The sequence below is a fragment of the Mercenaria mercenaria genome, chromosome 6 (genome assembly GCF_021730395.1).
Source record: "Mercenaria mercenaria strain notata chromosome 6, MADL_Memer_1, whole genome shotgun sequence".
In the NCBI taxonomy this organism is placed as follows: domain Eukaryota; kingdom Metazoa; phylum Mollusca; class Bivalvia; order Venerida; family Veneridae; genus Mercenaria; species Mercenaria mercenaria.
The window spans coordinates 57,463,949-57,581,030 of record NC_069366.1 but is presented as its reverse complement, the minus strand read 5'-3'; the positions used below and the strand labels follow the sequence as shown (position 1 = coordinate 57,581,030).

General features: G+C 36.5%; 2 protein-coding genes and 1 long non-coding RNA gene across 5 annotated transcripts; 1 reads left to right on the top strand and 2 right to left on the bottom strand.

Annotated features, from left to right (window-relative positions):
- Positions 1 to 4,472: 4,472 nt before the first annotated feature.
- On the bottom strand, positions 4,473 to 10,868 carry LOC123548807 (uncharacterized). Of its 2 annotated transcripts, XM_053546035.1 has the most exons (6): positions 10,787 to 10,868; positions 8,633 to 8,721; positions 7,571 to 7,653; positions 6,771 to 6,832; positions 5,023 to 5,124; positions 4,473 to 4,977 (listed from the first exon to the last, which is right to left on the bottom strand). In XM_053546035.1, the coding sequence occupies exons 2-6, from the start codon at positions 8,673 to 8,675 to the stop codon at positions 4,620 to 4,622; spliced, it is 648 nt and encodes a 215-aa protein (XP_053402010.1). In that variant the 5' UTR covers positions 8,676 to 8,721; positions 10,787 to 10,868; the 3' UTR covers positions 4,473 to 4,619. The 2 variants fall into 2 exon arrangements, with proteins under 2 accessions (XP_053402010.1, XP_053402009.1); XM_053546034.1 differs by having other exon boundaries at positions 4,473 to 5,124.
- A 139-nt stretch (positions 10,869 to 11,007) lies between these two features.
- On the top strand, positions 11,008 to 115,342 carry LOC123548805 (alanine--tRNA ligase, cytoplasmic-like). Of its 2 annotated transcripts, none has more exons than XM_045336349.2 (20): positions 11,008 to 11,160; positions 13,250 to 13,402; positions 16,267 to 16,455; positions 16,832 to 16,977; positions 17,574 to 17,765; positions 18,551 to 18,695; positions 19,619 to 19,764; positions 21,282 to 21,429; positions 22,740 to 22,976; positions 23,834 to 23,978; positions 25,049 to 25,218; positions 59,822 to 59,935; positions 62,702 to 62,839; positions 67,321 to 67,461; positions 72,248 to 72,360; positions 103,664 to 103,772; positions 104,170 to 104,295; positions 111,320 to 111,526; positions 112,808 to 112,921; positions 114,495 to 115,342. In XM_045336349.2, exons 2-20 carry the CDS (start codon positions 13,259 to 13,261, stop codon positions 114,666 to 114,668), a joined length of 2,898 nt encoding a protein of 965 aa, XP_045192284.2. In that variant the 5' UTR covers positions 11,008 to 11,160; positions 13,250 to 13,258; the 3' UTR covers positions 114,669 to 115,342. The 2 variants fall into 2 exon arrangements, with proteins under 2 accessions (XP_045192284.2, XP_045192283.2); XM_045336348.2 differs by having other exon boundaries at positions 11,055 to 11,205.
- On the bottom strand, positions 36,351 to 36,516 carry LOC128557773 (uncharacterized). Its single transcript, XR_008371372.1, has 2 exons — positions 36,472 to 36,516; positions 36,351 to 36,441 (listed from the first exon to the last, which is right to left on the bottom strand). It is a non-coding gene; the product is annotated as an uncharacterized LOC128557773 (long non-coding RNA).
- Positions 115,343 to 117,082: the final 1,740 nt, after the last annotated feature.

Below are 117,082 nucleotides of genomic sequence, written 5' to 3'. Positions count from 1 at the left end.
AGAAATGAAATTATTTCTTAGTTCATCCAAAACTAGAACTGTCACGGGAGTGACGAATAATACCCTCACAACATGGCCTTGTCATAGACGTATGGCAAACTTTAAGTTGGAAAGGGGCCATAACTGCATAAAAAACTTGGTGTTTTTAGCCAAAGTCGAATTTGACCTGTATCTTATGATGTTACACCTGTGTATCAAGAATTATTTAAATCTGTCGCGCCTTTCATGGGTTATATGTCCAGAAACCATGAGTTTGGCAAATTTTATGTTGGAAAGGGGCCATAACTACATCAAAAATGTTGATTTGCAGGCAAAATCGAACTTGACCTGTATTTTATGATGTTACACCTGTGTACCAAATTTTATTCAAATCTGTCATGCCTTTTATGAGTTATTTTCCGAAAACCATGAAAACAGACAGTCCTTTATACTCTCCCCCTCCGCCACCCCCAACTTCGTTTTTGGGGGTATAATGAACAACAGAATATAACTGACAAAATTTCAAATCTATTGCTCTTCCAGTTTTTAAGAAAAGTGGACCTAAACAAAATAACGTAGATATATCAATTTTTATAATGTGCCATTACTCTGAACAAGAGCTGTCTGTTGACTATTCGAAGAATTGATGCAAGTATGGGTTCGTAGTTATTTTTCGAATAGTCTAGCTAAAATAAATGTGAGTAGAAAAGTTGTGTACTCTTGCGTACCCATAGAGACCATGATGGAAAGCAAGTGTTCAAAGTTTCAAAGCCATATATCGAACAGTTTAGACAAATATGGAATGGTACGTAAAACTTAATTAATTTCTATGTCGAAAAAGGACCATAACTGAGTCAAAATCCTTGTCCTAGTTATGTAGTCTTGCCTACATATGGAGACTATGATAGCAAACAAGTGATCGAAGTTTCAAAGCCATATTTCAAACAATATGGACAAAATAGGACTGGTATGAAACACTTATATGATTTCCAAGTCCAACACGAGCTGTCAATAACACAGCACGCTCGACTTTTCTCAGTGCTTGACTTTGAATTATAGCGTTGCCAGTAAAAGTGGCATAAATCTGTCAAAATTCTAATCACAGTTGTTTCTTATGGTGTAGCCTTTGATAGTAAATAACTATTTTAAGTTTCAAGTCAATAGCTTTGATAGTAACAGAGATATTGGACGTTATATAAAACTTTAACCAAACAAGAGCTGTCACTAATTGTGACAAATGCCCCCGCAGCGCCTTGACCTTTGACCTGGTGACCCCAAAGTCAGTAGGAGTCATGTACTCAATAAGTATGTGAAATTTGAAGGTCCTGGGTGCAGTGGTTCGGGAGTAAAGTGCCTTCATGCAAAAAGTTAACGTTGTGACGAACGAACTAACGAAAGAACGGACGGACAGTTGAAAACTAATATGCCTCCCTTTGGGGGCATAAAAACTATAAATTTAAAAGGGGCATAACTCTGTCAAAATTAAAATCAGAGTTCTGGGGATTGTTTCTTCTGGTGAAGACTGTGATAGTAAATAACTATTTTAAGTTTCAAGTCAAAAGCTTGATAGTAACAGCGATTTTGACTTTATCAAAAACTTTAACCAAAAATTACAAGTTAAAAAGGGGAATAAATCTGTCAAAATTCAATTAGTTATGGGGACTGTTTCTCCTGGTGTAGACTGTGATAGTAAATAACTATTTCAAGTTTCAAGTCAAAAGCTTTGATAGTAACAGAGTTATTTGACTTTATCAAAAACTTTAACCAAAAAATTCTAAGTTAAAACAAGAGCACCGCCTTGCGGGTGCTGACGCTCATCTGATTTTTTTTTGTATAATAGAAATATTGTCCTACCCATGATTTTCTAAGTCTAAAAAGTGCCATCATTCTTGCAAAAAGCAGGATAGAGTTATGTTTCTTGATGTACAGTGTCCACTTATGATTGTGAAAAACTGTTGCAAGTTTTAAAGCAATAGCTTTGATAGTTTATGAGAAAAGTTGCCTTAAACATAATACTCAACCAAGAAAATGATTTTCTAAGTCCAAAAGGGGCAATAATTATTGCAAAAAGCAGGATGGAGTTATGTTGCTTGCTGTACAGGGTCAGCTTATGATGGTGAACAAGTGTTGCAAGTTTCAAAGCAATAGCTTTGATAGTTTAAGAGAAAAAGTTGACCTAAACATAAAACTTAACCAAGAAATCTGATATTTTCTAAGTCCAAAAGGGGCCATAAATCTTGCAAAAAGCAGGATTTAGTTATGTTTCTTGCTGTACAGGGTCAGCTTATGATGGTGAACAAGTGTTGCAAGTTTCAAAGCAATAGCTTTGATAGTTTAGGATAAAATCTGACCTAAACATAAAACTTAACCAAGAAAACTGATTTTCTAAGTCCAAAAGGGGCAATAATTCTTGCAAAAAGCAAGATGGAGTTATGTTTCTTGATGTACAGGGTCAGCTTATGATGGTGAACAAGTATTCCAAGTTTCAAAGCAATAGCTTTGATAGTTTAGGAGAAAAGTTGACCTAAACATAAAACTTAACCAAGAAATCTGATATTTTCTAAGTACAAAAGGGGCCATAAATCTTGCAAAAAGCAAGATGGAGTTATGTTTCTTGCTATACAGGGTCAGCTTATGATGGTGAACAAGTCTTCCAAGTTTCAAAGCAATAGCTTTGATAGTTTAGGAGAAAAGCTGACCTAAACATAAAACTTAACCAGGCAACGCCGACGCCGACGCCGACACCGACGCCGACGCCGACGCCGACAACCGCTCAAGTGATGACAATAACTCATCATTTTTTTTCAAAAAATCAGATGAGCTAAAAAAGGGGCATAAATCTGTCAAAATTCAAATCAGAGTTATAGGGATTGTTTCTCCTGGTGTAGACTGTGATAGTGAGTAACTAGTACCAGAGATATTTGACTTTATTAAAAACTTTAACTAACAGCGACGCTGACGCTGGGGTGAGTGCAATAGCTCTACATTTTCTTCAAAAAGTTGAATTCAGCCAAGTATCTCTGCTATAGCTGCATACCCGTGACTACAAATGGAAAAAATGCCAATAAACAAATGTTCAAAGTTTCAAAGCCACATGTCAAATAGTTTTGACAAAACATGGACTTGAACAAAACCTGAACTAATTCCCACGTCCAACAAGAGCGCCAGACTGTCACAAAATATGCCCGTCATCGAACTTGGCCTATTTCAAAGGCCATAATCCAAGAGTGCCTAGGGCGATTCGGCTGATTATTGAACTTGGCCGAAATATTATGCCCACAAACATTGTAAGCAAGTTTGGTGAAGATCCGATGAAAACCTCAACTTAGAGAGCGGACAAGGCTAAATTCGCAGTTTTTCGAGTAATTCAAGGGCCATAATCCAAGAGTGCCTACGGTGATTAGGCTGGTTATTGAACTTGGCCGAGATATGCCCACAAACATTGTCAGCAAGTTCGGTGTAGATCGGATGAAAACTGTTCAACTTTGAGAGCGGACAAGGCTAAATTAGCAGTTTTTAGAGTAATTCAAGGGCCATAATCAAGGAGTGCCTGGGGTGATTTGACTGGTTATCGAACTTGGCCAAGATAATATGCCCACAAACAGTGTCAGCAAGTTTGGTAAAGACTGGATGAAAACTGTTAGAATTAGAGAGCCTGCTAAATTCGCAGTTTTTCAAGTAATTCAAGGGCCATACTCCAGGAGTGTCCGGGGCGATTTGGGTGGCTATCGAACCTGGCCGAGATATTATGCCAATAAACATTGTCAGCAAGTTTAGTGAAGATCGGATGAAAACTGTTCGACTTAGAGAGTGGACAAGGCTAAATTCACAGTTTTTCAAGTAATTTAAGGGCCAAAATCCAAGAGTACCTAGGGCGATTTGGCTGGTTATCGAACTTGGCTGAGATATTATGCCTACTAACATTGTCAGCAAGTTTGGTGAAGAGGTGATGAAAATTGTTTTACTTAGAGAGCTGACATGTTTTAGATACCGCCCGCTGCCCACCGCCAAGTGTGTTCACATCATACGGCCCGCTCTTTCAGGCGTACAAAAAGGGCCAAAATTCAGCCAAAATATTTGACAGAAATATGTACTCTTGCCTACAGATAGAGACTGTTATAAGGAACAAGTGATAAAAGTTTCAAAGCCATATGTCAAACAATTTACACAAAATATGAACTGGTATGAAACACCTGACGAAGTTTTGTAAATTAAAAGGGGCCATAATTCAGTCAAAATCTTTGACAGAGTTATGTACTCTTGCCTAAAACTGGACATGGTGATGGTACACAAGTGTTGAAAGTTTCAAAGCTTTATGACAAAAAGCTTTGTTAAAATCTGGACTGGTACGAAAAACTTTAACAAGGTGTGAAGTCGATGCTGTGGTGAGTAGGATAGCTCTCCTTATTCTTCGTTATAGTCGAGCTAAAAAAGCAAGAGTAATGGTTCTTGGCCTACATACTCGCCTAATGGTAATTAACAAGCACACAAAGTTTCAAGGCTGTCTCTCTTACAGTTTTCAAGAAAAACAGACTTAAACAAAAAACTATAGACAATGCTGATGATCAACACCTTCTTAAGCTAAAATGGAATTTCGAAGTCTTTTCTTTTTTCTATAACTAAAAGTTCAGTTTAATCACTTATGAATGTTTGTCCTTTTTATGACGATGCTTGGACTTCTTATATTTTCTCTCTCCTCTGTGTATAGTTTCATTTGGACTAAATTTTTCTGTCTTGTCTGAATTTTCCTCTTTCACTGTGGTACCTTGTTGTGAATATGTGTCAACATGATAATCTGTTCTCACGTCATCATCAGCTCCTTTCCGCTTTTTTGATTTGTGTTGTTTATAATCCTTTCTCCTCTTTCTTTTTTTCTTATCTGTGTCATTTTTATCATCTCTTTTCTCTATCCAGACTTCAGACTTGTATTTCTCCTTTTTTCTTGGTTTATCTTCTTTTCTTTGTTTATGCTTTCTGTGAGATGTACTAGATTCTGACCTGGATCTTTGTTTATGCTTTCTGTGAGATTTACTAGATTCTGACCTGGATCTTTGTTTATGTTTTCTGTGGGAAGTGCCTGAACTGTCGTCAGAGCTTTCAGAAGAACTGCTAGATGTTTCAAGCATAGACTGAAGTTCTTTTACTCTGAAACAGAAAAAAAAATGTAAAGTAAGTTTATTGTTTTCAAACATAATGGCTATCTGACAGCCATTGACTTGACTCCAGGAACAGTTTCACCCTTAGGAAAGCAAATAAGCTGATCATTCTAAAGCGATTCAATCAATTATTAAAATGTTTGTTTCTTGAGGGGAAATTGTAATCTTAACGAAAAGCATTAAAGTTAGTACTAGAGTATGTTGCCCCATGTGGTTCTGGGACGATCTGTGTATGAAAAGAATTGGAACCACTGCCTTACCCTTGCATGATTGCAAGAGGCGACTAATAGGGTCTTAACACTTGGTTTTGCTGTAACTCTGTAATTCCAGCAGGTATGCAAATTTTGATTCCATACCTCATGTTTTTATTTTGATGTAAATGAGCTATGAAACCAAAATTTGTAGTCCTGTTTGGCGCCATATAACCTATACTGTGTTGGTTAAATAATAAATGGACCATTATATAAACTATGGGGATCACTAAAAGTGATTCAAACCCTCGCTAAAAGCCAATTCTAATAGTAATAATGTTTTATACTGGTTCAATCTTGGAGATGTTTTCATATTTATTCCAGAAAGAGTGAAGGTTCTTGTCAATTTTTTTTTTTCATTTTCATCTATAACTGTCTCAAGTTATAAGGAATTCCCTTCGGTGTATTTAAAGTTATAGTCTTCAGTCATAATACAATGTATGTAAAAAAGGTGAAAATTTAGTATATGACCATTGCTGATCAAACCATATACATCTGAAGCAATGCAAGCAATATGAGAAACACAGGTCAAAGCATTCTGAAGTTGTTTAGTGGAAACAAAATTGCAAACAGACAGATGTATAACCAGTCACATTACATAATATGCCAATCTGATCACTTCGCATTACAGTAACAATGACCTTTAATTAAGAAACCACAAAATAAAAAGATGTCCATGATGAATTTCTTTTTTAACTAATGGTCATAACCTTAGACCAGCTGTCCTGAAAATCAGTAGGAATCATTCAATGCTCATCAGCAATGTGCCAGCCAAGTATGAGGGTAGCAGGTCAAGTAGTTCTCAAAATACTGAGTATAAATGGTTTTTGTACTAACAATCACTGTGACCTTGACCTTTAACCCACTACCCTCAAAATCAATACAATTCATCAACTGCCAACTGGCAATGGGCTTTTTAAATACTGGGAGGAATCGGGTTTCGTACTAAAAGAGTGACCCCTGACCTCCAAACTAAATAGATGTCATCCACTGCCCAGAGCAGTATGTGACATGCAACAGGACTGTCCCTCTGGTCGGACTGCTCTATCTGCACTGGTAGCGGATGAATTGGTGTCCTTGAGTGGCTGCTGTTGAATGTGCATATGTATATATGAATGTAAAGCACCTTAGTACGCGTTTGTCATGGAAAGGATGCCAGTCAATAGTCCAAACTTCTGCCCAAGGTCCAGAAGTTCTGACTATTGACTGGCAAGCTATTCAATTAGTGTTTTAATTCACGATATCAAAAATTTATTTTCAGTTTCATTTTTTAAATTTTTGATTCATCTGCCCAGAAAATGTGCATTCATGTAGTACAAACTTTGGACCAGTTATTTAAAGAAGGAGTCATGTAATATAATATAATATACAAGTAAAATTTCACCTTTCCTCTTTGTCTCTCATTTTCTGTAGCTTGATATAGTTATGCATTGGATCTTCAAAACTCTGTAATAAAATGTTAACATATACAGGTATCAAGGTACAAACTGATCTGGTCTGTTATAAGAACATGTACTTTAAAGCAACACTTTCGCACTACTTCCTCTTGAAATGTGTTAAAACCTGTGTTTTGCAAAAGTGAGCTTTCATTCAAAATGGATGTATAAATTTTGAAAATTATCTTTACAAAGTACAAAAGTAGCTCTGCAAAGCTAGGCAATATAATGCTTGAAGTTGTGGATCAGAGAGAAACAAGTAAAATTTAAAGAAAAATGAAATTTTTGGGTGGGGGTGGGTAATCGGGCGATAAGTAGGGGTTGGGCATGTGGGGGTTTCTGTGTAATACTAAGGCATGAGAAATTTAGTGAGAAAAAATGGGGCTGTGGGGTGGAGAGGTGGTTTCATTCTGCACATTGTCTCAACATCACCAACCTATTTCCAAGTTTCAAGTCAATACCTTGAATAGCTTTTAATTTGTGCTCCAAACAGACAGACAGATCTGACCGTTGAGATCTAATTGTAACATGCACCATGCACATCTCCCAACTGTCACTTACCAATAAGTGAAGTCTGAAGTCAATTCTTTGAATAGTTTTAAAGTTATGCTCCAGATAAGAAATATGAAGGGCAGATTTCACCTTTCAGCTCAACTTTTTTACTTTGACCTCTGTCCTAACTACCAACTCAATTCATGCACTCTGCATTTTTTGTTCATATAATTACAATGTATATAAAACCACCTACCCATCTAAATCTGTCTGACTGAAGCTTGAAACTAACATCGTCATGAGAACCAGCTGCCTGCTCATCTTGCCTCTTATTCTTCTCTGTGCAATACGGAATTTGATTAACACATTAAAATTTGATAAAAAAGTTTTTATCAACTAACTCGACCTGACTGCCAATAAAACAAGAAGAAAGTCAAGCTATGTATATTCTGTGATAAAAAATGGTTGATTCCCACACTGGTAAGAGCATGTTATGAAGTCAAACTGCCACATGACGTCCGGTTTATTACTACTAAGACGTATGAAGTCCAGCATAATTTTAATCAATATATTTCAATGTGCATGTAAGATTGAAAACAATCAAAGCATTCTTGTGGTTTTTCAGTTAAGTTACCAAAGGTCATGGTTCAGATGCCTAGATATCCACTCAGGTTAACACCCTCAATCATGGTTCAATTCCTGCACATCTGAACTTTGAACCATGATAAATTAGGCAACAAACCATCTGAAGGCTTTGAGTAATTGATAAATACAACCATATACAAAATGAACATAAAATTTTGCTACATTCTAAAGTTATGGATAATGGTACAATGAAGTTAAATAAAATGTTTCAAAATTACTGTTTTAGTAATTATCTTACTTAGTGTGTTTTTTTATCTTTTGTTTAAGGCTGCTTACCGAAATTAAACCCTGACAAATTGTTTGAAACATGATGTGGAACCACCAGATTGTAGGGAACAATATGAGACTATGACTGTATTGGCTCCAAGAAATGGCTTTTTCTAAATGGCAAATTTACATTTAGAGGGTAGTGTGCCATTGCTAGAAGTACCTAGCTAAGGCTCGTTTTCAAATTTGAATGAACAGCCCAATAACTCAGTTGGGCATTGATATAGTATTCAGAGCTTAAGCTTAACACTAGCTGCATATTTCTCTCACACTGTAACATATGCTTTCTGGATTAAATACAGTTATAATAAATATAAATTACTGGTGCCACATTACAAATTCACAAAAAAACATAATTTATCAACTTTAGATGTGATCTATCATAAACAATTGCATTCGGACTTACCTGAGCCAGCCCCATGTTTCGAGGTTTCATTCCGAGCTGTCATTCTTCACCATTTTAATATATGGAGCAATCTATAAATTTTCTATCCCTGGAAAAAAGAAATTATCTGTTTGCTATACTTGTATATCATTTTATCTTCACATATCTCTTCACAACTAAAACTATGTCTTAAGGTATTCACCCCAAAATTCCCCTTTGATATAGAGAAGGTAAGTGCTATGCGCATCATCTTGTCAAGGTAAACAATTATTGGTTCTATATTTATCAAAACTTTCCAGCAGTTTAGAAGATCCAAAAAAGCTACTTGAACTTTGACCTCCAAGTTTGATGTTAACTTTGGCTGTAATGACCAGAGTTGTGCTGTCTGCATAAAGTCAAAATCCATTTTTGTAATTAAAAGATAGAGTGACAGTGCATCAAAACAGTAACCAGAATTTCTAAGTATAAAAAGAATATAATTCATAGCATTTTTCTGCCAAAGTAATTCATCTTAATTAAGTAATATGATGTGGATGATGATGTGGAACAAACGTTTTAAGTCTGAATCAAGTCCATTTAGTAATAGTAATGATACTGTGAAATTGCATTAAAATTCAAACTATAAAGGGGCATAACGCATGAAATATTTGAGTCAGAGTTATGAACCTTGTGTCATATGATGAGGGTGATGATCAAATAGCAATAGTGCATCAAAACATTAACCTAAAATTGAATGTAAAAAGGGGGCATAATTCCTAAAATAATGCTGTCAGAGTTATGGCCCTAGTGTCATATGGTGCTGATGTGCAACAACTCTTTTAAATCTATATCAACTCCATTTAGTAATAACACAGGTAGTGAAAGTGCATTATAACTTTTAACCTGAAATTCTATGTAAAAAGGAGGCTTAAGTTAAGAAAAGTTACAGCCTTTGTGTCATATAGTGTGGGCGATGTCCATAATGACTATTTAAGTTTGAAGCAAACCCATCAAGCAATAACAACAGAGATAAAGTGAGAGTACATCAAATCTTTAACCAAGCTATAGACACTGGTGCCCAACTGCAACACGGATGCCAGGGCGAGACGATAGCTCTCGATATACTTCGCACAGTCAAGCTAAATATGACAACGCCTTCCAGTAAATGCATCATGACTGACTTATTGGGAAATCATAAATTGTCAAGCAGTGCCCACCAATTGATAGATACGGCTATATATACAGATTCCATGTGCCATTTTGTCAAACCGATCTTTTCCCCATAGAAATCAGACTGGAACATACACCATGTACGACAATGCCTAACGGAGGGATTTTGTTGAATATTGGAAGAATATTGAAAGAAGACAAATGCAAAACTGAAAAATGGTGAGCAAATTTGGTCAGAAACATTCAGCTGAGGTTCAACGGAAATTAGCACTTAAATAATGTTTGCGATTAAAACTTTAATTCTGTACTGGTGGTTTACATGCATTGTCTACATGTATTTTGGCTTGTATTTACTATAGCTTACTTAATTTTTTTACACAAAGTGCCATATCCCACTGTTTAAATATATTGACCACTGACTGAGGTATAATGCAAGAATATGCTCTAAAATTCTGGTTATAGAACAAAATGGTAAGCTTCTGTCAAAACTCATTTCGACTATCCAAAATGCAAACTGTGGCCGATATTCAAAAACAAGTGATCTAAGCACAACTTCCATAAATGGGTATATACAGTGGTTTAAATATTATTAGAGTATGATTTGCATAATGCATTCCTTTAAGTTTCGAATACATAATCAAACATGACACAGAAACCTGACTCAGCTAAATATTAACTCACTCATTTTAGTGCATTTATTGTGCTTTAGCCCAGTATTTTGTCATTTTATAGCATCTTTTTAAGTGAGTAAGCTATCCTGTGTATATGGCATTCAGAGTTCTACCACATAAATCTGACAATTAATACTTAATGGACGCACGCACCATCAGAAAATCAAAATAGCGTCGCCACTGTTGTGGTAGTCAGACTAATCCGATGTATACAGTTTGTTTTATATTATGATGGTCAAACTGTTACTGCGGTGGCTGCAAAAGTCAGAAATTAAAAAGCAGCCACTCAGTGACAGTAACCTTGTCTATAGTGTTGTGGTAGCCAGAATACAGTAGGCCTAAATAAATAATTAGCACAATCTGCACTCTATCTCTATACTGCCTCCATGGTTTTATATACTGACAATATGCATTTGGCATTTTGCAATTTAACACGGCTTTAGAAAGTTTACCTGTTGAAAAAAAAGTAAGATTTTTGAGAATGATTGATGATGAAATCAAAAGAAATGTTGAATTCAGACTGACGAAACCACTTGTAACAATCGTTGAAACAATTAACTAAATGCAGAAACAGAAATTTTGAACCAATCTTTGCAAGTCAGATAGTATATATCCAACTATACCAAAGTTACTTTGAAAGTAAATGACAAAAATTTTCACCTCTTCTCGGATTAGTTGATCCTGGAATTATTTACATCTACACCGGACAAGTAGCGGATCACATTGCCGGTAAAAAAAAATCAGAATTATTAGGCGTTAACACCTCTATTCAAGGTTTATTAGTATATATTTAACTTTTTACAATGAAGATTAATATCTTCCTTCTAATTTTACGAAATTATCTTTTGATAGTTCGTCTAGTTTAAACAATATTGCATCACTTATTCAGTATATGTTATCGGACATGATTTTTCGGATATAACAAATAAATGCTACTTTGAGAGTTTCAATTTTATTGGAAGAAAATAACTAAATCTTTTAGGTCACTGTTTCTAAAACATATATAAACTGTGTCTTAAGCAGATCTGGTTCATAGCCAGTTCTATATCTGCATGGTACAACAACCCTAACAGGTCTAGGAAAGTGGAGTATTTACAGATTATCTGTAAATTTACAGATAATCTATAAATTTACTGATCGAAATAATCTATAAATTTACAGATTTTTCGATCAGTAAATTTACAGATTGTATGTATGAAAACTGATGAAATAACATTTATCCTCAAAACCGCAGCTTGGAATTAATTGGTTTATTTACAGCATGCATAAATTAAGGTCATTTGTGGGTTTCAGCCATTTTTGTTGACTTTGATTTTTTGGCATTTTCAGAAAAATCAAAGTCAACAGAAATGACTGAAACCCACAAATGACCTTTATTTATACATACCATAAATAAATCAATTAATTTCAAGCTGTGATTTTGTGTCTAAATATAATTTTAGCAGTTTTGAAACACTTGATCTGTAAATTTACAGATCGAAAAATCTGTAAATTTATAGATTATCTGTAAATTTACAGATAATCTGTAAATACTCCACTTTCCTAGACCTGCCTAAATCTGTCCAAACCCCAATATTCCTCAGTTATTGGTTGGGACTGGGATCATCATCATCACTTTTAGTAATTGCCTCCCTCTTTATGGAGTATATTTTGCAATCGGATAAAACTATTTTACACATGCACAGCAGGCAGGACTGACTTCTTCCAAATAATGAGTTCCTCTATATATATAGTAAGATAAAAGTTGACAAAAACATCTCTAAGCTAGAGTCTAATAGGTGTGTTGGTTGGCCAGGACCAGTTGGAAACTTTGACAACAGCATTTTGAGGCAGCTTGTTCCATGATTGTAGCAGGGAAGAAGCTGTTCTGATAGACTTTTGTTCTTACAGGAAAGAAGCTGCATGTGTAGAGAAGCAGATAAGCAGTGATTTTTTTACATTTTTCAAAACCTGTGGCTTTTTGAAGGGAAAATATTGTGCGATAAATGCCAAAAAGGGGAAATCCAAATTTGAAACCTAGTCATAAGATTTTCATGATATCAGGCACAGTACTAATTTGCAAGAACTGATGCCAATGTCCCAATTAATTGGGCATCTCATGAGAAGTAAACACAGTGTGACGTAATTATCAGTTGATAAAAGCTGTGCGATTTGTAAATTTAAGCAACACGGGGTAATGGGGGTTAAATTTTTAATATAAGCGCAGACTTTCTTAAAATTATTCACTTTGCATATAACGGAACATTTTCTTCAAATTTGAAGGGAAAATATGACCTTCTTTAAGGGAAAATATAACAGTTTTAGGGGAAAGTATAACTATTTTTGGCTAGGGGAATTGGCCGGTATTCGGTTTTAAAAATAGCTACAAAATCACTGATATGAGATAGATATATACTGATACTGGGATAAAGGGATATGAAGCAACAGAAAAAATTACGTATGGCTAACTGGGTTGTGAGAGGAGGTATAATTATGCCTTCTGTTATAATTTGATAAAAGACATTTTGTCAAAATATCATTAGTCCTCCACTTTTGCTTCATGTGGAGAAGTTGGCAATTCTTTGGGGCGAATAGGTAAAAACTACATTAATACATAACCAAGGAACACCGGTTAAGTTAACAGCCTGCAGTTACATAATTGAAATTTTGTTGAAAATACAAAACAAATTAATAAGTATCAGGTATCAAAAAGTCATAACTTTAAAAAGCATCAAGTCAAATATCCCTAAAACTCAAAAAAACTCAATACTGTTTCCAACGTATGTACAGATCAGATGACATTATACAATTTTAAATATCAATAATTTATATTTCACAGATCTGAATCATGGATACAAGTCTTAAAGCAGATGAGATCCGAGATCTATTTATAAACTTCTTCAAGGAGAAGGAACATATATATGTACATTCATCATCCACTATCCCGCTGGATGATCCAACATTGCTATTTGCCAATGCTGGCATGAACCAGGTAAATATTGCTACAGAACTGGATGTATTTAAGACATTTATTTTATGAATCATGTTAATTGTATTCTGTAGTCTTGCATGCATTCCACCAACAAACCCTTCAAAACTAGGACTGGGACGATTACTCGGTTAATCGGATGCGATTCAATTACTAGGTGAAACCGATTTCAGTTTTGCAAAACCGGTAATTGCTCTCAAACAATAAACATCACGAGTCTTACTTTATACATATCTTTGACCAGCACATAGATCCACAGTATATTTCTGCTAAAACACATCAAGTGAACATAATCAGTAGTCTAGGATTTGCCTGTTGTGATATATTTGAAATAAAATACACCAAAATATGACTTATTAAATGTCACACTGCTTGCAAACGATAAAGTCCGTAAGTTTCTATTGAAGCCAGCTGCTGGAAGTACCTTTATACTGTTGTCAGTAAAGAAAACAGCATTTTCAATATGGCGGCCGATTAACCGATTCGATTCAATTTCAAACAAATGATTAACTGGTTTCAAAATTTTGAAATCGTCCCAGTCCTATTTAAAACTGAATACCCGGCCATACCACATTTTTACTCTGGTCCGGAGATACGTTTTGATGCAGTATCGAATGGGTTAGTGATGTTTAAGACATGAATCGGGTACAGGGTGCTGAAATTTTGGATGGATTTGTGACCAATTTAGCATGAATTTTAAGCGGGTATTGCTGTAGAAAAGGGTTCAGTTTTGACTTTGTTGAATTTGAAATTTCATAATATTTGTTTGTGAACTCTTTTTAATGCTTACACAGTCTGAAAGTTTATCAGCAAACACCATCTTGAACAATTTGTAAATAAATAATTTTCGAGCTCAATGCATTTTCAGGTATATATATATGTTTGATGCATGGTGCTTGTTACGTGCAATTTTAAATTGAAATGGTAAAAGGTACCCAGTTTCTAGAGTTCAAAGCTATAGTTTTAACTCTTTAGGAATGTTATTTATTTGATAAAGAACAGGGTTATTGTGATACTTTGCTAGAAAGGTTTTGGATAAGGCATGCATGAAATTGTTATATTTAAATATTTGTAAAGCTGCAACACTTTTTGGCTTTTTGCCAAACCTCCCTTTAAATGTTTTACAATAAAATGAACCCAGACCATTACCCATACATTTCTAATGTGTAGAATGATTCAGCAATATTATCATGTCTTTGGATCTTAAATGACTGCGATGCAAAAATGAAGTAAATTTAAAGGGTATTATTTTCCACATAAACGCATATTTGGCAGTGATTTTACAATACTGATAAAAAATTTGAAAAACTTTGATTAAAGGTTTAATTTCTGTTGAATAGGAAACAACATATTATTCTTGTTAACTAAAAAAATGGACATAAAGTGGTTGTAGCTCAATTCTCAAAACCTCTAAATTTCAAAATTTAAAGGTTTTATGTATTTAACAAAAAGAAACAGCAAATTATTCTTGTAAAATTTAAGAAATTGTGTAATTGTAGCTCAAAACCTAACTTCAAAGTTAATATAGATCTAGTGGTTCTCTTTTGCTGAGTGGTTATTAAAGGTCGCTGACTTGAATCACAAGTTTACACTGCACAGATGTTAGTTTGAAACCTTGTTCGGGTGTTTAATTCTTCAATCAAGGAAGCCATCAAGCTGGCTTATGAAAGTTTGTTGGGTCTACCTACGTGCCCATCCATGCCAGGAGTGGCAGCTGGGAAAGTCACCATATGAACAAAACTGTCCTGATGCGACTCAGAACCCAAATGAAAAATCAAAGTTTATAAGCATGAGTAAGTGCTATGTAGACCTTAAACTTGAGAATATGCAACAACAATTATTTGAAACTTAATTCTGGTGTCTGATGTGTGCTGACCAAAACATGTCCATAAAACAGGAGATTTTCATAGTTACGTTTATGTTGGAAATTTGAATTTAGAAAGTCAGTATTGCTGGTCTCCATTTTAAATGCTGAACCTACATACAATTTAGTTAGCATGTCTTTGAAAATTGACATTAAACCAATCAGAAAGGCCCTAATCATTTAAATTGATGTCAGATCACATTTGACATAAAATCAAGCAGACCTGCGCCAACAAAAGTGCAACTCTAGCATCTTTCATATAAATTGGACTGAGGAATACTCATTTTGCTTTTTTTTGTCATTTTCAAGAAAATTTGTTTTGCTTTTCCTGAAAAATTAGATTTTTGTGTGTTCTTCATTTTAAGTAGAGTCTGCTGAAATTCACTGTTAATGCTGTCAGATTTCATGTCATGTAACAAGAGTATTGCAGCTTTTGTGATAAAAATCTCATGTCAAGACATGTAGGCTCATGTTTCCTACAGGATGAGCACAGAAGAAAAAAACTTACGGAAAAGTTACGAATGTTAAAATTGCAGATCTCGGAAAAATTCTTACAAAAATAGTGCACCACTTTCCACCTTTTTGGTAACAGAAAGTATTTTGTTTTTAGCTCATTGTCGGAGTGTAAAATGTCATGTAAAACTGGAAAAAAGTCATAAAAAATTATGGAATTATGTCAACTTGTGTGTGTGCGAAGCATGGAGTTTTATTTATAACGCTCAAACAGTTTTATGCCCTAGCAGTAACAGTTACAGTTACGTGTTTGAATCACATTGCAATAACTTTGTTAAGTTTCTATGGTGTCAAAATTCACAGCATTGAAGTTTTATCAGTAAATAGCCATTTGTGGCAGCAGAATTCAAGTCTTCAGTTTAAAACTTCGTAAATTTTTATGAAGCAAGAGACTTGATTACTTTATGGGAAATTTATACTTGTATGTGGGGATTTTCTACACGTATGAAAACACAAACATACTTGTACTACCTGTTTATTGTTTCTTCAGTTCAAGCCAATTTTCCTCGGAACTGTCGACCCAAACAGTGACCTGTCCAAGTATGTGCGTGTTACCAACTCACAGAAGTGTATTCGTGCAGGAGGTAAACATAATGATCTGGACGATGTCGGAAAAGATGTTTACCATCACACATTCTTTGAGATGTTGGGAAATTGGTCGTTTGGCGACTACTACAAGGTATTTAATGTTTTTCCAGCTGGAATAATAGTTTTAAAAGGGGAATAATACGAAAAGATGAATAAAATTCCTGTCCGAAATTTGATTTTGACTCAGCTTGTAGAACAAAGATTTCCACTATATTGTGTTGCCAGGTTGCGAAATATTTGCAGAACACTGTACACATATTTATGGTAATTTAAGAAGTATGGACTGTGGTCTGATTTATTTCCCACTTCTTGTTTCATTGTGAGTAACAGTTTCATAACTTAAACTTTCATGTGCAATGTCTGAAGTAATACATGTGGGGTCTTCATCTACAATCAAAAGTTAGAAAACTGTAGAGGTTTGAGTTAAAACCCAAGAACAACTTAATTGTAACATTTTTGATAAACAGAAAGAGACTTGCACCTGGGCATGGGATTTGTTGACTGAAAGAATCAAGATGGAGAAAGATCGTCTTTATGTTACCTATTTTGGAGGAAATGAGGAGGCAGGACTTGAACCAGATCATGCGACAAGGGATATATGGCTTTCACTAGGGTAAGGGATTTGAATTGAATTTAATCTTTGGTCCTGACATTAATGATAATGATAGTGATCTTTATTTTCAAGGTGGTTATTTAATTTTGGTCAATTAATGTGTTTTGTTTGAATCTTTTACATCTAATCAGTTACACTTATTTTAATGTCCACAGAGTGTTTGATATAATTATTACCTCCCTTTGCTTATTTTGTTTATGCAGTGAAGATAGAATGGAAATGAATGAATCCCAAGGCTTTAAAGCATACCTTTTAGTTCATGTTGTTGAAAAATTGAGAAAGCTATCAAAATCATATGTGAAATGACTATATCTTTGGTACTACGCAGTTCAGGAGTCAAACCTGTGTATTATTGGGTTGAAGTAGTTTTAGGACTAAAGACTTTACTTATTAGGGTTATACAATATGAAACGTCTTGAATGTCATTGATTTCTCACAGAAAACAATTATTTTATGCTTGCAGGTTTCAGATTGTTAAACATTGGCACAGAATTTTATGACTGTTAGTAACATTGGTAACTGTTTTTCCTGTTGGAAAATAAGTAAATGTTTTAACACAAAAAATACAAAGGTATTCTTGAAATCTATTTTATAAGGATTCCTGCAGAACGTGTTATGCCATTTGGAATGAAAGACAATTTCTGGGAGATGGGTGAGGTAGGACCATGCGGTCCCTGCACAGAGATCCATTATGACAGGATTGGTGGGCGTGATGCTCGTGACTTGGTCAACATGGATGTTCCTGATGTTTTGGAAGTCTGGAATCTTGTGTTCATACAGTATAACAGGTAAGAAAGTTCACTGAGGCTTTGAAAATGCAGGGAACAAATTATAGTGCTTTTTTAGGGTATTTCACAATTGACGTTTGATTTGAACATATAAATGGCTTTACCTGCCCATTTACCACAAATTTAAATGTATTCCATCCATATCAAGCAGTATTTACAACCTTTTAAAAGTGTATATGAGCTGTGCCATGAGAAAATCAACATAGTGACTTTGCGACCAGCATGGATCCAGACAAATCTGCACATTTGCACAGTTTGGTCAGGATCCATGCTGTTCGCTTTCAAAGTCTATTGCAATTAGAGAAACTGTTAGCGAACAGCATGTATCCTGACCAGACTGTGCGGATGCACAGTCTGGTCTGGATACATGCTGGTCGCAAAGCCCCTATTTTGGTTTTTTCATGGTGCGGCTCATATATGCATTGAAATCATGATATATATATTTGTATTCAAAATATGAGTAACTGTGATTTTCACCAAGACAGTTCCAAATATGGACCATCATCCAGAACCCTAGTTTCAAAAATCAGTAAGTCAAAGACTTGACAGGTTTGATGTATAATGAATATTTCTTTTTTAATTTAAATCATTTATAAATACAATAAATGTTTAGAGATGCCTGATAATGTTTTAATGTAATCTGATGAAAAAAACTGTTATATTTTGATGTAATAAAAACACATTGTGATGGTTGTGTTTTAAACTGAAAGAGATTAAAAGTTTTCACCAAATTATACAGTGTAATTTGTTATTTAGAATTTAATTCCATAAATTATTTTTGACAGGGAGTCTGAGACAGAACTGAAACTTCTCCCAAAGGGTCATGTTGATTGTGGTATGGGCTTGGAACGATTGGTGTCTGTGATCCAGAGGAAAAAGTCCAACTATGATACAGACATGTTTATGCCACTGTTTGAATTTATACAAAAGGTTAGTTATTTAAACCTATAAAAATTTGGATTTGAATACCAGTCTTAGAATGCAAGTTTGCCATTGGTCAATTTAAAAATTGTGCTTAGAAACAGCCAATCAGATGCTGGTGTTCTGAGACTGGTGTCCATACTAAGTTTGATAACATTTTCCCCAGCTCAGGCATTGAACTGCAATTTAACATGAAACTGTACAACTGTCCTAGTTATGAAATACTTGGTAATTAATCTCTTCATGTACCTGTCATTTTAAGGCACACATTTTAAAAGTAAAATATACTGAAGAACACACTGCATGGCTTTAAAGACCAGAAATTTTAATTAGAATTTAAACATTCAAAGTGAATTTTAACCACTCATTAAAGACAACCTGCAAAAAAGAGTGCTGTCTGGCTCTGGAAGGGTTAGAGTTTGATTGTATTTTAGAAACTTTAGGTCAGTAATTCTTTAACCATTTCAAAACTCTTTTCATCTCATTTTAGTTTTTTATACGCTCAAATGGATGAATTTTATAATCGCACTTTTCATCCATCTGTTTATAAGCAATTTCGTTTCTGCTCAAGAACAAAAGAATGCTTTGACCCATGTTCCTGCATCTTGTTGTTCACATTTCCCATTGATTTTGAAGTCTTTGGGTCAGAAGTCAAGCTCACATTGACTTCAAACAAAAACTGTTTTACCAAGTACCTTGAGAATGCTTGACCTACATACCTTACCTCAGAATGCTTGACCTACATACCTTACCTCAGAATGCTTGACCTACATACCTTACCTCAGAATGCTTGACCTACATACCTTACCTCAGAATGCTTGACCTACATACCTTACCTCAGAATGCTTGACCTACATACCTTACCTCAGAATGCGTTGAGACCATAATGAATTTCAGCATGGATGTGTTTACCATGTTATTTAAACTCACAGAACACAGGTTGCAGACCTTATGAAGGTAAGGTTGGAGCTGATGATGTTGACGGTATTGATATGGCGTACCGTGTTTTAGCTGATCATGCCAGAACATTGACGATAGCTCTCTCAGATGGTGGACGACCAGATAATACAGGCAGAGGGTATGTAAATAAACAATGTAAACTATTCAAGAAGATGCTTTTGAAGCATCAAAGTGAAACATTAGCACACTCAGTTTCATTTAAAAATGCCTTGGTAGCCTAGTTTGAGTGAAGGAGGTTGTGTGTTTGTCCCTGGCTGCATCATATGATCAAAGACCTGAGGAATGGTACTGGTGGCTTCCTCGCTTTGTGCTCAGCATAAGGATAGTTCTAGGACTTGTTAGCTTGGTATCAGTTTATGTAACTGGTTTTGTTTGTTTGTTTGGGTTTAACGCCATTTTCACAGTTTGTAATAATGGGAGTTAACTACTAGTGTTCGGATCGCGTCACGTTCTGAAGTAATGCAATCCCCACATGAATCAAGGTTGAAGACTGAATGATTGTTGACACATAAGTCTGCACTATAGTCACAGAGACATAACGTCCCGCCGGATTTCAACTCACGACCTTTCGACCGTTAGATACAGTGCTTACCTTATAGTGTTACCTGGAATCTGTATCAGTACAAACCTGTTCTCCGCAAGTAACTGCCAACTTCCCCACATGAATCAGAGGTGGAGGACGAATGATTTTAGACACAATGTCTGTCATCAAATAGTCACAGAGAACATACGTCCCGCCCGGGAATCAAACTCACGACCCTGCGATCCGTAGACCAGTGCTCTACCTATTGAGCTAAGCGGGCAGGCAGTGTTACTGGGTGGGGTGTCACATGTCTATGGATGATACTCAGTTGAGGCAGCACTATAAAGATCCATTGAAGCAGCAATATAAAGACGGGCATTGTGCACACTGCTACAAGTAGACATCAAAGTTTCTATCACTGAAAAATTGTTGAAAAAGACATTTTCCTGAGCACACATACAGTTTGATTAAATCTGTTCATGGGAGTTAATGGAATGTGCAGTACCCTAGAACAGACTTAAAAGCAGTTTTATCAAATATACTCCATCATCCCAAAGGACAATAAAATATATCAGCACTGAGTCAAAGAATATGGAGATTTTTATGACAAAGACTCCTGTGTTTCGGGGGTTGTTTCCTGGAAATCTACTCTTACCTTTTATTTTTGATAGCTAATAAGATCAAGAAAAATATCCCTTTGAAGTGTAGAGTAGACCAACCATAATAATTTCAGACTCTGTTTGAATGAATCTGTTCTCCAGGTGAAATGAAATGAGGAACACCCTGTGGTCTTGATACTATTTAGGTTTTGATTTTTTTTTATGAACTTAATGTTATTACATTTTAAGACAGTTTAGTTAGGATTTATTGGTCCTCTACTTCTGATACAGGGAAGCTGTTAATTGTGGAGACCTTTCACACAAACAGTTGTGCAGATGTCAAGAAGACTGGCAAGTCAACTAACAACGTGGTGTTCTTAGGATTTACCTTTTATTCTATTGAAATATTTTTCTTCTTTGCAATAAATTAAATTGTCTCCTTTTTAAGAAGCACAAAATTTCTTGCCAAAATTTCTATGATGTGTTGAGCATAAATTTATGTTCTATTTATAGATATGTGTTGAGGAGAGTATTACGTAGAGCTGTGAGGTATGCTTCAGAAAAACTAGGAGCTAAACCAGGATTCTTTGCCTCAATGGTTGATACAGTTGTTACTCTGTTAGGAGGTGCTTTCCCTGAAGTCACCAAAGATCCAGAGGAGGTAAGATTGTTGCAAAGTGAGGTTATATGAATTGACATCTGTTCCATATGTAACTAGTCTGTTTTGCTTCTTGTCCGAGGAGGATAATTAAAACCAGAGTCATGAGACCCCTGTGGAGAAGTGGTGAAGGTAGTTGACTTCAAATTACTTGCTCTTCAGCAAAGTGGGTTCGAAACCTCACTTTATGTGTAGAATCATGCATGTGAGGGAGCCATACAGCTGGTTCACAGAAGGTTGGTGGTTCTACTGGTTGGTGCCTACCCATGCCAGAATCGACGCTCAGACAGGTGCTTTGGTTATTCCTTTACCATTAAAAGCTCAAAAAGTCACCATTTGATCTAGTCATGTCATTGTGACTCTGAATCCAATACAAAATAAAAAATTCAAAACCAAAGTCAAGAAAATAGCTTTTAAAAACACGTGGAAGAGTTATTATGTCTATAAAGAAAGCTAAATGTAACACATTATCTCTTTTATTTTGCCGACCTTTGAAGTAGAGAGGATATATTATTTTACTCATGTATGTCTATCTGTTTATTTGTTCTCCATAATGACTTGATGAAAGACATTGTGTCTAAAATCATTTGTCCTCCCCCTCTGATTTATGTGGGGAAGTTGGCAGTTACTTGCAGGTTTGTATTGGTAACTGGTTACTACCCGCCGTTACGTAACTGATGTACTGTTGAAAAACTGCATCAAACCCAAAACAAACAATCTGTCTGTCTGTCGGCCATTTGGTCTTCAGTCATTTACTTGATAAATCTTAGGCTTACAGTAATTATCTTTAAAGAATGATTGGGTATGGCCAGCCTATTGGTATTAGTTAGGAAGCCAAAGGTCACAGTGACCTGAGTCTGAAAACCATTTCTGCTTAATAACTAGGTCAGTGGTCAAGGTCACAGTGACATTAAGACTGAAAACTATTGGCAGTGAATGATTAGAGAACCCTTTGGCTTTTATCAGTCAAAATAGCAGCAAGATTGCTTGTAGCCACTGAATTACCTCTAATATCAACTTAAGATATTTTAAAAGCCCTGAAAAATTCCATACATTAATAAAATGCCAGATAGGTCCAGATTTTTTGTGTCTTCATAATGTACGTAATGTTAATATGAACAAAAATTCTTTTTGTTCTGGATTTACAGGAATAACTAGTAATTTATATAAACGGATGAGTTTCAATGTAGAGTAGACTTTCTTGCACTCATAATAAGTATTGAGTTGATAATAAGTATCGAGTTGATTAGTGTAGGAAACTATGTAAGCTAGTATAAAAAGAAATAGACTTGTATTGGAACTTCCAATTTCAGGTAAAGTCAATTATTAATGAAGAAGAACAGCAGTTCCTGAAGACCCTGTCACGTGGTAAACGTTTGTTGGAACGTACCATTAACAAACTAGGGGATACCAATGTTTTGCCGGGGGATGTAGCATGGAGACTGTATGACACATATGGATTCCCAGTGGACCTGACCTCACTAATGGCAGAGGAGAGAAAACTAAGTATAGATATGGATGCCTATGAGGAGGCAAAGAAAAGGTCACAGGTGAGGTTTTGATAGAATATATAATACTCATTAAAGATTCCCTATGAATAAAAGGCTTGTAAAGACGAGTTATAAAAATCACTTGTCCCTCTGCGGTGTATGTTTGAAACCCTCATGGGACCTCCGTGGCTGAGTGGTTAAGGTCACTGACTTCAAATCACTTGCCCCTCATCGATCTGGGTTTGAGCCTCACACGTGGCGTTGAGTTCTTCATGTGAGGAAACCATCCAGCTTATGGAAGGTCGGTGGTTCTACCAAAGTGCCCGCTCGTGATGAATAATGCACGGAGGGACACCTGGGGTCTTCCTCCACCATCAAAGCTGGAAGGTCGCCATATGACCTATAATTGTGTCGGTGCTACGTTAAACCCAACAAAATACATAAATTGAAACCCTCATTAGATGATAAAATTTTGTGATGTGTGGAAGCTATCAAGTTGACTTAAAAAAAAACACAGGTGGTTCTACCCAGGTGCATCTAGGGTTTTCCTTCACCATTGAAGTTAGAAAGACGTGAATGACAGTTCTGTGTCAAGGTGACTGAAAATCTTAACAGAAATTTCAGGGTAGTAACTAATGATAGTATTTGTGTCCCAAAGTTTGAAAATATCCTACTGTTTCTCAGGATATACAATCATTTTTAATAAATTTTCTTGCATTTGCCATTAAATCAATGACTTGAACCAGGAGCAGATATTTCTTAATGAGGCTCCCCCTCCCCTTCTTCTCTCCCGCCCCCCCCCCCTTCTTCTCTCCCGCCGCCCCCCCCCCCCCCCATTACACAAACACACACACACAAAGACCGTCTAAAAGGTTATGCAAATAATTGCATAAAAGCATATATTATTTCTGTTATAGGAGTTGTCCCAAGGTGCTGGAGGTGTCCGCAATGATGAAATCAACTTGAACGTACATGCCATAAGTGACCTTCAGAAACGTGGAGTCCCACCGACAGACGACTTACCAAAATATAATTACACTGCTGATGAAAATGGCAATTACAGTAAGTCAGAATAGTCTTCTGTAAAATCAGATACTTTCTCGAGTTTGCTGTCTTTAAAATAAGAAAATGTTCATTTGGTAGAATATTTGTGATAAGTGGCCAATTTGTAAACTCTGAAATCCGTCCTTGTATGTTGCGGATAGTTTAGAACAAGATTACTGTATGTCCTTTTTTTTTAACGGTCTGTATAAAGGCGCTATCTGTAAAAATCGTTTTTACTTAGTGAGTTTCAGGTAAATTTCTAGAATCAACTGATCTATCATTCAATATGGGCAGTTTTATTTATTGTTCGAATGGGTGTTCACTGAGAATTTGCTGACAGAATAGCGACCAGTGCAGACCAAGATGAGCTTGAAAGGATGTACAGGCTGATCTTCGTCTGCACTGGTCGCAAAGGCAGAATCAAGTGCTGCTAGCAGGCAAAAGGTTAAACATGTAGGACTGTTCATAACAATGATAGCATTTTTGCAAGTATATGAATTGTTAGTAAATACAGTGAAAATAAATTACGAGTTTACAGTATTGAAGGTTGTAAGAGACCTTAACATCACTCATCAATTTCTATATGATTTTGTATTTTGTACTTTTCCTTGATTCTTTGGCTGTTACTATAGCTGATTCGCACACTTGAGTGTCCGTACCCACATGGCCTTGACAAACTCGCGTAAAGAAAAGACTATTAAATAGGGAAGTGCTTATTGTCAAAACATCTCTGCTACCAAATCTTTTTATTGGTGTAATGAAATGTAGCAACACATTAGGTCCTGAAATTTTTCATAGTAAGATCATCAGTTATAACTTCCCTTGTACTAAACTTCACTTGACTTTTGGAGAATAGGGATTTTGAACTGGAAATTCTTTTAAAGATATTGTATTTCAATAAAGATACAGATTAATATAATTGTTCTTGTAAAAATTCAGATAATTTGTTGAAAAATACTCTAAGATGGTTTGGAAATGTCTGTTTACTTATTATGTTTATAGTATCACACTTCTGGTAACATTGCTTTGTATTTCTCACTTAACTACAGTTAGTGCATCAACTTTGATATGAAATTATTCTGTTACAGCATTCGAATCTTGTACTGGTAAAGTGATAGCCCTACGACACAACAAAGAGTTTGTAGAGTCGGTTACAACCGGTCAGGAATGTGGTGTATTGCTGGATAGAACGTGTTTCTATGCGGAACAGGGAGGACAGATTTATGACGAGGGATTTCTTGTCAAAGAAGATGAAGATGTGAGTTTTGTTTATAATATGATTTTAGATACGTTTCAGTCAACATTTAGTTTTGTAATATGATCTTCTGGTAGGTCAGAAAATCTACAGATTGGCCGAAATTGTTAAATTATATACCCACAATGTTTTATCCATATTCACAGTTATGTCTCTTTTCCCATCATGAAAACAACATGGTTGGCTGTCAATTTAAGTTGATCATGTGGTAAGTTTTTCTTTTGATTGGCCAGTGCAGCACTCTTGACCAGTCAGATGCACATGTTTCAGCAGTGTTTATAATTATTTGTAATTGAAATTCATAAATGGTATATAAATTTTCACTATGAAGAACTTTCAAAAATAAAATATCTTAGATAGACTTTAAACTGGCATAAATATACTGTATAAATTAATTTGTGAATATATTCTATTCCATTTGTTGTAAAGGCCTTACTGTGAAATCATTGATATTCATAGGGAACAAAATTATCATCTGTTTCATGGTTGCTTCGATCCAACAAATTAACCCTTACCCAGCTAAATTTCTGTAACGAACTTGTCCATCTTTCAATTTGGACAGAACCATTAACTGTTAATAGGGGTGTCTACCAAAAAGATCCTGACTGAATGGTGAACAGTGCAGATCTTGATCAGACTGCATGGATATGCAGGCTGATCATGATCTACACTGGTCGCAAAGGCAGAATCATTAGTGTCCAGCATGATGAGGGTTAAATCCAAACAAACAAAAATCCCTTTTAGTTTAAAAGACGAAATCCATGAATTCCTATCTCAAGGAAATAGCCTTCGAGCTAAAAGTGCAAAAGTTCTATCCACAAGTGAATGATTTCTTAGTATATTAAAAGGTCCAATATCAAAGCAGTTTATATTTTTATCCCCCGACGAAAGTCGGAGGGATATAGTTTTGGCGTTGTCCGTCCGTCCGTCCGGAGCCATATCTAGGAAATGGTTGGGAATATTTATTTAAAACTTCAAGTTTCAGTCAGATTGCCCAGGTAACACCAGAGTTATGGCCCTTAGAAGTTTCTAGTGTTAACTATATAGGGTACTATAAATATGGCAATTTCTGCATCATAACTTTTGATATATTTGACCTTGAACTATGAAACTTTAACAGAATTTAGAGCACTATAATGTGGTTGTGCACACACAATTTCGTGTGGATTTCTTTTGTAACTGCAGAGTTATTGCCCTTTAATTGTCTAAAAATCCACATATTTGTACATAACAAACTTGCCATTTGGCAGAATTTCATTAAATTTCTTTCATTATTTTCTGTGAACATTTATTATAAACATGTGAAGTTGCGCACCCACACCTGGTCGCCCACTTGCCTTGGTCACCTGGGGTGACCCCGGGGTCAAAATTGACCCCGCCCCAGGGGCAATTGATTTTACATAGGAAAATCTTTAAAAATCTTCTTCTCAAAAACCAAAAGCCCTAGAGCTTAGATATTTGACTTGTAGCATTGCCTAGTGGACCTCTACTAAAATTATTCAAATCATGACCCCGGGTTCAAATTGACCCGCCCCATGGGTCACTTGATTTTACATAGGAAAATCTTCAAAAATTTTCTAAAAATAAACCAGAAGGCCTAGAGCTTAGATATTTCACATGTAGCATTACCTAGTAGACCTCTACAAAATTTGTTCAAATCATGACCCCAGGGTCAAATTGACCCTGCCCCAGGGGTCACTTGATTTTACATAGGAAATTCTTCAAAATTTTCTCAAAATAAACCAGAAGGCCTAGAGCTTAGATATTTACATGTAGCATTTCCTAGTGGACCTCTACAAAATTTGTTCAAATCATGACCCCCGGGTCAAAAGTGACCCCGCTTCAGGGGTCACTTGATTTACATAGAAAAATCTTCAAAAATTTTCTAAAAATAAACCAGAAGGCGCAGATCTTAGTATTCGACATGTAGCATTGCCTAATAGACTTCTACAAAATTTGTTCAAATCATGACTCCCCCAGGGTCAAAATGACCCCGCCCCATGAGGTTACTTATGTACATAGAAAAATCTTCAAATTTTCTAAAAATAAACCAGAACGCCTAGAGCTTAGATATTTGACATGTAGCATTGCCTAGTGGACCTCTACAAAATTTGTTCAAATCATGACCCCTGGGGTCAAAATTGACCCAGCCCCAGGGGTCACTTGATTTTACTTAGGAAAATATTAAAAATTTTCTTATAAAATAAACCAGAAGGCCTAGAGCTTAGATATTTCACATGTAGCATTGCCTAGTGGACCTCTACAAAATTTATTCAAATCATGACAACTGGGTCAAAATTGACCCGCTCCAGGGTCACTTGATTTTACATAGAAAAATCTTCAAAAATTTCTATAAATAAACTAGAAGGCCTAGATCTTAGATATTTGACATGTAGCATTGCCTATAGACTTCTACAAATTTGTTCAAATCATGACCCCCGGGTCAATTGACCCAGCCCATAGGTTACTTGATTGTACATAGAAAAATCTTCAAAATTTTCTAAAATAAACCAGAAGGCCTAGAGCTTAGATATTTCACATGTAGCATTGCCTAGTGGACCTCTACAAAATTGGTTTCAAATCTTGACCCCCAGGTCAAATTGACCCAGCCCAGGGTTACTTGATTGTACATAGGGAAATCTTCATAAATTTGCTAAAATAAACCAGAAGGCCTAGATCTTAGATATTTGATATGTAACATTTCCTAGTAGACTTCTACAAACTTTGTTCAATCATGACCCCCGGGGTAAAATTGGCCCCGCCCAGGGTTACTGATTGTACATTGGAAAATCTTCAAAATTTTCTAAAAATAAACCAGAAGGCCTAGAGCTTAGATATTTGACATGTAGCATTGCTAGTGGACCTCTTAACAAATTGGTTCAAATCTTGACCCCCAGGGTCAAATTGACCCAGCCCCAGGGTTACTTGATTGTACATAGGAAACTTCATAAATTTGCTAAAAATAAACCAGAAGGCCTAGATCTTAGATATTTGATATGTAACATTTCCTAGTAGACTTTTACAAACTTTGTTCAAATCATGACCCCCGGGGTTAAATTGGCCCCGCCCCAGGGGTTACTTGATTGTACATCGGAAAATCTTCCAAAAAATTTCTAAAAATCATCAGTTTGACATTAGAAACATGTAGCTCATATTACTCTGGTGCGCGATCCAGGGTCATCATGACCCTCTTGTTTTTCATTTTTAATTTTCCATCAATATTTATAATCAACATGTAAAATTTTGTTTCCTCTCCAGTTCCCTCGCACCCCCACACCCTTAAAAAATAAATATATATACATATATATATTTCCATTTTTTTTTTCTTTTTAGCTCACCTATCACATAGTGACAAGGTGAGCTTTTCTGATCACCCTTCGTCCGTCCTCCGTCATCAGTCCGTGTGTGCGTGCGTCAACAATTTCTTGTCTGCACGATAGTGGTTTCATTTATGATTTTATTTTAACCAAACTTGCACACAACTTGTATTACCATAAGATCTCGGTTCCTTTCTTGAACTGGCCAGATCCCATTATGGGTTCCAGAGTTATGGCCCCTGAAAGGGCCAAAATCAGCTATTTTGACCTTGTCTGCACAATAGCAGCTTTATTTATGATTTGATTTTTACCAAACTGGCACACAACTTGTATCACCATAAGATCTCGGTTCCTTTCTTGAACTGGTCAGATTCCATTATGGGTTCCAGAGTTAGCTATTTTGACCTTGTCTGCACAATAGCAGCTTCATTTATGATTTGATTTTAACCAAACTTGCACACAACTTGTATCACTATAAGATCTTGGTTCCTTTCTTGAACAGGCTAGATTCCATTATGGGTTCCAGAGTTATGGCCCCTGAAAGGGCCAGAATTAGCTATTTTGACCTTGTCTGCACAATAGCAGCTTCATTTATGATTTGAATTTAATCAAACTTGCACAAAACTTGTGTCACCATAAGATCTTGGTCTCTTTTTCAACCGCCAGATCCCATAATGGGTTCCAGAGTTATGGCCCCTGAAAGGGCCAAATTAGCTATTTGACCTTGTCTGCACAATAGCAACTTCATTTATGATTTGATTTTAACCAAACTTGCACACAACTTGTATCACCACAAGATCTTGGTTCCTTTCTTGAACTGGCCAGATTCCATCATGGGTTCCAGAGTTATGGCCCCTGAAAGGTCCAAAATTGGCTATTTTGGCTTTTGCAGCCATATAGAGACTTCATTTATGTTTTTTTTAGCTACCTGTCATATAGTGACAAGGTGAGGTTTTGTGATCACCCTTCGTCCGTCGTCAGTCCGTCCGTGCGTCTCGTGCGTCAACAATTTCTTGTCTGCACGATAGTGGTTCATTATGATTGATTTTAACCAAACTTGCACACAACTTTATCGACCATAAGAGCTTGGTTTCCTTTCTTGAACTGGCAGATCCCATTACAGGTTCCAGAGTTATGGCCCCTGAAGGGCCAAAATTAGCTATTTTGGCCTTGTCTGCAACAGTAGCAGCTTTATTTATAATTTGAAATTTACCAAACTGGCACACAACTTGTATCACCATAAGATCTTGGTCCTTTCTTGAACTGGTCAGATTCTTTATGGGTTCCAGAGTTATGGCCCTGAAAGGGCCAGAATTAGCTATTTTGACCTTGTCTGCACATAGCAGCTTCATTTATGATTTTGTTAAACCAACTTGCACACAACTTGTATCACCATATGATCTTGGTTCCTTTCTTGAACTGGCCAGATTTCCTTATGAGATCCAGAGTGATGGCCCCTGAAAGGGCCAGAATTAGCTATTTTGACCTTGTCTGCGCAATAGCAGCTTCATTTATGATTTGAATTAATCAACTTGCACAAAACTTGTGTCACCATAAGATCTCGGTTCCTTTCTTGAACCAGCCAGATCCATAATGGATTCCAGAGTAATGGCCCCTGAAAGGCCAAAATTAGCTATTTGACCTTGTCTGCACAATAGCAGCTTCATTTATGATTTGATTTTAACCAAACTTGCACAAAACTTGTATCACTACAAGATCTTGGTTCCTTTCTTGAACTGGCCAGATTCCTTCATGGGTTCCAGAGTTATGGCCCTTAAAGGTCCTAGTTGGCTATTTTGGCTTTTGCACCATGTAGAGACTTCATTTATGGTTTTATTTGATACAAACTTCCAAAATATCTCAACAACAATAAATCTTGGATTCCATGACAAGTCAGATCCATTCGTAGGTTCCAGAGTTAGTTTATATCTGATTACCTCCCCTGATTGTAATCAAACTGGATTTATATTGATTTATATCAGTAAGTACTTATAGGACTTATTTGAAATTTCATTATTGTCATTAGTTGGACTGAGCCAATCAGGGTAGATAACTATGGACTGATTTTATGTCAAATTACCTCCCTTTATTTCAAATTAAAATGGGTATATCTCTGTAACTAATGAAGATACTGATCTGAAATTTCATTTATGTCAATAGATTTATTTGGCAGATCCTTCTTTTGTTAACTTACAATCATTTTTTTTTAATTAATTCCCTTTTACGTTACTATAAATAGCTTGTTTTTAGTAACTTTTTTATTATTGGCCGTAGGGAAAAACCAAGACCACTTTTCTGTGATACAACATGGATGGTACCTCCAATTTTCAGGTGTATTTTGACATATCTGTACCTTGTAAGAATTTTTTTTTCTTTTTGGTTAATTTCTTCCCTTAGTCGTTCCTGTCCTTTGGACTTAGATATTTTTTCTGAGGACCTTCTTGTCCTCAAGTGCAATGATAACAGGTGAGCGATATAGGGCCATCATGGCCCTCTTGTTTTTTTAAATGTTCAAACCTTCAACATGTTAAGTTTTGACTGCACAAGCCTTGCCCTCAGTCATGTTCAAGATATCTAACCAGTGTTCTCATAAGGACATCTGTTTTTTTAAGTTCAAATGTACATGTTAAACAACAACACCAGGTGCCAAACCACTCAAAGACAATATTTCGTTCCAGTTAAACTTCAAGCTCATATTTCAATTAACTGCATTTAATTTTAAAAGCTAAGCTTATTACAGTAAGCATATCCCATTCAAAATAAATTCTTTAGTCAGGATCAAAGTATCATACATTTATTATGTACTCTTTAATTAAACATTTGTTTTCTGTTAAATTGATTTTGACTAATGAAATTATTTGCTTCTTATTAACATCCTTAACTTTTTGCCGGATATATTTTTTTGCCATTCCTCACCACAAACCCTTTCGGCGGGGGATACCAATTCATCGAATTTGCTTGTTATGGTATGAATGTTTTGCATGTATATATGTTTAAATGTTTATTCACCAGTATAATCAAACAATGCCGTAAGTAGTAAAAGAGTATCCTTCAAAACTTACCTGAAGCCCAGTTCTGATTGTTTCTGCCCTGACAGTATTTTGTTTGAATTAAAAAGATGATTAATCATTTATTAAAGGGCAGTGGCATGCCTTTATATTTTTATGATATGAATGTTTTGCATATATAATGATTGAATGTTTATTCACCGATTTAATAAAAAAAAAATGCCCTAAGTACAAATGTAGTAAGAAGAGGATGGTCATGTATCCTTCAAGACTTAGCTGAAGCCCAATTCTTTTGGGATTGTTTCTGCCCTGACAGGGTTTTGTTCGATCTAAAAAGATGATTATGCATTTATGAAATGGCAATGGAATGCCTTTATTATTAGCAAAACAAAAACTAGATGTGCAAGGGGGCTTAGCATGAGTGTCAGTAAAGGCTTAGGTGTGTTAGTAACCACATTATTGCCATTTTAATGAATTGTTCATTATATACCTGAACACAGTAATGAGTACTCGATCGTTTTTGAATCATTTAGTCATATAAAATATTGATGTCAGTGAACTTTTTAATGCGACAATACAGTGTGAAATGTTGTCAAAAATGACATCACACATCAGAAGAATATTAGCATTTAGCCAGCTTCAGGTCATTGGCCTGAATTACAAGATTTTGTTACTATGATTGTATGGTATATAAAAGGCAACTTATTATTTATCTTTTTTTTCCCCAACTCATGTGTTCTGAAGGGTAAAATACTATTGATCAATATTTTAATCAACTTTTGTATTCTGAAGGGTGACATAAATTTGCCTTATGATGAATTAAGAAATAATAAGTTCCCAAACGTGGTTTATCGTAGAATAACCCGAGTTTTGAGTTCTTATGAGTACGGTCTACGTGATATATTGTTTCGCATAAGAACGAAAAACTAGGGTTATTCTACGATAAATCTCACTTGGGAACTTATTATATTGATTCTAACACGACATACTAGTATCAAAAATGTTAGAAAAAATGGTAAATACTTTTTACGACCATGCTACGCACCTGGATTGGATGGCGTTGCACGCGAGTGGTTTATTGCAGAATAACCCGAGACAGATTTTGCTCTACATGTATGTAGGTTATTTGCTGGTCGTGTTAGAAACAGGAATAACTCTTAGTACACAACTGTAACTTTCATACTGAAGTTATCTTCCTATTTTTGTTTAGTTATTGAGATTATATATTGTCGAAATCGTTATTTTCTATATATGACATAAAAAAAAGCCCTCTTTCTAAAGGGTAGGTAAGGGTATAGTTAGATAAAAAAAAAATATATATATATATTTTTGCTTAAATATATAGTGAAGAAAAGTAGGTATTAAATGCTAATATTTGCAAAGTTAGATAGATGAAATTTATAAAAAAAAAACGGTTGAATTAATTTCACATAGACCTTTAGCTCATTCTTTTTATATCAACTTTTAGCCTGCTGGTGTAAAGTGATTCTGCCTTTGCGACCAGCGCAGACCAGGATTAGCCTGCACGTCCGTCCTGCAAATCCATACAGGCTGATCATGGTCAGCACTGTTCGCCATTCAGTCAGTAAATTTTCAGTGAACACTCCTTTGATAAAGAATTGGTGCTGCCCAAATTGAAAGATGGACCAGTCTATTTTAGAAATTTAGCAGGGTAAAGGTTAACATAATGGAGGATATGAAAAATTATATTTAGACTGTTACGGAAAAGTTTATGTTCTGTATGAGGACAATTCATACTTGGTTCAGAATGCTGGAAAGCTGTGTAACTGACCACCATTCTAATATCACTGAAATACACTTCAAAAGTTCTTGTACTGTTGCAAAGTGACTTTGTGCCTATATTAAAAGCTGGAAAGTTCAAAGTTGATATATGACCTAAGTTGTGTCAAGAGTGAATAAAAAAAACATTTCAGAAACAAGTAAACAAACAAATTATGATTTCTTCCTGATCGTGTTACAATAGGATGTAACAGGTTTATGCAAGTTAAAAATAATCTTATTAAGTCTCATTGATCAAGGATGTGATTTCTTTGTGTACCACTTGTTTTTGTGTGGCAAAACTTGAGAGCAGGAAAATTTTGCTTCCATTGTTAATTTAGGCCTAGTTTCGATACATCTTCCTGTTGGGGCATATAAAAGACTATTAAATCAATTACTTACAGTGTGAGTCATATGTAGTTTCAACTTCATTTATGACTTTTAAAATTGGGTTTTCCTAAGTACTCCTAGACAATACAATGGTTGGCTTTTTATCAATACATGAAACAAACCACTTTTGGAACACTTCAGTGTTTCAGTTTTGAAACCTTCAGTTGACGTGTAAAATAGCCACTTGAAGGCGCTGTATATGAACATCGGTTGGTGAAAATAGGAAAGTAGTCATGTAGACATAATGCCTAGTTTTGCAAGTTGATGACTAGGTTTCAAATGGTGTTGTAACAAGGGGAGAACATGAAGCAATTTAGTTTAGTTTATACTAATTGATTTAACTCAATTGTGATGAAAGCTATAGCTTTTCTTAACTACTCTATAGTCCACGTCCTCGAAAAACCAGTAGTGGTGTCTGAGGAGGCGTGATCTTGACCCCAGTAGGGCTCGAACCCGAAACACCCTGGTTGAGCAGCCAACAGCTTAACCGCTAGACCACCACTTCCCCCATTTATTTCAATTTTAATACAAGTTTGATTTTATTAAACAAAAATAGAACTGTGGTCATACTTGTGTCAATATGTTTTCCTTCCAATTAAGAGACTATCAGATGTCACTACAAGTAATAATAATTTTTACGATTTTGCTTACCTATTAATTTTCTATCACTTCTATTGTCAACCAAAAGTAATATTAAATGGGCTTTTGTTCTTTCTTCCAAAATTTCAAAGTGCAATGAAATTAAGCATGCATAGTTTTATTAGCACAAATCATGCCTCAGAGGTAATAAAACTTGTGAAATAAATGCCTGCATAAAGTCAAGATCACAATTGAAGATCACAGGTGTGAGCCTTGACTTTAAAGTTAAGTCTGTATCTTTTAAACCCTCAAAAAGGCAACCTGCAGAACTCTTGTTTCAGTTGCCTTTTGCAGAGGTAAAATAAAAGGCCTTAAAGTTTGATCTTTGATTTTCTGTGGGACTGTATCATCTAAACACTTTGAAGAAAATTAATATAACTTGAGATGAGAATGAAGAAAATTTATATAACTTGAGATGAGAATTCCACCCATCAAGACAATTTGCAGAACATATATTTCAGTTGCACATGCCAAAGATCAAGGTCACAACTGAAAGTCAAAGGTTTGACTCCTGTATGGTCGATATATTCTAAAATCATTGGAAGCATATTTATGAAATAGGGATGGAATATACAGATGATGTGCACAGCCCATGTTCAAGTTGTGCTAACCAAAGTTCACAAATGATTCACTTCAGCTTTCATGTCTGGTCTACTTATCTATCCATGATCCAGTTATCATCCATGTCACTACTGAAGCACAAAAGTTTGAGCCACAGAATTGTGTCCAGGCCATCTTGTTGTACATTTCTTCTTAAACAAATGAAAGATAATGCAGCAGCTTGGGTTGAATGTATGTCAAGATCAAGATCACAGTGACCATGAAACTAAAACCGATCTGATCAATATCTGGGAAATTTGATTATGGCTGTCAAATTTCATAGGACTCTCAGGAAATAAACCCAATCATTATGTCAATTGTCAAGACCACAGCATTCGAAATAACATACCGAGTGGCCTTGCAAAGGCGGTGATGGGAGCATATTATGTGTTTTACAAACAGCTCTGATTTTACATTTAGACAATAACACTGCCTCCACAGACAGAATCTAGTATAACTTATACATGGAATTGCTGCAACAGTACAAAAACTGTTATTATGATTAAATAAGATAAGATTTGTCCAACATCTGTGACTAATGAAGGAAATTCACCGTAGTGTATAAAGAGGGGTTCATTCAGGCTTCCGAGGATCTACTTTTCAGATTTTAACAGTGGGTGTTATGTGCTGTGTGGCAGCCGTAAAAAGTCGCCCCAACTTCGTCTCAGTTTTGTTATATTTTCTGGTCCTTTGGGATCATTGATTTCAACTCAGATTTGAAGATTGAATACTGCTTAAGCTGGTGAGAGGGGGCATGTGCAGTGTTGCATTTTCCATTATTGCTCATGAACAGACTCAATTAAATCAAGTCTGCAATTTTCACTGTTTGCCTTGTTCTTGGTGCTTCCAAGGGATCTACTTTTCAGATTTTATTTACTTCACAACAGCGGGTGTTAAGTGCTCTGTGGCGGCCGTAAAAAGTCGCCCCGACTTCATCTCAGTGTTGTTTATATTTTCTGGTCCTTCGGGATCATTGATATCAACTCATTTAGATTTGAAGATTGAATACTGCTTAAACGGGTGCTAGGGGCCGTGTGCAGTGTTGCATTTTCCATTACTGCTCATGAACAGACTCAATCAAACCCAGTCTGCAATTTTCACTGTTTGCATTGTTCTCGGTGCTTCCGAGGGATCTACTTTTCAGATTTTGTTTTGTGGAGGTATGAAACACATCAGTAATGGCTGTGGTATTTTGAGACTAAACAGATATTTGATATATAAAAGGGAAAGGAGATGTTGTTTGAAAGTTATTCCATCTGAAAGATCCTCTTAGATCATTAAAGGCAGTGAAAGAATTTTCAAAATCGGCTAAGCAATAAGAAAGTTATTAACATTTCAGTATTTTATCAAAATGGCAGCCATTTTGTTTCCATGGCAGCATAAAACAAAACAACAGATATGATTTAGTTTTACAATATTTACATTAACTGTATTTCCATAATTCTGTAAAATAACTTCTCTACCTGTTGTGATTAAATCAATAACTTCTCTACCTGTTGTGATTAAATCAATAACTTCTCTACCTGTTGTGATTAAATCGAAAGGAAGTATCATGCTTTACACCTTAACCCTTAGCCTGCTGCAGGCGAATTTAACAGCCTTTGCAAACAGCTTGGAACCAGATCAGACGCCGATTAAATCGGCGTCTGATCAGGTTCCAAGCTGTTTGCTACTCTGACAATATTTCTTCCAATTTTGGAGCAAATTGAATGAACTTCACAATTTTAGCAGACGACATTTCCAGCAGACGACAATTTATCTAGCATGCTAAAGGTTAAAATAAAGAAACAATAGAAATTAATATCTCTTAAAGTATTTGATAAATAGTGTTCCGACTTCAAAGATAAACTTGTGATCTTTAAGAAATATTTCACATTTATTTTTATTTTTTATTTACAATTCATTACAAGTAAAAATGTTTTTTTTTTCCAGTTTGACAAAAGTGACAAACATCTTGAGGGGTGCCCCTCTAAACATCACATTGTACAAGGTCTAATACTGAGGTACACATGTTATCCCATGTAGATTTCAGAACATACTCGCCATTTTCAAAGGCCCACAACATTCTGACATTTTTACGATAAAGTTCTTTCATGGTTGGCATCATCACATTTTCCTCGACTTGTTCTTTAAACATGAGTACGATCGGCTTCCTTCTAATGTATGCTTCATCAAGTTCATTACGACAGTATTCGCTTGTACAGAAATTTCTTGATACAAGGACAATGACTACCGACGATCTTTCTATACATCGGATAGTTTCGCTGTGAATGTCAAAGCCAAATCGTAAATGTTTATCTCCTATACAGATCAGCTCTCGCTCAATACCCGTCATGAGTTGTAGATTTTCCTGCAGTGGTTGAAGTACATATTTTGTAATGAAATCCTGATCGTCACTGCTATATGCCAAATATGCAACAAATTCGTGCTGACCATCACCTTCTCTTAATCGGTTAATAACATTTGCTCGATTTTGTATTCTTTGGGCACGCCTTTTCCTTAAGAATAAAACACTTACTAAAATAATGATAAGTACAAACATTATAGCACCACAAACAGATCCAGCTAAAAGTATTGTTTTTCTGGTGCATATTTTCTGCACATGATGCAAAGTTGATTCGTTGATAAGTTCTTGACGGTTTTCTTCATTGGTACAGGTTAGGTTCTGTGAATGTACATCTGTAATGTTTGTTGATAAAAGCCATTTAAGAAATGGTTTTGTCGCACATTTTGAGCATGAGATCGGGTTTGACATAAAAACTACCTTTGTTGAACTGTTCTTCATGCCCATAGCTGTTTGGATAGAACTCAAGACACTTATTGAGGTAGAATCAAGGTTTTGTATATTATTCTTTCCCAAGTCTAGCATCCGAAGTTGTTCAAGGTTATGTAAGGTGAAGGTCAATTGTTGCAGTTTATTGCTTGACAGATCAATTATCTCGACCATTTTACTATTTATGAATAATTGCTGAGGAATGGTGTCTAAAGAATTGGCTGCTAAGCTGATATATTTGATATAGGGCAATTCGGAAAACATACTTTCAAACAGCGAGAAATTCTCTTCAACCATTACATAAAGGTTGTTCTTGGATAAGTCGACTGTTTCTAAATTCGGCATGCAGTGTAAGAAACTTGGATGCAAGTACTCCATGTTGTTCTTCGAAAAATCAACTAGCCGGAAAGACGACATATTGTATTCAGTGCAAATAACTTTTACGTCTAATCGTTTTAAATTGTTTTGTTGTATAACCAAGTCTTTAGTGTACCATTGCAAGTCTTTGTCTATTGTAGCTGTGCAGTTCTTCAGCCATAAAGACGTATATTTACGAATAATTCCACTTATATTCAATGTGTGGGGTGTAAACACGAATTTATTTGAAGGATGTAGTTTACTAGTTAAGGTATTCATGTCTGCTATTTCAATTTTACCTGGAAATAAAGACATTGACCGCATTGGTATTGTAGCCTGGCTAAAGTCTACACTTTTTAAGTGTTGAATATCACTCTGTTGGAGATGTTTAGAATAAATGTCACCTATTATTGAATATGACATATTTATAGCCTCAAGATGTTTCAGTTTTTTAGCAATTGAAGTAAAGTTGATCATTGTTATTTGTGACTTGCTTACGTCAATATACGTAATATTTCGTGGCAGAAGAATTTCTATTAAAGAGTCGTTAAAAGCATATGGTCCTCGTGGATTATTCCATTGTGCTAGGACTAGTTTCTTAAGTGCAGGAAGTTTGTGCGACCCATTTAATGATTGTTTCATTTGTTCATATGTCATTCTTGCACTGCCACTTAAATCCAATGTTTTCACAGAATTTAGTCCCAGAAATGCGTCCGGGGAAAGTTGTAGCCAGTTAATATGGAGTTGAAGTTCTTGCAGATTGTTTAATCCATGAAAACATTCTTTTTGAAAATCTAAGTGAGCTAAGAGACGGTTGTCTTCATCACCGAATTCAAGATATTCCACGTTTTTCCAGTTAGGTGAACTGAAGTTTGCCTGCGTAATCATTTCTGTCCTGTTATTTGTGAATTCAAGAACACGAACTCTGGAAATACTTTGGTTAATGTCTTTTGGAATGTAATTGCATCTTATTGTCCTTATATCTTCTTTTGTACAGTTTTGATGGATAACTCCAGTTGCTAAACATCCATAGTTGCTTAGCAACACCACTGTTATAAATGCTGGTAAATACTGCAAATACATTTTCTTAAATCCTCTGAGTTAAAACTGTGTTTGAACTAATTTAAAAACCTTTAAATTCTGAAATAAATTGAATTTCTGAACATTCTTATATTGTAATTTTTTTTTTTACAAGGAAGTACAAATAAGGCGGAGACGTGACATGCTTTTGAATATAGAATGTTGTTTGTTTACTTTAAATAACTTCATCTTAGTCATAAAATATTAAGGGGAATTTTTTTTAAACCTTGACCAGGAAGTTTTACATTCAAGATAAGGAAGATTGAATGTTTACATGTACCAGTAATTTGTGGTATTCATTATTTGTCGTCCAATCCTTTCTATATATTTCTACTTTATGGCTTATTATAATATATCAAATTTGTTTTCCAACGTTTTTAGTATAATGTTTACCTCCATTTTTTTTTTTCAAACTTTAAAGGAGCTCTCCAGTAGATGTATTTAAATATTAGCCTGCTGGTGGTAAGAGATTCTGCCTTTGCGACCAGTGCAGACCAAGGTCCGTGCAGGCTGATCTTTGTCTGTTCTGTTTGCTAATCAGTCTGTAAGTTTTCAGCAAACATCCCTTCGAATAGTAAGTGGTACTGCCCAGATTGAATGATGGACCAGTCCATTTTTAGAAATTTTAGCAAGGGAAAGATTAAACATTAGAATAAGATACTATGAAATCATTTATATTCATGTGGGATGTAATTTTGTGGGTTTCTTGGTTTAATCAGTCTATGAAACTAAATCCCAACTTACATATAACTTCCATTTTATTTTAAAAGCACAAATTAATTCAAGTCCCTTGTGACACTACATCTTTAAGAAAAAACCACAAAATTTTATACCAAAGAAATAAAATGATAACACAAGAAGTGAGGGTTCAGTCATTGTGTAAATACAATTTTCTGACTTTGTTTGAAAACAAGTTTAACTTGACAATAACATAAATCCAATTCCACCAAGTGTTCAAATTATTTTCTAGCAGAAATTTATAAATCTTCTATTTCGGTATTGCTGACTTCATTTCGTAGCGATCAGACAGAAAAAAATTCTTGGATGACTTTATAAGCTTGTCTGACCAGTGGTCAGGGTGAGCTGTACAGATAGATGGTCCGGCATCCGTTGTCCTCCTGTGTCAACATTTTAACATTTTTTGTGCCCCACCCCCGAAAATCCCAATTTTTTTTAGGGGGCACTTAAGAGTTCCAATTCATCTCAGTTTGTGTTGTTCATATCTCAAGAACTATTTGACCCAGTCATCAAACCTCACAGGATTTTATTCAGCCCGGGTAGCAGTGCACCAGGGGTTTTAATTTGGATCTCACACTGTCAGATCAAAGTTATGGCCCTTGACTTAGTAAAAAATAGGCATAAAAAGGGCCTAAGTTTGTGTTGCATGTATCTTAAAAGGTTTTTGACCCAGTATTATGAAACATTACAAAAGTTTTGCATTTTTTTTTTTAGAGATTTCACTCAGTCAGACCAGAGTTATGGCCCTTGACTTAGTTTGCAAGACCAGAGTTATGGCCCTTGACTGAGTCAAAAAATAAGTTTGTATTGCATGTATGTCAAAATGTACTTGATAAGAGGATTGTTTTATAGCCTAAGAAATTTTGTACTGGGTGTTCTCTTTTGGATTTTACTCAGCTAGGCCAGAATTATGGTCCTTCGCTAAGTGAAAAATACACATATTGTATTTCAAACATCTTAAAAAATGTTTAACCTTTAGTAATAAAACCATGTACAGTGACAGGAGTGGGGGATGGGGCACCTGTGTCCTATGGACACACACTTGGTTACCAATACATCTCCACAGAAGCTGTCTTTTGAAATTACACCAGACTTGGTTTTTAGCATCTAGGCCTGGACCTCTCTAAAGTTTATTCGAATGGTTCAAGGAGCTACTAGTGCTAAAAATAGAAAAACCTGTAATTGGCTTCTCATCAACTACCTGATTAATCTTCGCTAATGGTTTGCAGCATCCTCTAATTTGTTCAGATGGACCTCAAGAGCTAAAAATCGAAAACCTTTAAACGACTCTTCATAAACCACTTCATAGCCATTTTAGGGGGCACCAGAGCTAAACTTAGTTGGTAGTATCCTTGTAGCCTCTCAAGTTTTTAACCCCCACAAAACGAAGTTTGTGGGGTATATAGGAGTGAGCTTTTCGTTCGGTCTGTCGGTCTGTTAGTTTTCATAGTTTCCAGACAATAACTCCCAAAAGGCTTGTCAGATTTAGATAATTTTTGGTACACGGGTGTAACATCAGAAAATACAGGTCAGATTTGACTTTGAATTCAGCAGGTCAAAGGTCAAGGTCACAATGACCCTGAACAGTTAAACAGTTTCCGGATGATAACTTGAGAGTGCTTTGGCCTAGGATCATAAAGTTTGGTGTACAGTTGTAACATCATGAAATACAGATTGAATTTGACTTTGAGGTCAGTAGGTCAAAGGTCAAGGTCACAATGACCCAGAACAGTTGAATGGTTTCTGGATGATAACTTGAGAATGCTTGAGCCTAGGATCATAAATTTTGGTACACAGATATAATATATCATGATAAAATGCAGGTCGAGTTTGACTTTGAGGTCAGTAGGTCAAAAGTCAAGGTCACAATGACCCCAAACAGTTAAACAGTTCCCGGATGATACCTTGAGAATGCTTAGGCCTAGGGTCATGAAAATTGATAGGAAGGTTGGTCATGACCAGCACATGACCCCTATTGATTTTGAGGTCAGTATGTCTCAGGTCAAGGTCACAGTGACCCTAGTTGCAACCTGTTCTGTTTAACACCTTTGAAAGGCATCAAGGGCTATAAACCATTTGTCACTCTTCTAAAATTGATCTGTAGCATCATGGATCATTCTTAAGTATGTTTACATGCTTTTGCATGTCTCCTCTTAGTCAGAGTTAAAATAGTAAAACCTTTAAAAACAGTTTTGATGTTACCTTAGGCAGCATATAATATGTCAATACATATTCATGATCAGGTGAGCAACTTTGGGCCATAATGGCCATTTTGTCTACATATTTTACTGAGACAACACAACAGCTGCTCACCTGAGCACAAAGTGCTTAAGGTGAGCTATTCTGATCACTCACCATCTGTCGTCCATCCTTACCATCAACATTCTCTTTAAATCATGTCTCACGTGAATCCATTAGCTGCAGGGTTGAATGTTTTCAGGTATATACAAGAGTTTTCCTGAGTCCCCAGAGGTCATTTTCCTAAATCATATAAACCGGTGGAGATATTTATACAGTAAAACCTCTGAAAACTGCACCCTGTCCGGACCAAGTCAAAAGTCCAGTTGTTTTCAGAGGATTTTGCACAAATTTCTGAGTGGGTTTATATAATGTATGTTCTTATTTATTTCATCTGACCATATTATGTTCAATGTCTTTTAGGTTTTTAGCTCGACTAGCTATTCTACTAGTCTAGCTATTCTACTCACCCTGGCGTCGGCGTCACACCTTGGTTAAAGGCCTAGATTCACTACTATATAAGTGTCCCCCCCCAAATCCAATATACAACTTCCATCTTATCTGCTGCTTATCAGCGATTATGTAATAGCAACTGATTAGAGGGCAATTAGCACAGCAGGGACCCCAACTAGACCATGAAGATGTGTGCAGTGGAGTTGAAAGAAATTATTTTTTCTTCAGTAAATGTGGAATGATAATAATAATTCTTATTATTTTGATATTATGTAGATGATAATAACTATTACTTTAATGTTGAAATAATAATAATAGAAATAATCATAATCATAATTATTATTATTATCAATATTATTATTATTATATTATTATCATTATTATTATATTATATATAGGATGATAAAAGATACAGTAATAATATTGAAAAAAATAATGATAATAAACACAAGTATAGTAAAAACTTTCTGAGTTCTTTGTGCTGACAAACAATATTTTTCGATTTGGAAATTGATTGTTATTTACAGTATTCTGCAAGCTTTAGATGAGCGAAAGTCACATTTTTCAGAAATATCACAATTCTCCAGACAGAATTTGAAAAAATAAAAACTTGCATGTTTCTTTAAGTAAGTTTCTCATTATTTCATTATTGTGAAAATAAGTTTCTGATTATTTTATTATTGTGTTTGATAAACAAATATTTTTCTTTACATAGAAATGCAAAAAAAAAAAAACAACAACTAGTATAACTTTAAAAGTTATCAATTATTCATTAATTTAAAATAAATAACACTGTTTCCCCTTCTCACTAATAGATACACTTGTAAGGTAGACTGACTCTCCAATAAACAATGACCCTTGTGTATTGGAACCATACTGTGATGGTCATTAGGCCCCAACTGTGCTGGTGAAGACAAAAATCCCTTGGCCCACTGCCAAAATCTAGGCCTTTAAGTTTTTGCATGCAAGTACATACAGCTATCATTTAAAGGCATATAGCTTTGAAACTTATTTATTCTTTTTCTAGGTCAATTACCAACCTCATTGGGTCAAGTTCCATAACTCTAACATGTATTTTGAGCAAATTATGCCCCCTTTTGGACTAAGAAAATTCTGGTTAAAGTTTTACATGCAAGTTATTATCTCCATAACTAATGCAGATATTGAATTGAAACTTCACATGTGTCTTCGGGGTTATAAAACTAGTTGATAGCACCAAGTCCCATAACTCTGACCTTCATTTTGGCCAAATTATGCCCCCTTTTGGACATAGAAAATTCTGGTTAAAGTTTTGTGTGCAAGTACATACAGCTATCATTTAAAGGCATATAGATTTGAAACTTATTTTTTCTTTTTCTAGATCAATAACCTACCTCACTGGGTCAAGTCCCATAACTCTGACATATATTTTGGGCAAATTATGCCCCCTTTTGGACTTAGAAAATCCTGGTTAAAGTTTTACATGCAAGTTACTATCTCCAAAAACTAATGCAGATATTAAATTGAAACTTCACATGTGTCTTCGGGGTTATAAAACTAGTTGATAGCACCAAGTCCCATAACTCTGACCTTCATTTTGGCCAAATTATGCCACCTTTTGAACTTAGAAAATTCTGGTTAAAGTTTTGCGTGCAAGTACATACAGCTATCATTTAAAGGCATATAGATTTGAAACTTATTTTTTCTTTTTCTAGGTCAATTACCAACCTCACTGGGTCAAGTCCCATAACTCTGACATGTATTTTGGGCAAATTATGCCCCCTTTTGGACTTAGAAAATTCTGGTTTTACATGCAAGTTACTATCTCCAAAACTAATGCAGATATTGAATTGAAACTTAACATGTTTCTTCGGGGTTATAAAACTAGTTGATAGCATCAAGTCCCATAACTCTGATATGCATTTTGGTCAAATTATGTCCCCTTTCGAACTTAAAACTTTTTTGAGTAATAATTTCCTGCTTCTGTGACAATATTTCGAATAGTCGAGCTTGGCTGTCTTACGTACAACTCTTGTTCTTTTTCAAAATCTACATTGTATCTGTCTGTTAGATATTAAAACTGAATTATTTTGGACAGAAAAGGGTCGCTTAGAATTATAATTTATAATGAAAAAATGTTTCTCTTATCGTGGAGATATGAATAGACTAGCTCTTATAAATCATGGAACATCCTTCATGTGAATTTTGATATTTAATAATTAATAAGAATATTTGTCGTTTTCATATTCCGAAAAAATTTGATTTTATGAAAAATCATTTTTACAACAATAGATCAATTAATATCTCCCTGTTAGATTGAGATATTTTGCACTTTATAGCTGATATACAGAATACAAGTACACAGATAAATGTTTTTTCACACCTACAGTCCATAAAATAAACAAACGTGTTTGTAAACATGGACGGATCCAAACAGAAGGGGAAGAAACATTTTATAGAGATATTTCGATGGCAAAATACAATACATATCTGTAGCTCTGACCAACTTATAAACCGGGCAAGTCTATTTTATAAGTACAACAACACTGTTGACCCAGTTAAACGAGCTGTACTAAGGTACAGTAATCGAACGATAATTTGATATTTGTAAACAAATGCAGTCAACCTTATTATTTACCAGTTTAGGTAAATCACGCATAGACGATATGGATTAGTATCTCAAACTGAGACTCGATGAATGAAGTACTGTATTAGCGCAATGGGTTAGGCCGCTAGGTATGACACCCGAGGTCCGGAGTTCGATGTTGGGTTGAAGTATACTTTTTATACGCCCGTTTGAAAAACGGGATGTATTATGGGAACGCCCCTGGCTGGCGGGCGGGCGGCGTCTACAGACTTTGTCTGGAGCATATCTTCTACATGCATGAAGGGATTTTGATGAAACTTGGCACAGTTGTTCACCATCATGAGATGGAGTGTCATGCGCAAGAACCAGGTCCCTAGGTCTAAGGTCAAGGTCACACTTACAGGTCAAAGGATACAAGAATGAAAACTTTGTCCGGAGCATTTCTTCTTCATGCATAGAGGGATTTTGATATAACTTGTCACAAATGTTCACCACCATGAGGCGGAGTGTCATGCGCAAGAACCAGGTCCCTAGGTCTAAGGTCAAGGTCACACTTAGAGGTCAAAGGATACAAGAATGAAAACCTTGTCCGGAGCATTTCTTCTTCATGCATAGAGGGATTTTGATATAACATGGCACAAATGTTCACCACCACGAGACGAAGTGTCTTGCGCAAGAACCAGGTCCCTAGGTCTAAGGTCAAGGTCACACTTAGAGGCCAAAGGTCAGATACAAGAATGACTTTGTTCGGAGCATTTCTTCTTCATGCATGGAGGGATTTTGATGTAACTTGGCACAATTATACATCATGAGAGGAAGTGTCATGCCCAGTTCCTTTCTTTAGAATTACTTCCCTTTGTTTTTACTATAAATAGCTTATATTGTAACTTCTTCATTACTAGTCGTAGGGAAAAATCGAGACCACTTTTCTGTAGTACAACATGCATGCTACATCCAATTTTGAGGTGTATTTTGACCAATCTCACCTGGTAAAGATTTTTATGTGGAGTTACAATTTTTTTTTTGATTTTTTTTTTTTTTTTTAAAGATTAACTTCCCTTAGTTATTACTATAAATAACTTATATTGCAACTTTTTTATAATTGACCGTAGGGAAAAACCAAGACCACTTTTCTGTGGTACAACATATATGTTACTTTCAAATTTTAGGTGTATTTTAAGGTCTCTCTACCTGGTAAGGAGTTTTTTTGTGGGCTTAGAAAAACAAAAGACTTACAATGATTACTAAACAACCACAAAATTAAAATTCATTTGCAATACAGCAGCTAAAGTAAAGAAATTTGCTGTGATGTGCATATATTGTGACATTCTGACACTCTTGTTACCTTTATATACGCCCGTTTAAAAAACGGGACATATTATGGGAACGCCCCTGGGGGGCGGGCGGGCGACGTCCACAGACTTTGTCCGGAGCATATCTTCTTCATGCATGGAGGGATTTTGATGAAACTCCGCACAGTTGTTCACCATCATGAGATGGAGTGTCCTGCGCAAGAACCAAGTCCCTAGGTCTAAGGTCAAGGTCACACTTTGAGGTCAAAGGTCAAGTTCAAGAATGACTGTCCGGAGCATATTTTCTTTATGCATGGAGGGATTTTGATGAAACTTGGCACAGTTTTTCACCATAATGAGACGGAGTGTCATGTGCAAGAACCAGGTCCCTAGGTGTAAGGTCAAGGTCACACTTGGAGATCAAAGGTCAAATTCAAGAATGACTTTGTCCGGAGCATATCTTCTTCATGCATGGAGGGATTTTGATGTAACTTGGCACAATTGTTCATTTATTTATTTTATTTTGTTGGGTTTAACGTCGCACGACACAATTTTAGGTCATATGGCGACTTTCCAGCTTTAATGGTGGAGGAAGACCCAGGTGCCCTCCGTGCATATTTCATCACGAGCTGGCACTGGGTAGAACACGACACTCCGTAGCCAGCTGGATGGCTTCCTCACGTGAAGAATTCTACGCCCAAAGTGAGGTTTCGAACCCACATCGATGAGGGGCAAATGGTTTGAAGTCAACGACTCTAACCACTCGGCCACGGAGGCCCCGGCACAATTGTTCAACATCATGAGACGGAATGTCTTGCGCAAGAACCAGGTTCCTGGGTCTAAGGTCAAGGTCACACTTAGAGGTCAAAGGATACAAGAATGAAAACTTTGTTCGGAGCATTTCTTCTTCATGCATGGAGGGATTTTGATTTAACTTGGCACAAATGTTCACCACCATGAGATATAGTGTCTTGCGCAAGAACCAGGTCCCTAGGTCTAAGGTCAAGGTCACACTTAGAGGCCAAAGGTCAGATACAAGAATGACTTTGTCCGAAGCATTTCTTCTTCATGCATGGAGGGATTTTGATGTAACTTGGCACAATTGTACACCATCATGAGACGAAGTGTCATGTGCAGGTCCCTACTTCAGAATTACTTCCCTTTGTTGTTACTATAAATAGCTTATATTGCAACTTTTTCATTACTAGTCGTTGGGAAAAATCGAGACCACTTTTCTATAGTACAACATGCATATTACATCCAATGTTAAGGTGTATTTTGACCTGTCTCTACAGGGTAGGGATTTTTGTGTGGACTTACACATTTCTTTTGGATTTTTTTTTTTTTTTTTTTTAAGATGATTAACTTCTCTTAGTTGTTACTATAAATAACCTATACTGTAACTTTTTTATAATTGACCATAGGAAAAAACCAAGATCACTTTTCTGTGGTACAACATAGATGTTACTTTCAAATTTTAGGTGTATTTTAATGTATCTCTACTTGGTAAGGAGTTGTTTTGTTCACATGGAAAAACAAAAGAATTACAATAATTACTAAACAACCACAAAGTTAAGATTCCATTTGCAAACACAGCTGCTATTTGCTAATTTGCTGCGATACCGGTTTTTCAAGTGGCTTTAAAAATAATACGGTAATAAAGCATACACGGGTTCTTTGTGAACGTCCAAGTTTTATCGATGGAATGTAAGTACATTACCCCCACATTATACACTAACATACCATTCCATAGCTCGAAATGGCAAACATTGAAAAAAGCTTCTGATGAGTGATTTCATTATTCTGAAATTCTGAAACAGACACAGCCGACGACAGTGGACGAGCCGGAAATGAAATGAATTTTATTGATTAAAATTTGATAGATATTAAAACAAGTTAAAACAAAGTAGAAAAAAAAGAAATAAACGTAATAAGAAAAAAAGGAAAAAAAAAGAAAACAAAGAGAAGACAAACTGAGAATCAAACTCTGATTTGAATTTTGACAGAGTTATATCCCTTTTTAACTTAGAATTTTTTTGTTAAAGGTCCATTACTAAGGGAAAGTGAGTTGGCAATTTTTTTCATAGCCAGTGCATAGACTTCTGCAAGACACTAAATAATGAAGATTGGCAGGTCAAAATTTACAGAAGGTCTTTGGAACTCGAAGAAATGTATGTGTATTATGTTGAAATTTCAATGAATCGACAGAATGACCCCCCAGGTCTTCTTAACTTTCTTCATACTTCATAGAAAAATAATTGTACATATACTGCGATTTATTTCGAATTTCTACATACCAACTTTCATTTTCCAATAAAATGAAATAGTTTCTGTGCTTTTTAAAAGAAATTAAAATGTTCACTTTCCTTAGTATTGGACCTTTAAAATAATCATTTATTATCAAAGTCTACATCAGGAAAAATAATCCCAATAACTCTGATTGAATTTTGACAGAGTTATGTCCCTTTTTAACTTAGAATTTTTTGGTTAAAGTTTTTGATAAAGTCAAATATCTCTGTTATTGTCAAAGCTTCTGACTTGAAACTTAACAAAGTTATTTACAATTGTACTATCAAAGTCCACACCAGTAGAAACAATCCCCATAACTCTGATTTTAATTTTGACAGAGTTATGCCCCTTTTTAACTTAGAATTTTTTTGTTAAAGTTTTATAAAATTTTTACTGGCTAAGCTCTAATTCAGAGTCAAGCACTGAGAAAAGTCGAGTGTGCTGTCTTATGGACAGCTCTTGTTTAAGTATAGAATTTTTTTGTGGTCATGAAAAACCGTCCAGTTTTCAGAATTCAGAGTTTCAGGTATTCAGAGTGCTTGTTTAATTGAAATTTTAAGAGAGAAACTTGGGACTGTCTGATTTTCAGAGGAATCCAGTTTTTGGTTTGGAGGGTCTGGTTTTCGGAGTTTTTGCTGTATTGGTGTTCGGGTTGATCACGCTGTGTCCGTCGTCCATGCGTGCGTCCGTCCGAGCGTCAAGTCGTCCATCGTCGACATTAGTGTTTAAACGACATCTCCAAAACTACCGAATGGATTTTGATGAAACTTGGCCATGATGTTCCTTGGGTGGTCCTCTACCAAAATTGTTCAAAAGGTTCCGCTTGGTTGCACATAGGGACTGCCAAAGCTAAAAATAGAAAAAACTTCAAATGACATCTGCTCCTAAACCGAGGGTCAGATTTTGAAATAATTTCACACAAATGTTCCTTATGTCACCCTCTACCAAGATTGTCCAAATTATACCGATTCGTCAGAAAACATGGCCGCTAGAGGGCGTGGTCACTTTCCCCTATATGTATATTGTGGAAACTTTAAAAATCTTCTTGTGTGAAACTGCTTGCCCAATTTTAAAATAATTTTACACAAATGGTTCTTGTATGACACTCTACCAAGATTGTTCAAATTATTTTGAATCATCCAAAAACATGGCAGCCAGAGGGTGTGGTCACTTTTCCCTATATGTATATAGTAGAAACTCTAAAAAAAAAAAAAAAAAAAAAATTGTGAAACTGTTGGCCCGATTTTAAAATAATTTTGCACAAATTGTTCTTGTGTGACCTTCAACCAAGATTGTTCAAATTATTCTGATTTGTCAAAAAACATGGCTGCCAGTGGGCGTGGTCGATTTTCTTCTCTGAATCAATAATAGGTAGAGCCTTGATATTTGGTGTGTGATATCAGATTTGTAATGTCTACCATAATTTTTCAAATTATTGTCCTAGGTTCAAAAGTGTGTGTGACATGTATATAATATAGGTTTACATGGAAGAAACCTAACTCTGTACTTATACAAACACACTTGAAGCCTTGTACACAGGTGAGCGCTTAAGGGTCAATGACCCTCTTGTTAGTCTATGAATGTATGGTCAGTTTTTAGGAACTTTCCTAGCAGATGCTTATTATCTGTGGGGATAGCAGATTATACAATGTATGATTTCAGCTTAGGATCATCTGTTAGCAGAAATTATTGAATAACAGGCCAATTTCAGATAAGGAGGATGACTTTTTCTCACTTTATTAGCTCACCTGAGCAATGCCAGTATGATTTTAAAATCATTTGTCAGATATAATCTTTAGACCCTGGATATAATCTTCATGAAACTTGATCAGATTGTTTATCTTGATGATTCCAAGGCCAAGTTTAACAGGTGAGCGATATAGGGTCATCATGACCCTCTTGTTTTAACCTGTTCTCCTGAAACTTTGTCAAAATATATTTTGTATTTGTTTATATGAAATCTAGTTCAGTTTCAAAACTTGGTTACCTGAGATCTTAAACTAGGTCATAATGTCAAACCATAGAAAAACCTTGTTAATATTCTTCCTACTTGATCATCAAGAATTTTTGTATGAATGTTTTATCTTTGTCAAGTTTATGTCAAATTAAAACCCGGTTTACCTGTCTTAAATTAGGTCACAAGGTCAAATTGTAGGAAAACCTTTTTAACATTCTATTCCTGATTCTCATCAAACATTCGCAGAATGTTTGTCTCTTTGAAATCTAAGACAGGTCCAAAACGTGTACTGGAGGTCTTAAACTAGGTCCTGTGGTTAAATAAAATTGATCATCTATCTTTGTCAGAATGTTTACCTCTATGAAATTTATGTCAAGTTAAAAACTATGTTACCTGAGGTCTTCGTCTGGGCCACTAGGTCACATTCTGGATGTTACATCTTGTGCCTGATCTTCATTAATCTGTGTCAGAATGTTTGTGTCTATGAAATCTAGGTCATGTATAAAACTGGGTTACTTGAGATCTTAAACTAGGTCGTGAAGTTAAATCATAAAAAGCCTTGCTACATTTTATACTTGATATCATAGGCCTTTGTCAGAATGTTTGTCCCTGTGAAATCTATATTTGAGCCGCACCATGAGAAAACCAACATAGTGCTTTTGCGAGCAGCATGGATCCAGACCAGCCTGTGCATCTGCGCAGTCTGGTCAGGATCCATGCTGTTCGCTAATGGTTTCTCTAATTGCAATAGGCTTTGAAAGCGAACAGCATGGATCCATGCTTGCGCAAATACACTTAATGTTGGTTTTCTCATGGTGCGGTTCATTTGTTTTTGTTGGGTTTAATATCATACCAACACAGTGATAGATCATATTGTGACTTCCCAGCTTTAATGGTGGAGGAATACCTTAGGTGCTTCTCTGTGCATTATTTCATCATGGGCGGGCACCTGGGTAGAACCACTGACCTTCCATAAGCCAGTTGGATGGCTTCCTCACATGAAGAATTCATTGCTCTGTGTGAGGTTCAACCCCACATCAGTTAGAGGGAAGTAATTCGAAGTTAAGAGACTTTAACCACTCAGCCATTTAGGAGGCTCCCTGTGAATCTAGGTGTTAAACACGGGGTTCTTAAACTAGTTTAATAGGACATTCAAGAAAAAACTCTAGAGGCCACATTTTCTACTTAGTCTTCGTAAAACTTTGTCAAAATGTTTATCTCTATGAAATGTAAGCCAGGTTAAACAGAATTTATATAACTTTAAATATATATAAAGTAAAAGAACTTGGTCACTATGTCAAGAAAAAAGAAATATGGTTAACACTCTATAGGCCACATCTTGTACTTGATCTTCATAAAACTTTGTAAAAATGTAGGTCAAGTTTGAAATTGGATTATCTAATGCCAGAAACCAGGTCAGTAGTTAAAATTATAGGGAGGCCTTGTTAATACTGAAGAGGCCACATTTTCTACCTGGTCTTCTTGAGACTTTGTCAGAATTTTTGTCTGTTTATAATCTAGTATAAATAACCAGGTTACTTAGGTAAAAACTAGGTCACTAGGTTAAATCATTGAAAAAGTTAGTTCATGATAAACCTGATTTAAATAAAACATGGTTATAATTATCTGTACTAATGACATTTAGGCCAAATTAGATACTAGGTTATCTGGGGTAAGAACTAGGTCCTATGAATGATTAAGGGCCTCCAGAGTTATTTCATAGAAATGTTTTTCTTTTATACTCAATTGAGCTGGTGAGCAATTTAGGTTTATCATAGTCCTCTTGTTTAGAATAAGGAAGTTTTGCTTTAGTTTTACTTTTTATTTACAGTCAATTACAGATGAATGTGTATTTTTGGTTTTGAAAAAGTTAACAATTTTTAGTTGTGCCCCTCTAAACATCACATTGTACAAGGTCTAATACTGAGGTACACATGTTATCCCATGTAGATTTCAGAACATACTCGCCATTTTCAAAGGCCCACAACATTCTGACATTTTTACGATAAAGTTCTTTCATGGTTGGCATCATCACATTTTCTTCGACTTGTTCTTTAAACATGAGTACGATCGGCTTCCTTCTAATGTATGCTTCATCAAGTTCATTACGACAGTACTCGCTTGTACAGAAATTTCTTGATACAAGGACAATGACTACCGACGATCTTTCCATACATCGGATAGTTTCGCTGTGAATGTCAAAGCCAAATCGTAAATGTTTATCTCCTATGCAGATCAGTTCTCGCTCAATGCCAGTCATGAGTTGTAGATTTTCTTGCAGTGGTTGAAGTACATATTTTGTAATGAAATCCTGATCGTCACTGCTATATGCCAAATATGCAACAAATTCGTGCTGACCATCGCCTTCTCTTAATCGATTTATAACGTTTGCTCGATTTTGCATTCTTTGGGCACGCCTTTTCCTTATGAATAAAACACTTACTAAAATAATGATAAGTACAAACATTATAGCACCACAAACAGATCCAGCTAAAAGTATTGTTTTTCTGGTGCATATTTTCTGCACTTGGTGCAAAGTTGATTCGTTGATAATTTCTTGGTGGCTTTCTTCATTGGTACAGGTTAGGTTCTGTGAATGTACATCTATAAGGTTTGTTGATAAAAGCCATTTAAGAAAAGGTTTTGTCGCACATTTCGAGCACGAGATTGGGTTTGATGTAAAAACTACCTTTGCTGAACTGTTCTTCATGCCCATAGCCGTTTGGATAGAACTCAAGACACTTATTGAGGTAGAATCAAGGTTTTGTATATTATTCTTTCCCAAGTCTAGCATCCGAAGGTGTTCAAGGTTATGTAAGGTGAAGGTCACTTGTTGCAGTTTATTGCCTGACAGATCAATTATCTCGATCATTTTACTATTTATGAATAATTGCTGAGGAATAGTGACGAAAGAATTGGCTGCTAAGCTGATATATTTGATATAGGGCAATTTGGAAAACATACTTTCAAACAAGGACATATTCTCTTCAGCCATTACATAAAGGCTGTTCTTGGATAAGTCAACTGTTTCTAGATTCGGCATACAGTGTAGGAAACTGGGATGCAAATACTCCATGTCATTCATGGCAAAATTAATAAGCCGGAGAGATGACATATTGTGATCACTACAGAAAACTTTAATGTCTAATCGTTTAAAGTTATTTTTTCGTACGACGAAGTTTTTAGTGTGCCATTGTAAGTCTTTGTCCATAGTAAGCGTGCAGTTTTTCAGCCAGACTGATGTATATTTATGAATGATTCCACTTAAATTCATTGTCAGAGGTGTAAGAACATTTTTTAAAGAATGAAGTTTGCTGTACAAGATATTTAAGTTTGTTATTTGAATTTTACCTGGAAGTAAAGACATTCGTTGTGGTAATGTTGCCTCACTGACATCTACACTTTTAATATGTTGTATATCACTTTGTTTGAGATGATGATGAAACACATCGCCTATTATTGAATACGACATATTAAGAACTTCAAGATGTTTCAGCTTTTTAGCAATTGAGGTTATATTTAACATGGTTAACTGTGAGCTGCTTATGTCAATATACGTAATTTTTCTTGGCAGAAGAATTTCTACGAAAGAGTCACTAAAAGCATATGGGCCTTCAACGTTATTCCATTTTGTTAGGACAAATTTCCTAAGTGCGGGAAGTTTGTGCGACCCATTTAATGCTTGTTTCATTTGGTCATATGTCATTCTTGCGCTGCCACTTAAATCCAATGTTTTCACAGAATTTAGTCCCAGAAATGCGTCAGGGGAAAGTTGTAGCCAGTTAATATGTAGTCGAAGTTCTTGCAGATTGCTTAATCCATGAAAACATTCTTTTTGAAAATCTAAGTGAGCTTTGAGACTGTTGTCTTCATCACCGAATTCAAGAAATTCTACGTTCTTCCAGTTAGGTGAACTGAAGTTTGCCTGCGTAATCATTTCTGTCAATTTATTTGTGAATTCAAGAACACGAACTCTGGAAATACTTTTGTCAATGTCTTTTGGAATGTAATTGCATCTTATTGTCCTTATATCTTCTTTTGTACAGTTTTGATGGGTAATTCCAGTTGCTAAACATCCATAGTTGCTTAGCAACACCACTGTTAGCAAAGCTTCTGAATACTCCAGATACATTTTTGTAAATTCTCAGAGTTAAAGTTATGTTTTAACTATTCAAAAACCTTCAAATAGTGAAATTTAAACAGAATTCCTGAACATTCTTATATATCACAAATTTTTCACAAGGAAGAATATTAAAATAAACTTGATATTTGAAATGCCTGATATACGTTTTCTTTAAATAGCTTCAATTCAGTCACAAAATTTTAAGGGGAATTTATTAAAGCTGTAAAACCTTTCATCATTTGCAAAAGAGAAATAGATGAATAATTAGTTAATAAGTTTTACTGCATGATTTTTACAATTGATACTTAACCTTTAGCCTGCTAAATTTCCAAAATGGACTGTTCCATCATTTAATTTGGGCAGTACCATTTATTTTGAAGGGGTGTTCACTGAAAATTTACTGACTGAATAGCGAACAGTGCAGACCGTGATCAGCCAGCACAGATTTACAGGCTGGTCTTGGTCTGCACCAGTCACAAAGGCAGAATCACTTGCCACCAGCAGGCTAAAGTTTAAACAGAAAAAAAGACTGAATTACCACTAGTGTTCATTTATGACCGTCCAACCATTTCTATTTACTTTAGAGGTTTTCTCATTATCTTTTTTTTTTAATTAATGAAATTTATTTAGCTTTTAAGCAGCTTATCTATACATGTATATCAACATATAAAAAATTGAAATTAGAATGATAAAAATCATAACTGAATTCATTTAGGCCACACCAAATTAAGTTGTTCATCGGATTTTTAGCTCACCTGTCACAAAGGACAAGGTGAGCTTTTGTGATCGCGCAGTGTCCGTTGTCCGTGCGTGCGTGCGTAAACTTTTGTTTGTGACCACTCTAGAGGTCACATTTTTCATGGGATCTTTATGAAAGTTGGTCAGAATGTTCACCTTGATGATATCTAGGTCAAGTTCGAAACTGGGTCACGTGCCATCAAAAACTAGGTCAGTAGGTCTAAAAATAGAAAAACTATGTGACCTCTCTAGAGGCCATATATTTCACAAGATCTTCGTGAAAATTGGTCAGAATGTTCACCTTGATGATATCTAGGTCAAGTTCGAAACTGGGTCATGTGCCGTCAAAAACTAGGTCAGTAGATCAAATAATAGAAAAACCTTGTGACCTCTCTAAAGGTCATATTTTTCATGGGATCTTTATGAAAGTTGGTAAGAATGTTCACCTTGATGATATCTAGGTCAAGTTCGAAACTGGGTCACGTGCCATCAAAAACTAGGTCAGTAGGTCTAAAAATAGAAAAACTTGTGACCTCTCTAGAGGCCATATATTTCAAAGATTTTCATGAAAATTGGTCAGAATATTCATCTTGGTGATATCTAGGTCAAGTTTGAAACTGGGTCACGTGCCTTCAAAAACTAGGTCAGTAGGTCAAATAATAGAAAAACCTTGTGACCTCTCTAAAGGCCATATTTTTCATGGGATCTGTATGAAAGTTGGTCTGAATGTTCATCTTTATCATATCTAGGTCAAGTTCGAAACTGGGTCACATGCGGTCAAAAACTAGGTCAGTAGGTCTAAAAATAGAAAAAAACTTGTGACCTCTCTAGAGGCCATACTTATGAATGGATCTTCATAAAAATTGGTCAGAATATTCATCTTGATGATATCTAGGTCAAGTTCGAAAGTGGGTCTCATGTCATCAAAAAGCAGGTCAGTAGGTCAAATAATGAAAAAACCTTGTGACCTCTCTAGAGGTCATATTTTTTATGGGATCTGTATGAAAGTTGGTCTGAATGTTTATCTTGATGATATATAGGTCAGGTTTGAAACTGGGTCAATTGCGATCAAAAACTAGGTCAGTAGGTCTTAAAATAGAAAAACCTTGTGACCTCTCTAGAGGCCATACCCTTGAATGGATCTTCATGAAAATTGGTCAGAATGTTCACCTTGATGATATCTAGGTCAGGTTTGAAACTGGTTCACGTGCCATCAAAAACTACGTCAGTAGGTCAAATAATAAAAAAACCTTGTGGTCTCTCTAGAGGCCATACTTTTCATGGGATCTGTTTGAAAGTTGGTCTGAATGTTCATCTTGATGATATCTAGGTCAGTTTTGAAACTGGGTCAGCTGTGGTCAAAAACTAGGTCATAAGGTCTAAAATTTGAAAAATATTTTGACCTCTCTAGAGGCCATATTTTTCAATGGATCTTCATGAAAATTGGTCAGAATTTTTATCTTGATGATATCTAGGTCAAGTTCAAAACTGGGTCACATGAGATCAAAAATTAGGTCACTTTGTCAAATAATAGAAAAAACGACGTCATACTCAAAACTGGGTCATGCAGGAACAGGTGAGCGATTCAGGACTATCATGGTCCTCTTGTTTTTCTGAAAAAATTGAGGCGGCGAGCGAAAAAATAATTTAAATATTTTTTTATGTTTTTGAGAAAATCAGGAGCGAGCGAAGAGCGAAGAAATATATTTGTCTTCATTTGGCTCACGACTGACTAATAAAAACCTTAAAATAGAATGTATAGCCCTTTTAAATTAAAAAGTAAGTCCCCAGGGATTGAGAAAATCTGACCTGCAGATGCACAACAAAGCGAACTAGTGAAAAAAAAGGTAATAACATTGTATACAGTACACTGTAATCAAATAATGCATGCGTTTGAAAATGCTGTTTGAAAATATGTAATAAACAACAATGCATAACCTTACACCATACTTATCACATACATAATTATGTGACTTGAATATTTACTGCTATGAAAATGTAGCATTCTTAGCTGACTTTACAAAGTTTTTGATACATCAAATATCTATGTGAGTGTTACTAGATCTATTAAAGCTTCTGATTTGAAACTTAGAACAGTTATTTACTGTCAAAGTCTGCACCTGCAGAAACAATACTCTTAAGTCTGAATCTAGACAGAGTTATGCCCCTTTTTAACATAGAATATTTTTAATTAAGTTTATATAATGACCAATAGCTCTACTTTCAAAGCTTCTGACTATTATGCCCCTTTTACTGGCAAAACTCTGATTCAGAAAAGTCGAGCATGATGTCTTATGTACAGCTCTTTTTCTAACTTTAAACTTTCATAACATATTAAATTTGTTGAAACAAAGTCTCAATTAAAGTCTGAAATGGAGATTAATGTGCATTAACATTAGTCTACTATATGATTGGAAAATTTGAAAATCGAAACTGTCCTGAAAACAACTCATAATGTAAATTCCTTACCCCACCAACTTTCGTATGCAGATGCTGATCATTTGGACAGGAAAAACAGAAAACAGATAGGTGACATGCATTAATAAGTATTTACCCTTACCAAAATAATGTAGACTGATGTTATTAAATAAATTAGTATGTTTTTCTTCATCCACTATGATCCAGTTTTCAATGAAATAAATCGATTTTTGTAGCATGTAATTTGGTAAACATTTAATGAAAATGGTGTAACTGCATAAAGGGGAAACAACTTTAATGCAACTAAATATAAGTGTTATGATTTATTATAGACGATGTGTGCGTAGTATATATTTATTTTGATTAAAATCCATTTGAGAACAATCTAGGACTGGAATTATAAGCATTTATACACTTTTACGTCCGTAAAAAGTAGCGCACCAAACAATTTTGGATTGATTTTTTTCAATGGGGTGAGCACAAGCCAAAAACAAAAAAATTTTTTTGTGTGTGTTTCTGAAAATATACGAGTGGCAAATCCGATGAACAACTTTTTAATTTGGTGAGGCCTTACTTAAAGTTTTTCACTGGGTTTAATTACTGTATTGACGAAATGTTGCGTCTCTGTTAGAAAGCAAAATTATGGATCCAAAGCAGGTTCTCTTTGTCAAAAAATGGAATGAAAGTACAAGATGCAGATAACAAACACAGTTATTGGAGATACATTGTTTTCCATCTTTAATGCGAAACATGTTAAAGAAACTTTTTTTTCTTGGGAATACCCCTTTTCATGTAGAAGCAAGACTTACACCCGCTTTGATTCTGTGAGAAGTCAGTACCAATTTGCTGAACCATTATCTATTTTTTGCAACCCACATAATGTGGTGCTGTGGACTTACCAAATTAGTGTGTTACCACGTTGTATACAGTAACTTTTATCCAAAATTGTCTTTCTGAGGATTTTTGTTTTGAAATACTTGTGTTCCATTTAACTGTCTGTGAAGAAGGTAGAAGCAAATATTGATCTAACGTATGAATGATTTCCAGTCTAGCCTGTAGCAGATGTTACATTTACCTCACCCACCCAGCATTAAGTCTTGCCACATACTGCAGGAAACTACCAATCAAAGTATATGACCCACCTCTGATTCATCAGCAGGGGTTGGGAGAGGGTTATAAACCCCTCCAACTCGGGTCACTGACTTTGTCCAACATGCTTACCACTGCAACACTGTCTACCTCAATACTGAGTTGTTTTTAACAGCAGTACACTTAGAATTCATTGAATTGTACTCAAGTTGGCTTCAAAATTGTTTAATTTCAAGTCATGTTGTAGCTGGCACTCACATGCAGTCATTATATGTGTTACATTGAGATTAAGTGTAATCAACAAAAACAAAAGTGCAGAGTTAGAAATATTGTCAGACACATTAACCTTGCTGACGGCAAGTGATTCTACCTTTGCGACCAGTGCAGACAAAGATCAGCCTGCACTGTTCAGTCAGTAAATTTTTAGTGAACACTTCTTTGAGTAATAATTGGTACTGCCTAAATTGAATGATGGACCAGTCCATTTTAGAAATTTAGCAGGGTAAAGGTTAATGCACTTGTCTGTAAAGGTGATGCTCGACTCCAGACATGATAACTGTCCCCTGTCTAATCATCATGGCGAAATATCCAGTGCTCGTGGTAACATGTCACTTCTTCACTGGTAAAGTGTTTGCTCTGCCTATTAAGTTAACCAGTTGCAGTTAACCAGTCAGTTAACCAGTGTAGCTGGGTATGAAATATTTCTGGTCAGTTTGATAAGTAAAGGTAATTGTTAGTGTTTGTTTAATTGAATAATTTCAGGATGTAGAATTCCGCGTGAGAAATGTCCAAGTTCGTGGAGGATACGTGCTGCATATTGGTGTGATAGAAGGCACTCTGAAAGTAGGGGATGTAGTGAAACAGTCCATTGATGAAGTAAGTAATACCCTGATATTGGACAACTAAATACAAGCATAGGACTGAGTCTGCTTGATACAATTCTGTAACATTGTATACATATAATTATGTATATTACTATATCTAGTGTTCTAACTTCTACAGTATAATTGTGTCTGTGGCTATCATAGGGATGTGTATACAGTTAAAAAGCATCTTTGCTGATTTACCCATAATGCAGGTTTGTGTGTACTGATTAATTCTCATGTTTTATGTGTACATGATCGTCTATTCTACAACATCTGCTGATCTACACATAGTCTTAGCACTAAGTCAGTTATTTTACACGTTAGCATTGGGCTTATTTCAAGGACAGTGTCTGCTGATCTACCTACAACCATAGGAGGCAATGTCTGCTGATCTATATACAATCAAAGGACAGTGTCTGCTGATCTACATGCAATCACAGGACAAGGTCTGCTGATTTACATACAATCACAGGATAATGTCTGCAGATTTATGTGCAGTCATAGGACAGTGTCTGCAGATCTACACACAGTCGTAGGACAATATATGTTGATCTACATACAGTCATTGCTCAGTGTCTGCGTCTGCAGATCTACACACAATCATAGGGCAATGTCTGCTTGTCTACACACAATCATAGGATAATGTCTGCAGATCTACACAAAGTTATGGGCGATGTCTGCAGATCTACATACGATCATAGGACAATGTCTACTTATCTTCATACAGTTGTAGGACAGCGTCTGCTGATCTTCATACAACCCTAGGACAATGTCTGCTGATCTGTTAGGCAGCATTTGTTTGCTGGGTTTTTTTACATATATTCAGAACTTTGTGTACAGATTTACATGTAAGCATTGGATTTTGTGTGCTGTTCTACATATATTTGGATTATGTAGGCTGTTCTACATACTGGCATAGGACTATGTCTTCTGTCACATAAGTATATATTACTATGTGCACTTTCTACACATATTAAAGCAAAATGACTATGTGTATTTTCCTACACTTAAGCACAGGACTGTGTCTGCTGATCTACACACACTGAAGGAATTTAATTTTGTGGACAGTTACTTCATGGTTTTTGCAAAATTGGCTCTCGTTTGATTTCTAGTTTTGAAGATGAAGTAATGGGAATTTTTATGCTCCCCTTCGAAGAAGGAGGGATATATTGTTTTGCAGATGTCGGTCGGTCGGTACGTAGACCAATCTGTTTCCAGATGATAACTCAAGAACACTTGGGCCGAGGGTCATGAAAGTTGATAGGGAGGTTGGTCATAACCAGCAGATGACCCCTATTGACTTTGAGATCAGTAGTTCAAAGGTCAAGGTCACAGTGGCCCGGAACAGTTAAACCGTTTCTGGATGATAACTCAAAAACACTTGGGCCTAGGATCATGAAAGTTGATAGGGAGGTTGGTCGTGACCGGCAGATGACCCCTATTGATTTTGAGATCAGTAGGTCAAAGGTCATGGTCACAGTGACCCAGAACAGTTAAACCGTTTCCAGATTATAACTCAAGAACGCTTGGGCCTAGGATCATGAAAGTTGATAGGGAGTTAAGTCATGAGCAGCAGATGACCCCTATTGATTTTGAGGTCAGTAGGTCAAAGGTCAAGGTCACAGTGACCCGGAACAGTTAAATGATTTCCGGATGATAACTCAAGAATGCTTTGGCCTAGGATCATGAAAGTTGATAGGGAGGTTTATCATGACAGCAGATGACCCCTAATGATTTTGAGGTCAGTAGGTCAGAGGTCAAGGTCACAGTGACCCGAAACAGCTAAACCGTTTCTCGATGATAACTTGAGAACGCTTGGGCCTAGGATCACGAAGTTGATCATGATCAGCAGATGACCCCTATTGATTTTGAGTTCAGTAGGTCAAAGGTCAAGATCACAGTGACCCGGAACAGTTTAATGATTTCCAGAGGATAACTCAAGAACGCTTGGGCCTAGGATCATGAAAGTTGATAGTGAGGTTGGTCATGACCACCAGATGATCCCTATTGATTTTGAGACCAGAGGTGAAGGTCACATTGACCCAGAACAGTTAAACCGTTTCCGTACGATAACTTGAGAATGCTTGAGCCTAGGATCGTGAAAGTTGATAGGGAGGTTAATCGTTACCAGCAGATGACCCCTATTGATTTTGAGGTCAATAGGTCAGAGGTCAAAGATCAAGGTCACATTGACTGTGCAGTAAATATAGGATTTTGTTTTACTGGCTGTGTATTTGTACAACTAGGAGTTCTTTTCTACATTTAAGCCTAGGAGTGTGCCTGCTATAAAATTCATTAGCATTAGACCTGTTCAAATAGGGGCACTTGGCCCCTTTTATGGACCACTAGATCTAAATATAGAAATACCTTTAATCAACATCTTTTCATGAACTGCTTGATGAACTTTCATCAAACTTTGTTGGTAGCATCATTATAAGGTCTTATTCCACATGTATTCAACTAAGGGCACTTTGTCTTTTTTAAGGGGGCTCCAGAGCCAGAAATAGAAAATCATTTAAACAGCATCTTATCATCAAGTTTGTTCTAATGTTTATGCATTCTTGGACTGTCACAGCAAAATATAGACAAGTCATTTAAGCAAACTTGGTCAGAAACAAGGTCATAAACAAGGTCATATGGTCAAGATCCTCTTCAGGTGAGCGCCTTAGGCACATTTAGGCCTCTTGTTTGAAAATCATTCTGCATCAATTTTATACTTGTATTCAGTAAAACAGTATGAAAGTGGATTTCTAAAATAGTGGGTATTTGTTTTTAGTCTAGAAGAACTGCAGTGATGAAGAACCATACAGGAACCCATGTTCTGAATTTTGCCCTCCGTGAAGTTCTGAAGGAGGCTGATCAGCGCGGATCGCTGGTAGCACCAGATAGGCTGAGATTTGATTTCAGTGCAAAGGTAAGAGAAGTGTTCATATATTAGCACTGGAGATTTTATTTTTATGTTAAGGTAAAATCATTGCGGATTTCTTGTTTAATTGACCTTTAGCCTGCTGGCTGCAAGTGATTTATGCCTTTGCGACCAGTGCAGACCAAGGTCAGCCTGCGTGTCTGTACAGGCTGATCATGGTCTGCACTGTTTGCTATTCTGCAGTCAGTTATTTTCAGTGAACACCCCTTCATATGATAAATAGTATTACTCGAATTGAATGACAGACCAGTCCATTTTAGAAATTTAGCAGGGTAAAGGTTAAAAGATCAAATGGGACTGATTCAAATGCAGTTGAACCTTTTTTTAGTGGTCACCTATTTGATTAAAGCAGCATTTTGCCTGAAGCAGTCAGCAAGCTGACTTTTCTCTAATGTCATCTTGTCTTAAGCAACCGCCTGCCTTAAGCAGTAATATTGTGTAACTCCCTTGGCTGACTGCTAAATGCAGGTTTGACTGTAGGAAAAAAAGTTTGAGTGGTTTAACTGAATGCTATCAAAGTTAGTGTGTACCATACAGATAAAAAGACATGTTTCTCGACACAGAGAAAGGTCTAGCTCACACTCAGATGAGTGATTAAAGGTCATCTTGGCTTAACTTTGTGTGCAAGGTGAGACAAATTGTCTTAAAATGAAGTATTTGGTATATCTTATGCTTCCCAAATTTTTTGTTGGGATGGGGGTGGGAGGTGGGGAGGGAGCGGGGTTTGGTTTGGGATTTCACTCTGCCAGACAAGAATAATGGCCCTTTATTTAGTCAGAAATAGGGATGAAGGGCTTCAGAGTTTGTATTGCATGTGTCTCAAAAAGTATTTGACTGGAGTGCTTGAAGCTTTATAGGAATGTTATTCAGCATGAGAAGATGTACACTTAGGGTTTTGTTTGCAATTACACTGGGTCACAGAGCTATGGACCTTGTCAAAAATATGCTTAATGCCTAAAAGTGTTTGTTGCATGTGTCTCCAGAAGTATTTGAGCTAGAGTCATTAAACCATATAGGAGTATTATTCAGCATGTAAAGCTGTGCACCTTGGCTTTTGTTTGGATTTCACTCAGCTAGACAGGAGTTATGGCCCTTGACTCTGTCAAATTCTGCTTAAAGGGCCTAAAAGTTTGTGTCACATGTATCTCAAAAAATATTTGACCTAGAATCATGAGGGACACTAGGGATTTGTTACAAAGCATGTAAGAAGTTTGTGTCTCTTAAAGTATTTGACCTAGAGTCATGAAACCTTACAGGAATATTATTTAACAATAGAATTTATGCACCTCAATTTGTTTGGGATTTCACACCACAAGACTAGAGATATGGCCCTTGATTTAGTCAAAAATATGCTTTAAGAGCATGTTTCTCAAATGTATTTGACCAGGAGTCATGAAACTCTGCATGTGAAGTTGTGCATCTGGGGTTTTGTTATCCCCCGACGAAAGTCGGAGGGATATAGTTTTGGCGTTGTCCGTCCGTCCGTCTTTCCGTCCGTCCATCCATCTATACGGAGCCATATCAAGAAAATGGTTGGGGATATTTATATAAAACTTCATATACGTGTTCACCACTATGAGTTCTTGCGGCCCGTCAAGTTTCAGTCAGATTGTCCTAGTAACACCAGAGTTATGGCCCTTAGAAGTTTGTAGTGTTAACTATATAGGGTACTATAAATATGGCAATTTCTGCATCATAACTTTTGATATATTTGACCTAGAACTATGAAACTTAAACAGAATTTAGATCACCATAATGTGGTTGTGTACACACAATTTCGTTCGCATTTATTTGTAAATTAAGAGTTTTTGCCCTTTAATTTTATAAGAATCCACATATTTGTACATAACAAACTTACCATTTGGTAGAATTTCATTACATTTCTTTCATTCTTTTCCATGAAAATTTATTGTAAGCATGTGAAGTTGTGTACCCACACCTGGTCACCCCCTTACCTTGATCACATCCCTCCCCGTCCCAAACCCCCTCCCCCCCCAAAAAAAAACCAAAAAAAAAATCATTCCTTATTTTAGATTTTTTTTCAAACAAACTTCATATAGTTACATGTTCACCACTATGAGGTTATGGGGCCCATCAAGTTTCAGTCAGATTGCCCTAGTAACACCAGAGTTATGGCCCTTAGAAGTTTCTAGTGTTAACTATAAATATAGGGTACTATAGATCTATAGATGTGGCAATTTCTGCAACATAACTTTTGATATATTCGACCTTGAACTATGAAACTTAAACAGAATTTTGAGCACTATAATGTGGTTGTGCACACACAATTTCGTAGGGATTTCTTTTGTAACTTCAGAGTTATTGCCCTTTAATTGTATAAAAATCCACATATTTGTACATAACAAACTTACCATTTGGCAGAATTTCATTAAATTTCTTTCATTCTTTTCTATGAACATTAATTATAAACATGTGAAGTTGCGCACCCACACCTGGTAATCCACTTGCCTTGGTCACCCCCCCTCACCCCCACCTGCCCACCATTTTTTTTAATTCCATATTTTAGATTTTTTTCAAACCTTCCATGAATATTTATCAACATGATGCAAGTTGTACCATTCTCCCACCTCCACCCACCACTGATCATGCATCCTCTGCCCCCCACCCGGGCCACCCCCCACCCCTCCCCCACTTCACCCATTTTTTTTTTTTTTTTTTTTTTTTCATTTTTAATTTTCCATCAATATTTATAATCAACATGTGAAATTTTGTTTCCTCACCCATTCCCCCGCACCCCCACCCCCTTAAAAAATAAATATATACATATATCTATATATATATACATATATATATTTCCTTTCCATTTTTTTTAAATGTTCAAACCTTCAACATCTTAAGTTGTGACTGCAAAAACCTTGCCCTCAGCCATGTTCAAGATATCTTACTTGATTGTGTTCTCGTAAGGACATCTGTTCTTTTAAGTTCAAATATACATGTTAAACAGCAACATCTGGTGCCAAACCACTCAAAGACAATATTTCATTCCAGTTAAAACTTCAAGCGCACATTTCAATAACTGCATTTAATTTTAAAAGCTAAGCTTATTACAGTAAGCATATCCCATTCAAAATAAATTCTTTAGTCAGGATCAAAGTATCATACATTTATTATGTACTCTTTAATTATCCCCCGCCGATGAAATCGGGAGGGGGGTATTGAAATGGCGTTGTCCGTCCATCCGTCAGTCCGTCCGTCCATCCGCAGCCATTTCTCAGCAACAATTTGGTAGAATTTCATGAAACTTGAAATAAACATGAACCAACATACTGCGATGATGCCCGTCAAGTTTTTTTTTTGATTGGTCAGTTTCCCTCAGAGTTATTGCCCTTGATTTAATGAAAAATTTCCGTCTGCAGCCATTTCTCAGTAACTAGCAGGTAGAATTTCATCAAACTTGAAATAGACATGAACCAAGATACTGCGACGATGCCCTTCAAGTTTTTTTTCGATTGGTCAATTTTCCATATAGTTATTGTCCTTTAATTGTTTAAAAATCCACAGATATGTACATAACAAACCAACCAATTGGAAGAATTTCATTAAACTTCTTTCATTCTTTTCCATGAACATTTATTATAAACATGTGATGTTGTGTATCTACACCTGGCCACCACCTTACCTTGGTCCCCCCCCCCCCCCCCCCTCATTTTTCGTTTTCTATCAGTATTTATAATCAACATGTAAACTGTTGTATCCTCACCCGACCCCCCCACCCCCACCCAAACAAACCATTCATTTTCTTTTAATTTGATTTTGACTAATGAAATTATTTGCTTCTTGGTAACATTCTTAACTTTTTGCTGGATATATTTTTTTGCCGTTCCTCAACTCTGACCCTTTCGGCAGGGGATTCCAAATCATCGAATTTGCTTGTTAAACATTTGTTTTCTGTTCAATTGGTTTTGACTAATGAAATTATTTGCTTCTTATTAACATCCTTAACTTTTTGCCGGACATATTTTTTTTGCCATTCCTCACCACAAACCCTTTCAGCGGGGGATACCAATTCATCGAATTTGCTTGTTGCTATTTACTGCCCCATTCCCCACGCCAACCCTACCAATATTGTTTTGAATGTTTTTACACTCTCTTTTAGCATGTATTTCATGATGATGTCTTGTATTATCCATACCTCACCACACCACTGATGACTGGTACCCCAGTCCAAGGTAATATAACAGTTTACTCAGACTTAAATTGTCAACAAGTAATACATGTATGTAATGGCACAGTGACAGGAAGTGGGGGTGGTACCAGGTTTCTAAGGACACACATCTAGTTTTACCTTTGAAACAACAAAGTCTTGGAAATACATATACCGTAATGAAAAGGAATTGATGAAGTGTAACTATCCTACAAGCACACTTTCATGGAATTGAACTTCCAGCTTAATCAAGTATATTTAGCTAAAATCATGAATTATTCTGTAATGTCTTTGTATATTTCAGGGTGCTATGACAGTGAAGGAAGTGAAGAGGGCAGAAGAGATTGTAAATGAAGTAATTGGTAAAAACCAACAGGTATATGCTAAAGTCTCCCCTCTAGCTGATGCTAAAGCTATACAAGGACTGAGGGCTATATTTGATGAGGTAAGTAGTAATATGGTCATCAGGTCATATCTATTTTTAAACCTCTTTTATGTGAACATTGCAACTTATAAATAACTCTTATGAAACAATTAGAATTGTTTGTTGTTCCAAGAGTTGCTCATGAGAGGTTCATTTATGAATAGTACTAAGATTACAGTAGTTAAAGACACCCAAGAGACTACCAAAATGTGGTCTCTTAACAGAATGATCTCTTAATACAATTTTGCTAAAATACTAGATCATGAATGTCCTGTCATGCTCAGTATCAAAAATAATTATTTTTAGCATACTGAACATGTTTCATTTCATTAAAAGTGTTTCTTAAATGCTTAAGTGACAACAGAGACTAGGTACTGTGTTGTTTTTGATCCTTAAATGTAATAAGATAAAGATAACTTTCAAGAGCTAGGATTTTCTCCTGCTTTTACCAAACACAAGTATTTATCTCAGAACAGGCAGGTATACATTCATTACAGTCAGTTCAACAATTAAAATAGCCATTTGGTTTTCATTTGTTCTATTTTTGGGCGGCTTTAAAAAAGCAATCAGGTCAATGTTAAATGTTTGTTTGGCTGACAGTTTTTAGCTCACATGTCACTTTGTGACAAGGTGAGCTTTTGTGATCGCGCAGCGTCCGTCGTCCGTGCGTCTGTCCGTCCGTGCGTAAACTTTTGCTTGTGACCACTCTAGAGGTCACATTTTTCATGGGATCTTTATGAAAGTTGATCAGAATGTTCATCTTGATGATATCTAGGTCAAGTTTGAAACTGGGTCACAGGCGGTCCAAAACTAGGTCAGTAGTTCTAAAAATAGAAAAACCTTGTGACCTCTAGGGGCCATATTTTTCATTGAATCTTCATGAAAGTTGGTCAGAATGCTTACCTTGATGATATCTAGGTCAAGTTTGAAACTGGGTCATGTGCCGTCAAAAACTAGGTCAGTAGGTCAAATAATAAAAAAAACTTGTGACCTCTCTAGAGGCCATATTTTTCATGGGATCTGTATGAAAGTTGGTCTGAATGTTCATCTTGATGATATCTAGGTCAGGTTCAAACCTGGGTCAACTGCGGTCCAAAACTAGGTCAGTAGGTCTAAAAATAGAAAAACCTTGTGACCTCTCTAGAAGCCATACTATTGAATGGAACTTCATGAAAATTGGTCAGAATGTTCACCTTGATGATATCTGGGTCAAGTTTAAAACTGGGTCACATGCCTTCAATACCTAGGTCAGTAGGTCAAATAATACAAAAACCTTGTGGTCTCTCTAGAGGCCATATTTTTCATGGGATCTGGATGAAAATTGGTCTGAATGTTCATCTTGATGATATCTAGGTCAAGTTTGAAACTGGGTCAACTGTGGTCAAAAACAAGGTCAGTAGGTCTAAAAATAGAAAAACCTTGTGGCCTCTCTAAAGGCCATACTTTTGAATGGATCTTCATGAAAATTAGTCAGAATGTTCACCTGGATGATATCTAGGTCAAGTTCGAAACTGGGTCACGTGTCTTCAATAACTAGGTCAGTAGGTTAAATAATAAAAAACCTTGTGACCTCTCTAGAGGCCATATTTTTCAATGGATCTTCATGAAAATTGGTCAGAATTTTTATCTTGATGATATCTAGGTCAGGTTCAAAACTGGGTCACATGAGCTCAAAAACTAGGTCACTGTATCAAATAATAGAGAAAAAAACAACGTCATACTCAGTTCAAAACTGGGTCATGTGGGGACAGGTGAGCGATTCAGGACCATCATGGTCCTCTTGTTTGTATATATGTGCAGTCGGATTCACAAACAAGACATATGAAAATGCTCAAAGGGAAGTTTCTCCCAAGGTCGCTTTATAGGTATGTTTTACAGACAATTGTACCTGCTTGAGCTGGTTTTATGTGGTTGCTGGTTGTGTAATGGAAAAGCTGTGTAATAGAATGCATTTATGTAGTTAGAACATGTGGGTGGGATTTGAAGCTGTAGTTTATAAAAAAAAATGTTGCCTAATACAAATGGTCACATGTACAGTTTTGACTGTATTAAATTGTGTTAACAAACCAAATTATCTACCAAATAAGATTCCTGACAAGACAAATACATCCCAGTATAAGATCACATTCCCTTGCCTAACTAGTGGGGAGCAAGTGGTAGGGCACCCTATTTTTTGTCCCCTGCCAAAAATGATGGGGGTTATAGGAATGGTCTCTGTCTGTCCATCCTTCTGTAACGATTGTGTCTGTTCCATATAACTTAAAGCACTTGAAGGATTTTTATGCCCCCCTTTGAAGAAAGAGGGGTATATTGTTTTGCAGATGTCGGTCGGTCGGTCTGTCTGTCGGATTGTAGACCAATCCGTTTCCAGATGATAACTCAAGAACGCTTGGGCCTAGGATCATGAAAATTGATAGGAAGGTTGGTCATTACCAGCAGATGACCCCTATTGATTTTGAGATCTGTATGTCAAAGATCAAGGTCACAGTGACCCTGAGCAGTTAAACAGTTTCCAGATGATAACTCAATAACACTTGGGCCTAGGATCATGAAAGTTGATAGGGAGGTTGGTCATGACTAGCAGATGACCACTATTGATTTTGTGAACAGTATGTCAAAGGTCAAGGTCACAGTGACACTGAACAGTTAAACGGTTTCCGGATGATAACTCAAGAATGCTTGGGCCTAGGATCATGAAAGTTGAAAAGAAGGTTGTTCGTGGCCAGCAAATGAATCCTATTGATTTTGAGGTCAGTATGTCAAAGGTCAAGGTCACAGTGACCAGGAACAGTAAAATGGTTTCCAGATGATAACTCAAGAACGCTTGGGCTTAGTATCAGGAAAATTGATAGGGAGGTTGATCATGATCAGCAGATGACCCCTAATGATTTTGAGGTCATTAGGTCAAAGGTCAAGGTCACAGTGACCCTGAACAGTTAAACGTTTTCCCGATGATAACTCAATAACACTTAGGCCTGGGATCATGAAAGTTGATAGGAAGGTTGGTCATTACCAGCAGATGACCCCTTTTGATTTTGAGGTCACTATGTCAAAGGTCAAGGTCACAGTGACCCTGAATAGTTAAACAGTTTCCAGATGATAACTCAAGAACACTTGGGCCTAGGATTATGAAACTTGATAGGTAGGTTGGTCATGACCACTAGATGACCCCTGTAGAATTTGAGGTCAGTAGGCCAAAGGTCAAGGTCACATTGATCCGGAACATTTAATCCATTTCTGGACGATACCTTGAGAACGCTTGGACCTAGGATCACGAAACTTAATAGGGAGGTTGATCATGACAAGCAGATGACACCTGTTTATTTTTAGGTCAAGAGGTTAAAGGTCAAGGTCAGATTGAACCAGAACAGTAGAACTTTTGTTTACAGTGAGCATATAATTTCTGTTCCTTGTGCAATTACTGAATGCATCGAAGGGGGCATTTCGTGTTCGACAAGCTCTTGTTCATAATAACTTTGGTGAAATGATTACCTCATCAAGACGATGTGCAGGCCTCATGAGTCAGCTATGTCTACTCAAGGTCAAGGGTTTGTCCCTTCCATTTTGTGTCTGGTGTGTATCCTAAACCACTTGAAGGATTTTCATGAAACTTGGGTCATATAATCACCTTAAAAGTATCAAGAGGATGTGCAGAAGTCATTTGTCAGCCATGTTGGCTCAAGGACAAGGTCACAACTCGAGATCAAATGTTTGAACTTTCCACTTTGTGTCCGTTCTGTATCTACTAAACCCCTTGAAGGATTTTCATGAAACTTGGGTCAGATGATCACCTCATCAAGACGATGTGCAGAACTATTGAGTCAGACATATTGGCTCAGGGTCAAGGTCACAACTCAAGGTTTAAGGTTTGAGTCTTCCATTTTGTGACTGCTCTGTATCTCCATAACTCCTTGATGGATTTCAACATGACTTGTCTGTAATATTCCCCTTATCAAGGCGATGAAGAGAACTCAAATTTCACCCATGCCAGCTCAAGGTCAAGGTCACAACTCAAATGTTTGAGCCTTCAATTTCCTGTATCCTCCTTTTCTGCCTATTCACTTGAAGGATTTTCTTTCACTATCCATAACAGCTGTGTGGGATATAGCTGTCTTTCAGTCCAATGGTAGGCAAGAAAAATGATCTTAATTGTCTTCCTGTATCAGACAGGTGTTTTCCTAACCTTTGGGACAGATCGGGTAAGAAAGCTAGCATTAGGTTTTTCATTCCCCAACGTCTCTCGAGTTTGGAAGACCCTGATCTACACAGACAGGCATTTAAGATCCTTATAGTCTTTTCTCTTTTACATGAACACATTAAGGCGTCATATAATGATGTAAGTGTCATTTCATAACGAAGGATGGATTGCATTATCCGACTTCAGGCTTGGACGATTATTCTTCTTGAAACAGTCAAACTTTCTAAATGGAATTGTGGTAAAGGCAGAAATTCTTGTCATGCTGAACATGATTGATTCTGCCTTTGCAACCAGTATAGATCATGATCAGCCTGCACATTCGTGTCTCAATTAGTCGAACTTTCTAAATGGAATTGTGGTAAAGGCAGATCTTGTCATGCTGAACATGATTGATATTGCCTTTACAACCAGTATAAACCATGACCAGACTGCATATTTGTGCAGTCTGATCAAGATCTGCACTGTTTGCCATTCAATCGATATCTTTTTGGTAAGCACTCCTTTTCACAGTTAATGGTACTGTCCATACTGAAAGATGGGCAAGTTCATTATAGAAATTTAACAAAGTAAGGGTTAAGCTATCCTTTATCTGTCTTTTATTTCTTTAAGACATATCCTGATCCAGTACGTGTAGTTTCTGTTGGAATACCTGTTGAAGATTTGATAGCTGATCCCATGGGACCGGGAGGTTCTGTGACTTCCCTAGAGTTTTGTGGCGGAACGTAAGTAGACAATTCAATGATTGATGACTGACCCCATGTGTCGTAGAAGCTCTCTAACTGCTCCGGAGCTCAATTTAAAAATTTCTTTAGCTCACCAGAGAAAGAAGTACTTGAGGTAAGCTATTCAGATCACTCATGGTCTGTCGTATGTTTTCCATTGTCCATCAGACTGTTAACACCTTTTAGCTCATCTGATTTATGTTCATAATAAGCTTTTAGTATAGGTGATGATAAGGCATCCATCATCCTGTGTTAACATTTTTACTTAAATATCTTCTCTGACACTAAAGATCAGAATTATACCAGACTTTGTCAGTAGCATTCTAGCATGGACCATTCTAGCATGCACGTCTTTCAAATTTGTTCCATTAATTCAGCTTTGCCCTTTTAAGGGCCGCTAGAGATGAAAATAGAAAAACCCTAAATGACTTCTTATGAACCACTTGACGGATCTTCACAGAACTTGGTCTGTAGCACCCTTTTAAGGTTTTTTCTCAGTTTTGTTTAACTTGTTCTTTTTTGCCCATTTTAGGGAACACCAGAGCTAAGAATAGAGAAACCTTTTAACATCTCCTCTTGAACTAACTACATGATGGATCATTACCAAACTTAGTCAGAAGCAGTCTGTGAGGCTCTCTGTCAATTTTGTCCAAATGGTTCCACTTGGTCACTTTTTGAGGCTGCTATAGCTAAAAATAGAGAAACCTTTTAACAACTTATTCTTATGAACTACATGATGGATCTTCATTTAACTTAGTCAGCCTTGTAAGGTCCTGTCTCAGATTTGTTCCAATGGTTTCACTTGGCCCCTTTTTGGAGCCAGCAGTGCTAAAAATAGTAAAACTATTAAATGAATTCTTCTGCAGAACTACATGATGGATCTTCACCAAACTTGATCTGTAGCATCCTTTTAGTTTAGTTAGTCCTTTCTCCCAATTCTATTTTTCCCAAATGGTTTGGCTTGACTCCTTTTAGAGGCTATAAGGCCGCCACAACTAGAAGTATACTTAACCCTTTTGTTGGCTACAAGATGGGTATACCCGTCCTACTTCTATGTCAGCCTATTTGCCTACAAGACGGGTTACCCGTCTTGGGATTTCCCGACATACCAACCTATAAATAATGCAAATGACGTCACATAAAATTATCCCAGAGCAACCAATCATATTAAAAGAATGTTTTCCATCAGTGTTTGCTGTTCTATTTTTAGAATACTTTACACAGGAAAGCCCATAATGACCTGAATGACCTGGTAAATTGCCACATTTCAAAATGGTAGAAGGCGATTCAACTGCAGGGTAAAGTAGACAACTGCAATATTCGCTCTGAATGTTGAAGATTCGAATTGAAATTAGGTCCTTCATATTGCATTGTTTTCTAAATATAGATTTACAAGCCAAGCAGATTCTTCAAATATTTATAGCTGTTTATGGTGGTTCTTCCCCATCTAGCCCCTTCGCTGTCTACATGTATGACGGGTATACCTGTCTCACATTTTGTCAGCATGTTTCAAACTAAAACAAAATTTTTTTGAGAATACAGCTGTTCATCTGTTTGCATTTTTATTTTTCTTTCCAAAAATTATAAGTTTTGTATACTTTCTTTGAACAATAAAGCCTCTGCACTATTCTGTCATAACTAAGGTGATATCCAGGAAAGTTCCATGGCAAATACAATGTACATAACGTAATCGGGTGCTCGGCAGTGAAAGGTTTAATGGATCTTCACCAAACTTGGTCTGTGGCATTCTTCTAAAGTCCTACCAAATGCATCTGCATCACCTCTTTTTTGGCCTCAAGAAAACAAAGAATAAAACTTACAAACCATTTCATGAATTTTCATCTAACTTGGTTTGTACTATCCATAAATGGTTCGCACTCCTTTCTTCCAGGTGGTTACCTTTTTATGGGGTGGTTAAGGTCGCTGACTTCAAATCACTTGCCCCTCACCAATGTGGGTATGAGCCTCACTCGGGGCATTGAAATTTTCGTATGAGGAAGCCATCCAGCCGACTTACGGAAGGTCATTGGTTCTACCCAGGTGCCAGCATGTGATGAAATAATGCACAGAGGGGCACCATCGGTCTTCCTCCACCGTCAAAGCTGGGTCTTCCTCCACCATTAAAGCTGGAAAGTCGCCATATGACCTATAATTGGGTGAAATCGGGAGGTGGGTATTAAAATGGCGTTGTCAGTCCGTGCATCCGTCAGTCTGTTAGTCCGCAGCCATTTCTCAGTAACTAGCAGATAGAATTTCATGAAACTTGACATAAACATGAACCAACATACTGCAATGATGCACATCAAGTTGTTTTTTGGATTGGTCAATTTCCCTTAGAGTTATTGCCCTTGATTTAATGAAAAATGCCCAAAAATGTCCGTCCGCAGCCATTTCTCAGTAACTAGCTGGTAGAATTTCATGAAACTTGAAATAAACATGAACCAACATACTGCAATGATGCCCGTCAAGTTTTTGTTTGGATTGGTCAATTTCCTTTAGAGTTATTGTCCTTGATTTAATGAAAAATACCCAAAAATGTCCGTCCGCAGCCATTTCTCAGTAACTAGCTGGTAGAATTTCATGAAACTTGAAATAAACATGAACCAACATACCGCAATGATGCCCGTCAAGGTTTTTTTTTGATTGGTCAATTTCCCTTAGAGTTATTGCCCTTGATTTAATGAAAAATGTCCGTCCGCAGCCATTTCTCAGTAACTAGCTGGTAGAATTTCGTGAGACTTTAAATAAACATGAACCAACATACTGCAATGATGCCCGTCAAGTTTTTTTTTGGATTGGTCAATTTCCTTTAGAGTTATTGCCCTTGATTTAATGAAAAATACCCAAAAATGTCCATCTGCAGCCATTTCTCAGTAACTAGCAGGTAGAATTTCATGAAACTTGAAATAAACATGAACCAACATACCGCAATGATGCCCGTCAAGGTTTTTTTTTGATTGGTCAATTTCCCTTAGAGTTATTGCCCTTGATTTAATGAAAAATGCCCAAAAATGTCCGTCTGCAGCCATTTCTCAGTACTAGCAAGTAGAATTTCATGAAACTTGACATAAACATGAACCAACATACTGCAATGATGCCCGTCAAGTTTTTTTTTTTGATTGGTCAATTTCCCTTAGAGTTATTGCCGTTGATTTAATGAAAATGCCCAAAAATGTCCTTCCGCAGCCATTTCTCAGTAACTAGCAGGTAGAATTTCATGAAACTTGAAATAAACATGAACCAACATACTGCAATGATGCCTTTCAAGTTTTTTTTTTGGATTGGTCAATTTCCCTTAGGTTTTTGCCCTTGATTTAATGAAAAATGTCCGTCCACAGCCATTTCTCAGTAACTATCAGGTAGAATTTCATGAAACTTGAAATAAACATGCACCAACATACTGTGATGATGCCCGATAAGTTTGTTTTTGGATTGGGCAATTTCCCTTAGGGTTATTGCCCTTGATTTAATGAAAAATCCACGTCTGCAGCCATTTCTCAGTAACAAGCTGGTAGAATTTCATGAAACTTGAAATAAATATGAACCAACATGGTAGAATTTCATTAAACTTCTTTCATTCTTTTCCATGAACATTTATTATAAACATGTGAAGTTTTGTACCCACACCTGGTCACCACCTTGCATTGGTCACCCCCCCCCCCAAAAAAAATCATTCCTTTTAAATTTTTTTCAAACCTTCCATGAAAATTTATTAGCATGCAAAGTTGTACCGTTCCCCCACCTCACTCTCCACTCAGTCTTGCCCACCACCCCGATCATGCATCCCCATTCCCCACCCATTTTTTTTTGTATTTTTTTTTCATTTTTAATTTTCCATCATTATTTACAATCAACTGTCATGTGAAATTTTGTACACTCACCCGGTCACCCCCCGAAAAAAAGCTTTCATTTTCTGTTAAAATGATTTTGACTAATGAAATTATTTGCTTCTTAGTAACATCCTTAAATTTTTGCCAGATAAATTTTTTTGCCATTCTTCACCTCAAGCCCTTAGGCGGGGGATACCATTTCATCGAATTTGCTTGTTAGTTTAGAAGTTGCTGTTTGACCTTGTGTCAGTGTGACTTGCAACCCATTGAGACAACGAATAAGTATTTATTGTAGACTCCTATTGAAATTAAGTAAATTTGTTGACCATGTACCATCCAATAAGATTATTACTGTTTGAAAAGGTGTTATATATATCTATGTTACTATAGTTAGTATTTTGACAGAAGTGAAGTTGTTTGCAGGTAGTAACTTTTATCACCTTGTTTCACTAGAAAAGAGCATATAAAGTATTCTCAGTACTATTTAATGATTTCTCTTCCCTTTCAATATTTTGTAAGAAAAAAAACATACATGCCATAATTTTTCAGGACAATTCTGGGATTCTGAGTTAAAATTTCAGGGATTTTTAGCCTTTGTCCGGGACATGCACCATGGTATTCGTCCATTTCATGCATAAATATCATAAAATTACATGTAGTTTCCTGAGAAAAACATTGTTCACTCATTTATAACTATAAGATAATTTGCTCCAAATGTCGTCTAGCTTTCTAAGGGAGGTAAATACGGGTAGTACACATCTATAGTTTGGCACGTGAATTTTTATTCCGTTCCCTTGGTAAACAGAGTGAGGCGAAGAATTAACCTGGTTATCGTGATTTAGAATCTAGCTAATTTAGTATCATTCTAAAGCTTAAACGTTTATCTAATCATTAATGAAAATGGAATCCTTAAAGGAATAAAATAAATCTTGTAGATTAAATCGATATAAAATATTTCGAGTGAGGTCAATTTTCATGCGTCGCTCGGCAAAAGCATTCAACATTCAAAATTTTAATTTGGTATATTTGTGACAGCCAATCTGCATTTTAAATGATTACAACCTTTTATAATAATTATCATTTAATTGAAAGTTTTCAATCATCTCTTCCATAAAGGCTACATGTAGTTTGACTGCCTATGATTGTGCTAAAAACAACGAGATTTTCGACTATTGTTCCTAATTAATGTAACATTAAACAGTTATTTATTGCATAATCCTGTCAGTTCTTTATAAGAGTAGTCATAACATTCAACTGTAACTTAATCAGGGTCATCAAAAGATCACGGTGTGATCAAAGTGTGACCCGCCTGAGGGCATGAAACTGATATTGGATAATTAGGAATAAACGATGTGACACTGGGGACTGTTAATTGTGTTTTATTAACATAAAATTCAACAATTTATATACAAGACAAAAATAGTTTTTTGGGGGGTTAGTTTTATTTGTTCCTGTATTTTTATTTTTTCCGGGACATTTCAACACTGTCTGGGACACCGGGACGAGTATGTCATTTCCGGGTCAATCCGGGACATATCACATGTATGAAAAAAATTAAGTACAAAAAAAACATGAGCTGTGCCATGAGAAAACCAACATAGTGGCTTGGGACCAGCATGGATCCAGACCAGCCTGTGCATCCGCGCAGTCTGGTCAGGATCAATACTGTTCGCTAACAGTTTCTCCAATTGCTATAGGCTTTGAAAGCGAACAGTATGGATCCTGACCAGACTGCATGGATGCGCAGGCTGGTCTGGATCCATGCTGGTCGCAAAGCCACTATGTTGGTTTTCCCATGGCTCGGCTCAGTCATTATTCCCAATCACTTGCCCCTCACTGCTGTGGGTACAAAACAGAGCTTCGGATTGAAAGTTGCTGCATGTAAAGGGTGAAACACAATATAGGGAACAGTAGTGTTGCACATGGAGGTGAAAAAAAAGTTCTTAATTTTGGCAAAAAAAGTATTTTTCAACATAGTAGAGTGCTTGAGGTATTAGCAACTTAAGTGGTTTGCTGGTACTTGCATCGGAAACGTAAATTTTAAAGTCTGATAAATTGCCTATTTTTGCTGGTTACGGACACTACAAGTGGTACATTTTGTAAAATAAAGATGCAAAACTATGATAAACTTGAACTATTTTTACTGTTTTGTAGCACACACATATGGAAATACATAATGCAAGGCAAAAATAGGACTAGGAAAGGTATAGATACTGAAAATTGTCTTGAACATGAGTATTCTGAGTAAGAATGTCTCTTGCATGTATATTCAGGAAGCTTGCCTCTCACAAGTATGGTCAGGAAGATTGTCTTGCAAGTACATTTAGGAAGCTTGTCTCTCGCAAGTATGTTAAGGAAGGTTGTCTTTTACAAGTATGTTCAGGAAGTTTTTCTCTTGCAAGTATTATATGGAAGATTGTCCCTAACAAGTATGATCAGGAAGATTGTCCCTCGCAAGTATTTTCTGGAAGATATCTCTCACAACTATGTTCAAGAATATTGTCTCTTGCAAGTATGTTCAGGTAGCTTGACTCTTACAAGTGTGTTCAGGAAAATTGTCTCTCACAAGTATGTTTATGTTCTTGTAATTGTTTCTTGTAAGTTTGTTCAGCAAGCTTTGTCTCATGCAAGAATATTCAGGTAAATTGTCTTTCACAGGTATATTTAGGATGCTTGTCTCTTGCAGGTATGTTCAGGAAAATTGCCTTTCACAGGTATGTTTAGGATGCTTGTTTCTTGCAGATATGTTCAGGAAAATTGTCTCTCACAAGTATGTAAGGAAGATTTCTCTTGCAAGTATGCTCAGGAAAATTGTCTCTTGCAAGTATGTTCAGGAAGCTCATATCTAAGTAATTTAAGGAAGCTTATCTCTCACAAATAAGTTCAGGGAGCTTGTCTCTTGCAAAAAATTGTCTTTTATAAGTATGCTTAGGAATCTTGTCTCCCGCAAGTATCAGCAGGAAAATTGTCTCGAACAAGTATTCTTAGGAAGATTGTCTCTTGCATGTATGTTCAGGAAGCTTGTCTCTTGCAAGTATATTCAGGAAAATTGTTTCACTAAAGTGTGTTCAGGAAGCCTGTCTCTCAAAGTGTGTTCAAGAAATTTGTTACTGGTATTTTCAGGAAGCTTATTCATTCAAGGATGTTCAGGAAACTTGTCTCTCACAAGTATGTTCAGGAAGATTGTCTGTTGTAAGTACGATTAGGAAGCTTGCCTGTCGCAAGTATGTTCAAGAAGATTGTCTCTTGTAAGTACTATTAGGAAACTTGCCTTTCCCAAGTATGTTCAGGAAGATTGTCTCTTACAAGTACTATTAGGAAGCTTGCCTGTCGCAAGTATGTTCAGGAAGATTGTCTCTTGCAAGTACTATTAGGAAGCTTGCCTGTCGCAAGTATGTTCAGGAAGATTGTCTCTTGCAAGTACGATTAGGAAGCTTGCCTGTCGCAAGTATGTTCAGGGAGATTGTCTCTTGCAAGTACTATTATGAAAATTGCCTTTCACAAGTATGTTCAGGAAGATTGTCTTTCACAGGTATGTTCAGGAAGCTTTTCTCTTGCAAGTATTGTATAATAAGGAAGATTGTCCCTCACAAGTATGCTCGAAAGTATTTTCTTTTCTAAGTAATTTCAGGAAAATTGTCTCTCACAAATATATTCAGGAATCTTGTCTCTTCCAAAAACTAGTCTCCGACAAGTATGCTTCGGAAGCTTGTCTGTCGCAAGTATTGACAGAAAAATTGTCTTAAAATATTGTCTCTTGCATGTATGTTGATGAAGCTTGTCTCTTGCAAGTATGTTCAGGAAAATTGTCTCACCAAAGTATGTTCAGGAAGCCTGTCTCTCGAAGTTTGTTCAGGAAATTTGTTTATGGTATTTTCAGGAAGCTTGTTTCATTTAAGGATGTTCAGGAAACTTGTGCCTCACAAGTATGTCTAGGAAGATTGTCTCTCGCAAGTAGATTGGGAAGCTTGCCTCTCGCAAGTATGTTCAGGAAGCTTTTCTCTTGCAAGTATTTTAAGGAAGATTGTCCGTCACAAGTATGCTCGAAAGTATTTTCTGGAAGATAACTCTCACAACTTTCTTCAGGAAGATTGTCTCTGGCAAGTATGTTCAGGCAGCTTGACTCTTGCAAATGTGTTCAGGAAAATTGTCTCTCACATGTATGTTTATGTTCTGGTAATTGTTTCTTGTAAAGTTGTTCATGAAGCTTTGTCTCGTGCAAAAATGTTCAGGAAAAGTGTCTTTCACAGGTATGTTCAGGAAGCTTAGTCTTTTGTAAGTTTGTTCAGGAAGATTGTTTCTCGTAAGTATGTTCAGAAAGCTTGTCTCTTGGAAGTATGTTCAGGAAAATTGTTTCTCACAAGTATGTTTATGAAAATTGTCTCTCACAAGTATGATCAAGAAGATCTCTCTCACAAGTATGTTCAGGAATATTGTCTCTCACAAGTTACTCTGGAAGATTGTCTCTCACAAGTTATTCAGAAAATTTTCTCTCACAAGTATGCTCAGGAAGATTGTCTACCGTATTTTGGTGTGTATAGGTCGCGGTAATGTACAGTCCGCATCCAATTTTTGCTCTGGAAATGGTCGGAAAATTTAACTTCTAGCGTATTAGTCGCAGTTAAATTTCGGATTATTTCCCCAGCAATATTTAATATTTACCGGCAAAAAAGTTATGGCGGCGGCCATATTGATGCCGCGGACTGAATTATTATCAGAACCTGATTGGTGGAAATTGGACTGTGTTATTTTTGTTCCCAACCGTTTCGTACCAACAGTAGTATCGGTAACAGACTACATCAAAGAAAAGCGGCTTTTTGACACTAATTGGCAGCAGACGTCTGTTATCATGCAAGTTTAAGTGTGAATTGTTTGCACAGCAATTATAACACCTTTCCGTGTCATGTAATTAACCGCGTTCTTTAGATTCTGAGTAAAAAGATTAACAAAATATCTCTTTTTGGATTTTTTTCTTTTATTTAAAAATCAAAAGTAAAAAATAATCATTCAAGCTTTTTAATACACTAAGAATTAGTATAAACAATGTTTGGAATGGAGGACGGATCTGTCCGGATTTTATCCAACCCGGAGTACATGTCAATGGCGTCCAGTAAAACGAAAGTAGAAACAAACGTAATTCAGACTGCAAAAACATCTTTAAATTAAAGTCATTCGTAATTTTAATAGTCTGTATGGGTTATTTATGATATATTTTATTGAAAGTAACCGCTATTGGTTGAAAAGCCGCCAATATTGATATTTTTTATCCATTTTGTTCGTTCGTAACAGATGCACGTAATTTTGCGAGAGCTACGGTCAGAAAATTGGCCCGAAAAAAAAACTGCTGGCAATGTTCTGTCGTATAGGTCGCAGGAACTTTTTCAGGCAGCAAAATGGGTAGAAAAAGTGCGACCTATACACACTAAAATACGGTATCACAAGTTATTCAGGAAAATTGTCTCTCAAAAGAATTTTCAGGAAAATTGTCTCTCACAAGTATGTTCAGGAATGTTGTCTCTTGCAAGGGTGCTTCTGAAGATTATCTGTCACAAATATGGTCAGGAAGTTTGTCTGCCGCAAGTACATCAGGAACATTATCTCTCGCAAGAACGATTAGGAAGCTTGCCTCTCACAAGTGTGTTCGGGAAGCTTTTTTCTTGCAAGTATGATCAGGAACATTGTCCCTCACAAGTATGATCAGGAAGATTGTTCTTGGCAAGTATGTTCAGGAGGATTGTCCCTCACAAGTATGATCAGGAAGATTGACCCTCACAAGTATGATCAGGAAGATGTTGCAAGTTGTTCAAAATGTCTCCAAATGATCAGAGATTTACCTCACAAGTATGATCAGAATGTTCTTCATAGCAGAGGATTGTCCCTCGCAATATGATCAGGAAGATTGACCCTCACAAGTATGATCAGGAAGATTGTTCTTGGCAAGTATGTTCAGGAGGATTGTCCCTCGCAAGTATGATCAGGAAGATTGACCCTCACAAGTATGATCAGGAAGATTGTTCTTGGCAAGTATGTTCAAGAGGATTGTCCCTCGCAAGTATGATCAGGAAGATTGACCCTCACAAGTATGATCAGGAAGATTGTTCCTGGCAAGTATGTTCAGGAGGATTGTCCCTCGCAAGTATGATCAGGAAGATTGACTCTCACAAGTATGATCAGGAAGATTGTTCCTGGCAAGTATGTACAGGAGGATTGTCCCTCGCAAGTATGATCAGGAAGATTGACCCTCACAAGTATGATCAGGATAATTGTTTCTGGCAAGTATGATCAGGGTGATTGTCCCTCTCAAAAATGGTCAGGAAGATTGACCCTCACAAGTATGATCAGGAAGATTGACCCTCGCAAGTATGATCAGGATGATTGTCTCTCGCAAGTATGATCAGGAAGATTGACCCACGCAAGTATGATCAGGAAGATTGACCCTCACAAGTATGTTCAGGATGATTGACCCTCACAAGTATGTTCAGGAAGATTGACTCTCGCAAGTATGTTCAGGAAGATTGTCTCTTGCTAGTATGTTCAGGCAGCTTGACTCTTGCAAGTATGTTCAGGGAAATTGTCTACCACAAGTTTGTTCAGGAAGATTGTCTCTTGCAACTGTGTTAAGGAATATTATCTCTCACAAGAATGTGTATGTTCAGGAACATTGTTTGTTGGAAGTGTGTTTAGAAGAATTGTCTCTTGAATGTATGTTTATGTTCTGGAACATTGTCTCTTGGAAGTGTGTTTAGGAAAATTGTCTCTCACAAGTATGTTTAGGAAGATTGTCTTTTGCAAATGTGTTCTGAAAAATTGTCTCTTGAATGTATGTTCAGGATGCTTGTCTTTAGCAAGTATGTTCAGGAAGCTTGTCTCTTTAGTATGTTCTGGAAATTTGTCTCTCATAAGTTAGTTCAGGAAGCTTGTCTCTTGCGAGAATGCTAAGGAAAATCGTCTTTCACAGGTATTTTTAGGACGCTTGTCTTTTGCAGGTATGTCCAGGAAAATTGTCTCTCACAAATATGTTCAGGAGGATTGTCTGTCAAAAATATTTTTAGGAAGATTTTTGCAGGTATGTATGGGAAGATTGTTTCTAAATTGCCTCTCGCAAGTATGTTTGGATGTCTCTCACAAACATGTTTAGGAAGATTTCTCTCAATTGCCTCTTGCAAGTATGTTTAGGAAGATTGCCTCCTGCAGTTATGTTTAGAAAGATTGTCCCTCATATGTGTGTTCAGGAAGATTTTCTCTCAGCTGTCTCTTGCAAGTATATTTAGGAAAATTGTCTCTCGTAAGTATGTTTAGGAAGATTATCTCTTGCATGTTAGCACAGTTAGATTGTCCCAGAAACATTATCTCTAGCTAGTATGTTTAAGAAAGATTGTCTCTTGCATGTAAGTTCAGAAACATGGTCTTGTTTGCATGTAAGTTCAGAAACATGGTCTCGCTTGCATGTAAGTACAGAAACATGGTCTCTCACAAGTATGTTAAGAAAGATTGTCACTGGCAAGTATGCTCAGAAACATTGCCTCTTGCAAGTATGTTCAAAAACATCGTCTCACTCAAGTTAGTTCAGGAACTTGGTCTCTCGCAAGTATGTTCAGAAACTTAGTCTCTCGCAAGTACGTTAAGAAACTTGGGCTCTCGCAAGTAAGTTCAGAAACTTGGCCTCTCGCATGTAAGTTCAGAAACTTGGTATCTCGCAAGTAAGTTCAAAAACTTGGTCTCTCGCATGTAAGTTCAGAAACTTGGTATCTCGCAAGTAAGTTTAGAAACATTGTCTCTTGCATGTAAGTTCAGAAACATTTTTCTCTAGCAAGTAAGTTCAGAAACATAATATCTCGCAAGTAAGTTCAGAAACATGGTATCTTGCAAGTAAGTTAAGAAACATTGTCTCTCGCATGTAAGTTCAGATACATGGTCTCTCAATCTTTCTCAAGTTTGCTCAGAAACATGGTCTCTCACTTGTAAGTTCAGAAACATTGTCACTGCTATATTTGTCTAAAGTATGTATAGCAGTGCAGCATATCAGTATGTCAGACATCTGTTCCTAGAAATGTTTTAGGGTTTTTTGTTTTTTTTAAATACAGTGAAAACTCTCATTCTACCTGACCCGTCTGTTCACCAATTCATTAAGTAGTCTACATATATGTATTTTTGCTGCATTGTTACTTGGCTGTATATACAGTGATCTCCTATAACAATGTAAAGCATCATTGTATCTGTTTTCCTGCTCCATGCATTGTCCCAGTAAATTCAGCGCTGTTTCTCTGTGACCTAGGTTTGGTTCTGTATTGATGGTTGTGGCAAGGTACTCAAGTGCACATTGCTGACCGGCTGGTCTCTGAAGGTGGCCGTAAGTCTTGTACTATAAGAAGTAGAGGTAAGGCAGAGAGTCCACAACAGCCCAGGACATCCAGAGGTCAAGAACTATATGGTTGTGTAGCTTCTCTTCTTGTGTAGATCTAAACATTTCATATTGTAGTTCTTTTGGAACACAGTTTATTTCCCTCTGTCTGAATCTTACGCAAAATGCTATGTTATGTTGCACTAGTTCTTCATTTCCAGTATTGAATATATTCATAAATTCTGGTTTTATATTTAGTAAATCACAAGAGGAATCATGACCATAGCACCCACATATGGAACTGGTCTTATTTGTATCATATTTCTCTTCTGCATTCCTTAGAACAAACTCTGCCCTTTCAATTTTTCCAGAACAGTAAAGTGCTGATGCAAGTTTCAGCCTGCCAGATGACAGGTCGGAGTTTAGACCTGCAGAAAACCAAGCCTCTGCCTCATAGGATATAGTATTGTTTGTTGCAATTTCTTGAGATGCTATCTCTGTTCCAAGTAAAGAACAAAGAGGTTGAATAACAAGTCTACACACTACTTTATCCAGAGAATTAGAGTCTGCTTTGCTGTATGTTGTAACTAAGGTAGATAGGATATTTCGTGTTTTAATATTTACTGCCTTTACTGAATAAAAGAGTAGTCATTTGAAGACATAAAGAACGCGCTATACGACATAATAGTTCTGCTGAAATAACAGCAGAAACTTCAGTATTGGAATTGCAATACCGAATACCTGGATTTTCTGTTAACGTGTTCATCTTCACCCTGAGTCTCAAACCAAGTTCATCGATGGGAATCTCCAGCAGTGCACGACCCTCACTTTGTATAATGTACTGCAGTATTTCAAGAATTTTCTGTTTGTTAGGAGGAGAAATTCTTCCTGCCATTAAGTTGTTTCCAGGTATTATGAATGCGGACAATTTGTTTGTGTAACATTGTCTGATAATGCATTAAGGCAACAATTCAGACATTCAAGTAAATTGTGCTCCTGCCATTGATTTGTATGTGTGTTTTGTATGCAGTGAAATAAAACTGTTTTACACATAAAACTTGAAAGGACACCATTACACTGAGGATTTATGAATGTTTTAAGAATCATCTTCATTAGAATGTAACATCTAATTTGTGTGATGTTTAAACTGAACATAAGACATCTTTCAGCATGGGCAGTAGATATTCTCCATTCAAGTTCCTCATTTCGACCGCTCTTACTACTTACTGGTACAACAAAGCATCCCGTTGTCTCACAATATCTCTTCGTCTCTTCTGTTGGCCATGCTCCTATACCTTGCCTTACCAACCATGGTTTGGCTTCATCTGGCCATGCTTTACAAGGGAATGCTATTACAAAATCCAAAGAAACGTTGGTTAGTCTTATATCTACGGTTTCTGCAGGACCATTTCTAACAGAAGTGATTCCAGGAAGACTCAGATGTGTGGTATCAGTAAGGCAGTTCTTCAGCAGCACTCTTCCTCTTTTATCTTTAAAAAATAATGTGTTTGGTGTATGCCCAGATAATAAAACACATAAAGGAAAGGGCTCATTATCTCTCAGCTTATGTAAGAGACAGTATCCAGGTGATGTTGATTCGTCCTGGATCATTAGCAGATTGAACTTGCCTTGTTGCTGCTCAATCCTGTCCTGTACCACATTAAAACCATTGTAGCTGTAGAGTATATCTGTGTCTGAATTTAGTCCTAATGTTGTTGCCCCTTCAGACTGGCTACCAAAATTATACATTAAATATAATTTAGATATGCCATTTAAGTTCAAAAAAGTTAAATGCAAAGTTTCCATCAGTAAGTACATCCTCCTTCTCTTCTGCACCAATCTCTCATTTACACCAATATCACTGAGTACCTCTGATAGATTCAGAGATATGTTGGTCGAGGAAATTCGACTCTGAGACATTCTGAAAATACAGAGCCAAGAGCTTTAAGCATACACTTACCTTCATGGAATTTGTTCTATATCTTTAAATTGTCAATAACAAAAACATGTTATTTTGTTTGCCTGTATATTAAAAAAATATTGTTAAATGTTATTAAGATAAAGAAATTTTCAAACTACATTTTTGTTGTGTAAGGATAAGGGTGGATTATGTTCATATACTGTGGGCCTCCATGCCTGAGTAGTTAAGGCAACTGATCATAACCCTAATTACAGAAGTTTAGAGGATACATAACAGTAATTTTATGGTTAGTGGGTTGATTGGTAGGCCAACTGGTTGGTCCACTGCAAAAACTTTGTAGTGGACACTACTTCTACTCTTTAAAGAAATTCAACGGAAATTTCATACACATGATCGTTGTTAAGTGTAGATGTTTGTGACATAATTTTTCCAGGGTTGGTCCAAGGTCTTTCTCCACCAGTAAAATTTGAAATGTCACCAGATAAGATTAAATAGTGGTAGATATGACTTCAGACACTTCAAAACAATACAAACATTTACGTTCATTTATTGATGGTAAATAAAATCTATAAGAAGGTCCTTCGAACCATAGAACCTGACAAAGCAAAATATTAGCAAATTGGTTTGATTGAATCTTATCATGAGAAGTAATGGAATGTTCAACACCTTTTACCCACCCTAGCGTCAGCTTAAGTAGAACTGTGTTTAACCGATTCATTGAATTTTTTCCATAATCCCAAATTTGACCAGAAGACTAGACAATATTTGACTATAAAAATTAAGAAAAGAGCATATATGTGGCTATTAAGCTCGCCGTGACAAATGTCACTTTAGATGTAGCCTTGATGTTGTGGGTAGACACCTTGTTAACCTTTAGCCTGCTGGCGGTGAGTTATTCTGCCTTTGCGACCAGTGTAGACCAAGATCAGCCTGCACATCCGTGCAGGTTGATCATGGTCTGCACTGTTCGCTATTCAGTAAAGTTTCAGTAAACACCCCTTCGAATAATAAATGGTATTGCCCAAATTGAATGATGGACCAGTCCATCTTAGAAATTTAGCAAGCTAAAGGTTAATATTCTTGGCAAGCTCATATCATCATAACTGAAGGAAATTTTACACATGCATACCAGCTGTGTGGCATAGGTTTAATAACTCTTGTTGTCATTACAATGAAATTATTATGTCTCCCCCAGGAGACATATTGTTTTTGCCCTGTCCGTCCTTCCGTCCGTCCGTCCGTCCGTACGTCACACTTCATTTCCGAGCAATAACTGGAGAACCATTTGACCTAGAACCTTCAAACTTCATAGGGTTGTAGGGCTGCTGGAGTAGACGACCCCTATTGTTTTTGGGGTCACTCCGTCAAAGGTCAAGGTCACAGGGGCCTGAACATTGAAAACCATTTCCGATCAATAACTAGAAAACCACTTGACCCAGAATGTTGAAACTTCATAGGATGATTGGCCATGAAGAGTAGATGACCCCTATTGATTTTGGGGTCACTCCGTCAAAGGTCAAGGTCACGGGGGCCTGAACATTGAAAACCATTTCCGATCAATAACTAGAGAACCACTTGACCCAGAATGTTGAGACTTCATAGGATGATTTGTCATGAAGAGTAGATGACCCCTATTGATTTTGGGGTCACTCTGTCAAAGGTCAAGGTCACAGGGGCCTGAACATTGAAAACCATTTCCGATCAATAGCTAGAGAACCACTTGACCCAGAATGTTGAAACTTCATAGGATGATTGGTCATAAAGAGTAGATGACCCCTATTGATTTTGGGGTCACTCCATCAAAAGTCAAGGTCACAGGGGCCTGAACATGGAAAACCATTTCCGATCAATAACTAGAGAACCACTTGACCCAGAATGTTGAAACTTGATAGGATGATTGTACATGCAAAGTAGATGACCCCTATCGATTTTGGGGTCACTCCATTAAAGGTCAAGGTCACAGGGGCCTGACCATTGAAAACCATTTCCGGTCAGTAACTTGAGAACCACTTGACCCAGATTGTTGAAACTTAATAGGATGATTGGTCATGCAGAGTAGATGACCCCTAACAATTTGGGGTCACTCTGTGAAAGGTCAAGGTCACAGGGGCCTGAACATGGAAAACCATTTCCGGTCAGTAACTTGAGAACCACTTGACCCAGAATGATGAAACTTCATAGGATGATTGGTCATGCAGAGTAGATGACCCCTAACGATTTTAGGGTCACTCTGTTAAAGGTCAAGGCCACAGGGGCCTGAACATGGAAAACCATTTCCAATCAATAACTTGAAAACCTCTCGACCCAGAATGTTGAAACTTCATAGGATGATTGTTCATGCAGAGTAAATGACCCCTATTGTTTTTGGGGTCACTCCGTTAAAGGTCAAGGTCACAGGGGCCTGAACATTGATAACCAGTTCGATCAATAACTTGAGAACCACTTGACCCAGAATGTTGAAACTTCATAGGATGATTGAACATGCAGAGTGGATGACCCCTATTGATTTTGGGGTCAGTCTATTAAAGGTCAAGGTCACAGTGGCCTGTTCATGTAAAATCATTTTTTGGAAATAACTTGAGAACCACTTGACCTACAATGTTGAAACTTAATAGGATGATTGGACATGCAGAGTAGATGACCCCTTTTTATTTTGAGGTCACTTGATCAAAGGTCAAGGTCACAGGAGCCTGAACGGTGACTTGAGAACCACTAGGCCAAGAGTGTTGAAATTTAGCGGGATGACTGGACATGCCAAGTAGATAATCCCTATTGCAGCCAACCATCAGTGTCTCTTTGACTTTCGCTCCTGACCTCTATTGACTTCTTGCCTATAGGACTTTGCATTGGGGGAGACATGCGCTTTTTTACAAAAGCATTTTCTAGTTCCCCTTTTCAGTTCACTTGAATTTTGTACAACGTGAGCAATAAGTATAAGCAGGTCAAAACTGCCCATCATATTTCATGTCCGGATTTACTTTTTAACCATTCAAGGTATTGACTTCAAACTTGGCATGTAGGTAGGTAGTGATGAGGCAGTGTGCAGAGAACAGAAGTTGGTTTGTAGATTTATGGTCAAGGTCACAATTTTAGCTCAAATGTCAAATCTGTCTGCCATATTTAGTTAATAGATAATTATCCATTCAAGGTATTGGCTTCAAACTTAGGTTGTAGGTAGGTGGTGTTGAGACAATGTGCAGAGTGCTTGAACTTAGGTGATAGGTCAAAGGTCAAGGTCAAATCTGCCCATCATATTTCATGTCCAGAGCATAACTTAAAAAATATTAAAAGTATTGACTTGAAACAGTGTTCAAAATTCGCGGTAGTCTGATAGCCCGTGGCTACCAAATTTCAGCTCGGGCTACCGATTTTCCGCAGATACAAGCCCGACCCGGCTTCCGAACATTCCAACTTTGATTTTAAAAAGCATGTTAATTGACCGAGCAGAGCATCGTGATTTCATATGATCTCCATTAATAAAAGCTTATTGTTCAAGAATGCATCATGCATAGTCCAGACTGATGAGTTTTTGGAGTTTTTTTTTTTTTTTTTTTTTTTTGCACTCGAACATGCCGACAATCAAACGCAAAGTGTCAAAGACGTAACCGCAGCGCTAATTGGCTGAAAACAATCACCTCTAGTGTAACCGATAATTTGATTAGCTTTCACACACTTCTCGCGAAAATCTCACAAGTACCTGAAGTAGGCGGAGCTTAAATTATGCTATCAGTGAGTGTACATACATGTGCGTGTGTATTCGGCACTCATTTTGACATCTTGCAAATTGTCAACAGTCCGAGTAGCAGTTATTGGCGAGTGCAGATCCTGAATAATCGGACGTTAGAGGTTAGATTTCGTTTGGCAATTAGTGTCATGTGCGATGATTTTGGACTCTGGCGATGCTTATCTGGATTGGACTATTCAGAAAACATTGTATGTCTTTTTCATTCCTTCAAACATGCATAGATGTCTGTGAAACAAAATGTTATACTGTGCAAAAATTAAGTATTTTAAGTATTTTATGGTGTTAAAGTTCGGGCTAGTGAAATTGGTGTCGGGCTGGTAGCCCGAACGGGCAAGTGGATTCAAATCTGAATTTCATACACTGTTGAAACTTGGAATAAAGGGAGATAGGGATAGGACGATGTGGAGATTGCAACAATCTACATCACCCCCCACCATTACCCCCCCCCCCCCTCCCCCCCCCCCCCCCCCCCCCCCCCCCCCCCCCCCCCCCCCCCACGCCCTCAAAAAAAACAAAACAAAAAAAAAAAAACAAACAAAAAAACATTCAGTATTTTTAGCTCACCAGAGCCAAAGGCTCAGGGTGTGCTATTAGGATCACTCACTGTCAGTAAACAACATCTCCTCATAAACCACTAGACCAGTTTCATCCAAACTTTACAGGAATGTTCCTTGGGTGAAGCTCTACAAAAACTGTTCAAAGAATTGAATTCCATGCAGAACTCTGGTTGCCATGGCAACCGAAAGGAACAACTCAAAAAATCTTCTCAAAAACCAGAAGCCCTAGAGCTTAGATATTTGGTGTGAAGCATTGCCTAGTAGACCTCTACCAAGTTTGTTCAAATCATGACCCTGGGGTCAAAATTGACCCCGCCCCAGGGGTCACTTGATTTTACATAGGAAAATCTTAAAAAATCATCTTCTCAAAAACCAGAAGCCCTAGAGCTTAGATATTTGACATGTAGCATTGCCTAGTGGACCTCTACTAAAATTGTTCAAATCATGACCCCAAGGTCAAAATTGACCCCACCCCAGGGGTCACTTGATTTTACATAGATTTCTATAGGAAAATCTTCAAAAATTTTAAAAAAATAAACCAGAAGGCCTAGAGCTTAGATATTTGACATGTAGCATTGCCTAGTGGACCTCTACAAAATTTGTTCAAATCATGACCCCCGGGGTCAAAATAGACACCGCCCCAGGGGTCACTTGATTTTACATAGGAAAATCTTCAAAATTTTTCTTAAAATAAACCAGAAGGCCTAGAGCTTAGATATTTCACATGTAGCATTGCCTAGTGGACCCCTACAAAATTTGTTCAAATCATGACCCCCGGGGTCGAGCTGACCCTGCCCCATGGGGTTACATGATTGTACATAGAAAAATCTTCAAAATTTTCTAAAAATAAACCAGAAGGCCTAGAGCTTAGATATTTGACATGTAGCATTGCCTAGGAAATCTTCATAAATTTGCTAAAAATAAACCAGATGGCCTAGATCTTAGATATTTGATATTTAACATTGCCTAGTAGACTTCTACAAATCTTTTTTCAAATGATGACCTCCGGGGTAAAATTGGCCCTACCCCAGGGGTCACTTGATTTTACATAGGAAAATCTTCAAAAAATTTCTAAAAATAAACCAGAAGGCCTAGAGCTTAGATATTTCACATGTAGCATTGCCTAGTGGACCTCTACAAAAGTTTTTCAAATCATGACTCCCGGGGTCAAAATTGACCCTGCCCAAGGGGTCACTTGATTTTACATAGGAAAATCTTCAAAAAAATTCTAAAAATAAACCGGAAGGCCTAGATCTTAGATATTGGACAGGTAGCATTGCCTAGTAGACTTCTACAAAATTTGTTCAAATCATGACCTCTGACCCCACCCCTTGGGGTTACTTGATTGTACATAGAAAAATCTTCAAAATTTTCTAAAAATAAACTAGAAGGCCTAGAGCTTAGATATTTCACATGTAGCCTTGCCTAGTGGACCTCTACAAAATTTGTTCAAATCTTGACCCCCCAGGGTCAAATTGACCCCGCCCCAGGGGTTACTTGATTGCACATCTGGAAAACTTCATAAATTTGCTAAAAATAAACCAGGAGGCCTAGATCTTAGATATTTGATATGTAACATTGCCTAGTAGACTTCTACAAACTTTGTTCAAATCATGACCCCTGGGGTAAAATTGGCCCTTTCCCAGGGGTTACTTGATTGTACATCGGAAAATCTTCCAAAAAATTTCTAAAAATCATCAGTTTGACATTTGAAACATATAGCTCATATTTCTCAGGTGAGCGATCCAGGGTCATCATGACCCTCTTGTTCCCTTTATAGTATCCTGTTACCACCACCACCACAAACACCCTAAACCGCCTCGGTAGCCTAGTGGTAGAGCGTCCGCTTCGAGTGCGGGAGGTCGTGGGTTCGATCCCCGGCCGCGTCATACCAAAGACGTAAAAAATGGTACTGACAGCTTCCTCGCTTGGCACTCAGCATTAAGGGGATAGTGCTAGGACTGGTCAGCCTGGTGTCAGTATAATGTGACTGGTTGGGGTATCATGCCACGTGTCTACGGCGTGATATTCCAGTGAGGCAGCACTATAAAGTTGGGCATTGTGCTCACTGCTACAAGTAGACACCGTCGTTTATATGACTGAAAAATTGTTGAAAAAGATGTTAAACCCGAACACACACACACACACAAACACCCTGCTCCCCCATCACATATCCTTAATACAGTCAACATTGTATTAAGAGACTGCCCAAGGGACTGTTAAAAAGTGGTCCCCTAATGGAATGGTCTCTTAATGAATTTCAGTCAGGTGAAGAGAAAAGTTATTTTTAAATGTTAATGTAACAGTATTTATTATGAACATATATGTATGTATATATATTTCAAAGTGTATACTAGCATTTAGGAGTGACCTGTCGCTTTTATTAATAGATTTGAAAGGTTACTGGAATAAACCACTTCAGTAAAGGGGTACCCTACCTTTTTATAACTTATTTTTATAATAAATATTTAAATGACTGCCTCTTCGACAATTAGACGCAGTGGTTCAGTGGTAAGCGTGACGGCTCTAGAATCTAACTTTTGTGAGTTCGAATTCCAACGGAGATCAATATTTATTTTTTTTCATTTTATATATATATATATTTTTTTTTTTTCATTTTATATTTTGGTAACATACATTTAAAATGATAATAATGTTAAAGATGTATTTGAATTGCATTACTTGTATCATTTTGCTATTTTCGCATATAACACAGGTTTTTCAAAGATTTTTTTGATTGTGAATTATTCAACATGGTTGACATAGCTCTTGACAATTTGGACTTTCAACTAGCTGATGACACTTATTCAGAGGAAACCGACGCTGCCAGCGAGTGTGAGGATGCTCCATTGGGCGCGTGTGTTTGAAATGTATTGAATGTATTGAAATTGTATGAATGAAATTAAAAATGAAATTGAAATGATGAAATAAAATGAAATAAAAAAATATGAAAAATATAAATAAAACAAATTCAATCATAAAACAATTCACCCTGTGTGGGATTCGAACCCACAACCTCCTAATCGCAAAAGTCAAATCCCTAGCTTCAGTTCTACCAACTGAGCTATCAATGCAATTTCAATCTGCTCAGTATTTGAAATATATTTATAGTTTTAAATAAGTCAAATATCTTTCAAACCCTTATTTAATAAATGGAACAGTCTGGAAAATCCAAATCTAAAAATAAAAGCGACAGGTCACTCCTAAATGCTAATACATATACATCGTAAACACTTTTCCAAGTCCACAAACCATGAAAATTATAGCTATAATTGTTCTTCAGTTAGTCTGTTACAGAAGTTAATTGCATTAAATGCCCGGAGGGAATTTGGTACCCGGTTGATACTTTTGTCAAATACTGTCGGGACTACATTAATGTGGTCGCTAGTCGTTCAATAAAAAAAACGTTTAATAGTAATCAACGAATATTCAATTTAATTATAATAATGAGAATGTAGCGTAAGTAGACATGGCCCTCTTTTTTTTTTTTAGAAATGTTCTCCATGACAAAGTTTTAAAATTATGTTGATACATCAAAGAACATGGCTGCTAGAGGGTGAAGTATCTTTTCCTTGAATATGTATATTGTAAAAACGAAACTTTTGAAAATCTTATCAGAAATTGCTGGCTTTATTTTACCAAAAATGTTCCATACCTCATGTTTTTATTTCGATGTAAATGAGATGTGGAACCAAAATTTGTAGTCCTGTTTGGCGCCATATAACCTATACTGTGTTTGTACACCGTAAAACCCAAATAAATAAATTTACCAAAAATGTTCAAATTTTGTCGGTTTATTTTCAGAAAGTCCCTGTCCTTCAAAGCTAAAATTAGAAAAATCTTCAAAGGCATTTCCAAAACTTCTGGTCCAATTCAAAGAAATGTTACTTTCAAGACCTTCCACAAAGGGTATTCGAAAAACAAAACTCGTAGTGGTCAAAATACAATAAAAATGAAACTTTAAAACTGTATTCATCTGAACCTGCTGACTAAGTTTTAAATGTAATCTACTCAAATATTCCTTTAACCTGCTAAATTTCTAAAATGGACAGGCCCATCATTCAATTTGGGCAATACCATTTATTATCTGAAAAGGTGTTCACTGAAAATTTACTGACTAAAAAGTGGACATTGAAGACCATGATCAGTCTGCACAGACGACTGCAGAGGCTGATCTTGATCTGCACTGGTCACAAAAGCAGAATCACTTTTCCACCAGCAGACTAGAGGTTAATATCCATCGTTGAAGAATTTTCAGATTATTCAGACTGTCAAACAATATCGCCCCCAGAGAATACTCTTTCTTTAACAGTAATTTGGTAGATTTGTGTCTTTGATGACTGCCAAAATTGTTACCTTTTTGAGTTTGAGAGTCATCATACATCTTGAGCTTGTTAATGTAAATTTCCCTATAGAAAACGTACAAGAATATTTTAAACTTTATACTCTGTTCAGTCTAAGTGGGGCCTTCTTAGCCGGGTGGTTACAGGCGTTTATTTTGAAACACTTGTCCTTCACCACTGGGCTTAGGGTGTAGCATTCTTTCATGTGAGAAAGCCATCCTTGAGGAAGATTGGTGGTTTGATCAAGGTTCCCACAGGGGACCCTTGCAGTTAAGTTGCTTTGGCATTAACCATACCCCCTATCCCACCCCACCAAAAAAAAATTAAAACAGTTTAAAACAACTTACATGTTTTTCCACTCAAATAATTTTAGACACTGTAAAACGCAGCACTATTGTAATGTCAAATTTCCTTCTCCACTTTCCAGCAATGAAATCACAACTGGATAAGGAGGAAAGAAACACCTTATATATATAGTGGAACATTACTTAACCCTTAGCCTGCTTAATTTCTATAATGGACTGGCCCATCATTCAATTTGGGCAATACCATTTATTATTCAAAGGGGTGTTCACTGAAAATTTATTGACTGAATAGCGAACAGTGCAGACCATGATTAGCCTGCACGGATGTGCAGGCTAATCTTGGTCTGCACTGGTCGCAAAGGCAGAATAATTTGCCGCCAGCAGGCTAAAGGTTAAAACCAAAAGTGATGTAGTGAAAGACATGTTGACATTATTTCCTGTAAATACTGGATGAGGCTAGTTTCAACTATTGTTTTAGCAGAGGCATTGATGGTGAACCGCAACTCATCAAAATATTTCTATATATTTGATTCTAAAGCATTATTAGCTCAACTGAACCAAGAGTTCTGATAACACTGTCATCAGTTGTCCACATTTTAATTGAAACAATTTATTAACATGAATCTCTTGATTGTTGTTCACCAGACTTGGTTTTAAAGCTTTTTTGCTTAGGTAACTGTCATTTAATTTTGTATGGTTGCACTCAGTATCGTGACAAAATGCATACTAGGATTCCAGCAAGATCGTAAGTTGTTTAGATCATTCCAGTTCGTCAAAAAAACATGGCTGCCAAAGGGTGTCACCGGGCCATTGTTCCTTACAGTGTTAAGTTCAAATTTAAAAGAGCATTTTGTCAGAAACTGCTTGGCAAATTTCACTGTTATACATTAGTTTGACTTCTACCAAAACTGTTACCCTTTTAAACTATGAAAGCAGGTGAGCAATATAGGACCATCATGACCCTCTTGTTCCTTCCGTGAGTTTTGAGTTTCGCACTGTGGTTTGGAAACTTCTTCTATATTTTAAGAACATGTTCGTTATAAAAGGAAATTTGTGAAGTGAGTTATACAGTGTGTAAGAAATGATTACTGGGTTCGGTAAAATTGGAAATCTGGCTATCTAGTGAAGAAGTAATGGGGAGATTTATATTAAAGCCATCTTGTTTCCTCATTAACATGAGTTTTGTTTGATATAGAAATGAAACATGGCCTATAAGAGTTGGCCAGTGGGGTCAAGAGTATTAAAAATGAAAAATAGTGGCCCTTTTGTTTCTTCCGTGAGTTTCGAGTTTCAAATTGTGGTTTGGAAACTTCCCATGTATTTTAAGAACATGATTGTCAGAAAAGGAAATTTGTGAAGTGAGTTAAAGTTAAGATTAAGAGGATCAGTTGAAAATGGATATAATTGAGCCGTGCCACGAGAAAACCAACATAATGGGTTGGCGGCCAGCATGGATCCAGACCAGCCTGCCAACCCACTATATTGGTTTTTCTCGTGGCACGGCTCAATTATGAAACTGTTGTGTTATATCCAAAATTTGGATTTACTTTTGGCCAAGTATTTCAAGGTCACTGTTACTAATACGAGAAGGGGCCAACTGGTTAAGGTCTCTGATAACCTTTAAATATCTTCTAAATAAAATGGTGAAACGATCCTTTGGAAACGTAGAGTGCAACCAAGCATCATAAAAGCAGACTCAGTTTGAATGAGTCTGTTCATGAGAGGTAATGATTTGTGGAACACGCATCGCGTCCCCTAGCACCAACTTAAGAGAGATTCTATTAAATTAAAATGAATGTACTCAATTATTTCAAAGGACCAGAAACTATTGCAACACTGAGTCAAAGTATGGGGATACTTTACAGCCACAGCACTTAAGACTGCTGTTGTGGTAGCTTATAAAATATGTGAAAAAATCCTTCGAAGGCATAGAATGCAACCAATAAAAATAATAGCAGACTCAGTTTGAGTCTGCTCCTGGGAGGTAATGAAATGTGCAACACCACTTATGCCCCCTAGCAGCAACTTGAGTGGGATTCTGATATGGTTAAAATGAATGTGCTCCATGGTTTTCTTGATGGATCTTCATCAGTCCGTGCGTCCGTCCGTGCATGCGTCAACAATTTGTCTGCACGATAGTGGTTTCATTTATGATTTTATTATGCCCCCCTTCGAAAAAGGAGGGGTATATTGTTTTGCAGATGTCTGTCTGTCAGTCGGTCGGAATGTAGACCAATCCGATTCCGGATGATAACTCAAGAACGCTTGGGCCTAGGATCATGAAAGTTGATAGGGAGGTTGGTCATCACCAGCAGATGACCCCTATTGATTTTGAGGTCTGTATGTCAAAGGTCAAGGTCACAGTGACCCTGAATAGTAAAACGGTTTCCGGATGATAACTCAAGAACACTTGGGCCTAGGATCATGAAAGTTGATGGGGAGGTTGGTAATGACCAGCAGATGACCCCTATTGATTTTGAGGTCAGTATGTTAAAGGTCAAGGCCACAGTGACCCTGAACAGTAAAACGGTTTCCAGATGATAACTCAAGAACGCCTTGGCCTAGGGTCACGAAAGTTGATAGGGAGGTTGGTTATGACTAGCAGGTGACCCGTATTGATTTTGAGGTCAGTATGTCAAAGGTCAAGGTCACAGTGACCAGGAACAGTAAAATGGTTTCCAGGCAATAACTCAAGAATGCTTGGGCCTAGTGTCAGGAAAATTGATAGTTAGGTTGGCCATGACAGCAGATGACCCCTATTGATTTTGAGGTCATTAGGTCACATTGGCCAGGAACAGTTAAATGGTTTCAGATCTTATTGTCCAAAACCATAGGGCCTAGGGCTTTGATATTTGGTATGTAGCAAAATCTAGTGGTCCTCTACCAAGATTGTTCAGATTATTTCCCTGGGGTCAAATATGGCCCCACCCCTAGGGTCACATGGTTTATATAGACTTATATAGGAAAAAATTTGAAAAACCTCTTGTCTAAAACCACAGGGCCTAGGGCTTTGATATTTTGTATATGACATCATCTAGTGGTCCTCTACTAAGATTGTTCAAATTATTCCCCTAGGGTCAAATATGGCTCTGCCCTGGGGGTCACATGGTTTACATATACTTATGTAGGGAAAAACTTTGAAAATCTTCTTGTCCAAACCACAAAGACTATGGCTTTGGTATTTTGAAATGTAGCATCATTTAGTGGTTCTCTACCAAGTTTGTTCAAGTTATCCCTCTCGGGTCAAATATGGCCCCGCCCCAGAGGTCATATAGTTTATATAGACTTATATAGGGAAAAGCTTAGAATCTTCATGTCCATAACTTACATCATTCAAATTTAGACCACATGTGTAGTTTTGAGTGGCAAGATGAACCTTGACATGAGTTGACCTTGATCTTGACCTAGTGACCTACTTTCACATTTCTGTACCTACAGCCTTCAAATTTGGACCACATGCATAGGTTTGTGTACTGAAAAAAACTTTGACATTGTTATTGACCTAGTGACCTACTTTCACATTTTTGAAGGTACAGGCTTCAAATTTGGACCACATGCATAGTTTTTTGTTCCAAAATAAAATTTGACCTTGATTTTGACCTAGTGACCTACTTTCACATTTCTCAAGCTACAGCCTTCAAATTTGAACCACTTGCATAGTTTTGTGTACTGAAATGAACTTTGATCTTGAGATTGACCTAGTGACTTACTTTCACATTTCTCAAGCTACATCTTCAAATTTGGACCACTTGCATAGTTTTGTGTTCCGAAATGGAATTTGACCTTGATTTTGACCTAGTGACCTACTTTCACATTTCTCAAGCTACAGCTTTCATATTTGGACCACATACACATTGTTTAAATACCACATGCATAGTTTTGTGTACCAAAATGAACTTTGATCTTGAGATTGACCTAGTGACCTACTTTCACATTTTTGAAAGTACAGGCTTCAAATTTGGACCGGATGCATATTTTTGTGTTCTGAATTGAAATTTTACATTGATTTTTATCTATTACCTACTTTCACATTTCTCAAGCTACAGCCTACAAATTTGAAGCACATGCATAGTTCTGTCTACAGAAATGAACTTTACCTTGAAATTGATCTAGTGACCTGCTTTCACATTTCTCAAGCCACAGCTTTCATATTTGGACCACATACACATTGTTTAAATACCTAAATGAAATTTGACCTTGATTTTGACCTTGAGCTAGTCTTGAAATTTGGAACATTCAAAAATGGCTCAGTGGATGGCGCCAAGATCAATCTGTAATCTCTTGTTAGGTTAATAGGTTAAAGGTCAAGGTCAGATTAAACCAGAATGGTAGAACTTTTGTTTACAGTGAGCATATAATTTCTGTTCCTTGTGCAATTACTGAATGCATCAAGGGGGGCATTTCGTATTCGACGAGCTCTTGTTTTAACCAAACTTGCACACAACTTGTATCACCATAAGATCTTGGTTCCTGTCTTGAACTGGCCAGATCCCATTTTGGGTTCTAGAGTTGTTGTTCCTGAAAGGGCCAAAATTAGCTATTTTGACCTTGTCTGCACAATAGCAGCTTTATTTATGATTTGATTTTTACCAAACTTGTACAAAACTTGTATCACCATAAAATCTTGGTTCCTTTCTTGATCTGGCCAGATTCCTTAATGGGTTCCAGAGTTATGGCCCCTGAAAGGCCAGAATTAGCTATTTTGACCTTGTCTGCACAATAGCAGCTTCATTTATGATTTGAATTTAATCAAACTTGCACAAAACTTGTGTCACCATAAGATCTCAGTTCCTTTCTTGAACCGGCCAGATCCCTTAATGGGTTCCAGAGTTATGGCCCCTGAAAGGCCAGAATTAGCTATTTTGACCTTGTCTGCACAATAGCAGCTTCATTTATGATTTGAATTTAATCAAACTTGCACAAAACTTGTGTCACCATAAGATCTTGGTTCCTTTCTTGAACCGGCCAGATCCCTTAATGGGTTCTAGACTTATGGCCCCTGAAAGGGCCTAAATTAGCTATTTTGACCTTGTCTGCACAATAGCAGCTTCATTAATGATTTGATTTTAACCAAACTTGCACACAACCTGTGTCACCATAAGATCTTGGTTCCTTTCTTGAACCGGCCAGATCCCATAATGGGTTCCAGAGTTATGACCCCTGAAAGGGCCAAATTAAGTTATTTTGCTTGCACACAATTTGTATCACCATAAGATCTTGATTCCTTTTTTATACGCCTGAAGGGACGTATTATGTTATCGCTTCGGTGTCCGTCTGTCTGTCTGTCTGTTGGTTAGCAATTTCCCTTCCGCTCTGTAACTCTTGAATCCCTTGTTTATGTAAATGAATATACCTAGCAGCTTCTAATGAGATTGGTTTGAAACATTATTTATGTCTTCCATGGTAAGAAATTTCTACTTTTACTTACTTTTCTAATATACTGTTTTAAAGGCATGTATGCTGTATCTTCTACATGCATAGACAAATGCATGATTACCTCCCCTGATTTTAATAAAAATGGATTAGTTGGACTGAGACAATTAGGGTAGATAATTATTGACTGATTTTATGTCAAATTACCTCCCTTTTTTCAAATTAAAATGGGTGTATCTCAGTAACCAATGATGATACTAATTTGAAATGTCATTTGTGCCATCAGATGGTCTGGGACAATCAGGGTAGATAACTTTTGACTCAGTTTATAACAGATTACCTCCCTTTATTTTATATAAATGCATATACCTCAGCAGCATCTAATGAGATTGGTTTTAAATGTTATTTAAGTTTTCCAGGGTAAGTAATAGTCATGCAAGTACAAAAATTCAGCATTTGAGCCTAGGATCCTCAAACTTGGTATGGAGATTGGCCCTGACTAGTATGTGACCCGTAGGTCAAAAGGGACTGTTACAAGAAAATATATATCCGGATGATATTTAATGTGTATGCTTATGTAATCTATGTCAAAACTTGATCTATCTTACCATTAAAGCAATGGTACTCAGGTGAGCGATATAAGACCATCATGGCCCTCTTGTCTCATTTTCTGCTTGCTGAATGTTAACAAAGCTTTGCCAGAAGCAAGGTTAAGGTCCTTAGTTCTGTTTCACCATGTTTTTTGTCAAAGAGATTTTTTTTTTTTTGAAGTAATAGGTAACAATTTGTTTTACATGTACATTGGCCTACTTCAGCTGTCAGCTTTGAAGAGGCTTTATGGTAAACACATCAGACAATTCCCTGAAATGATTTTTAGCTACCCAGAGCCACATAATTTGGATGAGATATTGCCCACTATCAGGCCGTCTTTTATCAGTTCATAATAACCTTACATTTATAATGAAGCATGTACCCGTATTCACTTAAACACAAGTTTAAAAAAATGGCCATTGAATTAGCATTACACAGGTCTGCTTGTAATCACTGTAATTTCATTCTTTGTACAGTGGGTACATCTTAATCAAATTTCATTTTATTGTATTTCACCAAAAAATCTCCAACGAAATTTAATGATAGGCCAAACAGATAATACTAGAGAAACAAACCTTTCAGTTAGTGAGAAAACATCATAATCTGTTTATTTTGGCACAAGGCTCAACTACTCTCTTTACAGGCATTTATTGTGTGGAAGATATATTTGCAAGATGGTGAAATAATTCATTTTCCATATATTTATACAGACATTATGGTAATAAAGTTAAATGTTCTTGCCATTCTGTTTCTTGGAGGACATGTTTGCAAGATAATTCAGTTTCCCCACCATTTTACAGACTTCTGTGTTAATAAGATTTTACAAGATAATCAAATTTGCTTATATACTTATAAATGCTTATAATTATTTTCACGTATTGCATGGAGGATATATTGGCAAGATGGCAAAATAATCAAATTTGTTCATATGTTAAAAGCCATGTTTTTTGTGGAGGATATATTGGCAAGATAACAAAATAATCCAATTTCCCTACATATTTGCAGACCTTTATTGTGTGGAAGACATATTGGCAAGATGGCAAAATAATCTAATTCCCATATATTTACTGGCTAGCGTCCTACAAACGGACACTTTTGGAATATTTTTCACGACAACTCGGGGAAATACATATATCTAGTGGTTGAAATTTCACGTGAACAAAGCTAGGTTCTCCTCCTAAGTCTCCTAACTAAAAAGTTAATTTGTTTACTTCTAAAATTAGGTCAAGTACTTTTTCGAGGCCCACACAAAGGGCCATCGAATCACTTTATTTTAAGGTCTAACAGTACCATGTTTATGGACAGCGAGTTATCACTTTATTGATTTTCAATTTACATTCAACATTGAATTAAACTTTATTTTCAACCAATGGAAAGTAGTCGTACTGTGTCTGAGTCCAAGAATTGTACGAATTACCTCTCTTGAACCTATAAATTTGATTGTATCTCTCCCAACCAAATCTTTTAAAATTTCACTTTTAGAAGTGAATATTTTGATATGAAAATGTGTTTTAGGGTGCGTAAAAGTCATACACTAAATTATCAAAGCTGTATTTCCCCGATATACGAGTAGTGTTTACTAAACGTCTTGTCTGCTTACCTCAAATTTGCATGGAACCTTTAGAGTTAATGGCGGGACCTCACAGAAATATTGCGCATGCGCATCGCGCCACTTCCGACTTCCCCCGACATGTAAACATGCTCCGTGAGTGCAGGCAAAATGAAATGTAGCATTTCTTGTAAAATACTTAAATTTAACTCTTGTAACTTTGCCCTGTTGTTGAAAATCAAGCAACCATTTGATTGTAAACAGATTAACAAGGTTAAAGACCGAAAAAGGGCGTTTACAGGACTGTCCAGTTTGGTGGTCGTCCAGATTTGGTGGTCGCTAGCCAGTACAGACATTTATTGTTTTGAGGACATATTGGCAAGACTGCAAAATAATCCAGTTTGCTTATTTATTTACAGACATTTACTGTGTGGAGTACTATTGGCAAGATGGCAAAATAATCCAATTCCCATATATTTACAGACATTTATTGTTTTGAGGACATATTGGCAAGACTGCAGAATAATCCAGTTTGCTTATATATTTACAGACATTTACTGTGTGGAGGACTATTGGCAAGATGGCAAAATAATCCAATTCCTATATATTTACAGACATTAATTGTTTTGAGGACATACTGGCAAGACTGCAAAATAATCCAATTCCCATACATATTTACAGACATTTATTGTTTTGAGGACATATTGGCAAGACTGCAAAATAATCCAGTTTGCTTATATATTTACAGACATTTACTGCGTGGAGGACATATTGGCAAGATGGCAATAGTTTCAGAGGAAGCCATATCGAAAGGCGTGAGAAGGATCATTGCTGTTACAGGCACAGAAGCCATGAAGGTAGACGCATACATGCCATATCCCCCGCTGGGAGACTTTTTCTCCTGTATTTTCAGTATATCTCCCGGTCTCCCGCCGGGACAGAAATGCCTTATCTCTTGTGCTTCCATGAAATTGAGCAGGACATAAATATTTTCACTTTTCTATTGGTACTTTTGTCAGATTCATTCTTTATTTGATGGAATTGATAGATACTATCACAGATGATTGTCCATTTCTTACAAATACTCTTTTTAAGAAGAAAATTATTTCTTTAAGAAAGGAAAATAACTCCCATATTTTATTATAAATTGGCTTGATTGAGTTACCTTTGTAACTTAAGTTGCTATTATTATTAAATATTTTGTGCTATACCTTATCTCATTGTTTTTACTTTCTGCCTGTGTTTCACATGTAGGCTGGTCATCGTGTAGATGTGTTAAATAAAGAGGTAGAAGACCTGAAGACCAAACTAGAGAGTAACAGTAAAACTCAGGAATTCACAGATAAACAGCTAACAAGGATGATTGTAGAACTCAATGATGTAAGTCATCTTTATACAATTAGATTTTTTTAGCTTTCTTCTCACATGGATGTTGTCGTGACCAGTTAAAGTTTTGCATGCAGTGCCATATCTCAGTAACAATATGCAGTTGTAACTTTACACAAGGTTTCTCATTCAAACATACTTTCATGTCAAAGGTAGATAATACTTGGTTAATTTTTGTCGAGCACACTTGCGAAAGTGAAGACATAGTTTTCCAAATGGCTGTTTGGTGTATGTGCATTCGTGCGTGTGTCCGTCCAGATTTGCTGTCCGGACCATATTTTTGACATGCATGAAGCAATCTCGTTTTTATTATGCCCCCCTTCGAAGAAGGAGGTGTATATTGTTTTGCAGATGTCGGTCGGTAGGTCTGTCGGTCGGTCGGTCGGTCGGAATGTACACCAATCCGTTTCCGGATGATAACTCAAGAACGCTAGGATCATGAAAGTTGATAGGGAGGTTGGTCATCACCAGCAGATGACCCCTATTGATTTTGAGGTTTGTAATATCAAAGGTCAAGGTCACAGTGACCCTGAATAGTAGAACGGTTTCCAGATGATAACTCAAGAACACTTGAGCCTAGGATCATGAAAATTGATAGGGAGGTTGGAAATGACCAGCAGATGACCCCTATTGATTTTGAGGTCAGTATGTTAAGCGTCAAGGTCACAGTGACCCTGCACAGTAAAACGGTTTCCGGATGATAACTCAAGAACGCTTAGGCCTAGTGTCACGAAAGTTGCTAGGGAGGTTGGTCATCACCAGCAGATGACCCCTATTGATTTTGAGGTCATTAGGTCAAAGGTCAAGGTCACATTGGCCAGGAACAGTTAAAACGGTTTCTGATCTTCTTGTCCAAAACCATAGGGCCTAGGGCTTTGATATTTGGTATGTAGCAAAATCTAGTGGTCCTCTACCAAGATTGTTCAGATTATTTCCCTGGGGTCAAATATGGCCCCTGCCCGGGGGTCACATGGTTTATATAGACTTATATAGGAAAAAACTTTGAAAAACCTCTTGTCCAAAACCACAGGGCCTAGGGCTTTGATATTTTGTATATGACATCATCTAGTGGTCCTCTACTAAGATTGTTCAAATTATTCCCCTAGGGTCAAATATGGCTCCGCCCTGGGGGTCACATGGTTTACATAGACTTATATTGGAAAAAAGTTTGAAAATCTTCTTGTTCGAACCACAAAGACCATGGCTTTGATATTTTGTAATGTAGCATCATTTAGTGGTTCTCTACCAAATTTGTTCAAATTATCCCTCTAGGGTCAAATATGGTCCCGCCCCAGGGGTCATATGGTTCATATAGACTTATACAGGGAAAAACTTAGAACCTTGACATGAGTTTACCTTGATCTTGACCTAGTGACCTACTTTCACATTTATGTAGCTACAGCCTTCAAATTTGGACCACATGCATAGGTTTGTGCACCGAAAAAAACATTGATCTTGTTATTATCCCCCGACGAAAGTCGGAGGGATATAGTTTTGGCGTTGTCCGTCCGTCCGTCCGGAGCCATATCTAGGAAATGGTTGGGAATATTTATTTAAAACTTCATTTACATGTTCACCACTATGAGTTCTTGCGGCCCGTCAAGTTTAAGTCAGATTGCCCAAGTAACACCAGAGTTATGGCCCTTAGAAGTTTCTAGTGTTAACTATATAGGATACTATAAATATGGCAATTTCTGCATCATAACTTTTGATATATTTGACCTAGAACTATGAAACTTAAAACAGAATTTAGATCACCATAATGTGATTGTGTACACACAATTTCATTCGGATTTATATGTAAAGTAAGAGTTATTGCCCTTTAATTGTATAAAAATCCACATATTTGTACATAACAAACTTACCATTTGGTAGAATTTCATTAAATTTCTTTCATTCTTTTCCATGAACATTTATTGTAAACATGTGAAGTTGTGTACCCACACCTGGTCACCCCCTTACCTTGATCACATCCCCCCCCCCCCCCATTCCCCCCCCCCCCCCCCCCCCCCCCCACCACACACCCCCCAAAAAAAAAAAAAAAAAATCATTCCTTATTTTAGATTTTTTTCAAACAAACTTCATATACATGTTCACCACTATTAGGTTATGGGGTCCATCAAGTTTCAGACGGATTGCCCAAGTAACACCACAGTTATAGCCCTTAGAAGTTTCTAGTGTTAACTACATAGGGTACTATAGATCTATAGATATGGCAATTTCTGCATCATAACTTTTGATATATTTGACCTTGAACTAAGAAACTTTAACAGAATTTAGAGCACTATAATGTGGTTGTGCACAGACAATTTTGTACGGATTTCTTTTGTAACTTCAGAGTTATTGCCCTTTAATTGTCTAAAATCCACATATTTGTACATAACAAACTTATCATTTGGCAGAATTTCATTAAATTTCTTTCATTCTTTTCTGTGAACATTTATTATAAACATGTGAAATTGCGCACCCACACCTGGTCACCCACTTGCCTTGGTCACACCCCCTCCCACAATTTTTTTTTTTTTTCATTTCTTATTTTAGATTTTTTTCAAACCTTCCAAGTTGTACCATTCCCCCACCTCACTTCTCCACCCAGTCATGCCCACCACTGATCATGCATCCTCTGCCCCCCACCCCCCAACTTCACCCTTTTACCCTATTTTTTTTTCATTTTTAATTTTCAATCAGTATTTATAATCAACATGTGAAATTTTGTTTCCTCTCCCGTTCCCCTGCACCCCCACCCCCTAAAAAAATAAATATATACATATATATATATTTCCATTCTTTTTTTTTTTTTTTTTAAATGTTCAAACCATCAACATGTTAAGTTGTGACTGCACAAACCTTGCCCTCAGCCATGTTCAAGATATCTTACCTGTGTTCTCTTAAGGACATCTGTTCTTATAAGTTCAAAATTTATGTACATGTTAAACAGCAACACCTGGTGCCAAACCACTCAAAGACAATATTTCGTTCCAGTTAAACTTCAAGCTCACATTTCAATTAACTCATTTAATTTTAAAAGCTAAGCTTATTACAGTAAGCATATCCCATTCAAAATAAATTCTTTAGTCAGGATCAAAGTATCATACATTTATTATGTACTCTTTAATTAAACATTTGTTTTCTGTTAAATTGATTTTCACTAATGAAATTATTTGCTTCTTATTAACATCCTTAACTTTTTTCCGGATATATTTTTTTGCCATTCCTCACCACAAACCCTTTCGGTGGGGGATACCAGTTCATCGAATTTGCTTGTTGACCTAGTGACCTACTTTCACATTTTTGAAGGTACAGGCTTCAAATTTGGACCACATGCATAGTTTTGTGTTCTGAAATAAAACTTGACCTTGATTTTACCTAGTGACCTACTTTCACATTTCTCAAGCTACAGCCTTCAAATTTGAACCACAAGCATAGTTTTGTGTACTGAAATGAACTTTGATCTTGAGATTGACCTAGTGACCTACTTTCACATATCTGAAGGTACAGGCTTCAAATTTTGACCACTTGCATAGTTTTGTGTTCCGAAATAAAATTTGACCTTGATTTTGACCTAGTGACCTACTTTCACATTTCTCAAGCTACAGCCTTCAAATTTGAACCACAAGCATAGTTTTATGTACTGAAATGTACTTTGATCTTGAGATTGACCTAGTGTCCTACTTTCACATTTCTGAAGCTACAGGCTTCAAATTTGGACTGTATGCATATTTTTGTGTTCTGAATTGAAATTTGACATTGATTTTTACCTGTTACCTATTTCTTAAGCTACAGCCTTCAAATTTGAAGCACATGCATATTTCTGTCTACCGAAATGAACTTTGACCTTGAAATTGATCTAGTGACCTGCTTTCACATTTCTCAAGCCACAGCTTTCAAATTTGGACCACATACACATTGTTTTGTACTGAAATGAAATTTGACATTGATTTTGACCTTGAGCTCGTCTTGAAATTTGGAACATTTAAAAATGGCTCAGTTGATGGCGCCAAGATCACTCTGTAATCTCTTGTTAGGTTAATAGGTTAAAGGTCAAGGTCAGATTAAACCAGAATGGTAGAACTTTTGTTTACAGTGAGCATATAATTTCTGTTCCTTGTGCAATTACTGAATGCATCAAGTGGGGCATTTCGTGTTCGACGAGCTCTTGTCTGTCATGAAAGTTAACCTCAGTGAGACGGAGTGTCATGCGCAAACCCCAGGTTCCAATCTCAAAGGTTTAGGTCACGAAGGTCAAAGGTAATGTCACATCTTGTCTGGCCCATAACTTTGACATGCACTGAGGAATCTTGTTTATATTTGGCATGAATGTTTAACTCTATGAGACAGAGTGTCATGCGCAAACCCCAGGTTTTTATCTCAAAGGTCAAGGTCACAGTTAGGGGTCAAATTTTATTTTAGAGCTTGTCCAGGCCATAACTTTGATAGATATGGAGCAATCTTTTTTTTCTTTGGTGTAGATGTTCACATATATGAGAAAAAGTGTCATGGGCAAACTTTGGGTCTCTATCTCAAAGGTCAAGGTCACACTTGGGTTCAAAGGTCATTTTAGAGCTTGTCTGGGCTGTAACTTTGCCATGCATAAAGCAATCTTTGTTTTTTATTAGCTCACCTGTCACATAGTGACAAGGTGAGCTTTTGTGATCACCCTTTGTTTGTCGTCCGTGCAATAGTGGTTTCATTATTGATTTTATTTTAACCAGACTTGCACACAACTTGTATCACCATAAGATGTCGGTTCCTTTCTTGAACTGGCCAGATCCCATTATGGGTTCCAGAGTTATGGCCCCTGAAAGGGCCAAAAATAGCTATTTTGACCTTGTCTGCACAATAGCAGCTTCATTTATGATTTGATTTTAACCAGACTTGCACAAAACTTGTGTCACCATAAGATCTTGGTTCCTTTCTTGAACTATCCAGATCCCCTTATGGGTTTCAGAGTTATGGCCCCTGAAAGGGCCAAAAATAGCTATTTTGACCTTGTCTGCACAATAGCAGCTTCATTTATGATTTGATTTTAACCAGACTTGCACAAAATTTGTGTCACCATAAGATCTTGGCTCCTTTCTTGAACTATCCAGATCCCCTTATGGGTTTCAGAGTTATGGCCCCTGAAAGGACCTGAATTAGCTATTTTGACCTTGTCTGCACAATAGCAGCTTCATTTATGATTTTATTTTAACCAAACTTGCACACAACTTGTATCACCATAAGATCTTGGTTCCTTTCTTGAACTGGCAAGATTCCATTATGGGTTCCAGAGTTATGGCCCCTGAAAGGGCCAAAATTAGCTATTTTGACCTTGTCTGCACAATAGCAGCTTCATTTATAATTTGAATTTAATCAAACTTGCACAAAACTTGTGTCACCATAAGATCTTGGTTCCTTTCTTGAACCGGCCAGATCCTATAATGGGGTCCAGAGTTATGACCCCTGTATGGACCAAAATTAGCTATTTTGACCTTGTCTGTACAATAGCTGCTTCATTTATGGTTGGATTTTAACCAATCTTGCACACAACTTGTATCACCACAAGATCTTGCTTCCTTTCTTGAACTGGCCAGATTCCATCTTGGGTTCAAGAGTTATGGCCCCTTAAAGGTTCAAAATTGGTTATTCTGGCTTTTGCAGCCATATAGAGACTTCATTTATGGTTTTATTTGATACAAACTTCCAAAATATCTTCAACAACAATAAATCTTGGACTCCATGACAAATCAGATCCAGTCGTAGGTTCCAGAGTTATTTTATATCTGATTACCTCCCCTGATTGTAATCAAAATGGATTTATATCACTAAGTACTTATAGGACTTATTTGAAATTTCATTATTGTTATTAGTTTGGACTGAGACAATCAGGGTAGATAACTATGGACTGATTTTATGTCAAATTACCTCCCTTTATTTCAAATTAAAATGGGTATATCTCCATAACTAATGAAGATACTGATCTGAAATTTCATTTATGCCAACATATTTATTTGGCAGATCCTTTTTTTGTTCACTTACAATATTTTCTTTTAATTACTTCCCTTTTACGTTACTTTAAATAGTTTATTTTTAGTAACTTTTTTATTATTGGCCATAGGGAAAAACCGAGACCACTTTTCTGTGGTACAACGTGGACGGTACCTCCAGTTATTAGGTGTTTTTTGACATATCTATACCTTGTAAGAATTTTTTTCTTCTTTTTGGTTAAATTTCTTCCCTTTGTTGTTCCTGTCCTTTGGATTTAGATATTTTTTCTGAGGACCTTCTTGTCCTCAAGAGCAATGTTAACAGGTGAGCGATATAGGGCCATCATGGCCCTCTTGTTTGGCATAAATGTTTGCCTTAATGAGACAGAGTGTCGCATGCAACTACCAGCTTAGAGGTTAAAGGTCAAAACTTGGTGTAGTTTTTCTTGTCTGGGCTTGTCTCAGCCATGGATTGAGGGTTTCTTATATAACTTTGCCCAATTGTTTACCTCAATGAGACAGTCTGTCAGACGTAAGTAGTTGAAAGGTCAGGGTCACACTTAGGGGTCAAAGGTCCAAAGTTGATGCAGTTTCTTATGTCTTGGCTGTAACTTAGCCATAGATGGAGATGTTCTTAAATAACTTGCCAGAAATGTTTGCCGCAATCAGTTCTGTAGCTGCCAAATAGTATTATAAATGTTAGTCTTTTTGACAGCTGACGGGCTCGACATGTTTTTTGTGAGCATCTAGTGTTGGAATTATGGCCTCTTTTCCAACTAAGAAAGTTATGGTACAGTTTTGCATGCAACTTACTATCAAGTCATATCTAGGTAACAGTTATATTTACTGGATTGAAACTTTTTGTGTACTTTATACAATTTTTTTTCAAATGAAGTTGAAATATGATTGTTTATTTTTAGTTTTCCAAGTGTCCTTTACATGCACTAAGATATGTAGTGTGATACAAAGCTGTCTTGTATTTAGTGCAATCCAAGGTTTGAATATGATAATATTCATTTGTATTATATAATGCTAATTTTCTAATTTTGCAGGAGTTATCTCAGTCTGTAATCTCGTACTCAGAGAAAGATCGATTACGAACAGAATTAAAAGGTTTAAAAAAGAAGATGGATGATCTTGACAAGGCCAGGAAGGCCGCGGTTGTTGGTGAAGTCACAGAAAAAGCAAAACAAATGATCACAGAAAATCCCAATCAGAAATATATAGTGCATGAGTTCAAGGCAGGATCCAATGCTAAGGTGTGATATTCTAGTCTAGTTTGATAGACATGTTTTAAAAATGTAAGCTTGAGATAAAATGTACAGTTTTGAGAGTTATAGGGCCCAAAAGCAGCAACTGTTAAACATTGAAATAGAAATTGATAAATTATTAAAGTTAGACGAATCTTCTTGTTGCTTTTAAATTACATGATTCAGTTTTATAAGAAATAAAATCAGAAAGAAGATCCTTTCGAGGCATAGAAGGCAACCAAGCAAGATAATATCAGACTCAGTTTGATTATTCCCCCTAGCACCCGCTTAACCGGTACTCTTTTATCTATAAACATTAAAATGGACTCCACGATACCAAAGTACCAGAAAAAATAACAAAACTTTAGTCCAAGTACAGGGAGACTTTCTCTGTTTACGAGAGGTAATGAAGTTTACAACAACCCTCACGCCCCCTAGTGTCGACTTAAAGGTCCATTACTAAGGGAAAGTGAGTTGGCAATTTTTTTCATAGCCAGTGCATAGACTTCTGCAAGACACTAAATAATGAAGATTGGCAGGTCAAAATTTACAGAAGGTCTTTGGAACTCAAAGAAATGTATGTGTATTATGTTGAAATTTCATTGAATCGACAGAATGACCCCCCAGGTCTTTTTAACTTTCTTCATACTTCATAGAAAAATAATTGTACATATACTGCGATTTATTTCGAATTTCTACATACCAACTTTCATTTTCCAATAAAATGAAATAGTTTCTGTGCTTTTTAAAAGAAATTAAAATGTGCACTTTCCTTAGTATTGGACCTTTAAGCGGAACAATATTATTCTTAAACATTGAATGGACTCATGGACCAGAAAATATGAGAAAACCAACAGAGTGACGTTGCAACCAGCATGGATCCAGACCAGCCTGCACGTCCATGCAGTCTGGTCAGGATCAGTTCTGTTCGCTTTCAAAGCCTATTGCAATTAGAGAAGCTGTTAGCGAACAGCATGGATCCTGACCAGACTGTGCGGATGCGCAGGCTGGTTCTGGATCCATTCTGATCGCAAACGCACTATGTTGGTTTTCTCATGGTGTGGCTCATATAACAACACTGAGTCCAAATACGGGGAGACTTTTTACAGTGGCCACACAGCACTTAAACATGTTCATGAAAATTCAAGTTTATAGAGATAAAGAAGATGATGTATTTTTCTTGATGATGACTTTATGGAAAATGTATTTGAGACAGACATGAATATGATGAAATTAATCGAAGTGTATCTGTGTTAACCAGGTGTGCTTTTCTATTTACTATAAATTTAGGCTTTGGATGCTGCCATGAAACAATACAAGGCTTCAAGTCCTGAGACAGCGGCGATGTTCTTCACTGTGGACAATGACAACAGTAAAATATTGTGCATGAGTTGTGTTCCAAAGGTAAAATCTACTACAAATTGCAAATGATAAAAAACTACCTTCCACTGAAGTATTCCAACAATAACTGCTTCTAGCCTTCCCTTGAAGTAGTTACAATAACTACATGTGGCCATCTGATAAAGTCCTCCACCTCTAGCCTCTTGGGGAAGTCTTCCAACTACAGCTACCTGTAGTCTTACGGTAAAGTGTTCTTACAATAACTAACAACATTAGCTCAGTAGGAAGAGCGTTGATCTACAGATCATCTGGTCATGATTTCGATCCCCGGGCAAGGCATATTTTCTCCATGACGATTTGATAAAAGACGTTGTGTCTGAAATCATCCATCTTCAACCTCTGATTCATGTGGGGAAGTTGGTTGGTACTTGCGGAGAACAGGTTAGTATTGATATAGAATCCAGAGACACTGGTTAGTTTAACTGCCTGCAGTTAAAATACTGTTGAAAAAATGGCATTAAATCAAAAACAAACAAACCAACTATAGCTTTCTGGTAAAGTCCTATGCCTTTAGCCTTCTGGTGAAGTCTTCCACCAATAACTACTTTTTAAGTCTTTGAACATTAACTACCTGTCAGCCTTCATTCAAAGACTAACTTCCTCTAGCTTTCAGAGAAATCTTTCAAAAGAAATTATGCCCCGCTTCTTAGACGTCTTGGTATATTTCTTTTCACCTGTCAGCCACATCAGTTTGCCGGTCCATCCATTTGTTGGTAGAGCATATGGTTTCTGCCCAATAAGTTGAGAACTGCTTGGTTAAGAATGTTTGAACTTGCTGTACATTAAAGTGCCATTGTGAGATACGTTTCGAAAAATTACTGAGAAAAATAATCTTATAAATGACAAAGTAAGACATAATTTGACACACCTGACTGCTTAGCCCAGTAGGGAGGGCACAGATCTACAGATCTTGGGGTTGTAAGTTCAATCTCAGGGCTGGGTTATGTTCTTCGTGACGATTTGATAAAAGCTGTTGTGTCAAAAATCATTAGTCCTCCACCTGTTGGGAAGTTGGCTGTTACTCAAAGAGAACAGATTTGTACTGGTACAGAATCCAGGAACACTGGTTAGGTTAAACGCCTGCCTTTACGTAACTAAAATACTGCTGAAAAACTGTGTTAAATCTATAACAAACAAACATAATTTGGCACAGACTTTGTAATTAAATGTAGTTCTGTTAGATAATAAGGTGTTTGAATATTTCTAAATGTCAGATGAGCAGGGAGATGTTTGAAAAAAATTTCATGCCATATAGTAAGGGAGATATTTCAGGGACATGTTAAATATTTCTTTATGTGAAGTAATTAGGGAGATGCTTAAATATTCCTTTATGTCAAATAATTTGGGAAATGTTTGAATATTTCTTTATGTCAAATGATTACGAAGATGCTTAAATATTTCAGGGAATTGTTAGATATTTCTCATGTCATATGATCAGGGAAATGTTTGAATATCTCTTTATGTCAAATAATCAGGGAGATGTTTAAAAGACATATCTTTATGTCAGATAAGCAGGGAAATGTTTAAAAAATATTTCTTATGTCAAATAAGCAGGGAGATGTTTGAATATTTGCAGGCTGTAGCATCACAAGGTTTTGGTGCAGACAAGTGGGTTCAGCAGGTGGCGCCACTGATCAACGGTAAGGGAGGTGGCAAAGATCTGGCTGCTCAGGCAACTGGCACAAATACGCAAGCCTTAAACAAGGCGCTAGAAGTTGCGATAGAATTTGCTAAAATGAATATATCATGAAGTTGGTAAAAATAGACATTTGGCTGGATGGTCCACAGATATGTTGTGTTAATCTCTTCTCTGTGCTTATGGTGCATTATTTATTAATAGTATCGTATTTTATGGCATTCAAATAGTTGTTGACATTGAAATATGAAGACAGAAAGAAATAAAGTTCATTTCTTCTCAAAAACACTTGTTTTGTTAATCATTCACAATATCTGTGTGATATTTTATACTTGTGCAAGTGATAAAATTTCCCAGTGTTATAAAAGTGATACCACAAAACTTTAACAAATCTGTTTTTAGCCATTTTGAATGCAGAAGTGTTGTTCTTTATTATCAGCACTAATGCTTGTTAAGTGGAGGATTATAGAGTTCAACTTATTGTTGATATTGTTGAATTATCATTTAAGGTTATCTAATTCTTTCTTTTATTGTAACATGAGATTGCTAGCAGTTTATATAAACTGATAAACTGTGTATTATCAAGTTGTAAGTAACTAGCTCAAACTGATTGTGATGTATTTATTTAATTATTATATAAGGATGTTTCTTTAACTGACAAGTATAAAATTATTGTTAGTCTCCTACCAGTGTTTTATCGGAGGGGACTTGTGCTTTGCCCCATCTCTCAAACTGAGACTTTTGTTGCCTTTCATTGATAGTTACTGCAATATTTTCAAAGATATTATGTATATACCCGCCCGCTTAGCTCAGTAGGTAGAGTGTCGGTCTACGGATCGCGGGGTCGCGAGTTCGATCCTCGGGCAGGGCATATGTTCTCCGTGACTATTTGATAAACGACATTGTGTCTGAAATCATTAGTCCTCCACCTCAGATTCATGTGGGGAAGTTGGCAGTTAAGTGGGATTAGAATAACTATGTTGTATTTGATACATTAGGTATCTAATTATTCTTTATGTAACATGAGATTGTAGCAGTTATTAAACTGAAACCTGTGTATTATCAAGTTGTAATAACTCTCAAACTGATTGTGAGTATTTATTAATACTAATAAAGATGTTCTTAAACTACAAGTATAAATTATTATCTACATGTTTATGAGGACTTCTTGCCACCTCAACGAACTTTCTTGCCTTTGAAGTTACTGAATATTTTCAAAGTATAATTAAAAATGCTCTACATGTGAGGGCTATATGCACCATGTAGCTTATCTTTTCCCTTGGGGAAAAACTGAGGTAATCTCCTACCCAGAAAACCTTGTCTTTCCCCGCATGGTAGGCAAGAAATTTTGTTATGGAACTTGGTGCATGCATAGACAGCAATTTCTATTATGCATGTCTTCAGATTTCGTTCCTATGGCAAAAAGTTTTGGTTTTGCTGCGTCCTTTATGAAGATTGGCACAAAAAATGCTAAGTTTTTCATATAAATTATATTAATATTCATGTAAAACTGAACTAGCAGTGTCATTTACCTAATTTCAAGATAGAATTTCACAAACGGCTGAACACACCAAATTTGGCTGTTCTCTACTTCATATAAAATCCACTTATACTTAATAACGTATTCCAGTAAAAAACTATATCGCTTCTATAGAAAAAGAAAAGGGGTGTTAACTTTTATAGAAGAAAGCAGCAGTTCTTTAAAAACAACCCTTTGAATTTACTCCTTTTTGCTTCTTTCAATGTCAGCTGTTTCCAAGACTTAAAGTTCTTATGCTTTGATAGAAACATGCTGATTTCTGTAGAATGCTACACATACAAACTGAAACACAGGAGGTTAAAAGAAAACACAATGCTATTCAGAAAGTGCACGAGTAAAAAGAAGAAAGATTAGGACTATTTATATTTGGACTACCTTTGATTTGATATTTGTAAAAGCCTATGATAGCAAAGTTTGCAAACATTATTAGACTTGCACAGCACTGTTATATAGTATATGAAGTTAATTATGTCAATCTTTTAAAGTTTGACATTATCACCCATGTATGAAATAAAAAGAAACTTTCTGGAATAGAGTTTGTTTGCTTTTTAGCTCGACTTTGCGAAGAAAAAGTAGAGCTATTGCACTCATCCTGGCATCTGCATCGCCATTGGTTAAAGTTTTTGATAAAAGTCAAATATCTCTGTTACTATCAAAGCTATTGACTTGTATCTTGAAATAGTTATTTACTGTCAAGGTCTTCACCTGGATAAACAATCCCCTTAACTCAGATCTGAATTTTGACAAAGTTATGCCCCATTTAACTCATAATTTTTTGGTCAAAGTTTTTTTATAGTCAAATATCTGATGCTATCAAGGCTTTTCAAAATTAAAAAAAATATTTACTATCAAAGTCTACACATGAAGAAACAATCCCCATAACTCTAATTTGAATTTTGAGTTATGCCCCATTTTAACTTTTAACTTAGAATTTTTTAAAAGTTTTATAAAGTTTATGTTATTTAATGTTTTAGCCACTTCTTTTATA

Bases quoted from the DNA above. Each gene is read 5' to 3' on its own strand.
- LOC123548807 (XM_053546034.1), bottom strand. From the start codon at position 8,675: ATGACAGCTCGGAATGAAACCTCGAAACATGGGGCTGGCTCAG. The intron at 7,654-8,632 runs GTAAGTCCGAAT...CGTATTGCACAG, and splicing joins GAAACATGGGGCTGGCTCAG to AGAAGAATAAGAGGCAAGAT. The intron at 5,125-6,770 runs GTGAAATTTTAC...TTTCTGTTTCAG, and splicing joins ATGAGAGACAAAGAGGAAAG to AGTAAAAGAACTTCAGTCTA.
- LOC123548805 (XM_045336349.2), top strand. From the start codon at position 13,259: ATGGATACAAGTCTTAAAGCAGATGAGATCCGAGATCTATTTATAAAC. The intron at 22,977-23,833 runs GTGAGGTTTTGA...TTTCTGTTATAG, and splicing joins AGGCAAAGAAAAGGTCACAG to GAGTTGTCCCAAGGTGCTGG. The intron at 23,979-25,048 runs GTAAGTCAGAAT...ATTCTGTTACAG, and splicing joins TGATGAAAATGGCAATTACA to CATTCGAATCTTGTACTGGT.